Raw genomic sequence first — 123200 nt, 5'->3', positions numbered from 1 at the left:
ATATATATATATATATATATATATATATATATATATATATATATATATATATATATAAATATTTTAATAATAATATTTGAAATAATACATCATAATTATTTTAAACCTTTTCATAAATTTTATATTAAACAAAAACCAACCTTATTTATTTTTATGTTTGTTTTACTAATTTTCTAATGAAAAACCTAACCCAACCCTTAACTATGACCAATTTATAATATTAACCATTATGTTATAAAGTGTTATGCAATGCAACCTATAACTAATTTTCACTTACTCTTCTAAATAGTTTAATTAGACTAATAAATCTTAAATCTCTCCTTATTGGTAATACTATTCAATATTTTCAGTCTATTACTTGATAACATGTAGCGTCAAATTACTTGACTTGTACTTTTTTAAATATTTCAAAATTGAACGAAAAAACACTTTCACCCTTAATTTAAAAAATTAAATTCGTTTATAATATCTGTGAAGTTAAAATCATTGAAAGGAATATAATTTTTTAACTAGAATTTTGCAAACGAAATTAAAGAATAAATGGTTATATGTCAAAGCCTCGATTTTAACTCAAAAAGTAATCGTAATACATTATATAATTAAGTTTGTAAAATTTTCTGGGTCTAAAGTATTCAACTTTATTCAAAACCTCTAAAATATGAATATACTAAAGTTTAGTTTTTCCTTGTTTTCAAGGTGAATCTCCATTAAGAATTGAGACAGGAAATGTATTTTGGTTTGAGTCAGGTAAATGCATCACTTTAAAACTTTGATTCTATTTTTCGAAGTAGCAAACCATGTCTTCAACCAAATCTATTAAATAAAAAAGTTAGAAATTGTAGCATTTCAAGTGTACCTTAATTACACATTGACCTATATTATTTAAAACAACCCATCTAATCCAAATCTTAAAAAGGATCGTCAGAAATCAAATTGTCTTTTAATATATGTTAAATTTGAAAGGTTAAAATTTTCTAATGATGTCTTTTTTGTTTTAAAATGTCTTAATTAAGTCTTAAATTTTAAATTTTGAAAATCTGATATAATTTAGTTTTTTCGCTTCTATAGACACACTTAAATCAATGTCACATATCGGTATATAATTTTCTTACTTTTTTTAATTTTTAATTTTTAAATTTTTTAACTTTTTTTTAAAATACATTTTTTCACATGTCAAATAAAGGTTTTGTCACGTGAAATAGTGTTTTTGAATTGGTTGAATTCTTTATTAAAAAATAATTTTATTACTATTATTATTATTTATTATTTAATAAATTGAATGAGTTACAAAGAAAATGAGTTACTTCATTTTACTAATAATTTAAGATCTATTATCATTTTTTGTTTGTCTTTAAAAGTTTAGAATCGGTAAAAATTCTTAAAAACATGGTCTACCATATAAATAGATAAATGTTCTCTTTCATTATGAATAACAATTATATGATCAATTATTATAAATAATAGTAGATGTTCTCGACGTTAATATTATATTTTTTTTTTCGTTTTTAGGTTAATCTTATATCACTTGAAAAATCTCAATTTAATCCATTTATTTATATTTTTGTCTCAATTCTGTCATATTATTTTATATATTAATAATTTCATCATTTTCAAATTAAGATCAAATTTAACTTTTATATAAATGTATTATATTAAAGTTAATATTTTTATTAAATATTTTTAACAATATTAAACTTTATCTAAATTTTGTTTCAAATATTTATATATTAATAATATCTATGAAAAATATTAGAATCGGTTTAAAAGTAACAATATTATACATTCAAATATAAAATTTTAACAATATTAAATTTATATTTTAAATTGAAATTTATTTAAACGGATTGGATCTCGTTTTTTACATTTAATAAATGTTATAATTTTTATAATAACATTTTTATTAATTAATATTTTTAATAAAAATAAATTTATTTAGACTAATATTTTACATTATATTTATTTAAATTTTAAATATATTTATTTTAAATTATTATAAAACTATTTTAAAATTTCCTTTTAAATTTATAATATTGTTATTTTTAAACCAACTTTATGATATCAAATGTATAGAAATTACTAATATATCAAAATTTAAAACAAAAATTTAAATATAAATTTAATATAGTTAAAGATATTTATTTAATAAAAATATCAATTTTAATAAATATATATATATATATATATATATATATATATATATATATATATATATATATATATATATATATATATATATATATATATATATATAATTTAATTTAGAAGAAAATAAAATTGTTTTAATTTAAAAAAAAAAATAGAATTGAAATAAGATAAAATACAAATAAAAAATTAAATTAATATTTTTCATTTGGATGAAGTTTTTCTTTTTAAATAAAAAAAAGAAAATTAAAAACATTGAGTTAACATAGTGTAAAAAAAGTCAAATTACGTCACATTTTGAAAAATAAATATTTAATCGAATCAACTTAAAACAAAAGAACTGAATTAAAATTTCATCTGATAGTTTAACTAATTTGAAATGATTATTTCCTAAGGAAGTATCAGAAAAAAATTAACTTGGAATTATTTTTCATCTATTTCGATTTTGGAACCCTGAGTGTCAAGTATGGGTCATCTATCTACAGGAGTACAGCACATGGATAACCATAAATTGAAACGAGTATTTGTTTTCTTCATTTTTTTTAAACCGAGTACAATTTTTCAAAATAGAAACCAAGTATATATATGAAATCAAACCAGAAATATACTTTTAATCTGATTTATCACGTTCCAATTTACTAGTACAGTGAACATTATGAAGTTGACTGCAAAATTTGAAAGAATCACAACCAGATAAAGTACATAATTTTCCGTGTTACGGATGCATGAAAACCGGAGTATGACTCCGCCGGGGAACCACAAGATAAGGTAACACGATCCTTTGGTTGCTTCACATTCCAATATCTATGCACGTTCGGAGGTTGCACCTTTACCTTTCTCCAATTGCTCCAGGTTCTTATCAACTTCCTGTGCTCTCTGAAATGGTACATAAATGCAGTGATACATGCATTCGAAAAACATCTAGATTGAAGCATCAGCTTCTAGCAAGTCAAAGAAACTGGTTAAGACAAGGATGTTGGGGCATTTCTTGATGAACTTTTACATTCTTTTCTTGCTTTCTTGATTTTCTTAAAGAAGTATAAGATATAAATTTATGTTGTTTTCAGCATTTCCTTAAAAAATTCAGTATAAACATAAACAAGTTAATTTACCCGTCCTTAATACCCAAAAAATGTAAATAAAGAGAAAAACATTAGATCAACTTACCAACAACATCAAAACTCACAAGTGAATTTATGTCTTATTTATAAGCCTTACCAACACTTCTGATCATATATGATCCCCACATTGTTCATACAAACAAGTTCACTCGTAAAACTCACCCATTAACTTACCCTTTTATGTGGAAGAAAAATGTGAAATAATACTAATGTTGAATGTTCTCAACATATTCAGACAAGGGGAGACACTTAATTTTCAATGTTATGCCGGCTACCCTAAATCACAAATTACAATTGCAGACAGCTGTCTGTTTTCTGTAAACGCTTACATCCTTGAGAGTCACCACCAGTTACGATACTTAAACAATCTACCTAAATTAACTAATAATTATATAAAAAAGAGGCTACTGAATACGGTGCTAAAGGCTCTCACCACTACGAGTATATCGCAGGCAGAATTACATGGCAGCAACTCTAATGGTCGCACCAAGGATCTCTTTCAACCAGTAATAATGGAAATTCAATAACAACTAGACTAAATAAGAAATTCAATCTCAACAATTATCAAGATACTTTTCCTTTTCATTTTATTTTCTTTTCCAAGCAGTCCTTCCTCCTGACCACACTTCCACATTATCTTAATTGTATCACACAATTCAACAATCCATATACTGTCCAATTTTGTCTCTTACACTAATGCGCAGAATGGGATTCAATTCTTGCACGAGTAAGCAAGGCACGGGGCACCAGGACAGGGCAGAAAGGGGAGGCCTACGCATCTGTCTCCTTTAATTATTGTGGACGCCCAGTTCCTATTTCAACAATGCTATGCACCGGCTTTTCAAGTTGATGGGAATTAAATCCCCCATTAACAGATAATTTTTCAGTAGCAGTAAATGTTCCCTACGTAGCAATATCTCAGTGATTGGAAAGTCCCCTTAATTGTGGTCACCCCTGCCTTGCGGCTACTTTGAGCTGCCTAAATAGCTATGTTGGAAAGTTTATCTAGTTTCACATCGACTAAGATATGGTGTAAATAGGTATACAAAACATGGACAGTCCTCACCTTATATGTTAGTTTCCTAGGGGTGGAATTAAGCCCTAAGCTAAAATTCTCAGACTTGGTTAAAAAACAGCAGTGCCACAAGAGGGAATTCAATTTGCACATTTTAACACAACCAAGAGAGTCAAAATGGAATCAAAGCAGAGATCAAAGAACTGTAGCAAGACAAGCAACAAAACATGTAATCAAGCCAACAAAGATGAACAAAATAAAACTTTCTTCCACTGATAATTGAAAAAAATAAATCAAGCCACGTTGTAAACCATCTAATAGAAGAAAAGTTCCTCCTCAAGAGGATTCATTTCAAAAAAATTTCATGAACGCAAGTTAACTACCCTAACGGAAAACCTTAAAAGATACGTGGACAATAAGCATAAGTTAGTATAATAAAAGCTTTTACTGCTAATAAGAAATCATGTTATTAAAATAGTTAAAATAACAGTCAACAAAATTAAGGAACGTGAATGATAATGTAAAACATGTTTACACGGTTCAAAGAGGAAACAATAAATGCACCATTAGTGTATAGGGTTTTAACCACAACTGCGTGAAAAGTTATATCTGACACGACTTTTGATCGGAATTCAAACCAATCTTTACTTCATAAGATCACTCGTTATATAATACTTAATAATAATAAAAAAAAAAGCAGTGGCACAGATAAATCGAGTTCAATAAATTTAATAAGAAGGAGGAGAAGTAAAAACCGTAGAATGTGTGACAGGAGGCAATTGAATATCAAAGGAGCTTAGAGACATGTTAGCGATCTCGGCGATGGCAGCGTCTCTAACCTCCGCCACGTCACTGCTCAAATCCTCGTACGCAGCCTCGAAGGCCTCTTGCCAGAACCGAGGCAACCTGATCCTACGGTTATTCGTGTACACGTCCCACATGTGCCTCACCACCTTCTCTCTTTCCTCCATTTCCTGCACTCACATTTACCCATTATTAGGTCAAACATGCCGTTAAACCCAGATGCGGAAAGAGCAAAAGGGAAACCTACGAGGACGTCGAGGTGGTCATGGAGCGGCACGTGGAGGTCATGGGAGAAGGTGTTGAGCGTCCCCGACCAGCGGAGCGAGACGGTGCCGGTGAACATTGACCACAGTGCGAGGAGCAAAATGGCCGCCAGTGCCCAGAATTTGTAACTTCCTCTTCCGAATAAACCTGAATCTGAAGTTAGGGTTTCCTTTTTCGCAATTGGGAGTGTCTCTTCATCCTTCATTTCTTGGATTTCAATTGAACAAAACTGGTCGGGTTTTGTTTGGGTATGAAATTTGGCTCTACGTTTTTCTTCTTTCTTCTAACATTGTGGTGGATGCTTCACCATTCGCTTCATCGTTCAGACTCAGATTTGTCCAAAGGGGAAATCAAACCGATCTAAACTGAAGAACAACACTGAACCACAGAATTTCAGTGATTAATACTATTTTAGTTAGTGAAAATAATTCTGAAATCGTGGTCTGTTTGGATAGTGGGATACCGCAATAATATCTGTTTCGTTAAGATAAATTGACCTTTGTTTTAGATGGAGCAATGCTGACCGTTGATTAGACTTAAGCCACCGACATCGACACCGCGTGCAACCGACAAATAGACGACACCGTTTTCGTCACACTTATTAATTAACCCTTTCCACTTTGCCAAGTGCTCTTAAACTTCAAATTAGTTTACATTTAAATTAGGACTTAAAACGATTAGTTAAATGCTAAAACTACAAATTTAGTCGAGTCCTCTGTCGTCTATTATAGTCTACACAAACTTTTCCTCACTAAATGCACCAATTCAATATTTAATATCAGTATAATAATTAAAAATAAAACTTTGAGAAATTAGAACTGTATCAAATACGTAAGCTTTAAGTTGTTTTGTTTTTTAATTAAAATGGGATATTAAACCAGTTCTTAATTAGGCAACTTGATTCAATGCTTTTAATTTGAGATTACTTTTGGTTTTACGAATTTTATTCTAATTTATAGTAGGTAATTTATATTATAAATATTCTATTTTTGTTTTGAAATTTATTTTATTATTTCGACTTGTTTAGTTTCATCATGTTTGACCTTTATTATACTGAATGAAATTAAATTTTCTTATTTAGAAAATACCTAAAATATGATATAAAAAATCGTTTCATTCTATCATCACCTTTCAAGTTTCATCTTCATCAATATGTATACTCTTTATCTAATGCAAAACAATAAAAAGTCTCATTAATCTTATTAAGTTTTTGTAACTAGGTTTTTAGCGCAGGATTTTTTGCTAAAAACCAATTGCATGTCTTCCAAAGGAACGCCTTTGGTTTCAGGAAGAAAAAAGTAAAAGAACAACCAAGCGAGTACAGATACACCAGCAAACATGAAGAAGCTGCCACCAATGGTGAATGCTTTGGAGATTGAAATAAAGCTCATGGAAACCACAGCATTCATGGTTCTATTCACTGCAACTCCTATACTAGCCCCTTGCGCCCTCAACTTCAAAGGGAATATCTCCGTGCTGTACACCCAAGTCACAGGCCCAAGCCCAATGTTAAAGAAAGCAACATAAGCATATGTGGCCACAATGCTAAGACTCAAAGCCCACAATACCTTTTCACTGGATTGATCAACCATGGTCAAACTAAAACCCAAAAGTGTGAGCCCACAAATCATCCCCCCAGTGCTTATTTGCAAGAGGCGCCTTCTACCAACTTTGTCAAGCAAAAACAAAGCCATCAACAAGAAAATTATCTTAGTCAGACCAATTCCAACAGTCGCAAGCAACAGCTTATCCTTACTTCTCACACCAGCTTTCTTGAAGATTCTGGGACTATACAACATCACAGCTTCAATGCCAGTTGCATGCTCGAAAAAATGAATCCCTACTGCTGCAATCACCATCCATCGAACTTCCGGTGTGGGCCTCACAAGCAACTCTTTCCAAACCCCTTCACCCTGTGACTTCTCAGGGACCTTGCCACACGTCTCATCAAACCCTACAGCCACTTTTATTTCGCTCAAACGAAGTTCGGCCTCTTTTGTGCTGTTTGAAACTTTCAACAGCACCTTCCTCGCACCTTCCAAACGACCCTGCATCACTAACCACCTTGGCGATTCTGGCATTGCCATAATAACCAAAGCCAAAGCAAGTGAAGGAAGCGCAGCAACACCAAGCATCAACCTCCATCCAAGCTTCAAGGTCAATTTTCCCAAGAAGAAGTTCGATACGTAGCCAAGTAAGATGCCAATGCCGATACAAAGCTCCGGCAAAGACGTTAGAAAACCCCTGGATGATGCAGAGGAAATCTCTGCCGAGTAAACCGGTGCTATCATAAGAGCAAAACCCACACCCACACCTCCAACGCACCTTCCAACCATTAATATTGCATAGTTGGGGCCGTATCCCATCAGAATTGCACCCAGCATGAACAGAACGGAGGCTAACAAAATTGTGTATCGACGACCGATGTAATCAGAGGTTCTTCCTGCAGCTAATGATCCTACCAACGCGCATAGGTTCAAGATTCCTGCAAGAACCTCTTGCTGGGTATCGCTGATTCCAATATCGTCCTTGATGAATATTATTGCTCCACTCATCACACCAGTATCTGAAACAATGAAACAGAGTTTAATAAACTATACATATATTTTACACCTAACTTCTCTTGAAAGGAAAATAAAAAAAGGGGGAAATATAGCAGAGAAAAAGAATGAAAAAATTGAGAGAGAATGCAAAATTACCGTAACCAGAGATGATGGAAACCATTGAAGCAACTATAGCACAAGCAAAGGCATATTTGTTGAAGGTGGTGGTCTGGTCTTCTCTGCCACCCTGCTCCATTATGATGATAACAGTAATTAATATTAATTTAGTTATAATACTTTAAATTTCAGGTGACTTTGGCTTCCTCGGTAGTGACAGATTTTCTGAAGAGTGAATTGAGTCGAAACTTGTTTATATAGGGACTGATATGTTCCCACTAACTGTGAACTTGTCAAGAGATACTTGGTGGTTGCTGTTATACTAAATATAATATAAAGAAAATTATGACCTAAAAGTCCAATCAAAATAGGGAAATTGGAAATATAAACAAGAGAAAAAGTTGTGTTTGAATTAGTTAAACCATGTGGCACGGGGTTGGCTAGGTTATTTTGGGTTATAATTCCTCCCTATTCTCTATTTGTTTTCTAAACGTTTCTTCATTTTTTAAGCTGTTATTTATGATTCTTTAAGATGGAATAAGTATTTTTGTAATTTTTCTCAAATTTTAAAAATTCAGCAGTTGAAAAGAAATACAGATTGAAGAGTAATTATGATTAAAATGGATAAGGATTGGCACATATCACAATACAAAACCAGATTACTGATACAATCTGTTGGATATGTGCTGAGTAGACTTTTTGGATAACAACCATTGCATTGAAGTAAATTGTAGGGTTATTCAACTATCTTATGCAGTAAAATCTGTGTCTGGCATTAATCAAGTCTGACAGTGAAGTGAGCTGTAAAGTTGATTTTAAATGGATGCAACTCTACTACAGCCAAATCCTTGATTCCAAATATAAATTAGATGATAAATTTGAATTAGCATGTTAGGTAGAAAATAAATAAATAATTGATTATATTCCTATTTTATACTTTATTTATTCATTAATTTCTTTTATCTCTATCCAATAAACAGTTTTCCTTTTTTAATTCTTTTATCCGTTGAACGTTGAGATCAAAATAAAGAAAATATTTTTTTAATAATTTTTTATGATATTTTTTTAATATATATATAATAGTATATAATTAGTTCATTTTAAATATTGTTTTAAAAATAAATTCAAATCAAGTAATAATAAGATAGTCACGCGTAATTTATTATTAAAAAATTATTAATAAAAATTTGTTAAGTATCAAAATCCTTAAAATAAACGTGCATGATAGATTTTTTTAGACAAAAATAATAAACGTGTTGTTTTCTATGATCTAAAGCATGATACACAAAAGCGGAAGGATAAAAAGATTGTTCAAAGTCTTATCTTACCGCGTTGAAGTGTACCTTCCCTTGCAGTACTAAAAATATACTCATGACAGAGATAGATAGTGTTGGAACACACTCACACCATTAAAATATTTTATTTTATTTTAAGAATGTTTTACAAATTTTAAATAATTTGAATTAAATATATTTTTAGTTTTAATTTTTAATGTAGAATTAAAATTTATTTATATATAATTTTTTTATATACTTTTATTTTTAAACTTATAAATAAATAAATATAATCATTTTAATTTTTTAATTCAATTATATTAAATTTTTTACCTATTGAATATTTTTTAAATGATATTAAAATAAAAACATATTAAATAGTGTAAATAATTTAAATATAATATGTAAAAAATGTTAATTAATCGAGTTAAAAAAATTTCATTTATTTATTTTTAAAGTTTATGATGAAAATATATCAAAGTTTTATGTATGTATTAATAGAAAATTTTTAATTATATGTTAAAGAATTAATTATTCAACTTAATAAAAAATGAAGGTAAGCATAGTTTTATTATTATTATTTAATTATTTTATTATATAATAGTGTTATACCAATTAAATAAGACTTCATATTAACATTTAATTTGAATAAGAATCTGCGCACCTGTTCTTCATTTTTACTAAATTTTTACTAATGTCATATCTCCTGAATTTACGTTCAAAATATTAAATTGCAAGAAATTTTCTAAAAGAAAATAATTAATTATTATATTAATTATATTAAATATCATTTTCAAAATAAAAGCAATTAGTATTTATAATATCTTTATTATAAATAAAAAATATAATTAATTTCTGAATTACAATCTAAATTAATCTTTAATATTAATTATAAAAGTCTTAATAAATTATTATTATTAATTTTAAAATAGTATCTAATTTTAAATTAGAAACTAATTTAAACATTAATTCATGGATATTTATTATTACCGATTAGTAACTACAACTTTGGTATCTAAAGTTTTAAATCAATTTAAAATTTAATTTACAAAATAATTATAATTTTCTATGTCAATAATTTTTAATTTATAAAATATTACCTAACCTGGTCAATATAATAATTAATTATTTTTTGTATTCAAAATTGGTTGCTATTTAATAATTTTTTTGCAGTGTTAAAATAAATACCTACTTTTCTTCTTTTTCTTTTTAATAAAAGGACATACCATGGTTTAATAAATATTTAGTATCACCATATTTTTACTAAATGGTAATTACTTAATTTATGTTTTCAATAAAATGATATCCATATTCATATATATTTTCAATTACAAAAACAAATGGGTTAAATTAATTTTTATACGAAAAATATTTTTATTTAAAAACTTTAATTTCAAATATTTACTACTTTTTATTCAAGTTTCAGTCAATATGGCCTTTTAAAATAAAATATAACAGAGAAACATATTTTGGACTTAATACAAACAACCAGTGGTAAAAAGTAAACCAGATTAAAATTGAGAAGAAAATAGAAGTAGTACAATTAGAACAATAATATAAATAAAAAATAAAATCAAATATTTAATGCATGAGAAATTATCTAACTTACTTAACAGAAGTATATTTTAAAAATGTTCTCATGTTTTTTGTGAGGTTTTTGATAGTGAATTAGATCTATATAAAAAAAAAAAGTGAATTATTAAATATTACAGCACTTTACTCTTATGTTTGAGGAGAACGTTTCCTAATGATTATTTTATTCAAAATTAACATCTCTGTCTAAACAAATGCTATAGAGCTAAATAATTGACATATAATACATTAAGGTTATGTTTAGTTAAAGTTTAAAATAATAGTTGTAAAATAAAGTATACATTCATTTTAACTGATTTTTTTTAATTTAAGTCGTTATGTCATTTAATTTCTGATAAAGGTTATTTTCAAACACTATATATATATAAAAAAGAAGTTAAGTTGGCTATTTTTTAAAAACATCTATCTATTCAGAATATTAGACCGAACCTCTCCTTAGCCTTTTCAGTTCCTTAGTGGCAATGTTCCATTTTTTTTCCCTCTTTGTTCTAAAGTAATTCCCCTTAAAATGAACAAAATCTCTTTTTATGAAATTACAAGTTGGCCTTTTCTTGAAAATTGAAAATTTTCTTGTTTTGGGATATTGGGTTTGGTGGGTATAGTACTGATGAAGATATATAAGGTTGAAGTGATAGAAAGAAGAAAAAGAATATGCTTGATGGTGAATGAAGACTAAATGGATTAGTGGAGGGTGGAAAGCGATGACACATGCCACCTAAAAGCAAAAGGTATCACATTATATACATCGCCACTAACTGTGGCTCCAAACAAATCAACGTACCAATCTATGGAAGCAGTTAATCCTTCGTTTTTCTATATACCGTACCAAAGTTAAAAATATACACCATGAACTCATAAATGTTAAGTACAAACAAAATTCTATCTCGAATAAAAGAAGAGTTGATATATGTTTATATACACATAAATATTTTTATTGATAAATTTTTTTTGAAATGATATCAAAAACAATTTTTTGAGTACTTGACTCAAAATATACAATATCTAATCAGTATAAAGATGTAGATATATGTATATATTGAACCTTCTTACCAATAAATAATACGTTTTTAAAAAACTACAGCAAGATAGATAATTCAGAGATAAATGATAAATAATAAAAGAAATATAAGTTTTTTTTATTTTATTATCCTTTTAGGATAAGATAGCATGCATGTTTCTGTGATGACATGTTCATGCATGCACATTTCAGGGTAAAATATTCGTGCATATAATTCTCACTATAGTTGTAAAAGAAACGTACTGAATATGATATGTCATCCTTACAAAATGGAGAATAAGATGATTTAGCATGTTATGTTATCTTGCTAAAAGGTGGACACGGTAAAGGTTTTTGTGTATGGTTGTGGTAAAGGTTTTATTAGAAAATGATTTTTAAGTCTAACTCAATCCTACAAAATTTTGGTTTTATCTCTAGTTGATGTAGGACTTCCAATACACTCTCTTGACATCGAGGTATAGACATCTCGTGCGTAGAAATTAGATGGTCCAATAGCGGTCTAGGTGGAATAGAAATGTTCAAGAAGTGGTTTTTAAGCCTAATTCAACCCCACAAAACCGGCTTATAAAGTGATATTTACAGCTCACTTATATATTATAATTTTGGTTTTATCTCTAGTCGGTCGATGTGGAACTTCCAACAGGTTTTATTTATGGTTGTGGTAAAGGTTTTATGTATGACTAGAAAGAAAGGTGATTTTACTTTTTACAATAAAAATGACAAATTATTAAAGTAAAATCAATTCATCTATCAATATTTCGTCAAACTTAAGTTTTCAAAATTAATCACTCTTTGAATCCTTTAAAATCCTAATCATAGGAGTTATCAAGGTTTCCAAAAAAGAGTGTTTTATTTTAATTGATCAAAGAGGGTGGCTAATGTAGCAAAAATAACATTCTTTACTTTTAATTAAATTTGAATTTTGTTTTAACTAAAATCTCATTTATCAGCTTTAATTGAATTTTATTATGATTGAAATTAATTCAAGAAGGTGAATGTTCTTCATATACAAATAACAATAATTTTTTTATTACATTAAATTTAATTTAGATTTAGATTTTGTTTGAATGGTACATTCTTTCAAAAGGGAGTGCAGAAAAAAAATGACAATTTAAACAATTTGTACTATACATGTTAATAATTTATTAATTTGAATACATGACATTAATATTTTAATATATTTTTCCATGAATAGCTTGATATTATTTTTATAAATCATTTTAGAAGTTCATTACTTACTCAATTTGTTACTACAAGTGTTTTATTATTCAAATTCTTGTGCTCGAAATTGTTGATTGAATTGCGTACTTTTATATTGTAATTTATTACAATATTAGAATTTTTATGACTGTCAAAGCCATTAACATAACTCCTTCTTTTTTTAACTTACACGAGAGTCATTTTTCATTATTTATTGTTTTTCTTCACTCTATTTTTTTTATATGGCATGGCATCTATTATTGTTAATTTTGTACTATAATCTTAAAATATAATTAAAGATAAAATAGGAAAATTTGTAATCGAAATCCCATGAAAAATATTGATATAGATTATGAAAATTAAAAATAAAAATACAACAAAATCAATGTTAATGATAAAATATTAATTAAACTTTGTCCTCTAATTTGTTTGAAATATTCATTTAGATTCATAATTGTAATTCTTATCACATAAAGATGGAAGAAAATTTATCACATTTGACCAATGACTAATAAATACTATGAAGTCAATTTCAATGTGAATCTAATTCTTAAATAATTGAACGATAATTAGGACACTTTTAAAATATGTGTATCCTTCGACTCTTTTTTTTTTTTAATACAATTGAATGAATTCAATTTAATTTCATGTTGTATGATGTTTTAACGACTTTTATTTTGACTTTGTGTTATATGTTTTCAACTCTCATGGATTAAAAAATAAGGGACTTACAAAATCAAATGATCTTGAAAGACAAATGTTTGTCAATGTTGATTGTCTTGCAACTATTGAATGTCGAATCGTCATCTTTAATGAAAGATACAATCTAATTCCTGAAACCCTTTCATATCAATTTACTAGAGTGTACATTTTTAAGTTATTAATAAGCATGAACATTTCAAATAACAACTTATTCAAACAATGTTATGACTTTCTTTACACACAGATATCGTACAAGACGTATCATGAAGATGCCGATACAATATCATTGAAATAAATTGTAAACTTATATAAATAAAGATATTTCACTTATATTGATCATAAATCATATTATTTCTTCTTATGTATGTATATCCTATATTATGTTATATTTTAAGTTGACTTTATTAGTTGTGTGACAAAAAATCTTTAATTTTTTAAATTTTATTAAAATAAAAAATATTTAATTTTTTATACCAAATATATTGTATTATTTATTTATTTCAATTAATATATATATTTTCTTAATTTTATTTATTTAAAATATTTAAAATAATTTTAAATTATCTAAATATCATTTTATATTATTTTTAACATTAAAAACAATTTAATAATCTTACTTTAATCTATTATAACTTTTTTTAACTATCACATTAATTAAATATTTCAATAACTTCACTCCAAAATCTACTTTACTTTCATATCTAAATTCTTTAAAAAACAACTTAAACTTCGTATTTAAATCCACCAAAATCCATCTTGTTTATCTCCATCAAATCAATCCTTACACCCGTAGAATTAAAAGTTGCTCTAGAGTTTGTGTCACGTCTTGGTGAAATGATATGGTCGCTCTGTCCTAGAGGCATACCTTATAACAGTAATCATCTGACTTTGAGAAATGATGCTTTTAAGATTGGAAGCACATTCATGAACTCATTCTAGAACAACATTGTATATAATATAAAAGCTTGAGTTTATGATGGTGTTTGAGAGAACTGTAAAGACCTACCTCAGATGAAGCTTACTGCAATATTTTAAAGGCCATACGGAATCAGGCTACACCTTTGTTTGTGCGCAGTTAGTACTACACTCAGGAATGGTCACCGAAAGAGACCATGCATATTTGTTCTACATCAATAATTATACTTTCAAATCTAACACTTACATTATCATCATCTTACTGCAACATAAAAACTAGAAATTGCTAAGTTCTGTGTTAATTGCGTGTAATTTCATTGTCATCGGATTGCTTTGCTTATGTAAATATTTTTTTTTCCTGAATATAATATTTTTAAATTTTATTTGTATAATCAGTAATAGGATTACGTGGACCATGTTTTACATGAACTATAAAAGATAGATCTAATAAGAAAAAGGGCGAAGAGGACGTATCTGTTTAGTCAACTGAATTTGATTTACGACTTTTGTGCCGGTGTCTGACAACAATTTTGATTTTGCTTTCTTCCTCTATAGTCCACATATCAATCCCCAATTTGGCAGGAAAAACAAAACCAAACTTCGACAGGTTTAGTGGAGCTCCAGCTCGATAAACAACTGTTTCTTTAATCTATATATGATGAAATTTGGCACCTTTCTTTTGACCATGTTTATTTTTCTTTCAAGAAAGGTTGATTAAAATAGTGTGAATGAGGGAATGTGGTGGTTGATGTAAAATTGGTTGAAACTATGTAGTTATCAAAGGTCCGATATGGTGTTTATTTGGTCGTGTTCGTCCTAGATGGTGCTGTTTTTTGCACAGTTGATGATGGGTTGTTTTAGATATACTTTGGCATAACACTTTGGATTGCAAAGCAAAATGTGAAAAAAGATTGAAGATTACATACCTAATTGCGTTCCTTGACATTGTGAATTTGGAGTGGCCATGACATGGATTCGTCCATTTATAACATTGTTGTCGATAGCAAGTAATAATGTTTGAAGATAGTTTTTTTTTTTTTTTTCTAATGGTAATAAATAAAGCAATTTACAGTTAAAAATAGATATATCTATTATTTTATAAGTGAATTTTATAATGTTAAGTTAAATTTAAAATTTATTTTTTAACAATGGATATAATAGAATTAGTTTATTTTAGAAAATTTATTATTTAGTGAATTTATTGTTTTATTTTATATCAAACTGTTATCATATCATTTATTAATATTTAATTTTATACACTATAAATATATGTACTAAGGATTATTATCGTATCATTTATTAATGTTTGATTTTATGTACAAGCTGTATTTGTCTTCATAAACTACTATTAAATTTATTATCAAATTTATTATCAAGTAAATGTAAAATTTATTTTACAAATCAATTTTATAAGATTGAGTTAAACTTAAAATTTACTTTTTAATATAATATTAAAATCATGAATTAATATCCTAAAAAATTTGTCGTATATTAGATGAAGAGGATGTGTGTTGAAGTTTCATATTAACAAAAGAATAAAATTAATTCATAATAATATATAAACAGATGGAAACTTAATTTTACAAATGAATTTTGTTAGACTAAACTAAGTTTAAAGATTAGTTCATTACCTGCTTGTTAATATAATAAGGAAAATATATGAAAACGGATTAAAGAAATCTTAAATCAACCTTTTGTTTTTTCAAAAATTTTGTTACAGAAATAGACATAATGTCATAAGTAAATTTTTAAGTAAAAGCAAAAATACCTTTTTTCTTTCCAGACACACGCTCACACAAGTTCATTTATTATCTGTGAAGATATAAATTCAACTATAATAGGAAGATAAAATTGTAAAGATTTAAAGTTCTATGGGAATAAATTGCATAAAACTTAAAACAAACATAATTTTTTTTTGCGTAAAAATGCAAAATAGTAAAGAATATTGTAATAACTAATTCATCCAGTGATAGAATACAAATGTAATATTTATAAAGCACATTTCTATGTATCCATAATTTTCTTAATAAGTTTCATTTAATCTTAATTGTGGATAGTCTTTTCTTTTTATAACATTCTAATAATTTTTTGTAAAAAAAATAGTTAATGTTAAAGGACATTGTAAGGACCCCATAATTTATAAGGCTATTGGGCCTTAGTAAGAGGCAGCAGGCCCATCAAAATTAGAGCATTTGGCTTTAGGAGAGGTTTCTTTTTCAAATCAGATTTTCATTTTACTCATTTTCCCTTCTCTCTCTAAAAAGGCTCTTATGCCCTAACCAAATTTCCTCTGCCTTCTCTCTACAACTCCAGCATTTTGAACCGTTCAAACTGTGATTTGGTGCTTCCAAATTGTTCCTAGCGTAGAGGGCTTTAATTTGCACCGAACGTTCTTCAATTCCGACTGGTGAGTACACTTTTCCCTTTTCTTCAACCATTCTTGAACCTAGGGCTTGTTGTCCTATAGATTTCATGTGCTCTACGTCTGTTCCTTTCCATTCGTTACTTGGTAATAGCCCTAAGAAATTGTCTCCATCATCAATTTGGTGATTTATAGGTTCTGTCCAGTTTCGCTCGGTGTAGGGGGTACTGTTAGAGCATCTGTGAACTGTGTTGAGCAACCCACCAGGTAAGGGGAGCTAACTATATAGATAAATATATTATTTCTTGGTTTGTGTATTCATTGATGGAAATATATGTTGAACTTGTTGTGAATTGGTTGATATGAAAGTATGCTGCTCTTGTGAATGTAAGATGATATGCTCTGGAATATTATGCATGAATCTGTGGATTTGGTATTGCATGGATTGACTTGTTTTAAATGGATGGGATGTTGGAAATTGACATGCTGTAAATGTTGTGTTTACTAGAAATTTGATTTTTACTGGTGATATGATGAAGGGGCATGGGCTGTGTAGAATTTAGGGTCTGTGAGTGGAAGTGACGTATTGGTTAAGGGTAATTGAGGTTTAAGAACGCCGTAGAGCAACTAGGATACTTTAATAAGTCGGTTGAACCCGATTAGGAACCTCCTTCTTTGTTGGTAGGATAGAGGGAACCTAAAAACCAGAGCCGGCACATCACTGATCATAGAGCAGCCCTGGCCTGGTCCAGTCANTTGTGACTAGTCATATGTNNTNGTGCCGAAGGTGANTCNGATGCGTTGGANATTTGTTCCCACTCCGGTGACCNATTGGGGTACAAGAAGNTTGGGAGAGAGTAGAACCCTTAGGACAGTTAGAGGATCAGNAGAGGAATTGGGTTGATTTTGGGTTGGTTAAAGGGAAGCGAGATAGAAAATTTAGGTATNTGTGGTGTGGGNTGTGTACGGTCTGTNTAGGCAGTTTAGGTAACTTAATTTAGACTTGTTTGGACTATAAAACTGAACCAAAACCTATCAACAGTGTCATAATTGAATCAGGNCCCCTAAGTCTTAGGNATGAATGTTTTAGAGTTAAATTCACACCTAGGTCAGCTTATAATTACTATAGGAATAGTTTAAATTGGTTAAACATGTTTCATATCAATATTAGTGTTACAGAATTTAAATTGAACAATTGGATATGTCTAAGATGTACCAAAACCAGAAAAATCAGGTTGCTGTCAAAAACTGATGAGAATAATCGATTATCTCACTTGATAATCGATTATTCTAGTCAGAACTTCATATTTTCTTCAAAGTTTTCTCAAATAATCGATTATCACATGTAATAATCGATTATCATATGTAATAATCGATTATTGTCGTTGAAAAATCATCCAGAACAGTTTTGAGTGGTTTTCGAGGTTCCGGGTATCATTTTTGGACGTTCCTTAGGTCGTTCTGGGGGTTTTTGATCCTTCCGGAACTGTTGGTGATGGTTTTCAAGTCATTTTGATTGTCTAAGTATGAGTTTGTGGGGTTTGTGTTGTTTATTAGTTCTTTTGGGTCTGTTATTGTTTGGAAATGAATATGGAATGATTTCAATGTAAATTATGACTGAGGTGATGTTGTTAACTTGAAAGTATGTGATCATAAAGGTTATGAGTTGATGTTAAGTGTAACGAGCATGGTTCTTGGACGTAATTCCATGATCCTCAAGGCGAGGATTCAAGGTGGTGCCCTTAGTGTTTTAAAATGAAAGTAGGGGCTCAACCTTGGGAGTCATTCTGACGCTCCAATGGTCAATCATACTCACTTAGAGAGGTTGAACCATGTGGTGAGGAGTAGCAGTAGGTCCTTAGTCTTGGGGGCTCCTAGTATGCCTCAAGGCCTGGAACGGACTAACCTCATGAGTGTGGCAGGGTGGGGAACCCAAGTTTCATAAGTCACCATGGGTGCAAGACTCGCCATAGCCCGACTATCATTTTAAAGTCCGGACGAGTCAAGTCTAGAAATTAACATGCTTAGGTTGTATTTCTGAAACTATTTGGTGTGAGTTATTTCTTGTATGTTACATGCCTAAATTGAGTTGCATGATTTTATATAATTAGCTCACCCTTGCTTGCTTGTGTTTGTGCCATGTTGTATACGTTTTCTTTTGCAATGATCATCCACTTGGATGTGAGTAAAGGAGAATGAGGTCTCTCTGGAGAATGTCCTAGAGGAGAGCGAGAATACTGCTGCCTAGACCCTCTAGAAATTTTTGGACTGTTATGCCTCTTTGAACACTTATGTATTTTGAGAGACTTAGAATTTCCACGTTTTAATTTCCCTGTATCTGAATTACTGTAATCCTAATTTAAATACCTTGACCACTCTTGCTACTTTTTATTATCATCTATGATGACGTCTTAATTTATATCCATGTATGCTATATAATAGGGATGTCACATACATTACTTCAATTATTAAAATAAAATCACAGTTAACAAAATTTCCCAATGTAATGAAAAAGATATTAAAATATATTTGTTGCTCATAAATTAAAATTTAATATTGGAATTTTTTTCAGCTAACTCCACAGCACAAATATTGAATATTGATATTATTTTAAAATTTATTTCAATTTCAAACAATTACTTCTTTCAAAAAAGGGAATTTTTTTTTTCTTTTTGTAATCGTTTAATCGAAATTATATTCAATTTTAAATGGTAAAATTAAATTTTGTTATATATAGATTAATTTGCAAGTTTAATACCTGGATTTCGATGATGAAGAAATTTTTCAATGATTCTTTCATCTCATATTTTTCAATGACTTAAAAAATATTTGGATTTTCAAATTTTAAGAGGGAAATTAATTTTGATAATATTTTTTTCACAATGGAAGGAACTATAAATTTTTAACTCCGACTAATTGATTGCAATCTCAAATTTGTGTTTTGTTGTAATAGAATCATTTAAAGATGATGACGAGAGAATTTTTTAATTGACAATCAAAACCAATTCTAATAGTTTATTGAAAATCGATGATAAAAATCATTCAGTTTAATTAATATTTTGTTCTATGTACATTTTGAAAAAAATATTCAAATGTTTTTATTTATTTTTTAATTAATTGAGTTTTAGTTTTTTTAAATGATAATATTTCAATTAAATTGACATAAACGCAGTTTGGTGATGTGATGTATTAATATCTTAAATTATTTTATTGTTTTTTTTTTGAGTTTTTTATTTTTACTTTTGAATAGTTTTTTTTCCAATTTATTTTTTTATTTCCAAATCTATTTCTTCTCTCCTCTAATTTCACTTTTCTTTCACCTAGTTTCACAATTGAAACATCTAATTTATAGTATTTGTTTATTCTCAGACATCCTAATTTTATAATTATAAAAATTTATTATTAAGGTTACCATTATAAAGAAAAAAAACACACATAGAGAGAGCCAAAGAAAATACATAAAAGATAAATTAATATTAAAAGAAACAAACACATAATATTATAATTCATCATTCATCATATTTCATACAAACAAACGTCTTAAAAGCATACTATGAATCTAAACCCGACTATCTAAATATAATATAAATTTCAAATTATGATGAGTCATATACTTGTGGCTGTCTTTATTCACCATTATTTTTTGTCAATTTAATTGAAATATCATTATTATTTAAAACTCTTACAAATTATACAAGACTCTCCTTTTTACACTATTATCTTTTGGTTATGTAAGGATTGTTATAAGTTCTAAATGATAAAAAAAAAAATATTAGGAATATCAGTTATCATGGCAACGTGACTACTTTAGCATCACTAGTGCAAAAATGCTATTTAACGTCGGTTAATTTGGGTTTTTAACGTCACCTTCCCAACCGACGTCTATACGGATGACGTCTATGTGACGTCGGAATTCATCCAACCGACGTCTATATACACGTCAGTTAACGATATCCACCGACGTCTGCTTATACTCAAACCGACGTCTATTTACTATATATAGACGTCCACCTATTCCTAAACCGACGTCAACATGAATATATAGAGGTTGTAAATGACACTAACCGACGTCTATGTTCTTATAGACGTCGGACCATGCACTAACCGACGTCTAACAAGGGCGTTGTGTTTTAGTGCAGTTTTGATCCAGACTTTCGGTAGCATTGTGTAACACTCTCCTCTCGCTAGTTTCCCCACAAAAAAAGCTTGCGTCTTTTGAATCTTCTATGACATTCAACCCAAAACCGAACCTGGGTCCATGACTACTTCCCATTATTCAACCGCAAAGGAAAAAAATTACGGTGATACGAGAACTAGACAAGGACCCAAGTTCCATTTTGGGTTGGAAACCATAGAAAACTCAAAAGATCGCCACTCTTCTTGTGAGGAAGCAAGCAAAGGGAGAATGTTACACTATGTTACCCAAAGAAAGGATCAAAACTGCATTAAAACACAACACAAAGAAAGCAAATTTTAATCAGTTGAACGACAAGATAATCGATAAAAAACTAAAGAAAGTTTAAACGGTAAAGTATAAAAAAAAACCACGCACCTGGGATGCAAGAGAGTAAAAGGAGAGGACGAAGACAATAACATATTGAGAAACGACAATGCAATGCCGCAGGAGATAAAAAGTAGAGGTGCGCAAGCGAGTAAAAGAAGAGGAGAAGCAGAGAAAAAGGAGAAGAGATGAAGACGAGATCAGAAACTNAATGGTGTGAAGAGTNTGNNGTCTATTTAAAATGAAATGGGGCGTCGGTGTTTCAGGGGATCCGACGTCTATGAAGCTGAAAAGATTGACGTTTTGGTTTCCTGTCAGGGTAGTTCGCGTCGGTGCCCCTCACAGCCGACGTCTAAAACCCTCGAATTTGGTGAAAATACAGGAACTTAGACGTTGGTGCCCCACAGAACCGACGTCTACATTGAAGAATTTTTATCTTCCCGCCTTCCAAACAGGCCTTAGACGTTGGCGTTTGACTATGTGACGTCTAATTGCCTGCGGAATTAGGTGAACAACATTAATTGTAGCCCAGTCGATGTCGCTTTTTCACGGGATCCGACGTCTATTCGGCGTCTAAAGCTGAACCGGTTGACGTTTGATTTTCTGTCAGTGACGTAAACGTCAATGCCCTTTCTAGCCGACGTCTAAGCTCATGGGAATTTGATGGGCAACATTAATTGCAGCCTAGTAGACGTCGGTCCCCGTGAACACCGACGTCAATGGACTGCCTTATCACATACCTCAGGCAATTGGACGTCAGTTTGCGGCAGGTGCGGCGTCTATGATGTCATAGACGTCGCTGGACATCGAAACTGACGTTTAGTTTTCTAATTTATTTACGATAATGCTACCGTGCAGTAATAGACGTCGGATTTTCACGGAATCGACGTCTAATGGGTGACGTTAAACAACGTTTTTGCACTAGTGAATCTTACTTACTAGAATTCCCAAATTTCAACCAAAGCAACCCCTCAACACTTATCTTTCACTACATCCAGTCCTACAACAACTTTTATACACAATGAGACCATAATACAACAGCTAGAACACTCACATCAATACATATAATCAATCAAAACCACAATCATTCATTAGTATATCAACATCACACACAAGTTATCTTCTATCACCACATGTACATCCAAATATAATTCATCACAATCTAACGAACATAACTCATACGCTATACTATGAAATTAAAGACAAACAAATTAGCTTCTTTTACCTATTTGAAGACCAACAACTCTATAGAACCCTCAAACAGTTCCCGCAGATCAAAAAATACTAACTATACCTACAACAATGGAATCATAATCAGGATATACCATTAGAACCACTAATCAGTAAATAGTTGAATAGGCAACTCGGATAACACATGCATCCATAAATAGCACACATGCAAAGAAATAGAAACATACCAAGGAAAAAAAGCAGAAATTAACTTACTCTTTTAGATAAATTAATCGATAGAGAATGAAAAACTTACTACTATGATATCCTAGGTACTTCCTGATAGTCGAATATATATCTTAGGAGTCAGAAATCTTAAAAAGAAAAGAGAATAAACTCAAAAAATGAGTTTTAAAGAAATGACGAATATTTTAAATAATGAAACGTATTTATAAAATTTGATTTATTTTATTTAATTTTATTAAATATTAAACTACTCAATTTTCTTTATTAAACACCTATCAATTTTAATATTTTATTTTCTAAATTCTTACAAATTTTAATTCAAAAAAATTTCGGAAAGTAATATAATTTGGATATCTAACTTTTTTTATGTGTATCACCCACTTTTCTTTTATTGAAATTGTAATTTTCTAAAAAAGGAAAACATTTTTAACTCATATAAAACATCATTATTGTAATTTTCAGAAATTGCAATTTAAAATGAAAGGAAATTTTATTTTTTTAAGAAATCGAAACTGCATTTTTTTTTAATTGAATTCTTCTTCCAGTTACGTTCCATTTATTGTTTTGCAGTAAAAATCTTCACATTTTTTTTTTTCTGAAATCAACTTTTTTTTTTCTGAATTTCTTTTAATTATCAAATTTTTGTATCGATTAATATTTTTCAATCGGAACCTTTTTTTTTTCCAACAATTATAATCTTTGCTTTTGATTTCGGTCATTTTCTATAGGAGTTTATTTTGATTTGATTTTTTTAATTAAATGTGGTTTATTTTTTAAATTGAAATTTGATAGACTAATAATTAAGACATTGTGTGTAAGGATGAGGTGTGTAGGGTCGAAATCAATGTCTAATATTTAAGAGTTATTCATATTGTACACAAATTATTTTTTGCTCTGAATCTTTTGTAGTAATTTAAGTTATTTTGAAAGTAAATATTTCACAGTTTAGATATTAATGACGTAATAAATACAATTATCTACATACTTTAAATTTATATTTATAAATTTTAAAATGTGTTTTTATTAACAACATACTAATTATAGTTTACTGGTTAATGATAATGTTTATCTTAAGTTTTTCAATACTTGAATTAATTGTTCTAACAATTAACCAATCCTAACCATCCAATCTTAATGATGATTTGTTTGAGTGTCTTACTAATAATTAATCATTCCATTTATATTGATCAAACCATCATATAAAATAAAAAGACAATTTTATTTTATTTTAAGAAATTGAAACTTCATTTTTGAAGGATTTTACCATTCATCTATCCGATGACCGATCTGTCTATACTAATTGAGATAGACAAAAGAAAATATTTTTCCTTCCGTCATTCCAAAATAAATATTAATCTTATAACCATGGTTACACTTATCTCCCAAAATATCTGTATTTAGGCCAATTCGTAAAAGATGAATAGTAATACTTCATTCAAATGGATTTAAATAGTCAATTATTTTCTGCACCCTATCATTTACTTCCTACACTCTATTACTTCTTCTATCACTTCCAAACATTTTCCAGAAATTTTTAAAGGATTGGAAGGTGAAATTTGATGGGTGCAGGAAGTTTTAGTCGTTAGCGTATTATTTTTATAGACTTATTATTGGACCGATGCAGAAATGGACTTTGGGTGTTGCTTCCTGCACCTCTACAAGTAGGACCTGTACCTTCTTATTGTTTTAATTTATTTCAAAAATATTTGACTTGAGGAGGTGGAAGGAGCAACACCCATGGACTTTTTATCAAAATTTTAGTGTTTTAATTGAATTTTCACCAATTTTTGGTTTATTTGAAGTATGAAACATTTTTTTAAATTAAACTTTTTCGACTAATTTTTAATCAAGATTATATTTGATTTTTAAACAAATTTTTATTTATTTTTTAAATCGAAACTTTTTAATCAGTTTACTTTTCTAACTGAAAAGTTCAAATTAGTTTTCATATAAAAAGTTACTCAAAATCATACTTAAATTTTTAAATGATTTCCAAAGTACAGGAAATTAATAGGGATTTTTTTTTCTTTAAAAAAAGAATCGATTTTTTTTTAATGTTCTTATTGAAGTTTTCTTTGACGTCTTGTTACTTTATTTTATACAATTGTATATTTAATTTTGATAAAGATAAAAATTTCTGTTTCAAGCAATGCCTCCAAATTTCAAACTTGTATACTTTTGTGAAATTAATTGAAATCAATTTTTTATGCAAAGTTTTTTCTTTTTATATTACCAATTTTGATCATTGAAATCTCATCACACCATTTTTTTTTTATTAATAATTGATTTTTATATAGGAATCTCACTTTCAAATGTTATGTGGCTATAACATCTCATTACAATTTACAACCTTTAGATTTTCCTGGGATGCTCCACTGTGTTTAATATAATTATTAACCATATTAGATAAATCAACAAGTGAAAAAGATTCATAATTATAATATTTTAAAGTTTTTGAGATCGAATATGACGTGTTCTATTTTTGTAATTTAGTTGTTGTATATGAATGAAAAGATTGTATTTTAGGTTGATTAATGATTCATGTAAAGATGAAAATAAGATTCTTAATTTCTGTATAGTGTCTTATCCATCAGAAAATCCAAACTCTAAAATAAATCACATGAATAAAATAATCTGATGTCTTAATACATATTCTAATTTAGGATGCTTAATATAATTATTAACCATATTAATATAATTATATTTGATAATTTTAAAAAAGAAAACCTATATATTAATCCTAATATATAGAGTTCTGAGAATATTTAATCTTGTGAACATTACCACGTCATAAGGTCAAACTCTATAATGCTAACTTATTTGACAGGTCTAGTTTAGACAAAAAAAATCCACTGGCCAATATAAACTTTACTTATAATAATTTGAAGACATTTAAATAAAAAATTAAAATAAAATAAATGAACGAAAATATTCTTTCCGTTAATCTCCTTTTCAATTTCTTCCACTCTAATTATTTTCCAACAATATGAATACGTTAAATAAAATTTTAGAACTTGATTCCAATTATTAAACGATGATTAAATTGCATGATAGGATCCAAATTATAGATGAATTCTTATTTTTTAATCTAAATCATTAATGTTTTTTAATGGATATATATTTAGGAAAAAAAAAATTAACAATTTTTTTATAACTTTTTGACATATATAATAGTTTATGATTAATTTGTTTAAAATATTTTTTTAAAATAAAATCAAACAGATAAATAAAACAATAATATATATTGTCGACAAAAAAATATTAGAAAATGTTGATAAAACATCATCATTTTATCTAAAGGTGAAAAGAGATAACTGAACGTGGACCACATATTCTTCTTCACCTTACTCACACGGAATATAATAAAAGAAATCTAGTAATAAAAAGCAACGGAAACGTGGCAAATCCAGAGCGGCGCAAACACAGGAAAGCCACCGTGGGTTCTTTGACTTTGTACTCCTTTGAGAAATTGTTTTGGTTACCAATAATATTCATTGTTTCGCCAATGCTCTGTCTCACTGTCATGTCTGTTGATACAGAATACGGATTCAAACTAAGCAAAGACTCAGAGCACCAAACCAAAAACACTTGTCTTCCACTCTCTCAACACTCTGCGTGCACTCTTCCTTAACCCTTTCCATTACTGCTAACTAATCAATTTACATTGCTCCCTAATACTGACGAGTTAACTTGAGGAGAAGTAAATAAAAAAAAGGAAGGTGTGAAAAATGGGAAGTCTTTCCAGAAAGTAATAGCGTGAGAAGTCGTGAAGAAGACTTGGTTTAAGGATTCTCGTTGTTTGTTCCGTTTTAAGGTTAATTTTTGTGACATTATTGGAGGTGGTAGGTAGGTGAAGAGGGTAAATGAGAGAAACGAGGTTAAATAAATATTATAAAAAACTGTGGAGGTTGACCGGTGGATATTAGAGTAGTAAGTAAGCAGTAGAATAGAAACCCTAAAGAGAAAACATCTCAGAAGTTTGTGAATAGAGAGAGTGAGGTTCCATGACGGTTGATTTGGACAACGTTTCCACAGTGTCAGGGGAAGCAAGCATGTCTTCCTCTGGCAATCAAAAAAAACCTGCTCCCAAGAGAAAACGAAACCTCCCTGGCATGCCAGGTACTGACCTCACCTCAGTCAAATCAAACTTCTAAACAACCAGATCAAACAAAACAAACCAACACTATTTAATTTAATCATTATTTTGTTTGTTTTGTCAGATCCTGAGGCAGAGGTGATTGCTCTGTCGCCGAAGACGCTGTTGGCGACCAACAGGTTCGTCTGCGAGATATGCAACAAAGGGTTTCAGAGGGACCAGAATCTGCAGCTTCATCGGAGAGGTCACAACTTGCCCTGGAAGCTGAGGCAGAGGTCCACCAAGGAGGTAAGGAAGAGAGTGTACGTGTGTCCCGAACCTGCGTGCGTGCACCACGACCCTTCTAGAGCCTTGGGGGACTTGACGGGGATTAAGAAGCACTTCTGCAGGAAGCACGGTGAGAAGAAGTGGAAATGCGACAAATGCTCCAAGAAATACGCCGTTCAGTCGGATTGGAAAGCGCACTCCAAAGTATGCGGCAATAGAGAGTATAAGTGCGATTGTGGAACCGTTTTCTCCAGGTTCTTTTTTTACTCTCTGTCTCTCTCTCTCTTTCTCTCTCTCTCTCTCTCTCTCGATTTTGGATTCTTTCTTAAGCCTCTGCTTGGTTGTTGCGATTTGAAGGAGGGATAGCTTCATTACGCATAGAGCGTTTTGCGATGCGTTGGCCAAGGAGGGTGCGAGATCTCACACTGTTGTTACCAAGGCTAATGAGGAGAATGATTCAATGGTTTTAACCGACTCACCGCCGCCGGAGGTTGCGGCGGCTGCAGCCACCACCCCTGCGCAATCTAACAGTGTCATATCTTCTGGTGTGCAGAAACAGAACCCAGGTAGATTGGACGATTAATACCTTACTAGGGAAAAACATGCGTTATTTTTGGTTTTGTCGCGTGTGATGTGGTTAAATTAAAACTAGTCAACAAAATCAAAGTTATGTTTTTGTTTTTGTTAGCGAATATGAGCTCGGAGGTTAGTAGTTTTTTGTCTGGTATTGTGTTTTGGTGTGACTTGTTTGCGATGAAAAAGAAGGAAGAGGGAAGTAGTCGGAGACTGAATGGGCGAATTAAGTAATGGAAATAAACTTAAAAAGGTGTTCTTTGGGACTGGGATCTGAATTGTGCAATTGACATCAAGGGATGTTCAAAGATACAAAGCTAAAAAGAGGAAAAGATTTTTTTGTTTTTTGGGTGGAGTGCGTTTTAGTAGAGGAAAAACTATTGTTTTGTTCTTTTCTTCTGAGCTTTTAATCTAACTTAAAAAGAAAGGCACCAGCTTTCCGACTTTGCGTTTTCTGTTATTTAATTAATAATATTTCATTATAATAATGCTGTTGTTGTTCTCTTTTTCTTCACTTTTTTTCTTCTGGCATTTCAGAGTTACCGGAAAGCAATCCCCCACAAGTCATTGAGGAGCCTCAAGCTACTACTGCTATAAGTGGGAGCTCTGGCAGCAACAATAACAGTAGTACCAATTGCTCATCAAGCAATGTTGGTGCTACTAATAATAGTAATAGTAGTAGTGTGTTTGCAAGTTTGTTTGCTTCTTCAACGTCATCTGGGACTCTTCAATCTCAAACACCAGCATTCTGTAACTTAGTTAGAGCCATGGGGCCTCCAGATCACCGTGCAGATATCACATCTCCCTCTTCATCTGAGGCCATATCTCTTTGCCTCTCCACCAGTAATGCCTCATCAATATTCGCAACAGGAGCCTCGCTTCCGCAACCGGCCATGTCAGCCACTGCATTGCTGCAGAAAGCTGCTCAAATGGGTGCTGCAGCCACAAATGCCTCTCTGCTTCGCGGGTTTGGCATTGTGTCATCATCTTCAGCTTCAACCCCATCAGGGCAGCAAAATGGCCTGCAATGGGGTCAGCCTCAGTTAGAATCTGAGAGTGTTTCGGTTCCTGCAGGGCTTGGACTTAGTCTTCCATGTGATGGTGATTCTGGACTGAAGGAATTGATGACGGGGACACCCTCCATGTTTGGTCCTAAACACACAACTCTTGATTTTCTAGGATTGGGGATGGCTGCTGGTGGAGGCTTATCTGCACTCATCACATCTATTGGTGGTGGTTTGGATGTTGCTGCTGCAGCTGCAGCAGGAACCTTTGGTAATGGGGAGTTTTCTGGCAAAGATATTGGAAGGAGGAGCTCTTGACATTTTGGTTGCAATAACTGCTTTTATCAGGGCAAAAAGTTATCTATGACTGTAGAATTAAATGTCGTCTTTGTGTAGAATGCTTCGTTGCAGCAGCAATGATTAGGAGTATTGGTAGCAGTATGATAAAGCATGCAGATATGGAGCTATGCAAGAAATTATGCGCAAATGGGGAAATTTTTGGACTGTGTTGCCCCCTTTTGATGTGAGGGAAATGACTGTATTTACTGTCTTTGAAAACGGAAAGGTGGCAAATTCCATTTAGTGGCACAAGTTACAATATTCTTGCTCTGTTCTGGAGGACGGTTAGTTGTGAATTAAGGTTGTTTGCAAAGTGTTCCAAATTTGATATGGATGTCGTAGGTTTCGGCGACAGTGACACGATTGAAGTTATCATCTTGGTCACGACTTCTTGAGCCTCCACAGTTTTGATCCAATTTGAATTTTGCCGTTGAATGCTTTGATCCGTAGCTGTTGGCATAAATCAGGAAACTTTCATTAGTATAGTTTTCTTCTACTTTCGATTTATTGTAACGAGGTTTATTTTTATCCATGCCCCATTGTTTTGTAGTTAATGGTTGATAGAATACTATAGTAAGTAATTAATGTTTTGATGTAAATGTCATAAATTGTTGTAGCATACTTTGTATAGTTAAAGATTATTATAAGCACCGTTCTTTTAAATTTGGGATTTGATTTTGGTTATTAGTTTTTTATTGAATGTATTATATATTATTAGAGTGCAACTTTAGATATAATAGGATGAAATATTAATTAATTGCCAAGTACAATTAAGTATACTTTTAGAAAGGATTTACTGTAATTAGGATATTCTTAAAGAATTAATAAATACTTTCTCAAGTTAAATATAATCACTTTAATAATATTTAATAATATAGAAGTAATATTAAACTTTTCATCCTTGAAAACAGAATATTAGATATCATAGAGTATTTTAAGTAACGATGCTCCATTATTTTATTTTAAAAATATTTTCTAAAAGTTTTATCTTTTTAAAATTCTTATCTTTAAAAATTTCTTGCATTCTTTCTAAAGATTTTCACTCTCTACTCATCTTTATGAAGATTAAAGACGGTTTCAGGAATTCTTGAGACGAGATCTTTCTTCTTATCCGATTAATTTTAACTAAAAAGTAAATTGATTTCTGTTCATTTTCCTTGAAATTATATGTTTGTGCATGTACAGAGTTTTCTTTATTCTTAGAAGTTTGAGTCTTCTATAAGTATCTTTGTTGATCAGTGATACCAAGAGTATACTCTGATCAAGTTGTTGTGAATTGTAGGAGCAAATAGAAATCTTGGAGTTGTAAGAGAAATTCTAGAGTTGTTAGAACCATTAGAGCATCGTCCAGGTAAAGGAAGCTAGTTTACTTGATTTGGATTGGTAGAATGGTTATAATTGATGTTTGTATGATGATGTGTTGTTTGACTTGTGAAATTTGATTGAATTGAGATTATTGTATGTTGAGTTGCTTGTAAAAGTGGTGTGGTGAATTGAAAATCTTCCCATATTAGACTTTAATTATATGTGTAAGGAAATTAACCATTTACCTATATTACTTTTTTAATAGGAAAATAAAAAGAAAGCACAAGCTATACAATAAAAAAAATGAAACACCACACACTTTCTCGTGGAGGATATGACTTGCTGGAACAAAGAATAATGGAAGTTAAGATAAAACAACAATGGAGTTATCAAGTTCGAATGAAGCAATTCTCAATCCACCATCCCTTCCAGCAGACATTAGATATAAAAGTTTGCTTGTACTAAACCAGGAAGACGAATGACATCTAAGAAATCACAACTTATTGCTGAAATAATTGTAAGTTAGTAAATATATTTAACTTAAGAATTTGTTCTGTTTTGTATTATGAGTAACACATTGTTTAATATGATTCTCTTGTAGAGTAAAGTACACAAGGAAGTTTTGTTCCTTAGGGTCGTTAAGGCATATTGACCACTATTATTGGTACTGAAGAGCGCTTTAGTTATGTATGTTATGTATGTACTACTGGTTATGGTGTGGGTGTGATACAATATTTTAGAACTTATCATCTACAAAATAAGTTTGGGGCAACTCCTATCACATATGAGATGATAGAGTAATTAACTCAGACCATAAAGGCACAAGTTGGTGATGAATTAAGGTGTAAATTTGAGCAACACTACATAATGCAGTATAAGTAGAGGATGAAGAATTTGAATACACAAAGAATGATATCTCCTACAGGTATAAGTTGTATTTTGGAGAGGTTCCTCTTCATCTAGTGGCCATTGGGAGATTGTGTCCATGGGGATCAACCATGCACACAATGCAAATGCCTAATTATTTGGCTAGATTGGTAATTGAGGAAATTAGAGATGCCATAGCTTTGATTCCAGTGCCCATAGAGGAGGTGCAATTAGTGATTGAGACACTTGAAACATTCGTTTCATGGCCTAAACAATTAGTTAAGGCTATTTCAACAAAGGATCAAGTTTTTTTTTTCTTCAATAGAATTACACTTACTAAATTAATACAAACTTCCTATTTAACTTTGTTATTATCTTCGACAAGACCATAGTAGACAAAAGTCCCCAATTGCATGTGATTTTGGCCCTGAGTCCCAATACCAACCCCAACCCCAATAAAATGTTAGTCTAATTCATGAGTTGGCTAGGGTTTCAACAAATCTATTTAAAGCACCTTGTGCCATTCCTTTGGATGCAATAATTTTCGACATAGACAATGGTAATATGTCATCGTATATCCACATGCACGATGTCTACAAAATCATCCAGGGGAATCATATGATGAACATTAAAAATGAATGTTGTCAGTACACTATGTTATATTGTCAATAAACATTTTATGGAACAATCATTGTCACTAAACTTTATGGTTTTAATGCAGGTATGTAAATGAACGATCCAATAACCAACAAGGGGAATGCTCATGTCCATTGTTTTCTTGAACCTTAAAACATACAAAAGTCTGGAAAATAAAATAAGAGAATGTCAAACTTACATTTAAACATGGATGGAGACCTAAAAAAAGGATTTATATGGCCCCTTATATTAATGCATAAGTTAAAATTTCTCACTTTAGTTATTAAATAATTAATTTTAAATCACTAATTAATATTCATGATTAACAAGTCTCATTGGCAATTGAGGATTATTTGTCCAATGGACAATATTGTCGTTTGGTTATGTTCATTGTACAAGAACATCTCCTCAGACTTGAAAAGTATACTAAGGAGGTATGTACTAATTACAAAAATAATGTTATTTATATAACCAAATATGTTGTAAATGACTAATGACTTCTTTTTTTAGTGTTATGAATATCTACAGTATGTTGGGAGGTAAATTCGCTTGATCTTCAAAATTACAATTGATTTCTCCTAAGGTATTTACATTAAACCTATTTTATAGTAACTTTTTTTTTCATATATTAATTACATAAATTTCATATATTAGTGTAAGAGGCAATAACGAAGCTTTGAGGGTGGATATCATGTTATGTATGGATGTGGACCATAGCTCCTACTACTCTTACTATTCTTGGGATGAGGTAAAACATAAAAGAAGAATTAATCTTTGACTTTGATATATGTTGTTATGAAATAACTAATTTACATTCCTTACGTCAACCTTTTGACAATGTTGAACCATTGAGATTTGAAAAGATTGAAAGGATTGAATAGGTTAAATAATTCTTACCGTATAACAATTAGTTCATATGTATATTTCATTTTATTTTTTATTTAGTATTAGTAATGTCTTTATGATTTAGGACAAATCTTGGTGAAATACATTGTTGAAATTTTGTCTGACTACGACTGTATATTGTTGTTTTGAATGCAACAAATTTGAGTTCTTGCAATTGTAAACTTAACTTAAAAAAAACAAATATTATATCGGTTACGGTTTTGACTAACCTAATATATCACATACTAGATCAGTTAAGGTCATAACTGATCTAATATGTGCCATTTTTCTAAAAGTTCATGCACATATTAGATCGATTATAGCCTTAATCGATATAATCTGCCTTTGATAAATGTTTATTTTTTGTCTTTTCAGGTAAAGGTATTAAATTGGTTGATAAAAACTAATCAAATATATGTATATGTTAGATCGATTTTACAACTATTCTAATATGTCTTAAACATCACACCAATTTATATTAGATTAATGTCAAAATCGATCTAACGTACACTCAAAAAGTGATATAATATATCTAGTTTACACTAGTGAATATAAGATAAACATGTGATAACTAAAAAAAAGTAAACAAAAGAAGTGATAACTTAAAAAAGTAAAAAAAAAATTATAAAAAGAATTCATGGCACAAAATTACAAGAAAAAATATGAAAGAAATATAAGTTGATATTTTAATATAAAAATTTTACATTTATTATTTTTTCAATCTATATAAAAAGTATATATTAATTTCTAAATATAAAAAAGTGCTCTAATATTTACAAAATTATCATGATTATTATTTATAAACTAATATTATATTAGCCACTTAAATTTATTTTTTAATATTAGAACATTGTAAAATAGTATAAAGTTGGACCACTTTACCCATAATGTGGATGTTATTTATTTTCTAGATCATGTTAAACTTATTAAAATTACAATAAATGATAATCTCGAATCACTTATTAGTGTCACACTTGAGCTGAAGAGCCTTAACGGATGATGTCTAATAGAGTCTATTTTTTATTGTAACTTAGTGTGAAAGAATGAAATGTCGGGGCTCGCATTTAATGTGCCAAAACAAAAAATAATTACTTTTGAAAAAAAAAGTGCAAGAAAACCAGTGTGTTTTATTGACTTAAACTTTAATTAATTTTTTTTATTTTCTGATGATGATAATAACATAAGAATGTTGCTTTTTGTTTCGGGTATAGAATTGAAGTCTCTTACTTAAAGCACTCCAAGTTGTCCTAAAGATCAGATGAGCTCCCTAGTGGTTATCCATCTTCCAAGCTACATTGTTCGCTCTCCCTCCTTCTTGTCAAAGTCGTGTGGGTGGATAACTGTCAAAGTCACTCCGACGCTTAAGTTAATAATATAATCAGTTGGTTAACAAAACAAATGGTGGTGATAATGTGCATAATGATCCTAAATTCATACCTGGAACCTTTATAACCTTTCTTTATAATATTATTGATGAGTCTTTACCTTTTGCTATCTTAATGACAGTCCACTCACACCTTAATTTGAATTAGGGGCTTATTGAGTCATTAACACTGGCAATCTGACCATACTGTTAATTCATATTGGGCATGGCCTAGGCCTGGGTGGATGACCTGGGTGGATGGCCTGGATGGACGACCTGGAAGGACAACCTGGAAAGACGACTTGAGTGGTCAGTCTAGAAGGACGGTTTGGGTGGACGACCTGAATAAACAGTCTGGAAGGATGACCTAGATAGACGACCTAGAAAGACAACCTAGATGGACGACCTGAGTGGTGTTTGGTCCCAAAACGGGTCATACGGTACACATGGATGTAGCAAACGATATGATACACTTTTATTAATTTTATGCAATTTTTAAAATTAAAATAGGAATTTAACAATTTTCAAACATCTAAAGTGATTTCGAAATTTTAATTTGATGAAAAAAAAAACTTGTGCTAATAAACATATACCTCCAGCCCTTTATATATGTAGTCATTGGTAGGGATGGCAACGGATCGGGTCGGACATGGATAGTGTCTATCTGCAACCCGATCCGACAAAAAAAAATTCACCTGCTACTCGACCCGCTACTTGCCAGATACTCGCTTAAAAAATATCCACGAATATTTTAAAACCCGCAGATACCAGTAAATATTTTAAAAAATATATTTTTATAAATTATTAAAATAAAATTTAAATAAAATTACAAAAAATATATAAAATATAATAAAAATTAAATTATACATAAATTAAAATTTAATTTTAGTTAAATTTAACCTTATAAAATATAAATTAATGTTAATTTTAATTAAATTAAACTTAAGAAAATATAAACTATATTTTTATTTTTTATGGGTAACAGATATCCGTGAATATAGATAGTATAATTCTCGCATCCGATCCGTTTATAAGCAGGTATTAAAATAACCGCTACCCGCGGATAATAAATATTTGTGAGTACCAACTAATTTTTAAGTAAGCAAATGATGAGAAAGATTAATTATTTTTTAAATATGAATTATTGATGTAAAAAATTTAACTTATTTTTTATCTAAAGCATTAAAGCTTAATATTTATAAATCATATCTTTTTATATATCTCTAATTTTTATATTTTTATTTAATGAGGGGATTTTTAATTTCTAAACTAGATAAACTTACAATAAGTCAACAAGGGAATCATTACTAGTAGACAGTATAGTTGTTCCGTTCCCACCATCTCATATATAATATTGAAATGCTTTATGTTTTGAAGAATAAAAGAAACTTATTTTGTTTTATGTCGCCACAAAATATTGAAGAATAAAAGAAACTAGGTTATATTTTCACTAGGAAAAACGTCAAATGCAATATCATTTTTCTTTTATTTAGTAAAAAAGAATTCAAAATGTAAGTCATTCCAATGATGTTAAAAGGTAAAATTATCTTTTAATTTAATTAAATGTGTCTTATTTTCCCGTGTTTTGAAGAACTTTTTTTCATAGTTTTATTTAGGGTGAAATTAAATAGTTATGTTAGCTAGTTTGAAATAGAAGGAAGTTTAAAGTTGTCTAATCAATTTAACTTTGAGGGAATAATCTTGATTAAAAAACAAGAATTCTAATAGTTCAACTAAAAGAAAATTGAGCTTGACCAAAGTCGATTTTTTGTATATGAATAGACTTAATTAACTAAATATGATAAAATGCATAAAGAAATTAAAACTACACTTTACTCTTGTCATTTCAAAACTTTGAAAAGAGAAAAGAAATTTTGAATAAAAACCAGTTTGAATGAGCTAAGAAGGCATGGATCAAGTTATTGAAATTCAAATATTGAATTAAAAAAGGTTCTGAATAAAAAAATTTGAATTTTGTTAGGTTTTTGCTAAATTTGTAAAAAAAATAAGAAAATTTTCCAAAGTAGAACCTTAATCAAGATAGAAGGAATTGCTTCGGTCAAAATTACTAATGTTGAATCCTGCAATGAAGAAAGAAATCAAAATTTACTTCTTTTTGCATTAGATTTTCAGAACGGTGAAAAATAGATTAACACATCAATAAAATAAATAATATAAAACAGAAATAACCTTGTTTTAAAGTTTAAAAATAGAATAAAATAAAATAAAAATACTCCAAATTTTTAGTATTTTAAAAAATAAGAAAAATTTATAACCTCTATGAGAATAACACATGTCTAACAATAATGGGTATAATATATGTATATCGATTTGTCTAATGTATCACTTCTTATTGGTTTCTCCAACTATCTCATCACTTGTTACTTTCTTACAAAGTATGTCATCTTATTTCATTCCGTATTTTATACTATAAACTATTAGTTAATAGAAAAAATAAATATAGTATTTGAGAAGTTGTCAATACCTTTTTTGTTTCGTACTGTAGATTTTTTTGATTTTAGAAAATAATTTTTTACCTTTATTAATAATGGTTAAAAGTGTAATTTTACTTTTTCTAAAATTTGTAACGAAAACAAGAAAAATATTGAAAGGAAAAATGGCAAAATAAAAATAAAACAATGTTTATATATTTATTTATATAAATAACACGTAATAACAAAGTATTAGACATGATTATATTTTCATTTTTCATTTTAATTTACATTCGAAGAACCATAGTAAAGTCTTTAAAATTTATAGACATTACTCCTATGGACGTACCGTACAAAATAATAGAAGAATATGTTTCGTAAGAGTTGTTTAAAAATATCTGAAGAGATATTCTTTAAACTAACTCAGAGATAATTTATGTTGATATTTTTAAGAGATCTTAAATATATCAATAATAATCTATTCTCATATAAAATTCTTAACATATATTCAAATGTAGAATTCTTATTGTAGAAAGAAAATTAATTTCAATTTTTTTAAATAGTAATTATTTATATAATAGTCGCACATTACACTATCGACTAATGTATATATAACAAAACTAATCCTAACAATTTGAATAAAAACAAGTCTTATCAAAATCAATAAAAAAACTCATAGTAACATCAGTAAAAGGATAGTTATTCTAATAATATTTCTATATTAATTAAATAATGATACCCAAAGAAAAGTTAAAAAAAAAGAAAAGACACATAAATATATAAAAATGTTTTCAAAATTTATAGAATTTGAAATGATAAACCTTAATTCTATCGCACTGTGTTAATTTTTATTTGGTGTGTTATCCAGCTGTGTTCGTTGTTTTAGCGGGACTTAGAATTTTAATGTAACAAATAAATGAAAATAAAATATTCAAATTTGAATTGAAAAATAAAAACCAGAGATAAAGAGGCCAAACTTGGAGAAGAAATCGGAGTTTTGTCTCTTTCAATCTCCCACCTCAAGATTTTGAGGCTCCAGAGGAACCGAGACCTTCTCCTCTATCTTCGTGGCTTCTTCTTCTCCCATCTCAGCTTCACGTTTCTCATTTCTCATTTCTCATTTCTCACTCCTCATTTCTCAGCATTCTATGGCAGCTTCCACTTCCAATGCCGTTCTTCTCGGAGATGTCTACTTTGAAGAAGTCACCGCCAAGCCCTCCGGCGTTCGCTTCCGGGACAGGACGCGCCGCGCCGCTTTGCGAGCTACCGTCAATCTCACAAGATTGCAACCGTTGAACAGTCTTTTGAACTTCGGGTGCTCCACCTCCAATTCAACATGGAGGAGTTCGAATCCGAGCTCGCTCCTTGTTGGAACCAAGCGCTCCTCCTTTCCTTGCTGCTCCGCCGATACAACGCCTCATGTTCAGCACCTTTCCTCCTCCACATTTTCACTCGACCAGTACGTCTTTCTCTGTAAACCCTTGTTTTCTTCTCTGAATTTAAGTCTGTCGTTTGCTTTATAATACTTTTAGGGTGGGACGTGTTGTAGATTCTTCGTCTTTGGTTTTAGTCATTCTTTCAGTACACTTGCATCTTCACTTTAAAATGGAAAAAACAAAACGTGAAAGCTACTATCTCCGTAGCTTCGAACTTGACGTGAGTCTGGTGGCGTCGAATGAAAACCAAACGCACGCTTAAAAAGATTAGAAGTAGTTTGGTTCCTGTATCATTTTGCCCCTCTCTATGGAGTTCAGCGAGGACCGGAATCGTTATTTTTAACGTATGGAGATTAAAAGCAACTTTAGACCGAAACCTGAGAGACTTCAAATATATTTTCCCCTGCTTTTTGTGTGTGTAATGACGGTAAACATGAATAAATGATTAAAATGAACATCTTGTACCAAAGTGGCTGATGGTTACATACCTAGGAACTAGAATGAGAGTTAAGTATGGTGTTTTTATTTTAGAGGAAACTCTTATTTTAGTAATTTATTCAAGTTATTTTAATTTATGACTTTGTTCAGCGATGGTAAAAAATTATTTGCGTTAGTTTATGAGAAGGTATTAGTGTGAGTGACGTTTTCTCTAGACAGAAGTGAAGTAATTTTTTTATCAGAGTTAGGTGCTACAATGGGCTAGCTACACATTTAGTATCAAGATTGAAGATGAGGTTTCCTCTTTTAATTTATGTTTCCCACAACTACAAGGTAGACATGTTAAATAATTTTTTGTCTTTTTCAGAACAAATTTTGGTCCTGAGAAGTTGAAGTTGTTTTCGGGGTCATGTTACCTACCACATCCGGATAAGGAGGACTATGGTGGAGAGGATGCACATTTTATTTGCGTAGATGAACAAACAATCGGTGTTGCAGATGGTGTAGGTGGCTGGGCAGATGTTGGTGTTAATGCTGGACTGTTTGCTCAAGAACTCATGTCCCATTCTGTTAGAGCAGTTGAAGAGGAACCAAAAGGTTCTGTTGATCCCGCAAGTGTTTTAGAGAAGGCTCACTCATTTACAAAGGCCAAGGGTTCATCAACAGCTTGTATCATTGCCCTTACTGATACGGTACATTGTTATTTTTATTTAAATTTTTTACTATCAAAATAGTTTTCTTCTTTTTCTGTTGGAAGCACTAGATGCGTGCAGACTTTTTTAATTGCATTTTTATTGCTATAAATTAAATGTCTGTTTCTTTTTCACTCTGTTGACTTTGTCAACATTACATTAGATCATGCATCTCCCTCCCCAACATCTGCATTTTGTCACACGAATGGTTTTATTCCTTTTCTGTTGTACAGTACTAGAGGTTTCTGGATTTCGTTTGCATTTTTAGTGCTATATATTGAATAGTTGTTCTGTTTACCTTGTTGACATTATCAACATTACATTAACATTAGGTTATGCATCTCCGTAGCATCTGTATTTTTACGACATATGATGTCTAATGTAAAATCTTGTACCATAAAACTAGATTCTTGTCTACGTCCAGGATCAGACTTACTGTTACCTTTTAGTGATGAGTTTAGCATGTATCTACTGTTAGGTTCCTTTGAAATTAATATCTAAATGGCACAGGGGAAACAAAATTAAAGCTTGCTCAATTTTTTCCATCTTGTTTTTCATGAATTTGGTGTCATTGTTCTCCACTATACTCATTTTAATATACAGTTCATGCATGAACACAAACACATAACTTTAACTCTTGTGTAACCTGCTCCTAAGCCCTAAGTTATTGATGTTTTAGTGTGCATCATTATTGACTGATGCCCATTAGTTCACAACCAGTAAATCTGGGTAGCTAGATTTTTTAATATGAAAGGAAGTGAAAGAGTAAATCAAATGATTGATTTGCTTACTATGTTTGGTTTCTTGGTCCAGGGACTGCATGCCATTAATTTAGGTGACAGTGGGTTCATTGTGATTAGAGATGGATGCACCATCTTCAGGTCCCCTGTTCAACAGCATGATTTCAATTTTACGTATCAACTGGAGAGTGGCAATGGATGTGATCTACCCAGCTCTGGTGAGGTATGTTGTCACTAATTTCACACATGATTTACTTCTAAGGACGTTACATTAGCAATATGGAAATTTCCAACATGGGGCTCTTATTTGTTGAGGCTGTACCCTCTTACCCGTTTCTGATAGCATTCATGCCAGGGACTATTTGTTGAGACAGTATAGTCCAACTCTTACTGTTTCTGACAGGATGGTTCTGGTGCCACGAAACTGAGTTTGCAGAACTTTCCTCCAATCTCTTGTGATTAATGTCAACAATCTGAAAGATTGGCATTTTAAATTTCTTTCATATCCTAATTATATTTTCTGGTTGATTTCATAAAACAAGAGGTTTGATTGGTAAAGGTAATAATAAAGAGGGTTTTTATTTACTTTTAAATGAAAAAAATACAGGGAGAGGGGAGTGAAAATGAAAGGTGTATCTCATTTTCAATATTCCCTTTTGTATATTAAGCACATTTAAGATGACTTGGATGTGAGATCAGAAAATGTTACTGAATTGGAGGGGTCGGGAATGTCACCTCCCAAGGAATTTAGAGAAGAATGATTTCCGAATAATGTTTCCTGGTGCATTATACATCCATATATAGGAGAAATAAAACAGAATCATAACAAAATGGTAAAGGAAATAATCCTACAGCAATTTGACAGCTCATTACGAAGAATCTTTGATAGATTGTGAAGTCTTTAGTGCACAAAGTCCTCCCAAGCAGAAGGAGGTTTGGTACTACGCTTGGGCCTTTTATTAACATCCATTGTAGGCCCATTCGTTAATGCTGCAGTTGGGTTTGTGGTTGCTGGACTCCTATCACTCCCCGGCTCTTGGAAAACTACCTTGTCCTCAATACAGTAAGTGACAGTCAAGTCAGCCTAATCCTCCCAAGTGGTGTCTTTAGGAGAGAGTCTTGCCCATTGGACCACGGGGAAGGTCACTAGTATTTCCCATTTGGAATCCAAAATGGAAAGGGGTTGGGTTATTAACTTGGGACTAGAAAAGATAGCAGGAAGGTCCTTAGTAGTGGGAAAGGGTCTATGAGGTAATTTGAGTAAGGAATAGTGGAAAACTGGATGAATCTAGGCAAATTCAAGCAAAGCCAAACACCAATCAAAATGACCAACAACTTTAATTATCTCAAAAGAGTCATAAAAGCATTTGCTCAACTTTTTTGTAAGGGGATCCCAAAATAGAAACTTGACGGTAAGGGTGCAATTTTACTTATATCAACACAGGCCTTCATAGTTTGTTAAGCCTTATGCAATTGGTAAGTAAGAGAGGCAAGTAAATCTTCCTATGAAGAAAGAAGGCAGTCAAAAAATTCAATGTGGAGGAGCTAGGAAAGTAGATGGGAATAACGGGAGGAGATTTCCGAAAAGTGGCTTTGAAAGGTGTGATTCTTGTAGCAAAATGGAGGTGTTATTATATCACCATTCTGCAAGGCTGAGAAATTTGAGCCATTGTGAAGGTTGACTATTGACATAAGCACAAAGATGTAGCTCAAGCACCCTATTAAGGGTCCCGGTCTTGCCATCACTTTGAAGGTGATAGGCTGTACTCATGTGGAGTGGTACAACTCAACCTCAAAAGCTTTTACCTAAAGTTTTGATAAAGAAAGGGTCCTGATCAAAGATAAGACTTCTTGGGAACCCATGAAGTTTGCAAACCATATCAATGAAGCTGAGAACAACTTTGTTGTAGTCATTGAAATGTGTAGGGAGAGGACAAAAATGTGCACTGATGTTCGTTTGGCAAGTGTACCAATCATATTGTAGTAACAAAATATCGTCCTCTGGGATTGAATGAGTTGAGTACCAGTTTACTAACTTACTTAATTTTGAGTAACAAAGTTTGTCAAGTAGAATGATGAGCATAAACAAGTGATGGAAATTCAAATAGTATAAACAATGTTAGAGAATTGATTTCATACCTTTTCATATAATTTCCTCCCCTTTTCAATCGATGTGTAAATTATAATTATCCACTTGAGTTTATTTAGAGCTTGTTTACCCCTAATCCCTTAGTGAGCAAACGTATCCCTTGAATTTGAATCCCCAATCCCTTAGGCCAATTACAAATTCAATAAGATCATGAAGAACAATCATATCTCAATTCAAACTAACTAGTCCTGCCCAATTTCCCAATTGTGACAGCATCTAATCTGTTCTATTTATAAACGCAAGCAATTCCCAATCTCCCAACTGTGAAACTGCTCATAGATTTGACATAAAAACATAAATAGAACACTGGATAATTAAAATAAACTTGACATCAATTGAAAAGGTTCAGAAAATATAATCCAAAGTACTACATCAATCCACTAACAAAAGGAAATTTAGTTCTGCATAATGTAAAGGAAGTTCAAAAAATAAAAGTATGAAAAGCTGCCGAAGAAGAGCCCCTTTTGTTGTGCGTGAATGCCCCATTTTGTCTCCCTCTTCTACGTGTTTTCATTCCTCCCCCATCATTTCCACTAGTTCCTCTTTTTTAGGAGAGTGGTTTTCCTTTTCCCTAACTTCCTCCAATTATCCTTTAATTTAATCTCTTTAAATCAGTCATAAAAGAGATCAATAACTGCTCAATAACTGCTCCTGGAAACTTTCACAGCCCATGGAAAATTCCCCACTCTGCCTGTGTTCTTNTCTGTTCCNCTTGCCAAATCCTGACNTGAANCCACNGGTTGTGGTAGAAACCACAACTCACTTGTGGAGCTCTCTGTTTTGTCACTGCATTTTGAAGCAAACTCCAGCAAATTCCACAGGTTATGGAATTCTCCCCAGCTGCGTTGTTGAACTCTCTGGATTCATCTTTCTATCTTGTCCATCAAATCTTCCAAAAATGTGGTTTAGGCACTTAGAATCACCAATCTACATCAAAAAACACAAAATGCCAATGTATGATCCGAAACAAAGATAATCCATGACTAAATCCTTCAATGAATGCAATTATGCATGGAAATGACCTAAACTAAGACATGAATGCACTTACATTTACTCTCACATCATGCACCTTTTGAAAAATGATCAACAACAACTAATATAATGGTGAAACCAGAAGATGGTAGAAGTCCGATTATGAAATCTAAAAGACAAACATCCCATGGAGCAGTAAGAGGAGGTGTAGGTTGCAATAAATTAGGGGTCTTGGTGTTGTACTTTGCTTGGGGGAAAACTGAAGTTAGTGATGATTTGGATGATATCGTACTTTATTGCATGCCAAGAGATATCGGTAAGTTAGCTAAGAGCCTTTGCAATTCCCATATGGCCGCCCAAGGTAGACGATTGAAATTCAGTTAATAGCAAGGGAATGAAAAAATAATTATCAGGAAGCCAAATACTACCTTATTAAAGTAACAACCCATCAACAATTTTATAATTAGAGTGATAAGAGGGTGAAAGAGAGACCTATTTTTCTTGCGAGGTCAATGATGATAAGCTCAACCTAAAAACAATGCATTTGAAGAGAAATACAAAAATGCCCTTGCAAATAGTGGAAAAATTAAGTTTGTTGCCATCACTGGTCGTGACACTCATCGGTGTGGTAACTTGAGGTGTGAGGTTGAGAGAATGAACCATGTGAGGTTGGATAAAGTTATGAGTGCTATCGCCACTGACAACACAATAAGTTGGTGACCATGAAAAATATCGACAATGCTTTGCACATATAGAAAGTAGCAGAATTCCTTAGATCATGGGATGGGTTGGTATCAAGAAGAGGAGGATGAGAGACAGGGCCATGTGGGATATCTTTGTTAGCCACAAATAGGAGGAATATAGATTTGCATTTGTGGGAAGGTTTCACAATTGTATCAAAGACCAAGATTGCGACAATCTGATAATTCAGTTGGGGTGAGGTGTTTGAGTGGTGTTATGGTAGGGGTAGGAAGGGTAACGACTGAGGTAGAGAGGATAGTGAAACTTTTTGGCTTCAAGTAAATCATCCTTTTAACTTGGATGAGGGTTAAGGGCTGGGAGTGCTTGAACCTCATGGTGGATACTGACAGAGAGGTTGGAGATGAAGCAACTCAAGGAATAAGGCTGGGAGGCCGACAGTGCGATTAGCAAGACTCTCGAATTTGGAGAGGCAGTGGTTAACAAAACCATGTTGGTTGAATTGAGTTTAAATAAAGTACCTTTAGGGTCATCATAGAAAGAAGGCGCAAAATGCAATTCAATGCTTAGAGAAAATCTGCCCAAGACAATATTTTGTTATTATTGCTGTACATCCAATAATACCAACTAAGTGCAGGGTTAAGGTAGAAGGCTGCTATTTGGGAAGCGTTCACCAATAGAGGAAGCATGGTAATCAAAGAATTGGGATATTTTAAATATCCTAGGCATATCGTCGGCTCCATCAAAATGGGAAACACCAAGGGCTGAGGGTGAGAACTAGTGCTATAAGTAAATGGTTTAGAGTAGGTTTCTGTGTTGGAAACTTGACTGATAGTCTCATCAATTTTAGCGTAGAGGGGGCTCTGATCAGTTGGGGGTAATTTGGTTCTGGGTAACTTTTGCAACAGCTCCTCCTATACGAGCCAGTGCCTCAACCCATGTTTGAGCATAGATCTGGTTAGGGTCAGCCATGATGGATGCAATGAAAGGACCAATGTATATGAGAACAGAAAATGTTCCTGAATTGGAGGCTCGGAATGTCACCTCCCAAGGAATTTAAGGAAGAATGATTTCTGAATAATTCTTCTTGTCTATTCATAAAGGTACGAAAAAGCAAAAATAGAATCATAAAGGAAATACCATACTTTAATAGTTATCCTATAGCAGTTTGGCAGTTCATTGGTAAGATCTTTGATAGATTCTGAAATCTTTAGTGCATGAAGTCCTTCCATCCAAAGGGACTATTGGTACTACGCTTGGCCCTTGTCTTAAACATCCATCGTAGGAAAATCATTTGATGATGCAGTTGGGTCCATGGTTGCTAGGCTCCTATCACCTTTGCAGATGAAATTTTTATTTGCTTCAGTTTCCTCTTTGCTTTTAAATATTAATCTGAAATTGTCCTGCCGAGTATTATTTGGGTCTTGGAGCAGTTAACATCCTAGACTTTTTTTCATAGGAAGCCTCGTAGCATATTAAGTTTCTGAATTTCAAAACAAGTTCATATAATATCTCTTGAAAGCAAACATACTAACAAACCCATCACAATCACATCCAGGTATTCAAAATATCTGTTGTGCCAGGAGATGTTGTCGTTGCTGGAACAGATGGATTGTTTGACAATCTGTACAATGATGAGGTTGCTGAAGTTGTTTTGAAGGCAGTCAGAGCTGGACTAGAACCCCAAGTAACTGCGCAGAAGATAGCAGCACTGGCTCGTCAGCGAGCACTGGACAGGAATAGACAGACACCATTTGCTACTGCTGCCCAAGAGGCTGGGTTCCATTATTATGGTGGGAAGCTTGATGACATAACAGTTATAGTGTCATACATAACTGGCTCAACATATGTGAGTTTTTCACCATCTTAGCTTTGTTGTATTATATATATTCCTGTTTATTTACAGGGGCTGGGTTTGTAGCCTTGTCTGTCATTTTTGTCCTGAATGTGCTACTTTTTCAAAATCTTCTGTAAAACTTGAATTGCTTACATGCTATAGTGATTTACCATACATAAATTTCTTCCCAATGACGCCTTCATCTTCTTGCTCTGCATTTTATACGTCACCAATTATTTTGGCCATTTGTATTTTTTTTTTTCACGAATGCGAATAGCTTTAGTATAACGATCAATTATCATCTTTAAAGTCAACTATCCCCTGACAAACAGCAGCTGCAAAACCATATTGAATTCTTTCTTGATAGACCATATTATTGTAGTTACACGCTAACCCTTGGGCCAAGCTTGGACCTTTGAACCAGATAGAGGTTAATGAGTCGTGTCAATATTTATTTTTGGGAAATGACACAAATTACCCTTGGGTATGGTCAATTGAAATTTTATCCCATTCTTACACAAAAATTGTGCTCTATTCTACTGAATGCATGTCATTAGTTTTTTTGTTGGGTGACACTCACAAGCATGAGTGTGGGTAGAGTGTCGCAGTGGATCTGCTAGGGGTTTGACTATGACTGGGGCTGGTTTTTGATTTTGGCAGAATAGTCCTTCATGGTTGTTACAGTTAGGAATGGTGACAATGTCACAACGGAGGTTTATTTCTGAGGGTTGTCTTTTGTAGAGGTTGATGGTGTTCTTTACTGGTTAGTTTGATTGCAAAATGGTTTGTTTCCTGAAAATAATTGCATTTAAGATGGTTGGTGTGGTTGTTTGTGGCTCACAACGGGAGGACTTGATAGTGTGTAAATAGACACAGCAGTGGTCTATATTTTAGTTGAGTTTCTGCTATTTGAGGTTTAGGTTTTATTAGATAATTTTATTTGGTTCTGATATCTGTTTAAGATGGGACAGGATGTTGTATGTTAAACAGGTAGGATGGGGTTTTGCATAGTTCATGTGTTTTCATATGTAGCTTCTTTTATGGAGCTTGCATGTGATGCTGTTTGATCAGGGGTTTAATTACTGGTGCAATACGGGGATGAGGCTCTGGTGAGTATGTTGGCTCTGTTTTAGTATACTCTTGGCTGAGGAGTTGTGTTCATTTTCTTGTTCTGTTTCAGTGAGGGGTCAAAACCAGGGGATTGGAGCGTATGCTGAGAAGCTTTCATGATAATAAACAAGGGAATGTTGGTAGATATATTGCAAGGGAAAATTGTCATCTGCAACCACTACTAAATGCAAGCATAACCCTGAAACTCAAGCAAATACAAAATGAGTACACGGAAAGGAGGAATGACCCCCCTCCCCCAGAAACCGGTAGCAAATGCCCCAATGGTCCTTTGCTTTTATTTATGCTCTAGGACTATCAAGGTTGAAAAGTTTTGTTTGAAAATATATTTCCATAGACATTTATATAAGTAAATAAGAAAAAAAAAACCTTTTTCCATAAACTATAATTAATTTAGGCCAAGTTAAAATTAATTCTTTTAGAGGAGTTAAATGACCAGATTTTCTAAAAAGCTGCTTTTAACTTTAAGAGAGAAATTATTTCATCTTACGTTTTTATATAAATATTTATGAAGAAACTAATTCGTAAAGCACCAAGAATACGTCGTTGGGAATATTTTGGTAATAGTTGGAGTGCAAGTTTTGGGTCAGAATGGAATTGTGGTAATTAGTTAAACTAAGCTGCCGTTGTTGCTTGGTTAATGCAAACCTTTTCTGTTATTGTTATAGCTATTATTCTTATGAATTCAAATGTGAATTTAAGTTTTGCATTGGATAAAATTAAGAAAGTTAAAAATCATATAAGAATTGGGACTCATAAATCTAATGTCTTAAGGTCTGGGTTAGATTTAAATCTCATTTTGTCTCTAGATCCATCAATTACTATTGTTTTTCTGTCTCTACGTAGCAGTGTCTGGAAATTTGTCTGTGAATTTATGCTAGTGATTCCTATAATTTGAGATTTGGTTTTTGCAAACTTAAAAGTCAGTTTATTTTGTAAAAAAAGTAAGCATTAATTTATGATATGCTTTTGATATACGTCTGCCCCCTTCCCCCTGGAACAGTATCATTGTAAAAACATTTACCGAATACTTTTGTGGGCATTTGAGCCTAATGAGTATTGTTTTAATAGAGGATACAGCATCCTTTACTTGAATTGTTATTTTGTTAAATTAAATCAACGATTTATTTACTTGCATTTATTACAAATAGCATATCAGAATTTAATTGAATGAATGAATCATATCTTAGAATATAAAAAACACTTTTAAGGATTTGTTAGAATCTCCTTAACGTAGCAGGGTGCATGGCGTTTTTATGTCATGTCGTTGAGAACATAAGTGCGGGAGCAGAGGCGATCAGGTGAACATACTAACTACAGAGTTCTGTAAAATATTCTTGTTGCATCAAGCACATGTCTGCTTGTTTAGGCATTGCCTTGTATATTTTGTTTTTACAAAATTTATAAAAAAAATTAATATTAGGTTAAATGAAAATGAATTTATTTTTATGGTCCGTAGTTTCTTGAAACTGATACTAAGTATTGGATTGGACATTTAAAAGTGCATCTTTGGTGCTAGGTGAAAAAGACGGCATAAATTAAAGTTTTTGTTTAGTCATTGCCATCTATCAAACGTGTCTTTTTGTTTTTTGTCCTATCCTCAAGCTTATTGTGGGATACAACCATTGGACCCATCACACAACACATTTTAAAGCCACCAGACAAGGTTGGCATCTTATATGAAAGGCCCAAATTACAAACTTTAAGCTCCCACTTTTACTTTTTTTTCTTCCCTCAATTTCTTGTCCCTAAATTGCACTTTTTTTTAGCTATATGACATCATCGAATTGTTTTTTTTTTTTTAATTTTTTTTAAAGGAATGAGATATATATTGAAAAATGCTTCATTTTTGTTATTTGGATATGTATTCGGATAGATGTAGAAAAAGATGTGTCGGTTTCACATATATAAATATATCGAATACTATAATCAATGTTCAATATTTCTAAAAACAAATACTAATCACATTTTTTGTATTAATACACCATTGTATTCTGTCAGCAAATTGTATTATTTCATTATACAGAGCTTCTTTTTTTTTTCAAATTTAGAATTTCCGTATTTTAAACTATGAAAATATATAATGTCATTAATCAGACATTAGACACCTATTTGATTAGATAAAAAAAGAAAAGAAAAAAAAATTATCCAATAAAAGACATCTATTTTTGATATGGAAGACAATTTCCTTTTCGAAGAGAAGCCATTGGAATTGATAACGTCATTGATCCATTGAAGTGGCAGAAAATAGAAAATAGTATAAGTACGACAAATCTTTGTGACTTTTTCCATAGAGCAGAAAGTTGTGTCATAATATCTCACGTCAACTAATGTCAAGCTAAAGAAGAAGAAGAAGATTATGAACATAAATATGGGAAGGAATCACATGCCGGAAATACAAAACCAGGCAATAAAAACTACACACTATATTATTCAACATCTTCAACTTTAATGCAATATGACATTATATAAGCTAACTAACGTTGAAACCTACCAGATTCGCCTCACTCGGAGTTTGAGTAACATGCACGGAATTTTAATACTATCACCATAACCCTCTCTATTATTTTATATACAATTTCAATTAAACAAATATGTTAGGTTTAATCTTAAATTAAGAAAAACTAAAATTCCAATGTAACATGAAAAACTAATGAAAATTAATACAAATTATTAACTCATTTGTATTTATTTATTTGAGTCTAAAAAATTTAGAAAGAAGTTTACTAGGAAGATACAACACCAATGAAATTTGAATCTAATCATATAAAGGATTGATATCATTTTTTATCAAAAACTTTCAGGAAATTGATTAATGAGTTTCATGTTACACTTTCTCATTTCTACCAAATGTAAGACTTAGACTCACATTTGGATTCTCAACATACAAAATCGACAATATGTTCAATAAATAACAATTCTTGTTATAATAGATTCTAACAACAACTATGATATTATGTTAAAAAATAAAATTGAAGTTTAAATCAACCTTACAAAATAATTTTATAAAATAAAGTATTTATATATATATATATATATATATTATAAATTAATTTTATTTTTAGTTAATTGAGACTTTTAACATCTCACTTGAAAGTTTAAGAGAATTTTCATTCTCACATACAATATCAATATTTTGATTTTGAATTTGTTACAATATCATTATTAAAGATTAGTTATGACATTCCAATTATTATTTGTTATGAAACTTAAAATTTCTATCATAATTTTGTTTTTAAAAAGGATATCAGATTGAAAAATAAAAATATATATTTAAATTATTTTTAACCTGAAACAATAATATTTGAAGTGTTTGAAACTTAATTTGAAAGGAAAGTTTTTAATATATATTTGAGAAAATGAGAAGATATATATATTTTGGGTATGAATGTGGAAGAAGAGGATGGAGAAGATAGAAGATAGGGAGCAATGAAAAATGACATCCTCTTTTAGGCTTTTTCTTTAAACGAAAGCAGAATCTCTTACTCTCTCATAACATAACACTCTCATCTAATCTCACAATCTCTCTCACCTTTTGTACTCTTCAAGCTTCCTTTCTCATTTTCCCTAACGCGTCACTCCCGTGTCCTTCTTTCCTTTCTCACTATCTTAATGCTTAAGTATATGCAAATACACACACATTTCTATTATATCTTAATTTTCCGATACACCATATAATCTTATAGTTAACAGAATATGCAAGTAATTACATTCTAGAAGGACTGAGTAAACAAATATGATTATGAAAAGTTGATTATCCAAACAATGAATGGATTAGTTTAAAGAATATACATGAAATTGCAAAGAAAGTTTGCAATAGAGAGCTAGCATTGGATCCTATATGTAATAAGTTGATTCTAATAAGTGATTTACAATAATAAGTGATTATAATAAGTGATTATATATCGAAAAGAGGTTATGGATGTAATGACAAGTGTGGTAGAAGACTATAGAGAATAGAAAATGGGTATAAAGAGACTTTATTTTTTAGGTGGCCAAACTTTCTGTTAAAGTGGTAATTCCATTAACAAAAAAAAAAAAAAGAAAAAAGTGTAACATTATTTACAATAATGGAGGAGTGGTAGATAAAGATATGTGCGGTGTGTCTTGGTTATGTAAATGAAGGGACATATTTCTATCTAACAAAAATCTTTATGCTCTATCTGTCACGTAACATATAATATGTATCCTCATACTTACGAATATATTCCATCCCACAAATTCTTTTTATAACATACTTTTACACAACTTTTCTACAATCATATCAAATATATATTTATATATATAAGCTAGCTCTATAATAATAAATATATGTATAATGAAACAATTATCAATATGTATTTATCTTTTTTTTTTTTGTGACATATATTCCTTTTATGATTTCCTTTTACTCTCGTTTAGTTGTGTTCCCTTTGTTTAGGGTAAAAGCCTGTTATAAAAAAATAAGTTTGATTCATTTTCACGTTAGTTTTACAAACAAAATTTAAATTAATTTGTCTTTTTAAAAAATTATGCTAAAATAATTTAAAATAAGCCATCGAATTTAATTATCACTACTACTATTATTTAAAATATTTTAAAAAATATCCTTTTTCGTTACAGATGCTTTTTAATTTTGCATATAAAGTATTCTAAAATCTTCTTACAAACATTCATGTATAAAACCGTAGTATGGTTTTATATTATTTTTTTAAAAGGGAATTTTTTAATATTTTTATTTAGAATTAATTATAGTATTTGATAGTCTTTATTATTGTATAAATTTATTAAAATCAAATTAATTTTTTGGAGAAAAATAATTATTTTTCTCATTAAAATTAATTAATTGATAATAAATAACAACATATTTATTTAAAATAATATCTACTACGTAACATTTAAATAAATGTGTAACAACGAAAATTAAATGACACTATATAACTATTATAATTCGCTTTTGAATCTTTAGTGAAAATCTTATGTGTGAATGATACATGATGTAAATGGCATATGTATAAATCTTTTTAAAATAGTTAATTATCATTTATTAATATTCAAGAATATTTAACAATATACGTTTATTATTAACAAATGTTATTAGGGAAGTTGAATACAAAATTTTTTTCACTTTTCTTTCCAACTTTGACTACTTAACCACCTTTGACTCACATATTTAACAATATGTAATTTATTAGATAATTATTAAACTCTTTTATCTTTTATTTACAAGAAATCTATTTAGACTTATTTATTTATTTTCTTAACTATTATAATTTTTTTAGAATTTTATATTCTCCTAATAAATAAAATTTTTGTGATCGAAAATAATTTTTTCAGATTATTATTTTGACTTCTAAAAGAATTGCAATAAAATAAAATTTACTTAAAACTCATAACCTTTTCCTAGAATCTAAATTGAACAGTTGTCCTTTATTACTAAAGTTATAAATCTGAACGTAAATCTACAACTCATTCACAAATAATACTCATGTCAACTCTTATATTTAAATACATTTATAGATTATAAACCAATAACTGAGAAAAACTCAACAATTGGAACACAAAGAAAACATTTAAACTCTTACAGACACAACATACACATAACGTATACATAACATACATGATAAGCTGACTCCTCACATATACCTAGGTCACAAAGACATTGCTCTGATGTAACATTACTATTTTTCCCAATACTTTTAAAGTAATTTAGTTATAAACAATCAATAATTTCTACTAAAAACCTTTGAAAATAACTTTTTCTTTTAAGAAAATTGAGTTGTTTAATGCTTAAGTTACAATGACCACTTACAAAATATTATTAAAAAAAAATAGTTACACTAAATAATCTTAAGACCTTTATTGAAAGAGAGAAATCAAAACTAAATTATCTTTTACTTTGAATAAAAGAAAATTATAAGTTGTAAATTGTTAATTCAGACTCATCTTATTCTCTATTTATCTATCTTTATTATGTATCCATTGTTTCATTATTATTCTCATATAATATATACTATCATCACAGTCAAAACACATCATTTAATAGTAGTTAGAAAAACTTGGCCAACTCATAGTAGTGATGGAGACTTGCCCAATTCGAAGCAATCATGGGTACATGCCCAAACTTGTACCAATTATGGGGACATGCCCAAACACGTATTAATCATAGGGACATATAGTAGTCATGGGGACATATGTCCAAACTTCTAGAAGTCATGGTACTTGAATGATAACAGTCATGGGGACCTGTAACAATCATGGGGACTTGTCCAAACGTTTAGGAGCAGTCATAAAAATATACTCAGACTCATCTAATCATTAACACAAAATATGATAATGCATATGGATACTCATCACATAACAACTATCAATAGAAGGATAAATTAATATAACAAAGATTGCAATAAAATAATTATCAATATATCATAACACATAATTTATTAATAATCATTAACACATGCCCAACTCATAACAGTCATGGAGACATGTCCAAACCATAATAATCATGGGGACATGCTCAAACCGTATTAGTCATGGAGACATGTAGCAATTGTGTGGACTTGCACAAACGTCTAGAAGTACTCATGGAGACATACCCACTCTTGTTTAATCATTAACATAAAACATGATAATGCATATCGATATTCATTACACAATCACATGAAATATTAACTTCTCTAACCTCAATTTACTTGAACTGTGAAAACTTCTCCCTATACTCTTACATTTCTTTCAAATCTATTTAGCAACGTTCTTTCTCATCCAAACATAACACTCACCCTAGTTTAGTATATATATTTTTGAGCTCTACTCTCGCTCTTAGAACTCTAAATTTTTTTTAAGAAATTTTACATTATCTTTTTAATAACCATTAAATATTAAATATATCTTTTCCTAATATTTAAGTTTATAAGCAAATCTATTTTAAATCTCTCACATTTAACCAAAATCACACATAATAAATTTTCCCTCTCCTTCATTCTTTTGTAACTTCTTTTTTATATGGGATGTTTTTTTCTTTTTTTTTTATTTTATCTATTTGTTATTTTTTTATTTGATATCTGACCGTAAATTTTGATTTATTGTAGTTTCATGTTGTTGGTGGTTCATGTGTTTTTCTTCATGACAGTGGTTGTCATCTTAAAAAAAAAATAGTAAATTTTAAATTTAAACAATAATTACTTCCATAAGCAACGAGTTATTTTTGAGAAATTTTAATGACATTATTCCATAGTAAAATTACTACCTGAAAAAACTCCAAGCATTTACTATACATGTCCTAAGCATCTTTATAAATTTAAACAATGCCCTAATGCTTGATTTGTTTATACCACTCACTGGGTCCACACTTGTCTCCAAATACATCACCATAACACGTCACTTCCTACTCTCACGTCTCAAAAATATATATATTAGAATTAAGTCTAAATATAAATAAAAAGTAAGAAAAAAACACATTAACATAAATTTAGAGTAATTAAATAAATATTATAAAAATTAGATTAATAAACAATTCAAATATTTTAAAAAGTTTCTCACATTTTTTATGTAAATTAAAAAATTATATAAAAGAATACATTTTACAACATATAAATAGACAAACAAACTCAAAACAATATATCATTTGTCAAAAAGTAACGCTGACTTATTTTCCATTTCAGTAAATAATTATTATAAACAACATAGTTTTAAATAAATAATATAATAGTATAGTTTTATTCGTATAAGTTTTAATATATATACTAGTACGAAATGTTTGTTGTTTAAATATGATAAGATATAAATGTAAATGAAGAACATGTGTAATAGGATAAAAGGTACATAAATTTTAATTCTACTTAGTATTCGTATAAGATAACATTAATACAGTATCATGTCTTGCATTTGGAACGAATTCGATAATCATAAATGGAGGTAGTGATGGTAGACGAAAACATAATTAGTTAAAAACATAGTTTTATTCTATTTAATATTTGACATAAACATGACAACATTGTGGTGTTTTCTTGTTTTATATAACTCAAACCAGATAGCTATCAACAACATAGGTGGCTACAAACTTATTGTTCCTACGTAAATATTTTTGGCTCATTATATAAGGCCCTTGTATAAACTTCATGTATTTTTTTTTTTCCTTCACTCTCTGCATAAGTATAACTTTGTATAATTGACATAGAAAATGTGTCATGTTTTATGAAATGAAGACACTAAGACATGAATCTCACTTTTGAGTATTGATTTCTCACATTTAAAGACTCATTTTTAACCTACACATGAAAATTTTAATTTTATTTAATATTTAACAGAGAACTAAACTAAACTCTAAGATATATCATGAAAAAAATATTAAATAAGTAGAATTGAGTTGTTCCAAACCATGCATAATATGTAAAAAGAAAAATAAAAAGACATGAATCTCATCCAAGACTAACTTTTACACTACAACCCATATCCGATATCAGGTGAATAAAATATCAAGAAGTAAACACCCTCATAATTATATTATAAAAAAAGTTACGAAATCAGTTTCAGAATTCGCTAAAAAGTCCTGATTAATATTGAAGTGATACATATTTTATTTTTTACTTTTTAACTCATAATATTTTATTATCAATAACATTTTTTTATCACCAAAGTATATATATTATAGATATATACATGAGACATTTGGAATGTCTCAACCTTAGTTGATTATATAAATACTATAGTTAGACCAAACATTTTTATCACTTTTCTATAAAAAATATTTTTTGAGTCACTTAAATTTTTTCATTCATTTAATATTATCTTTATTTATTTTTTCTTCCATTTTTTCTTAAAAAATATAAAATTTTACACTTTTATAATTATTTTATTCTTATATTTTGTGTCAAATAAATGTGTCATGATACAATTTCTCCTTTCTTATTTAACTAAAATTATTACACCCAAAGATCTATTAATGTAAATGATACTTATGCGGAAACAACCATGGCATAATGCTCCGATTCTTATATATAAGGTATGAAGTACTATTATGAAAGTAGAAGCAAAAGATGGAAGTGATTATGCTTTATAGACGAAAAAGATGAGTGAATTAGAATGTCAAAGAAGGCCATAAACAAGTAAAGCTTAGTAATAATAATAATAGTAATAATGAGAATTGAATTGGGATATGAAAACCTGGCACATGAGTCATGCATCTATCTCACCAAAAGAATAAAGCTAAAGTACTTTTCTTTCTTTGTACGGACAATTTAGTCGATGTGATTGGATGGACTATCCATGCATGCTGCTTAAACATCATCATTAATTCCCAACATTTTTTACTGCTCAACTTTAATAAAACCCAGTAAGTCAAAAACACTTTATTCCTTTTCATCAACACTCTTTTCTTAACTTTAACCATTTTCACATTTCACATCCATACTTACTTCTCTGCACTAAGATATTCTATTTCATAATAATGATTTCTATTCGGATCTTAATTTTCTCTTGTTAAATTATTTAAGGTAGTGTGGCTTGTACATTTTTAATTTATTAGCAAAAATATAAATTATTTAAAAAAAGTAAATGATAATTATAGTTTCTTAAAGATTCAAATTTCTTAAACTTTTGTAATTAGTATTTCACTTAGAATTTGTAGGTTGAAATGGAAATATTTTTGATGCAGTGAAAGATAAAGCAGCTAAAGCGTCCATGAAAAGTAGCTAATGATGAACCTTTTCCCTTAACTTCTCTTTATATGTATAAAAAAAGAGGGTGGTAGTACTTGTCTTGGAGGGTCCATTATACACAGCTTTTGCGGGACCAATTTCAACGGTTTAACTTGGACCCTTTTAATGCTGAGTTCATTCCCAGCAATTAACAATTTATGAGATTTGGTGAGATGGATTCAGGAATTTGAAATGCAAATTTTTTATTCAGGAGTGAGAATGCAGAGATATAAACGATTATCATATGAGACAATCTCTCTTCATGGAGGCAGGAATGTGAGTGATTAATGCATTTTTATAAAAATCTTTCTTGTTTACATGCATATACACTGTTTTTTCAATATTTTATTAAGATGCTTGTTGCATGCTTCATGTTGGATCAAGATGTGCTTCTAAGTTGGCTGCGTGTTGAAAGAGAAATTGGTTCTTGAGTGTGATGGAATTGATTATGTGAATCTTGTGTGTGAAAATTGGTTTTCCTATAATTCAAACCGATTCCAATAATTTTAGATTTGTTTTGAAGCTTAATAATAAATAATAATAATAGTGGTGATTCATGCATTATTATTATATAGAACCGATTCTAATATATTATTATTGAAAACACTAATATAAAATGAAAAGAGAAGGAGGGAAAAAAAGTAAAATGAAAAGGCAGCTTGACGTAGAAGCTCTTGGATGGTGGTGGTAGAAGATGCATGGTATGCATGCATGGATGTATTGATAGATGGGATTGAAGAGAGAGAGCGATAGAGATATTAAGTGTAACTGAGAAGAGGGTGTTTTAGACACACGCACACACACGTAGAGACCACAGGACACGCAAAGATAAAAAGGCCTCTCTCACTCTCCTAAACTCTTCCACGTTCCACAAGGAAAGTAGCCATCGAACAAACAAGAATAGAACAACTCTGTTGGGAAAGCTACAAAGGCATCATCGTCATCATCATCATCAACAAAAACAACAACACAGCTTTTCCTTTTCCTTCTCTTAGAGATGAGAGTTCCCTCATCCCAACAGCCTAATACCCATTCTCCCAATCCAAACCTCCTCCTCCACACCACCACCACCACCAACACCACCAACCCCACCTTCACCTACGAACCCACCTCCGTCCTCGACCTCTGCCGCAGCCCCAGTCCCGAAAAGAAACCAACTGTCCCAAAGCCAGAACCTCAACATAACCTCACCACCACTACCACCAACACCACAACCAATACCAACAACACCCTAGACCTGGACGATCATGTCTTGCCAAATTCCGATTGGTGGGAGTCCATCATGAAGGACCTAGCCTTACCCGAAGATTCTCCCACAACCATCTCCAAGCCTAACAACATCAATCCATGCATCCCTGATTTTCCACCTTCTCATGACCCACCCTTTGATCACCCTCCTGACTTCACCTCGCTTTCAGAAATTTACAACCAAAACCTCCCTTACAACTACAGCACCACCAACCCTTTGGACCATTCCTTTCACGACCTCAACCACCACCACAACCCCACCATCAACGTTAACAACTGGGACTTCATCGAAGAGCTTATCCGCGCCGCCGATTGCTTCGACAGCAGTCACTTCCAACTCGCTCAAGCCATACTCGAACGCCTCAACACCCGCCTCATTCGCTCACCCATGGCCAAGCCGCTCCACCGAGCCGCGTTTCACTTCAAAGATGCTCTCCATTCCATTCTCTCCGGTTCCAACCGCGCGGCTTCCAACCGCCTCTCCTCCATGGCCGAGATTGTTCAAACCATCAAAACTTTCAAGGCCTTCTCGGGAATCTCTCCCATCCCAATGTTCTCTATCTTCACCACCAACCAGGCCTTGCTAGAAACCCTAAACGGATCCTCCTTCGTTCACGTCATCGATTTCGAAATCGGGCTCGGGATCCAATACGCCTCTCTCATGAAAGAGATCGCGGAGAAGGCCGCGGGCGCTTCGCTGCTCCTCCGCATCACGGCAGTCGTGCCAGAGGAGTACGCCGTGGAGAGCCGCCTCGTCCGCGAGAATCTCAACCAATTTGCGCATGACCTCGGGATCCGCGTTCAGGTGGACTTCGTCCCGCTTCGGACCTTCGAGGCGGTGTCATTCAAGGCGGTAAGGTTCGTCGACGGCGAGAAGATCGCAGTGCTGCTGTCGCCGGCGATCTTTTGCCGCCTCGGATCCATTGGCGCCAGCGTCGGCGCGTTCCTCGCCGACGTGAGGAGGATGGCGCCCGGAGTGGTAGTGTTCGTGGACGGCGAGGGGTGGACGGAGGCTACCGCTGCAGCCTCTTTTCGGCGAGGCGTAGTGAACAGCTTGGAATTTTACTCCATGATGCTGGATTCCCTGGATGCGTCTGTGGCGGCCGGGGGAGGCGGCGAGTGGGTGAGGAGGATCGAGATGCTTCTACTGCGGCCAAAGATCTTCGCAGCGGTGGAAAGCGCAAGGAGGAGGTCACCACCGTGGAGGGAGGCATTTTACGGCGCCGGAATGAGGCCAGTGCAGCTGAGCCAGTTCGCCGATTATCAAGCGGAGTGTTTGCTGGCGAAGGTGCAAATCAGAGGGTTCCACGTGGAAAAACGACATGCCGAATTGGTGCTCTGCTGGCACGAACGAGCCATGGTTGCCACGTCAGCTTGGCGGTGCTAGAATAATAATACAGTATACAAGAGAAGAAGTAAAAATAATCCAACGACACCAAAACCTTATTTTACCTGTTTTAGGATGTGAACTTTATTATCAAGTTCACTTTGACAAAGATTCTAGTTTAACTGTAATTTAGTTTATTATGAAAAGTTTAAAATGTAAAAAAAAAAAAAAACCTGGAAGGTACATAAACTTGTATTTTTTCCAGACTTTTTTGCTTTATGTAATGTAGATAAATTGTGGGGGTGTCTATTCAATTTGTTTGAGAAGAGTTAGCATATGATTCTGGGTGGATACATCTGGCTTTTGATTCAAAGTATTTGGAAATGAATAGTTATATCTTTATTGCTTATGGTGTGGAATACTTTGGTAGAAAAGTGAGAGATAAATTTCAGCACACGTGCATGGTGATAATAGGCATATTCAGTGAAGAATAGGGTTTTTGAGCAGCTGCTGAATTTCTGATTTTGTTATGTGAGAAGTTCTGAAAAGCAAACTGCGACGGTTGTTGGAGGCGACATGATGAGATGAGAAGATTCTATGGCACATCAATGCAAAAGGAAGAAAAACAAGCACCAACGATTTATGATAGACTGGTACTGTGTTTTCTGATAAGGTCAGTTCCATCACTTCCAGATGAAGCTTTTCAAACCTAACCACAAGTATTCCAATACATGATACAACTTCAGAAAGCCTATGCCCAGAATAAAACAAGTGTTTTTTTCTTCTTCTAATTATAGGAACTACAAAATTTGATTCTAAATATCACAGACAAAAACAATCTGAAATCATATTTGGGAGACTTTTTAATCAACATGTATGCAGATATCAGGTACACATATTTTAATTAATTAAGGGAACATGTACCACTCTCAGGATATCCAAGTGTTAGATAACACTCTAACTTAGAAAAAAAATATTTGCAATTTTTTTAAAAACAAATCAAGAAATCAAAATAATATTATTGGCGAGAGGAACCACTAGTGCAAAAATGTTGTTTAACGTCACCCATCAGATGTCGGTTTCGTGAAAAACCGACGTCTATTATTGCACGGTGGCATTATCGTAAATATATTGGTAAACTAGACGTCAGTTTCGATGTTAGGCGACGTCTATGATATCATAGACGTTGCACCTGCCTCAAACCGACGTCAAATTGCCTGAGGTATGTGATAAGACAGACAATTCGACGTCGTCTAAAAAAGGGTACCGACGTTCCAGTCTCTGACAGGAAATCAAACGTTAAATTGTGCAGCTCTAGACATGGAATAGACGTCGGATCCCCTGAACAAGCGACGTCGACTGGGCTACAATTAATGTTGTTCACCAAATTCCAGGCGCTTAGACGTCACGTAGTCAAACGGCGACGTCTAAGGCCTATCTGGAAGGCGAGAAGACAAAAATCCTTCAATTTAGACGTCGGTTCTGAACGTAAGCGACGTCTACGTTCCTGTAATTGATTATTTTCACCATATTCGAGGGTTTTAGACGTCGGCTAGGAGGGGCACCGACGTGAACTACCCTGACATGAAATCAAGCATCAATCTTTTCAGCTTCTTTAAGAAGAATAGATGTCGGATCCCGATCAAACACTGACGTCTATAGACGTTGGTTTCTGGCGCAACCGACGCCCAATTTCATTTTAAATAAACCGCAGACCCTTCTAACCACTCAGTTTCTGATCGCGTCTTCATCTCTTCTCCTTTTTCTCTGCTTCTCCTGTTCTTTTACTCCCTTGCGCACCTCTACTTTTTATTTCTTCCGGCATTGCATTGTATTTTCTCATAACGTCATTGTCTCCGTCCTCTCCTTTTTCTCTCTTCATCTCAGGTGCTTGGTTTTTCTTATGCTTACCGTTTAAACTTTCTTTAGTTTTTTATCGATTATCTTGTCGTTCAATTTATTAAAATTTACCTTTTTTGTGTTGTGTTTTAGTGCAGTTTTGATCCACTCTTTGGGTAACATAGTGCAACATTCTCCCTTTGCTAGTTTTCTCACTAAAAGAGTGGCGATCTTTTGAGTTTTCTAGTTCTTCTGACCCAAAATGGAACTTGGGTCCTTGTCTACTTCTCGACACCGTAATTTTTTTCTGTTGCGGTTGAATAATTGGAAGTAGCCATGGACCCAGGTTCGGTTTTGGGTTGAAAGCACTAGAAGATTCAAAAGACGCAAGCTTTTTTTGTGGGGAAACTAGCGAGAGGAGAGTGTTACACAATGCTACCGAAAGCCTGGATCAAAACTGCACTAAAACACAAAGTCGTTGTTAGACGCTGTTAAAGCCATGTCCGACGTCTATAACAACATAGACGTCGGTTAGTGTCATTTTAAACCTCTTTTATATATTCATGTTGACGTCGGTTTAATCATAGATGGACGTCTATATAGAGTAATTAGACGTCGGTGTGAGTATAAGCAGACGTCTATATAGATGTCAGTGGATATCGTTAACTGACGTTTATAAGGACGTCGGTTCTGACGAATTTCGACGTCCCCTCACCGGTATAGACGTCGGTTGTGAAAGTGACGTTAAAAGCCCAAATTAACCGACGTTAAACAGCGTTTTTGCACTAGTGAACATGAATCATTACAATTTAATTTTGCATGTTTATAATTTTTGTTTAGGCTTATTAAATTGAACTTGTTTTAAAAAACCTATATTGTATTGTGTAAATTATTTAAATTTGTATTTTTAAAAGGACCAAGTTTATTTAAACCAATTTTATTAAAATTATTTTTTATTCAAGTTCATATTTTAAAATTTTATTTTTGAATGATTGTATAAAAGTTAAAATTAAAAGTAAAAAATATTTGTTATTTTCACTACAAAAATAAATTTGTTAACATTTAAAATTTACGCATGAATTTTTGAAATTTTAATTATTGATAGATTTTTTTATCGGTAATACATATTTTATTTATCGACAAAAAACTTTGTTGATAAATTCATCGATAAAACATATTTAATTTACCGACATGTTTTATTGACAAAAAAAATCTATCAGTAATACATAATTTATTTATTAACAGAAAAATTTGTTGAAAAATCTGTCTGTAATACATATTTCAATTATCGATGTATTTTTTGTTGATAAATCTGTTTGTAATACATATTTCATTTATCGACGAAGAAATTTGTCAATAAAAAAATTAGTAAAAACAATGGCAAATTTCCTACCGATTTTTTTTTGTCTTCACAAATCACTATTATTTCACTCTCTTACGCGAGTAGAATGAGGGAAACCGCCTTTTCCTCTTCTATGTCTTCTTCTTGCTCTTCTCGTTCTTTTTCTTTCTCTTCCCTTTCTCCATGTGCTATGAGCTATTACTAGACATCACTATAAGTGTCTAATGGTATAAACCACTCATAGTTACCGACAACTACCTCCAAAAGCACAAGAAGTCACCGTAAGAAACTTATAACAACTACCAACAAATCTTCTTTGCAACATCCTTGCAACATGTTCTCCAAACCACCATCAAGCGCGACCCAAACCACCATCTCACGTCTTCTCCAAGCATCGTGTTATCCTCGCAACACCCTGAATTGTACCACTGAGAGCCCCAATAGAAACCTACAACAAACGAAGAGCCTTCGAAGAGCATCCTTGGTTGCAAATAGAGGAAACCCAACGGTGACATGTGGTAGGACATGATGTTCCCTCATAGGTGCTCACTTTGTTAAAAATGGTTAATGCGCCATAACAAGTAGATGAAAAAACCATAAAAGATGAATATGATAAACCTTGAAAGAAGAAGAGGAAAGAGGAAGGAGGAAGAAGATGAATCAGATAACAATATTTATCGACGGATTTTTTCTTCGATAATTATCGATATATTTTTCTTCAATAATTGCTGAAGAAGTTTCTTTTAATTATCAAGGCTTAATACCTCAAATGGTCCTCTGATTTATCAACTAATTTCATTTTGGTCCTCTAGTTTGCAACTGTCTCAATTTAGTCACAATTTTTGAAAATTTGAACACATTGTATCACATCCGTTAAGTGGTAGCAGACGCCGTTAAGTGTTGATGAGTTGTAATTTTAGTTTTTAGCACGTGTCAATGTGAAATAAAATTGAATGTGTTTGGTGGATGACAAAGAAATTGCAAATAATTGTAGCAACTCCATTTAGTTTGACCTGAAGCGGTGTCTCATCATCTCCTCCTTCGTTCAGAGTATCCATCAATCTTCCCCATTCCGTCCTCACACCAACGGACGTGACCAACATCTTTGCAGACCCATCTTGCACTGTGGTCCCAGCAAGAAGAAAAGGCTTCTGATTATCAACATTTACGGCGTCGCTNTCACNTGATAGACTTGATTCGTCTATTAATAAGCCAAAACCAGATATCAATAACCCATCTGCAGGAACTACGTCTCCTATTGAAAGATGGACCATGTCTCCTACCACTAGATCATGAATGGAAACCTTTTGCCTTCTACCGTCTCTTGTAACTTGAATGCTGACATTTTTCTTTTCTTTATCCAAGTCCTTAAATTGCAAAGACTGTTTATGATTCCCACTTCATCGTACATACCTTTTGGCCAACCTTCTCCTCCTCCTGATTTTGCGATTTAGGGTCTAGGCTATTCGTCAACTGTGGGGATTTCTGTGTGGATGAACTGATTTTCTTCTGCGATTAGTGCCCTAAAATTTGGGGCTTTTTGTTAGCAAGATTGTATGATGATGGAGAAGAAGGAGACGAACTCACCGGTGACGCCATTCGGTCTGGTGATGACGGTGGAGATGCATTCGTCACCGAGAAGCGGGTTGGTGAGCCCTTGCGGATGATTCCCCTTCCGGTGAGGGTTTTCCATGTTTGCCGATAATGGAGGCGATGAGGTTGGCCCAGACATCCTGCAAATAAGCATTAGCGCCACCATCTTGAATGCTGAACGAGAGAGTCCTGGAGCCCTTTAATTGAAGAAGGTCTTTTGATGATTTTGTAACTGGTTAAACAAGACTGCTTGCAGGAGCGGTACTCAGTTGGAATCCGTCATATACACCCTCATAAGAAGCTGTAGAAATAGATGAAATTAATTTAAGAGTTCAAAATTTGGAACGCAATCAGCCCATCGGAATCAACCAATTTGAACTGGGGATGCAGCGCCCTGTTGATCAAATGAGATAGCAGCAGTGTAAGGACGAGAAGGGATGCCCTATGGCTTCGTGGTCCACGTAGATAAACCACAAAAAACATTCAATTTTATTACTATGACACGTGGTAAAAACTAAAATTACAACTCATCAACACTTAACGCCGTTTGCTACCACTTAACGGATGTGATACAATGTGTTCAAATTTTCAAAAATTGTTATTAAATTGAGACAGTTGCAAACTAGAGGACCAAAATGAGATTAGTTGACAAATCAGAGGACCATTTGAGGTATTAAGCCAATTATCAATTAATTTTTTTTTCAATAATTACTGATGAAAATAAAATGTCATCGGTAAATTTACTGACAACACTATTACTAATAGATTTTGACCTGTCGGTAATATGTAAAAAAAATGTCATTATCAATATATTTCTACGCTTCCAACAAATTTTGTTTGTTGATTATATCTATTTTTCTTTTATAGTATTTTTTCATATTCGATAGATAATAAGATTATTTATTTTATAGGGACAGGAAGTGTGTAAGTCCTACTTGTACCCATTTATTTTATTGTTTTCGGATTATGGAATATGAATTAAAATAAAATGTTTTTGAAAAATGTATTTCTCGTTCTTCAAAGTGTGTTCCAGAATGTAAAAAGTTGACTTTTCTTAATTTAAAGTACAGAATTATGAAAAATAATTTGCAGAAATTAAATTCACATCTTTCATGGTTCATTACCCAAATGGCACTACTGGTGATTTGTATACCATATGTGACATTTCAATTATATAGTATGCTAATATATAAATAAAGACGTCATCAATTATGATATTGGAAAGCGGTTAGAGGAGTAAGTAAGCATTAAGCTTATAGTCATCCAAAATGGTTAAAGATTTGAAACTCTAAGTACCACAAAGCAACAAAGTGGTAGAATTATAGTTATCCTTGAAAGAGTACTAGAATTTTAAACTTTAAATATAACAAAGTTCTTCAAAATATCATAGGCTAAGAGAAGTGAAACCTAGTGGACTAGATTGCAGCATCGCTATCTCCCTCCAAAGCTGTCTCCAAAGGGACCTCATTTTTTTCTGCTCACATCCAAGTGGAGGATCATTGCAAAAGAAAACACATACAACAAGCAACACAAACAAGCAAGGGTGAACTAATTATATATAAAAAAAACATATAGTTAACAGGATATACGTACAAGAGTTAAACTTAAATCAAACAAGATAAAACATCCATCCTAACATGTTGAATAGTAGACATGACTCGTTCGGACTTTAGAATGATAGTCGAGCTATGGCAGGTCATGCACTTGTGGTGGCTTGTGATACTTGGGCTCCCCCACCCTGCCACACTCATGAGGTTAGTCTGTTCTGCGCCCTAGAGCATACTGGAAGCCTCCAAGACTAAGACCTCCTACTAGTCCTCACCACATGGTTCAATCCTCTCTACGTGAGAAGAAGGACCATTGGAGCGTTAAGAAGAACCCCAAGAATGAGCTCCTACTTTCATTCTAAACAACTAAGAATCTCACCAAGAGATTCTACAATTTGAAACATACTACAAACAACCTTGAAATCACACCTTTTTACTTTATAAACTCCTATATTTTGGATTATAATCAACATACATGTTAAAGTTCTAAAAATAAGGTCATATACATTAAAGCATGCTCCACAAACCAAATAACTATCATTTAATCAACCACAAAATGAAGAACAAACAAAAAGAAACCAGAACCCCTTCGTTGATTTTCCCCCCTCTTAACTGTTATTGCTAACAAAATAACAAATATTCTAACTATAAATTTAATGCTCAACTTAATATTTTAATATACATATATTATATCACAATATACTATTAAATAAAACTTAAAGTTACATAAAAATTTGTATAAAAGTTACATATTATTATATAATATGTATTATTATATAATATATATTACTATATAATATACAATAATCATAATAAAGAAATAATCATTAGATATAATATAAAATATAATATATTATTTACCAACCTTCAACTGCAGCTTAGTACAACACTTTCTTTTTTAAAAAACTATTAACCCGTCACCTCTGTAACCAAACTCTAAAGTAATATTATAATAAATAATATTAGGCATAAACTAACGTAAGTCCTACGTTACTATATGCATACATATAAAATCTATATTATATTAATATTAAAATACAAAACTTCCTTTCTCTTATATATATATTACAATAATATATTATCTGTACCCAACCCATTGAAGCCTTTCCAATATTAAATTCACTAAAAGCTAACTCCCTCTCACCTCCATTTAAACATTAAGAGTAAAACTCCCACTTCTTCCCACGTTACACGTTCTTCATCTATCCCCTGCTATACCGTTCCCAACATTTTTTATTGTATATGTCGACAAAAGATAGATAGCGGTTTGTATATTAATAATTTGTGATCATAAATGCAATAAAAATTTGTATCTCAGCAAATGTTTGCATTAGTATATCTTGGCAAAATCTAGTCAAAATATGAAAACGAAAACTTTTCCATTGTCTTGTGATATGTTAAACGTCAAAACACATTTGTGCAAAGATATTGGTTTACATAGCGATATTCGGGGTACTAATAGCAATGTCTTAACTTTTATTTTCCTGTGTTGACTTGAATTTTAAGATGGACCTTTGTACAATCAAATGGCTGCATGGACTTAGGAAAGTCACTGTAATTTTTAAATAAAACTCCAGATTCTGGCATAGCTATAAAAAATATGCTCTCATATTAAATATTATGTCATAAAAGAAAGTGTACGCTTTTAATTAAGCTGTATATACGTTTGGTCAATGACGCAGAAGGAGAGCATTAACGTTTGATTAAAGTTTTATCAAAATTTAATTTGTCTCACTCATGTGAGTTGCAATTACATTTTAATCATAATTCTTGAATTACTCCATAATTGGATCACTGCACCAGTTTAGTTAGAGTACTGATATCTTGACAATACTTTTATCTTGTTTTTATAAAAGATTCCATTATATGTATCACTATCTAATTTTGATATCCCACTTATAATAAAAAAAATAAAATGTATAATCTAACTTGGTTCACACTCCCAAATATAAAATATTATTTTTCTGATAATAATGATGTATAGTTGTTTTAAAATGGGTTTACAAATATTAGTTTTATTATGTAAGTATGAATATTGTCCTGCCTTATCTATATTCTTAAATCTTTATAAAAAAATTTCATCGGAATAAGCTTATCATTCTTTTCTTTTCTTTTTGTGTGTTGTTTTGGTATTCACTTGCCATAATTATTTATATGTTTAAACTATATAGGTGAGTAGAGATAATATAGATGTCTTTGTAGAAGATCTTTTAGATGATAGTGAGAAGCATACGAGAGACTTCAAATACGAGTATAAGAGATTAAGATATATGTATATTTAGAGATGGAAAAATATTTGTGTTCATGAATATCTGTAAAAAAAATCTGTAATAAATAGTTAGTGCACACAAATATAATACTATGTATTCGTAGGTATCCATTTTTCGTAAAAATAAAAACAAAAAATTTAATTTATATTTTATTAATTTAAAATTAAATTAATTTAAATTTGTTAGATTAAATTTAATTAAAATTATATTTTAATTTGTATTATATATATATATATTGTAATTTTATTTTAAAAAGTTATGTTTTTTTTAATATCTATAGGTATACATATGTCCACATATTTAAAATACATAAGAATATTTTTTAAACGGATATTCGACGAATAACAAGACAAGTAACAAATAGATATTTTTATTACAAATTGTATAAAAGGTAGACAATATTTGTACTGGATACGACCTCTTATAATTTCTATATAAATCCTCTTATTAATGTAATATTTATATTTTTTCTTCTTAAAAAAATATGCATTTCTTGAATAATTGAACATACATTATACTTATTTTAATCTTACGAGGATCAAATTAAAAATAAGAAGATTAATATTTGTTGAATCGTTACAATCTCTGGTAGGAAATATATGTAAAAAATCATATATTTTAAGATCCTTGTAATAGTTTTCTGCATTGAATTAAGAAGGTATAAAAACTATATAAACTTACAAATTACACTTGAACGAGAATTGAATTTGTGTACACTAATAAAATTGAATATCAATTTATTTTTGGTGATTTTAGAATTGAAGCGAACCTCTCTAATACCCACAACCACTTAAAAGGTTTCATATTCAATGTAAAATCACACATGAAGATTAATTTTCGGAACAAGAGATAATTTTTTGAGAAAGAATTTAAGGTGAGTATATTAGTAAAAAGTCACATGGCAACACATGCAGATATTTCTTTTACAGCTCCAAAAATAACTTTTTAATTCTTTATAATTTAGTCAAGTGTTCATTGAACAAGAGTTTATCGGTTAACACTATTTATATAAACGTGAGTTGAATGTTGTTTTCATTTTGAAGAATTTATTGAAAATAGTTGGCTGATATATTACAAATTATCTTCACGAATTCTCCCAACATCCACATAAATATTTATGTCATTAAATTAATTATAAATATTTATGTCATTAACTTCATCAAATTTATCTCCGGGCAACATCTTTCTGAGCTCAGGATTGTCCATTATACAAGATTTGAGAGTGAAGAAATGGATGGTATTGACTTTGGAGGAGGATAAACACGCCCTAAAAGGATTTTCATAGTACGCATTGTCTCGAACTGAGAACCAATAACGTTATTACAACAAGCAAACCACATAGTATGAGAAGAAGCTGTGGACACAAACAGCCATATTTATTTAATATAATAATATATATAACAGTAATTAGAGGAGGCTGTTGACAGAAACAGCCACATTTATTTACCATAATGTAACTTTGTGTGTATATATGTATCACCAACACTCATAAAACTTGATTTCAACACGAAGGCGGAAATAAACCTCACCTTCAAAAGCATCCGTCATAATGGTGGCGATTCCTCTATGCATGAAGAAATCTCCAGTTCCACCTGTGACTGAGATGTCTCTGGTCTTCTTCAAGGTGGGGTCAGCTCCAGCGAGGGTGATGGTTCCTTCATGATGTGTGGTATTCAGAACAAAGGTGAATCCGAGGCACGCAGAGAAAGTGTTCTTGGAGTCGTAAATGTAGAAGCCCTGTGCCCGACCAACAGGTTCGGACTGAAGGTTGTTGTCCAAGGTGACGGGGTCATCGAAAACTACTAGATTTCCGAAGTGGAAGAGGTTTGCCAGTTTGGTTAGGTTGGCACCTTCTGGGGCTGCTACTATTGCCGAGGTTGCATTCAGAGCGTTCCTTCCGTTGTAGAGGATGTCGTGGAAGAATAGGACCAGGTGTTTGCACGGTGCATAGTTCCTCTCCAATGGGAAGGATGAACATAAAGCAAAGAAGGTGAAGAAAAAGAAGAAGGTAGCTTTGGTACCCATGAGTTTTGAGGGGAAAATGGGGGAGATGAACACAAGAGGACTTTGAGTATTTCACTTGTATTCTATGGTCCTTTTTATAGGGAGTCATGGTTGCAGTTTCTTCCAAACACCTTCTGTATAACTCCACAAATTTTCATAATGAATACATAATATCTTTCTATTCTTTAAATTAAGTGTTTAGTATGTTTTAAGAAGCATTCTTAAAAATATTTAACTTAGTGTGAAGTGTAAGTATAACGATTTGAAGGATCGAGTTCGAATAGTATGTATGTGTTATTCGATTTCTAAAAAAATAATTTAATCTATTATTAATTCTGTTATTTATGAGATACTCGTTTAAATTCAACTTCGGCAAAATAAAATTAAAAAAATATATTTTAATTTAATTATTTTCACCAGCAGTTTGTACTGGTGACGACTTTTGATCATATTAAATTAACAAAACATACACTAATCGTACCTTATGGTCGTTATGCTTTGAGATTTCTCTCTTTTCTATCCAATGAACTTTTGTCAACTATATGGTACTTTTTTTTTTTTTTTTTTTTAACTTTTTGTTGAGTTAAAGGGTGGTACTCTATTTCTTTTATATATCTCTTATATTTACGAGACTAATCTTTAAGTTAAGAAAATTTGAAACTCTTTCTTTTCTAAGCAATGCTTACTTAAAACTACAAATTACTTGAGCTGAGCCAGGCAAAACTAACAACTATTAGTTGCAGTCATCCATTAATGCTGCAAAGTTCATTTCCGTATTTAATAAAGGAAAAATTTCTTTTAATAATATTTTTTTAACAATTTTTGACCAAACATTTGTGATTGGTTCGTTTTAAATAATTTTTAAACATAAATTTAAATAGATCAATAAAGTGATGACACGTATCTCGTTGTAAAAAAAGTTGTCTGTTGTCAAAATATCATCATTCTTTAATACACCAGTGCAAAAAAGGTTTTTTATACCGGTTAAAAAAGGCTTTTTATACCGGTTTTCGTGTTGGTATAGAAGTAGGGGGCATAGAAAGTTTTCGTTTTTTTACACCGGTTCTAGAACCGGTATAAAAAGATTTAACTTTTACACCGGTTCTGTATGCAACTGGTATAAAGGTTTCGTATTTACACCTGGTATTCTGGAATCGGAACAGGTATAAAAGAAGCTCGCTTTTATACCTGATGTTATTTGAACCGGTGTGAAAATACAAAACTTTTTATACCTGATATGACTTGAACCGGTGTAAAAAGTGACGTTTTTTTTTTAAATGTTCGATTTGTTTGTGCTACTATCCATATCTAGACCTGCTTAAAATTCAATTCCATAATACAGTTTAAATAATCAATAACAAACAAAATAATTAATATTGTTTCTATTAACACATCAAAATGTAATATTTACCTAACAAAATTCCTAAATATATTTACATAATATAGTTACTTAACATCGTTGCATATAAAATAGTTCCTAAACTTAAAATGTAATATTAAAACATTTAATCATTTACAAATGATTAAAAAATCATATAAAAATGTAATTCATATAAAATAAAATGAAATGACCGTTTAGGAATGCAATGACTCTATCCTTTAAATTCCGCAGACGACCACTGATATTGATATTGGAGAACACGTTTCGCGAGTGAGACTTGGATGATGCTTCCATTTTTTCAGGTGTTTCAACTACTTCAGAAGCACAACTTGATAACTTTTCCACTTCTTCAGTTTCCGCTGCTCCAAATTCAGCTAGTGAAACACAATTTGAATTAATAAATAAGCACTAAGAATGGATTATTTTATAATGGCCTCTCCTATCAAACTCCTAAGAGTGATATAGGGGCAAAATTTTCACATCATTCCAAAAGTAATGGGACAAATATTAAAAACAAGGACAATGCCTGAGCCCAATTCCTTGGATACTTTTTTATGTTGTTTTCCGAGTAGAATTTAACTATTAGAATTCTACCTTCGTAGTTTATGCTGAATTTTAATGTACACCTTTATTATGTGAATAACTGGAGTAAAACTCCAATTTTGGTTGGAGAAAAGTACTAAAAGCACTGAAGGAACAGTTCAGTTTTAAGTTTTTAAATAAAAAAAAAAAAAGTTTGAGTTTTCAGTTTTTAGAACGATCTATCCTACAGAACAAAGACCCGTTAACTAGGAAATAGGATTACCTTTCAGTTTTGCTAGCAAGAGCCTGAAATCAGGATTTTTCATGACTGCATTCCATACATCTGGATCACAAGCAAGTGAAGCCACAGCAGCCTGGTTGAAACCAAAGACAAGTGAATTCTATCAATTAATTCAATAAATCAACCTAAACCTTCATTTAATAGCCTTTTAGATATCGTACACAAAACAAGATTGCTAAAGAGACTGTAATTTTGACTTCATCATTTTACCTGAACTTTAGGACTTGTGCTAAGCAAATGAAAAGCCCGAATTGCATTATCTGGCGCTGAAGGATTTGAAATTGTGTCATAAAGTGTAGGAGACAGAGCGGAAACTTCACAACCAGGAGATGAATAATAAGAATCGAGATATAATCTGAAAAAACAAAACATAAGATCTCAGGTAGAGATAAGTATCACTAGATCTAATATCCCACAACATATGTGTCTACGTCAACAAGAAAACCATCCTACAACTCGAAAAGCAGCATGATCCAAAAGACAAAACACTGTCACTTTAGCTATGAGACTTACTGCCTCTAGCCAGTGCTGCTGCAAAGCAAGTTTCCGAGCCTTCACATCCTTAGACAGACCCTTTCCAACCTATATCACAAGATTTGATTCTTGTTGTCTTTCACTGGCAACAATTCTTATACACGACAATATGGCCAACAAAATTAGCTTACCATGGTAAAAGCCACAAAACGGCTAGTTTCTGACCAGTCTGGCATTCCAGGGAAATGACCATGCCACTGCAGCCTCTCTGATGTTGGGAAGTCATCTAAGCCCATTGATAAGGAGATGAAAAATAATAGCTGAGCAGATGAAAAATACCTAACAAAATAAAGTCCTATAGAAATAGCATCAACGCCTAAGCATTCAAGACTTCGAAGTTTTGGAAGTCTATGAATTCATAGATAAAATGATAAATAATTAACTAAAACATTAAGATTTGGAAGTGCTATATCAACAAAAAGTTACCTGTTATGACATATTCTGGTGCTGCTGCATAGCCATAGGTTCCCATCACTCGAGTAGGTACACATGGGTTTTATCACCTTCTAAATACAGTGTTCTCAATATATATATATATATATATATATATATATATATATATATATATATATATATATATATATCTCCTAAATACAGTATACTACTTTGTAAGCAAAATTCAAGCTACTAAAAACTCAACTTTTATACACTTTCTAACATATTCTTTTTAGCCTACTATATACTACAAATTAAAATTATTAGGAACTAAAAAATCATACGACAAGTTAGAGAAGTAAGACCTATAAAATGTTACCGTTTCAAACATATTTCAATGAATAACAAAGGTGTATTAAAAAGAGTGGTTTCCTATACACATACTAATGTGTGTGTTATACAGAGGCACACTTTTGACATGCACGTGGATACTGTGTTTCATACACTTTCCTAAACTCAAAATGTAACATTGAAACATCTAATTATTTACAAATAGTTAAAAAAAATGTAGCCCACTGCTCTCGAACATCATTTATGATATGTTGCTCCATTGGAGACGTGTCATCAAATATCTACAAAATGAATAGTTTGAGTCAAGTTATAATATTAATGACTTAAGATCTTAGTTATAAAAGGTTCACGTTACCAAATTCCATGAGTCAACGATATTTGCAGACATAATTTTCTGCATGTGTCTCATGACATAATATCCGCACTCAAAGCTTCCCGGTTGACGTGAGCACTACAAGTTAAATTTATAAAGTATCATAAAATTTATAATTGTATTTATAGTTTGAAAGATTAACTACTTACAGTTGGTGCAATGAACTGCAACTTCTTTCTAGGGATGATATGTGTTCCCTGTAACCTTGAATATGCCTCAACCACTCTATAAAGTTAAATGTACATTGAAATGAATCCTAAGGAACTTAGTAAAATCAGTTATGTGTACACAACAAATAAATTATTAAAAAACTTACGATATTAGTGTACTTTTAATTGCCAAAGTGCGAGGTTTTTTGTGCAATGAACATAAGAGAACTACAAGAAACTCTTGAGGAAGAATTAGTAACAATTGCCAGTGACCCCTGCATATTCAGACAATAATATTGTTAAATAACATTTACATAAATAGAATTTTATTAATAAAAATTATATACTTACTGTTGCAAATAAGGTGCTAAGTACACTTGCTTTTTTCCGTTTACAAAAGCCTCTAAGAGGTACTTTTGGACCTCTTCACCTTTATTCCCAACTCTTTGAATGGCAACAGGGTCAATAAAACCATAAATGTGATCATTCTTCTTTTCAATGCTCAACCGATGTAAATACCTTAGACATTGAAAATGAATGTTAGAATAAAATATTGAATATATTTAAACTTCATAATTCTAGAAATTTACTTACAACAACCAAAGTTGTAGTACTGATATACATAACATATCAGTGCCAGAGAGAATTTCAAAAATATCCCTCTGAAATATGAAGAAAGAGAGCGAAGATGTCCTGTTTGTGACTTCAGGAGGCATTTGTAACTTTATAGGAGAAAGGGAGATCTTCACTGCCAACACACCAAGTTGTTCTAGAATTGTTTGCTGTGGCGGTTGTTGAAGTGATTCTTTTATATCTTCCTGCCCTTGTGCTTCAACCTGGTATACATATTTAAAAACTTACAAAAGATTAGTATTACCAATAGAAAGAACAAAGTGCGTAATTAAAACAATTACCTCCTTTACAATTGCTCTTGATAATTTAACGGGCCAAAGGATAAAATTTCCAGGGGCCTGTCCCACTGTTTGAACCTCCTGAGTGGGCACAGGGACTCGAGCTGTAGCATCTCGTACGTCTACAACCACCACTCTCATCATATCAACTGTAATGATTTCATGGTGTATGGTTGACCCCAATGTATACATTTTACCTAAGTTATCCAAATAATATTTGTAAAATATATCAAAGAATATAATTCAACAAACAAGTACATCTAGACAATATAATAAGATAAATTACCTAAGGCCACCAAGCACTGTAGAGCATCATCACTAAACAACTCGTAGTCTGCATCAATAGTGGGAGAAGCGTTTTTAGGAGATTCATCACAACTCTCCTTTGTGCTTATACAAAGATGAGAAGATTGAGGGGGATTCCTAGGTTGGCTTGAGGGGGAGGCTAATTCTGCTCGCATATCTGCTAAAAATTGTGCCCGCATATCAGAGTACTCCTTTTTCAATTGTGCCTGCATATCACCGTACTCTTTCTTCATTTCCTCCCTCATTTCCTCCCTCATCTCCTGTCTAATTTCTTCTTTGATACCCTTGAGGACCTCCTCACTGACATGGGCTTTACTATGATGACATTTTGGAGGACCGAAGAATTGACGGATGCCAATAAATTTACCAACACCTCGAACACGTCCAGGATGCTCTGGACGACCAATGGCAACTGCCAATATATCCTCACGGCCCTCAGGAGTGAATGTACCCTGTCTGCTTTGCTCCACCAACTCATCCTACAACCAAACATTTAAAGTTAAGTTAATCACATATGGGAGATCGTATGTTGTTAATATAGGGACTTACAATGCGCCTAGCTACGCTTGTTGTTTCCTCAGATGTGTACTCCCCAGATAGTCTTTGGCGAGCTCTCTTCCATGTAACATGGCGTGGAGGACGAGTTATGGTACTCGTATCAGAGGCCCCACTAGGATTAGAGGCAGATGCCTCTTTCATTATCTTCTGTTCCAATTTCTCATAACCCCCACGAGACAATATGTGGGGGTGGACATTTTTCTTTGCAGTCTCTTGTGCAGCTCTCCTCTTAGCCTATGACATCAATGTATAGATAATTAATTATGTTAGCAATATGTTAATATAAATAGTTAAACTATGATATAAAATGAATTTACCTGAAAGGAAGGATCTAATCGCTTCAACTTAAAGGCTTGCCATGTTTCCTCATCAAGAAATTGATACTTTTCACAAGGGCTTTTATCCGTTTTTGAACCATAAATATAATGACTTGTAAGCATAGTCTTGAAACTCTTCCATCTTTCCCCGGCATATGAAATCCATTTCTTCCTCAATAGATTGGTGTGTGGGACATCATATGTGACCTGTGCAATAAGAATGAATAACATATGTTAAATGAGTTATATATGTTAATGACACATTATATCAAAGTTAAGATTTCGTACTAGGATGCTCTGCCATATCTGGTTCTTCACATTCTCTGGAACATGATCCCAATCATCACAAAGAATGGATGCCTTGCTTCTACCAAGCAAGGCCACATAACTGATGAATTTCGTGCTATTTTCTCCCAAAGATTTACAAGTCTGCATATCAAAACGAATGGGAAGCCTATGATCAGCGTTGCGGGTGGTTGTCAACTCTCTCAACCTTGTCCCAGACCTACCTCTTTTTCGAGTAGGCGTATGAATGTCGTCCACACCTTGTGAAGGTGGGAGGTCACCAGATGATGCATCACTAGACATTTTCCTACATAAATCATTAAGTGTTAATAATAATTAATAGATAAAATAACAAAGCAAAATAAATAATACATCTAAAATTTCAATTTATACATTGTCAAGTTGCAATGTTCTCCCACAACCCTTCGTGATGATCATCACGTATGGCATGGACGTCGTCTACTTCATTATCGACATTCAAGGTTGGCATATTTGATGAGAAAGATGGAGTTTCACTAATATCAAGAACAACTTCATCATTGTCATCAGTATAATGCATTGTTCTACCTTGGAGAACCACTGACCATCTATTATCTTCGGGATCAGTGACATAAAACACTTGTTTTGCCTGAGATGCCATGATAAATGGCTCTTCAGTATAACCTTCCTTTTCTAGGTCAACCAATGTAAAACCTAGATCATCGGTCCTCACACCAGTATTACCATCAACCCACTTACATTTAAAAACAGGTACTCTGAAACTTGTGTAATCTATGACCCAAATATCTTCAATTACACCAAAGTAGTACATGGATGCCATCACAGGATTTTTGTCCTTTGAACTCGAGAAATGCATTGACTCGGCCACAACCATTACTCCACTATTTTGAGTGGTGCTTTTTTCATCTTCTTTTTTTGTATGAAATGTGTAGTTATTTATATCATACCCACTCCAACATATGACATCAAAGTTTGGCTCACTTGATAACCAATTTAATGTATCAGAAGTTGTACGGTCAGCTTGAACTTGTTGTTTGAACCACTTTAAAAAGGTTTTGTTGTGCTCATTAATGACCCACTTTTGAGGCATTCGTGGATTATTTCTCTTTACTATATCTTTATGAGCACTTAAGTAAGGGATGACTTCCTTAGTATTATTCAATATATACATATGTGCTCGTAGAATTTGAGCTCTACTCAGGGTGACAACTTTTCCACTTCTAGTACCCTTACCAACACCTTTTCCATGGTAACGAGACCTAGGTACCCCTATAGCTTCAACATCTGATAAGTAGTATGTACAGAACTCAATAGCTTCCTCAGCAATATATCTTTCAACAATTGATGCTTCAGGACGATATTGGTTCTTTACATAACCTTTTAATATCTTCATGTATCGCTCAATAGGGTACATCCATCGTAAGAATACCGGACCACAAATTCTAATTTCTCTTACTAGATGAATAATTAAGTGCACCATAATATCAAAGAATGATGGAGGAAAGTACATCTCCAACTGACACAATATGACCACAACCTCATTTTCTAGTTGATCCAACTTCTCAATATTAATAACTTTACTACATATTGCATTGAAAAAGAAGCATAATCTTGTTAATGTGCATCTAACATTCTTAGGCAATATGCCCCGAATAGCCACTGGTAGTAGTTGTTGCATCAATACATGACAATCATGAGATTTTAACCCAACTAATTTATGATCTTTCATGGATACAACTCGTTTAAAATTAGAAGAGTAACCCAGTGGAACTTTCACACCTTGTAAAAACTCACAAAAACTCCTTTTCTCTTGTTTACACAATGTATGACATGCTGGAGGCAAGTATGTCCGCTTACCATGTGATATTGGAGCTAATTGTTCTCTTATACCCATTTCAACCAGGTCCAAGCGAGCATTGAGTCCATCTTTCGTTTTCCCTTGAATATTGAGGAGTGTTCCGATAATACTATCACAGACATTTTTCTCTACATGCATAACATCTAAACAATGTCTGACATCAAGCACCCTCCAATATGGGAGATCAAAGAAAATTGACTTTTTCTTCCATATGTTGCTTGAAGTGTCTTTTTTTTGTGTCTTTCCAAGAACAACCCCAATGTCCTTCACACGTTCATATACTTGTGATCCACTTAAAGCCATTGGAGCTAATTCATTTTCTTGACACCCATTAAATGCTTTCTTTAATTTACGATATGGATGATTTGTACTAAGAAACCTTCGATGTCCAAGGTATACTGTTTTCCTTCCATGTTGTAATTGACGATGACATGTTCCTTCTTCACATATAGGGCATGCTTTATGACCCTTAGTGCTATAGCCACTTAAATTACCATAAGCGGGAAAGTCGTTGATAGTACAAAATACCATGGCATGCAACTTGAATGAATCACCAATGTACCCATCAAACATATCAACACCTTCCTCCCATAACATCTTTAAATCTTCAACTAATGGGGCTAAATAGACATCAATGTCGTTTCCTGGTTGTCTTGGACCCGAGATCATCAAGGATAACATCACATATTTGCGTTTCATGCACAACCATGGAGGTAAATTGTAAATCACTAACATCACAGGCCACGAGCTATGCTTACTGCTCAAGTTGCCATATGGATTCATTCCATCTGTAGCAAGTCCAAACCTAATGTTCCTTGAATCTTTACAGAAATTAGGGAACATGGAATCAATATTCTTCCACTGTGTTGCATCTGCTGGATGCCTCAAATTCCCATCTTTTATACGTCCATCTGCATGCCATCTCATGAGTTTTGCATCGTTTGGGTTACTGAACAAGCGTTTCAACCGTGGAACAAGAGGAAGATACCATAAGACTTTTGCAGGAGGACCCTTACTATCAGATTCAGACTCATCCTCTTTTTGTTTGTATCGTGATACCCCACATTGTGGACATTGATGTAACTTAGCAAACTCGCTCTTGTACAAAATACAATTATTTGGGCATGCATGAATTTTTTTATACTCCATACCCATGGGACACAATATCTTCTTCGCATCATAATTGCGTGTTGGCAATGTGTTACCTTCAGGAAGCATGTCACTCAACAACTCAAGCAACTCTGTGAAGCTTTTATCAGTCCACCCATTTCTTGCCTTCACATTGAACAATTTTAACACAGCTGACAATCGAGTATACTTAGTGCACTCTGGATATAAAGGTTTTTCTGCATCACTGCATAAGCTATCATACATATGAGCACGTTGGAAGGAATCATGTCCAACATCACATATCATGTCCTCTAATCGATCACCCATCTCTAAATCAACTTCTTCTACTTCTACTTGAGAGTCATGTGCACTTGGCATGTCTATTAATTCACCATGCCATATCCACTTTGTATAGCTCTTTAGGAATCCATCACATAAAACATGCTCTCGAATAACTTCAGTTGGTAGTTTTCGCTCATTCAAACAATTAACACATGGACAGTAGAATCTTNCGTTATTGTCAGGAACATTCATCTTTGCAAATTCAAGAAATTGTTCTACTCCACTCTCATATTCATTTGTTGTGCGTATCAAATTTATCCAACTCCGATCCATTGTTAACTGTAAAAACAATCACCTTTACAACGTCAAATTTACGACAAGAGCAAGAGAAATGGGAGTTTTTGATTGGGAAGAGTTATCCCATATAATAAGGTGTTAATTGTTATCAAGAGAAACGAGAGTCAAATTTACCAATCGCTTTAACTTATACATAAAGCGATGCATAAACTAATTACTTGCATATATATATATATATATATATATATATATATATATATATATATATATATATATATATATATATATGACCTAACAATGACAGAAGAGCAGATAATTGAATGACTTTGAAGACAAAGTCAATGGTAGAGAAGGTGCAGTGTAATGATGAAGAACCTGCCGCCAAATTGTTAGCCAAAATAAAGAAGAATTTAGTTTCTTCATTAAAACCCAATACAGAAATAACCTCCTCCTTTCTCTTTTACTATATATGTTCCGTAAAGCACTCTTATCATTCCTTTTCCCTCGTTTTAATAATTAAATTCATCTATCTAGTATACAAGGAAGAAAAATATTTATTAAAATAAATAAAAACACTATAACAACATTGTCATAAATCTAAATACATAAACTCTACNGACAAGGATAAGGAACCTATATTTAACATGTAATGTTAAATTTATGTGAGTTTCTGCTGAAGTTATTATTCAAATAAAATAATGGAGATGTTGTTAAAGATTTTGGAGGGTATTAAAAGAAACAATTTTTTACTAGTAAAAATAATAAAGAACTTTGAAGAAACCACAGGGCTTTGCACACGTGTGAGACACGTGATATGTTGACACGTGTCGTCTGATTTGGTAGGTCTTTTAGGTGGTTAAGTGGTAATAAGGTGAAAGTGAGAAGGGGTTTTGGTCCTAATAAAAACAATGTACATCTATCCCACCTGTTCACCGGTACGGTTTCAGGACATGTTCCCCTATTCATCTCATGCTTCAAATCGAGGAGATGTAATATTATAGTATTCAATTTTTAATCTTTTCAGTAGTAGCTCACTATCATATTTGTTTCTCTTGTGGTTTACTCTGAACAATAAAAAGTTATTTAAAATAAGAATCTTCATATTATAAAACCTTAAAACTTAGATAATTAATATTTAATATTTTGAAAAAGTTAGCTAAATAATAATTTTGTTATTTGAGAAAGTATTTAAGAAGATAAGAGTTGACATTTAAGTTTAGACGTAGATAAATTGATTTGAAAAGAAAAGATAGAAAAATGTGAAAAAGTGTAAGAGAAAAAAAAGAAAAGGCTGTCCCGTCCCGTCCTTCCCTGTCAACTTGACAAATTAAGATGGGTTACAGTGAATGGGCTCACAATTGCAGACCATACCATTCTCAACTCAACTTATTTCAACACAACAACACCATCATCAAAGACACTCTTCTTTTTCTTCCCTCCTCCAACCCTTCCCCAGTAATCAAAATGAATGGTATGATCATCAAAGCCTATGATCACGAGGACACAATAACTGAGTTGGCTGTTGTTTCTATCTCTCTCGTAAGCACTAAAACCAAATTCTGAGGAAGGAATTTATGTTGCATATGTTTATTTCCTCTCATATATGTATTATTATCATCTGCTTTAATCTTTTGAAACTCTAACTTAAGCTAGAAATGCCTGTTTTTGCAAGTTGCAATTATACAGGTTGCTGAGTTGATGGTGGAAATCTTGGACCCTACGCCATCGTGTTACGAGAGGGTTCTTTAATGGCAGCGTCTCTCATTTCTTGCCCCGGCCCCTTCCTCTCTTTCCATTTTCTTCCTATTTTATTTCTCCCATATACAACACTGCCACCCACTATCGTCACCTCCACCACCTGTGACATCTCATACTTCCCCTTCCCGGCGGCCGCTAACGGCTACGACCTCGATCGCAACTTTTCATCCAACTGGAAGAAAATCCAATAATTTGGAACAGTCACGAAGACCCTAGCTTAGATCTAAAATATGCATTTGCACCCTTCCTCAGCCAAACAACATCTAAAACAACGAAACAGATGTCCGCAACAGCATCAGTATTTTGCACACAATTATTTTGCTCACAATGATACAAGCGAAATAGAAAATTACACGGTCAGAGAAGAATTATCAGTATACAAATGTACTCACCACGACAGATCACTTGCCGACGGCACACCACCGCAAGGGTTTAACCTACCACAGCCGATAACTTCAACCACGATGAACAACTTCAAATGCCGACCAATAGCTTCATCCAACAACTTTGACAACTTCAATAATAGCAACTAACGAGAACAATGGCAGGAGAAAGAAGAAGAAACAATGGTAGGAGAATGAAATAACTTGGAGCTGCAAGAGAGAAACCGGAGGAAGGGGGAAGAAAGGAGGGAAAACAAACAGACAGACAACCAAGAAAAGGAGTACGAAAAAAAAGTTGCATAGAAAAAAAAAGTAGAGCTGCCGAAAAAATAAAGAATATTTAATATAATTTAAACCGGTTTTAAGGATAACAGATGTAAGACAAAGGATTTTTTATAACTGTTTACGATACACCGATGTAAAGTTATTTGTGTTATTTACGATTATGCCACTCTATTACTTTTCATATCTGATTTTATTATAACTGGTGTAGAAAAGTTTCCTTTATTTACGAAATTGCCATTGTATCACTTTTTATAACTGGTATATTTTAACCGGTATAAAAAATCGCTATAAAAAGTATAATTTTCACTGGTGATAAATGAATATAATCTTAGTTTTTATATGTTTTCATAATGTAATTGTCCTTTACAAACTTGTCTTAGTGTCAATCTCACATAATTACAGAAAAAGAGTAAAAAACCTTATCTGTGTATTCAGTGTAAATGATCTTTTATCGTCCCAAGATTTCCTGAGCAAGAGTATTGTTCGTTGTTTCGTTCCACAATTTCATGTGATCTATCAATATTTCCTAACCTACAAACTACCTTTCTACCATAGCCAGATCTTTAGTTGAGTAGAAGAAAAAAAATTCTCTTCTACATCGGCCTTTGTATTCCTAAAAATTATATTATTTTTGTATTTACCTTTATGAATATCTTAAACGCATATACCAATAATTTATAAGTACAACATGTAAGTAGCATAGAAAATCAGTATTTAAATATGAAAATATTAATGTTTTTTTATCAACATAAGAATATTGAATATCCACTGGTAAAAAAAAAACATTTAAGATTCTTAGTTCTTACGAAATCGAAGCATAAAAAAACACAATATTTTTGAAATTTTTGCAAAGATATAGGTATTAGTTCACAAAAAAAAAAAACCAAAATCATAATATACTTTTGGCATTGGTTATTTTCACATCTATTATCATAGAGTCTTGCGAAATTGACAATCGAAGACTTTTCAACTGATAAGCTTTATGTATAAGACTTATGGTCTCGGTTCTCTATAGACATGTTGTCGCAGTGAAACTGACAATTTAAGACTTTTCAACCGACAAGTTTTCTGGATAGGACTTTTGGCCTCAGTTCTCTACAAAATTAGTGCAATAAGGTCATGGCATTCCCATTGCAAATTGACTTTTGAACTGACAAGCTTTCTGGAAATGACCTTTGGCCTTGGTTTTCTGTTGCCATAGGGTGCTGACGTTGTTGTCTTTTCAATTAGCAGCCCTATGGACAACTCTAAGACCTGGGTTGTTTTGAAAACCGGTGGCATAAAATATTTATGCTTCAGTTATACCGCGAACCAAGGCATAAAGTTTGAAACAAATTTCAAAATTTTCACTAAAAATATTATTGTTTATTTTTTTGGAAGGCTTTAGGCATCGATTCTTAGTAGAACTGAGGCCATAGAGTTCTTATTGCTTCGGTTAATAGAATAACCGAGGTAATATGTGTTCCTAGGGTTATATTTCGTGAAATAACAGAGTCTCCTCTTGCACAATTCTTCTTCACTTTCACTTTGCTTCTTCTTCTTCTCTTCAAACCCCTTATACGAAAAAGCTTTCAATGAATGCTCGTTGATTAACTACTTTATGGACGATTTTATTTTGTTTTGACCGATTAGGTTTGTGTACAGGTACTCTTTCATTTTGAACAATTACAATTTTCCCTTATCGACACAACAGACTATTTTGACACTAAACCTTCATAGTTAGTTTTGTTTTCATGAACTTTCGTTTTCGTTTTTTGAGCTCGTTTGTTGTTCATACATCATAGGGTAAAATTGAATATATATTCAAAAGAACTTCAAATGACTTGGAAATTTGTTCAAAGTACCAAAATACCATGAAAAGCTCCTATAAAAAAATTTAAATCAAAATTCAAAGTATAAGTATGTGAAATATTTTTGTAAAGTTTGAAAAAAAAAACAAAATAAATTAACGAATAATAGAAAACAATTTATTTTTAAATCTAGAAGGAATAGCCAGCATATGTTGGAAATTTTTTCTATTCTAAATCGATATATAATATGGTCAAATATTATGATCGTTTAAGGATCTATGACATTTTTATTTATTTTAGACTTTAAGAGTTTATGGATGTCGTTCTTAAAAAAATCATCGTTAAAACTCAATTTTTTTAATATTTTGTTGGGTTTACTAATTCGATTAGATATAAAATTATGATTTTTTTTCTTCAGTTATTAATTAAGGTTAAATTTCTTTTACCTCGTCTAAATATATTTTGATTAAAATTTTTTAATAAGTGTAAAAAAAAGTAGTCGCTATCATATTCCTTTCCTACACTGATGATAAGTAAATTTTCAATCATTGTTGTTTTCGTTATTCAATATAATTTACTTACAATTATAACTATTTGAAGTTTTTGACCCTTAATTACAAATATTCTAGAGACGCGTCATGGTGAGGAGTAAGGATTATTTGAATGCCCGATCCAATAAAAAATGTGGAAATAAAAGAAGATGGAATAATGATTGAAATATGGCTGGAACAACAGCCAAGAAAACATATTTGCACGTGTAAAATTAAAAATTACAATTGAATAATTGCATTGCCACTAATTAAAACCATTCTAATCTGTATTTTCTTAAAACCATTGTAATCCCTTGTCTCCCTCCATTATTAATCCCTGTTGCCATGTTTATTCAGGACAACTCTCAAGTGGACCCAGATAGAGAAAAATAGCAACATGGCGCTAGGATCTTAGCCATATTTGTTTCATGCTCACTTTATATTGTGACATATAGGTATGGATGATAAATGAATGGTTGAATTGATAAATGACATTATCTTAGTCTAATGATGATGGAGCATTACGTAATTAGAATTGAGAAGAAGATGGAGATATTTTAGTTGATAATATTAGTAATATTTTTGTTTTGAATGTTATTATAATTATATTGATAGTAATAATAATATAGTTCGAGCTTCTCTTCATATGTGGTATGCTTGTAAATGGTTAATTTAGCTTATATTTTTTTAGTGGAATTAATTACGTTAAAAAACAATGGCAGGTATCTTCCTAACTAAGATTCAGTGATCGATATATAGGTGTATTTCCATTTGACACAAAATAAATTCTAAGTGGATAGCTACAAAAATGAGAAATCACAAGGACACTCTACACAACCACGATCATTTTCTATTTTTATATAAGTAGTGCAACCATTAATGTTATCGGATTAACTTGACTAAACTAAGATATGCATTATATTTTCTGTGACATTATTAGCCAATCATGTGGTTTTCTTAGTAGATGCACCTGTGATACAAATAAGTTGATTTTTGTCTTTGGTACATTGATTGGGTAAATGATTTTTTTTCTTCATATTGTACTTCAATTGTAAATCACAATGTTCTCACATGGTTGAGATAATCTTTATATAAGATCATGTATTTTTTTTTTTAATTAATCTTGTAATATGAAAGTCTTTAATTCATGATCGTTTACAGGATCTCGAGGTCTCGATCTGAATCTCAAGGTCTTGATCTCATAAGTGGAGGTACCTTGAAAAATAATTTGACTCTCAAAGTTCTTAAAATATCAGTATACTTTAAAAAAAAAATTGCATCCTATTGATAACTTTATGTAATGTTAATTTTATAAATGTGTTTAGTGACAACAAACAATGGATTTTGTGGGTTTTTTTTTTTCAAAATGTCAATATTTTCTTTCACTAAAATCATGGAAAATAATATATAATACAAGAATAAATCAATAAAATTTTCAAAAATTTAGAAATAGAGTGAGTATCTAAAAGTGTAAAGTATAGAAAAATGGATGAAAAATACTAAAAAAAAAGCATACTTTAAACAATGGATTTTTGAAAATTTTATAACCCCAATCTCCTTTGGGTATTGGCCAATGTGTTTGTCATACCATTTGCAATAACTTTCATTTTTGGAACATCTCAATATGAAGTTCATTGCAAAAGTTATGACTGTTTGAATTTTTTTACTACCAAATCTTCACAACCCTAAATTTGTGACCACTATTTTATAGTTGAATACTTTGCAATGGCTAGTGAATTAAAACACCAAGCTTAGTGCGAAATGCAATAAAAAAGAATGAAAGTTTGAGCCAAAATGAGCATCACTATAACAAAATGGAGTGAAATGGTTGAAAAACTTACTCCTACAAGTTTGATATCATTGCATTTTGGTGGAAGGTTTCACGCAAACAAGAGGAAGAAAAACGAAGGTGTTAATGCTGATTCTAAAATTTTAAAAGTTAAGTTAACTTAGACCCCTCACAGTAGACGTCAATCACTAATTTGACGTCAGTCCTAGGACAACAAACGTTAAAAGAAGTCAGACATGGGGTAGTCCAAAGTTATTTAACATCTATTGACCCTAGGGTGGACGTCACATTGTTAATTAATGTTTGTTGTGAGGGATCTGATGCCAAACGAAATTTTTTCAAAAATGTCACCACTTATTCTTAATATCGAATTTTAACTGGTGATATTATGAGTTCTTTTTGTACTAGTGTATATATGAATACAACTTATTCGCATAAAAAAAATACACAATAAACACAATAACTCTCATAAAAGTATTTTCAATCTTATAATTATTATCTTTTAAAACGTTGGTGTTCATAATAAGGTTTAAGGAAGATTGAAGAATATATCAAGGATTATCATTCAAGTATAATTTTCAGGCTAGTCATTTCGGCCCACTTCGCTTAGCGAGCAAGATTACGCCGTCCAATTAGAGAAGTCAAGTCGTCCAACAATTCTGATTCATCCAACCACCTGTGTTTTACGAAAATCATTAAATAGAATGCGTCATAAAATTAAAAATTGTCTTTTGGAGAATAGGGAGCTAACCCTATAGGAGAGACAACAAAGACTCATGCTCGAAACATTTATCATCATCATAAGTTTCATCATCTATCTCTTTTTTAATGCTTAGAATATGTATGAGTAACTAATTCTTTTATTAATTAGGATTGAATGGAATGTATCTCCACTTTCTGTGATTTATGTTATTTAATATACTTTTTTTCCATTGGGTATAGTATTTTATTCTTGTTCTTAATTGCGTAATTGATTTATTTGTTGGTATTTAATTATTGGGAAATAAGTTTAAACCTTTATCAATTAATCAATTTAAACATATGAATTTAATAAAAAACTTTTGTTAACATTACATAAGGGATTAGAGGTTTTATTAGTAAGGTCTAGGTTTGTCTTTAAGGAATTAAGGCATGTTAGATTGTTATATAATTAATATAGTATAAATTTGAAGTATATTTTTAGTAGTATTACATTGAATTGGAACATGAAATTTAACTCTGATGAAATCTTTACCGCATAATTTTATATTTATCTTATTTAAAATCCAGTCCTTTCATTATTTTAAAATGTTTAGCCTTAATAATTAATCATAGTTTTTTAAACAAACAAAAGTCTATTTAAAAAAAATATATATATAAACTTTTCACTTTATTAATTATTAATTATGTGGTTTAGTACATTTATCAATATCTTAAATTACCTAATAATGTTTTTATCCCTCCCTCTCTTCTCTAAACTGAATATATAAACGAAACAAAAATGAAAAAGTACCATGTTCTTTCTTTTAATCCAAAACCAGTGGAAACTATCTATTTTGTGGTTTAGTCTACATATGTTTGTTTCTTCTGTACGAGGAACAAAATCTATCCAAGAGCTGCTTAACAAGATAGAATGTCAAGAGCTTCAGCTTGGAGCTATGTGTGTAATAACAAGATAACGTTATCCATTATAAAGGCGTCTTACTTTTTTTTTTCTTCAATAATTTGATTCTATTAGGTATTGTTAATCTTATTATTCTATTTCTTAATAATTATGTATGATAATTTATTTTACTGAATTAAATTTACTTAATATTTTAATTTTAATAATTTGTGCTGAATTTTAGTAATCATTATTATATATCATCCAATTTTATTTTATTTTAATTATTTCTTTTATTGTACTTCATTTTTTTAATTAATTTAATGCTATAGTTCTCAGTTTTTTTTATATAAAATATATAAAAATAAATTTGTGTAATGTATAACATTTTTATTTAATTTATGAAGTTATATTTGACTTAAATTACTGTATTTAAAATATTAGTATCCATAATATTAATTCAATTTTTTATTATTTTCTTTATAATATAATGCATAAATATATTCTCTCTCTCTCTCTCTCTCTCTCTCTCTCTATATATATATATATATATATATATATTTATTTATTTATTTAAAAATACATATAATTTAATTCATAGATATGATAATTTTTTATTAAATTGTAATTAAATATTTACAATACATTTGAATTTAAATCAACACTGATTCATTTTTTAAATCAAATAAATTATTATACAATAAATATCACATCAATCTTATATCTTTTATGTAATGAAAATTATTTTTATTAATAAAAAATAAATTCCACTTTAACAAAAAGAATTGTGCGTTGCACAGGTAAAAATACTAATATACTCAACTAAGACGCTATAAAGGTTAGGTAAATATATTACGTATGACAATAATAAGTTAGAGATAGAACAATATAAAAAATATTGTATTTTGATTATATTAAACTTTGATCTCAGTTTTAATGTTTTAAAATTATTTAGATCTGGTTTTAATAAACTTTTCTCTCTTTTATTTCATGTTTTATCTAATAATGTTTTACAATATTTGATAAGTTGAATACTTTAGCAGAGAAAAATCTTAAAGAACAAATTAATTTCTCTCGTTATATTTCCATTATATTTGAAGTATTGTTAAGTTTGACATAGATGTTTAATCTCTACGCTTAAGGATTTTGGAGTGTTAGAAATAAAAAATATACAATAACAAATGCTCAAAAGAATGAGTTGATAAAAAATTTCAAGCCGAGAAAGAAGCATTATGGCAGAGATTGATAAACATACCATTTAACTTTTTATGGTCAGCTAGTGTAGACTATTTGTCATGAGTTAAATACAGAAATACACAAATCCATAAAGATTCTAACAGACATGTTATTGAGCTTAATCTTGAGTTATAGCATATGGATGTCAAAACAATATTCCTACCTGAAAATCCCTCAGGAAGTAAAATTTCGGCGAGAAGGGATGTAGTTTTGACAGGGTTATAACATTCTTCAATCAGCTTAACACAAGAACATGAATAGTATCGAACAAAAAGTGACTCTAAAGTGAAGTAATGAAGATTTCAAAAGTTGAAGCAAGACTCTCAACACGAGTTGCAAAACTATGTTCTGAACAGAAGAGCTCAAGTAGCCTACATTTGTCTATTCTACGGTACTGGTTTGTAAATATTACAAACAAATGACATGTAAAATCATAGGGGCAATTACAATTGAGGGTTAATGATATAAATTAGTATAACAAGGAAAAACATTATATCCTATTCTCAATTAAGAGACCGGGCCATTCATAAGAAAATTCCAGCTGCAGATTCGTCTTAATTAAGAAACTATCAAATTTTGTCGTTACCATCAAACACTACACCGATGAACATGTCGATGGTTCATCCAAGGTCAGCAACTGCTTCTGGCCCACACATCCGTTCCAACTCTTCCTGTTTAAAGCAATTATTTTCAAAAGATAAATTTGATGTCGTGAGTTGAGACATGTCAAATCTATAAACTGCAAAAGGTAAAGGACTCGAGAAGGAAGAATGGTAAGAAAAATCTATACCTTGATTGAATTATTTTCAGATGTAAGCTTCTCGCATTCTTCAGAAAGTCTCTGAAGCTCTTCTCTGAGTTTTCGATTCTCACTTCCCAGTGTCTCCACCCTCTTTTGTAAGTCTTCGCACTCAGCCTGGTTAGTACAAAAAACATGCAAAACACGTCGTTATTCTCTGTTAAGTTGTAAAATGGTAGTATGAAAGAATCTGCATAGTCAAATAATATAGCTTCTAGCCTCTAAGTATGAAGCAATTGAAAATACTTCTAATCTTCACCAGTAACAAGGGTGCATGAAATAGATATTAGATGAAAGTTACCTGCTTGCGTAACCTTGACCTCCTAGCTGACTCTCTGTTCGACTGTTTCCTCTTCTGTCTTTTCAGCTCACGTTCATCCTACCAAAATCAAGCATATCCATTAAAAATATTTTACTATTATACTCTTACTTTAGTTTTTCTTTTCTTTTTGAGGATATACTCTTACAGTAGTTAGACTAATAAAAGCAAATTACACCTTTTTAACACTGTAGTGTTGAGGTTCTACTTTGGTCCTCCTAATTTTTTTGCACAGACTTGATCTCTACTATTTTACAATTTTGGGCCATCTACCAACTTGATGTCTAATATTTCATAGACATGTTGACATGACAACGCATGAGTGCCACCACATCAGCATGAAACTGCTAATATGGTAGCCCAGGAGAGTATAACTTCAACACAAACATTGAATATTGAATAATTAGATAAACCAGAATTGCACTATATTAATAGGTGGCCAAATTTGCACATGATAAAAAATGATCAAAAACAAATTTTTGGCAATAGTAGAAGGACCCAAAGTGTTGTTTAGCCTAAAACCAACTAATCAAGTTCAAACAAAAGATAATCTAGGCAACACAATCTATTAACTTTAAGGACTTTTTTCCTTCCTTCAAAATCCTCCTAGTATTGAGTGACCATACCTAGGAACATGATGTACAGTATCAACAAAAAATTGCTTTTCAAATATATTATTATATGTAAAGGAATGTTTATTTGTTCACCACAAAAAGCAAAACATGATTAGCAAAACAACTGTACGACTCATACTTGTATCCATTGTTCACCAAGGGCAACAACTCCTGGGGCACCGGATTGATTATGTCTCATTTTTGCAGCTTCTGCACCACCAGATGAGGGGTTCCATAAGTCCATTCCAATATTAAGATTAGTAGCTGGCATTGAGACAACAGGCTTTCCAGGCACAGAAGATTGAGAAATGGCACCCGCAGAATTGTTCTGGGCATTGGCTCCTGAAAAGTTAATGGAAACGATAACTCATCTCAGCAATTGAGAAGGAAAAAAAGATAATCATGAATGGAGGTGATGAATACCATCCACAAGCATCAGGTCAAAGCTTCCCTTCTTGTTTGTAGCTGATTCCTGTGGAGAAACATCAGAAAAAAAAAAAAAAGAGCCAAAAACAGTTTAGAGAAAAATCAACAAGCTGTTAACTAAACCATTCAGACTTTTGCTGTGAACATCAAAATAACAAAGCCAAGTGATTGCAAAAGAAAAACAGGGCTTGTTTATATTTTAGCACGGTGATTATTTACAAAAACAAGTGAAAGCACATTTACTAATGGTAATCTGTTATTTACCTGTTGGTTAGTATTCTCATCACTGGCATTTGATGAACCCTCCGAACCACTTTCACCACTGTTTCATATTTTTTTAATAGAAATTCATTTTAAAAATGTATATTGAAGAGAAAGAAATAGAAAAGATCTAAATTAATTAGTTCATTCAGTTGTTTGCCAAACCTTTGCGACATGCCATCATTGCCTGAACCTGAGCCTGCCTTTCCACTCTCTCCTGCTTTGGAACCTGTATTTGCAGAAGTTCCTTTCAATTTTTTGGACGAGTCTCGATCCTTTCCATCAGCTCCCTTCCCTTCAATCTCCGTACTTTGCTGGATAGCACTCGGAGTCTAGCAATATGATTAAAACCAACAAAAAAAGATAGATTATGAATTAAAATGCCCATCTATAGTAAAGTAGTGAAAATAGTTGCCTACAAACAGATAAAAATTCATCCTTTTCTGGTCAGGCATAGAGGCATTCCAGGGATTAGAGTGTGAAAAAGTGGTTTACCACTGCCATGCTTGGATGAGGATAGATACTCCCAGGAGGATATAAAGCTGGATATGGGACTGGAGTCCCATATGGCGGCATCAAGGGATGCTGGAAAAATAACAAAATTGTAAACGAAGATTCTCTTCCATAAAGTATAATTGCATATATCCCAAATGATTTACTAGATTTACCTGGCTTCCCCATAAAAAGGGATGGGGAGTTGGGGAAGCAACAGTTGAGGCAAAAAAGGGGGGTGGAGTGGCTCCAGGAGAATAATAGGCCTAGTAAAAAGCAAATGCATTAGATATCAACATAATTTATCTGCAGAAGTGCTTCAGCAGAAGTGAAAGCTGATGAATCTATTTAACATATATTCCTACCTGCATGGAGCTTGACCAATCAGGATATGCAGGCACTGTTGGTGTCTCCTGTTAGTGTAAACAGAGAAGATAAGGAGACACAAGAGGAAGGAGAGGCAAAAAAAAAAAAAAAAAAAAAAAAAAGAGCAGGAAGATAGTTGGGTAAAGACCTGAACTGATGAAGATGACTTTGGAGGTTTAGTTGTGCTCTCTTCCCCAGCCCCCATATAGAATAGTTTGGAATCAGTTCCTCTCAGCCACAAAAACAAAAAAGGACCTATGATCAAATGCTGATATCTGTGGAGTTCAAAAGATCAAGTTGAATAGATTCCTATGTCAGAAAACACACACTGAATACAAAAAATATAAATTATAAGCCAAAACCACTGACACTAAATAGCAGAAGCTATCAAATCTACTGCAAAATTATAATGTAAATGTGTTTAAAATATTATTTCGTGTGCTTCATTCACCAAAGAAATATTTAATTACACATTTCTTTTACAAATGGAATTTACATCATCATTACGGAGTAACCAGACTCCCACTCTTCAATTGATGAAGTTTGGATTTTTTTTTTTTTTATTTCCCTCTACCAATTCACAAATTCTCTCCTGTAGTCAAACCCCAAGCAGCCATTTCTAACTTGGATAAACTAATGCTCTTGTAACCATCAACTATCAGAAAATTAGTACAATGAATAAATACTAAAAAACTAACCTTGAATGGAGCATAAAGCAGTAGAGACACAAGGATAACATAATTATGTCATGCAAAAATTGATGTGTTTGTATATTCATAAGTACAATTTCAGATATGTGAATTTAGAATCCTGGTAATCAATCTCAGACAATGATGCAGCCAACTTTGAAAATTCTATAGAAGGATGTGTGATGACCATTATTTTTAATTTTATAATACAAACTATAAAGGGTATGTGTCACACATATCAAGTCCCACTATAAGTTTACACATACAACCACCATCAATCTACAAGCAATAACAACATACTAATGAAAGATAACACTTGAATTTAGAAAAAGAGCATAACAAATTACATAAAAACTGTTACAATATGAACTGATATATAAAGGAAGAAAAACTAACACAGCACATGAAAAAAAAAAACACTTCTAAAGCGTGTGGAAACACAGGGCAAAAAGAGGTAATTTGTGGAACATTTATCCGGACAACAGGATTCAAGGGGTATTCCAGGGGTCAAAATGGGAATTTGAAGGCTATATATATCATGGAAACCCCTCTATAGCACACAAAAAGCCACTGTTTCGGGCACAAGTGCAGCTGCAATCGCCGATATTTGAATCTCAGATCAGTCCAAGGCCTCTCCACTTCTATGCTATTGCGTGCTATTCAGTATTATGTCAGGTTTACCAAAGTGACGATTGTGTTTTAGGTCATTTAATGTATCAATTGCGTTTTAGGTCCTTTAAAGAGGTTTATTCAAATCAAATATATGCAATTGCAATTCTTGAGTACTTTGTTAGATGCCACAGATTAAAAAGGGAATTTTATTACACTATATTTTCCATATATCTACTTTGACAATGCCCTTAGTTTATTGGACCAATCTATTACTTTCAAATGATGAAATGGAAGCAATACAGCTCAACACAAAAAATTATGAAATATCCTTCTCAGCTATACAATTTATTTATTTTGTAAGTCCTATTCTTTATCTTCACTAAACCTAATCAAACAAAGGTAAAATTTCCCTTCTGCCCTCCCTCTAATTCATGAGATGGTGCTATATTTTTACACTACATGATAATTCCCTCTGTTTTCTAGATCCGCAAACGAAACCAAAACTTAACCCCATGTATCAAATTAAATCTTTCTGAAATCAGAGATTTGGTTGAAAATCTAAGCAAGCATAAGCATTAGCACCAAGCAACTCCTTTGAACAATCGTGTTGCTGTTTAAGATAATGCCACAGACACAGACACACACCAAAAATTACTTTCCTTAGCTAGCAATAACATCAAACAAAAACAATTCAGGTTCCTCGGGATATTTAAAGAACTAAGGAAAAAACAAACTAAATAGTAGAAACAAAACCAAACAAAGTATGAGAATCAAGAAACAAGCAGGAAAAGACGTAACAGAAAATTGGAATTCTCTGAAAGGTGAGACGAGAAAGCAACCCGAAATAACAATAAGAAAAAAGAAAATAAAGTGAGAGAGCATTGTGTAATGGTAAAAAGCCAAAGACAGTGGGACACATAAATAGAAGAATACTAGTAAAGCAAAGAAGAAAGTTTGAGCACGGATCTTGGAGCAATTGGAATTGATAATAAAATTGAGAAGGGGCTAGAGAGAAGAGAAAGAACCTGACCTATTTTCATGGCGTTGAGAGAAGCGATGAGGTGGAAGTCCAGGTGGATTTGAAATTTGAAGTGAATAATTTAACAGTAGGCTTTTGGTTTGATGTAGTTACAGTTGTATTATGGGAAAACAGAAAATGAGGTGTTGCAAAGGTTTTTTAGTGTTGTGTCTGAGAAGAGAAGGTGTTTGTTGTGGCGTGCGTCTGAGAAGGTAGAAGGGTAAACAACAGTAAATGTTTGTTATTTTCAACAACTCCTGTGGCTGTTGTTGCGTTGGAAACTCGAAAGAGAAAAGGAGGAAGGTGTGGAGTGGGCACGTGGGTTCTACCAGCGGAATGTGAAAATTGAAACTGAAACCAACCAGTGAGTTGGATTGGGTTTAGGGCTTCTGGCGTGACACGTGCGGAGAATAGGGTTACAGCTGTGGGGTGTCCGCGTCTCACTGGATTAGGTTTGAGACATTGCAACTTTCGCGATGACTCATCTGACAACTAAGTGCTTTTCTGGATAACTTTTTTTAATATTTTTTATTTATTTATTATTACTATATCAATTTCTTTTTCCACTCAAATTTTAAATTCAATTAAAAAAAACAACCTTCTTCCCTGTGCTCGAGATGGGGATTGAATGGTAATTTACCCTTTTCTTATCTGTTGGGATTATAGTTGATTTAAATGGTTCTCCGAGTACCGATATTTGATAATGTATTTTTTATATTGTATCACATTTACTGGTAAATATAAATAATAAATACTAGATGTTCTCATTTTTTATATTACAACTTACTCCTTCCAATTCAATGAAACATTTTTGCTAACCGTAGTTTTTCATTTATGAAGAGAGAGAAGAAAAACAGATGTTATCATACGCAAAAACCAAATGTCTCGGGGATATCAATGGTTATAATTTCATTCATTTTATTTCTTTTATTGTTTCAAATCATTTATATTTTAATAAAAAATTAACTTTTATCTTAGGAAAAATTGTATTTTTATTTTTTATTTAAAACGGCACTATATATTATATTATCATTTATATTTGTATTGTTCGGTTTTAGTTTCTTTAAACTTGTCTTTATTACAAGGTAAAATTGAAAATCATAAAATAAAAAGAACTTTAAGTATTTTTATTACGATTAAGAAAATCTATAAAATTTATTTATTTATATAAAAAATATTTACTCTAGTAAACTTATAAATAAACATTGTATAATTACTTATGTATCTACTTACTTCAATAGAGAATTAAAGAATACAATTCAATAATGTTTAACAAATTTCATTGTATTGCAATAATTAGGGATGACAACTGGTTGGGTCGGACATGGATAATGTTTACCTGCAACCCGATCCGTCGAATAAAATTCTATCCATTATCTGACTCGCTACCTGTCAGGTATCCATTTAAAAAATATCCATGAGTATTTTAAAACTTGCAGGTATCTATGGATACCCGCAAAAAAATAAAAAATAAAATATTTTACACATTTCAAAATAAAATCACAAAATATATATATATATATATATATATATATATATATATATATATATATATATATATATTTTTTTCGTCCCCCAACTATTAGCCGTTTTTGTGTTTAGTCCCTCTTTCAAACTATAGTACAATTTAGTCCTTTATGGTTTTAGTCTTTTTTATCAAATTTTTTAAACTTTATTTGCTGTTTCAAGCACGTTACATTATAGCATTTGGATTGTTTACACTGTTTGACACATTTTTGCTTCAATGTTAACTGAGAAAAGCACGTTACATTATAGCATTTGGATTGTTTACACTGTTTGACACATTTTTGCTTCAATATTAACTGAGAAACGCGTTTGAAACAGCAAATAAAGTTAAAAAAATTTGGTAAAAAGGACTAAAATCAGAGTTTTCTAAAGTTGAAGGACTAAATTGTACTATAGTTTGAAAGAGGGACTAAACACAAAAACGACGAATAGTTGGGGGACGAAAAACATATTTAACCCTATATATATATATATATATATATATATATATATATATAATATAATATAATATTTTTTAAATTAAATATACGCTTAAACCCTCTCTTGATCCTAATATTTATATGAAAATTTCAGTTTGATTCTCATGTTTTCAACTGTCTCGGTTAAATCATATTTTTTTTGTAAAAATGAACACATTTTACTTCAATCATTAAATTATTCCAGATGGCGTTAGTTAGTGCTGATATAGCGCCCACATAATATGCTAATGTATAAATATCATATTACATGGAATTTATTATTTAAATAAAAAATATTTAACATGGCAGCAAATATAATTGTTTATTCAGATATTTGTTTTAGATTAGACATTTTTACTTAAAAAGGATTACAGAAACAGAATAAAGGATTTTACCAGAGGAATTGGAATCTTAAAGAAGACGAAGAAAATCATCTGCATTCTACTAGTCCGGAACCCATTAGGGTTTTTCACCTCCCCCACTAGACCAATTGGTCTTTGTAGCCTCCACCCAACTGGCTGTCGCGAGTCACGGTCCAAGGCATCGCTACACCATTGTTCACCGTTAGAAGCATCGTCGGCCATGGCGTCTGACTTTCTGAGGATGTCGTATTGAGCCTTTGTAATTATTCTGGTTTTTAATGCAAAATCTGGGTATGCTTCGTATTGAATTGCAGGATTGGTAAACTCGTTTCCGATAGCAAGGCCCTGTTGTCATGTCGAATGAATCAATGCAAGCAAAACCAACAAGATAATTAACCATCATTTCATTAGTTAACATTTCCCATTCATATATATAATTGTGTAAGACCTTGAGGTTTATATGAAGTCCTCGTTTTTGTTTATTTTCACTGTTAATCTGAGATGCAAGTGCAGGAACATAGTGTCCAGCATACGGTTCACCAAAGATGTAGAAGTCATTCTTAACGAAATTAGGATGAGCCTTGTAAAACTCCTGCAATTATAGTAAAATGAATTAGAAGATCTTCACGCTTCTACACCTCTTTTCTCAAAGTAATCCAAGATATTTCTTGTTGATGAATGGTTTATGTGTATCCCACTAAGGAACTACCTTCTTTTTTCTACCAACTATGATTATTTTTTACTGTGGAGAAATAGTCTTGCATTTCTGAAGTCTGATTTCTTTCTTCTTTTGTTTGTATAGAAAAAAAAAGTTTAGATTTAAGGTTTGATTCTTTTCACGGTTTTATAGTTTTGTTCCCCTTTTTCATGGTACATAACATGTATGCGATGCTTCTGCATGTTGAGTAAGAGATAAGTTGCGTGACATTAAAACTTCACAAGGGGAAAGATGATGCATTAAAAAAAGGGAACAAGTACAAAATTATATAAGATGCCTCGTTTGCCTCCAGAAATTGTTGGGAATTTAAAAAAATAATAATGGTTTGAATAAGATTTATCGACAACAAAACTCTCCTTTGTTTTCAAAACTTAGTATCATCGAATGTAATCACTTTTCAAGTGTAATTTTAAAACTAATTCAGTTTCTGCATTTACTGGTCCAAACACTTCAACACGAAATGACAACAATAAAAGGTTTGAAAAGCTTTTGTTATATACAATGTACAACCAGCAACATCATGGATCATATGAAATTTACAAAAACAAAATCTGTATGCCTCCTAATCAATCAGGTTTTAATCTCAGCTGTTATTTTTTCTTTTGTACAAGATATCCCTGAAACTCACCATCCAAAATTCAGTTCCCATCCCATCTAGATATGTTCACCTACAATGGCAGACCACTATACAGAGGGTGAAACAATCACTTTGTAGGAAATTGAAACATTTAAATTCTTTGGTTGCTAAGAATGAAATTTTGATATCAAGCGAACTAACAAAAAGTTAGGTGCGCCAAATCCAACTTGCAGCTTCACCTCGCTCAAAAAGAGTTGTCACTGATTTGTATAACTCAACATTCTCTGTAAACTGTATAGGTCAATTATATTGGAACTTGAGAAACATTTGTTGTGCTCTGTTTCTGTTCCCGAAATTCCTCCCTCTTGAGAAGAAGAGCATAAAGAAGCTTATTCCATGAATTGGGAACACCAGGTAGGCACCGATGGCTACAATCTTGCCGCTGCATTGGGGTCGTACCATTTGGTCCGAGATAGTAAATGGATGCATGGTCGTCTCTCCGGCGAATTGACATTTGTCTCACATTAAGCAAATCCGTATTCAAGAAATTTGATTTATTTTTGAGGTCTGACAAGACATTGAGGACAGTTCTTGGGAGCTTAACCCATCGCCCACTTCCACTTGAATCGCAAACCTTAGAAACACAATTCTCAAACGCCAAATCACACTCACACTCACTACAACCCTCTACTTGCAAGTATGCTAAGAATTTTCAATCATTTCCCTTGAATGCAGAAACCCTATGATTTTAGGGATCTCACCACTGCACAAAATCTCATCAACTAGGGGCTTCGAATGAATTTAATCAGTGAACGACGGCTCCTGCAACGTTGACAAGAGAATGCGAGAGAGGTTGTGGTGTTTGTGGAGTTTATCGATTAGGGATGGGAGGAAGGAGAGGACGCGAGAGAGGTTACGGAAGTTAGGGTCGGAGGAGAGGACAGCGTGCGACTTGGTGAAGGAACGTGTTAATTGCGGTGCTGGAATCTGTTGAGAAGAGGAAGGAGAAAGGATTCGTCTTCGTCTGAAGGGCTTTGGAAGAAGTTTGAGAGCTTCAATTTTGCCATTTCATAATTTTTAATTTACATAAAATTTGGACGTAATTAAACAATGCACATGAGCATTAACACATCAACATTCTGAGAGCATTTGAAGGACAGGATAAAATGTGAGTATTTTTAAAAAAAATATGACTCAATTGAGACAATTGAAAACATGAGGACTGAACTGAAATTTTCATACAAATATTAGGATTAAGGAAGAGTTTAAGCCTTAAATATAAATTAAATTTTAATTTTAATTAAATTTAACCTGATAAAATATAATTTAATTTAATTTTTAATTAAATTTAATTAAAAAATATATAAATTATTAATTTTTTTATTATTTTTTCGGGTAACAAGTACCCGCAGGTCGAATAGTATACTACCACTACCCGACCCGTTTAAAAACGAGTACTAAAATACCCACTACGCGTTACCCGCTACCCGTTACCTGTAGATAGTAATATCTGCGGGTAGTAACTACCCGTCGCGGATTTTACCAGCGGATTTTTTTGCCATCCTTAACAACCATCCAAAATATATCATTGTAAAAAATATTCACATATTAACTGTAATTGTAACTAATGTAACTAATATTGTCAGTTTGATATTATTATTGTTATTTACACTAAGATGTCATCTTATTATTTTTATTATTACTTATTTGAGGTAAGTTCTTATTATAGTGATATTATTTAATACCACATTTACCAATTTTATAGCATGGACCTAAGGTTTAAACAGGCCTATAAATATATCTAGTATTCCAAAGGGAATACACACTCACATCCATACTTATTTTCTCTTAGTCATAAAGATTCAAACTATCTTACTGATTTAAGTGTTAGAGTTTTTTGTAAGTGGATCTTTCCTGTGTTCAAATTCTTAAGGAATACACATTAGATTGTTCAGTCCAAACATATCCTACTAGTTATTGTAAGGACTTAGGAGGGTAAATGGAACTGAATTATACTGAATTAAAAACTAATTTGTCTAAACTGAACTGAACTGGTTTTTATTTTATCAAACTGGACTGAACTGAATTATACTAAATTGTACTAAACTACTATATAAATTGAACTGAACTACTAACTATACTAATTTTAACACTGCACTAATTCTAAATTAAATTTCAGTCCTTACATGTAGTATGTCTAAGGCTGCGCAAAAATAACTGATTTGTACTATAATTAATTATACTATATTATACTAAAAAAAACTGATTCATTTTTACTAAAAGTTAAATATGTTTCCTAGAACCTTAATTTTGGTTATTTCCATCATTTCACTTTTCTTACCTTATCTTATTTTCTAACTCATAATATAACCTTTCACGTTTAACGCACTAGTGCAAAAACGCTGATTAACGTCACCTCTTAGACGTCAATTAGGGGTAAGCTCGACGTATATTGATGACCGGTGGCATTTTCGTAAATAATTTGGTCATATAGACGTCAATTTGGAAGGGCCCCGACGTCTATAGTCTTTTATACGTTGGGCCTGTCCTGACTGACGTCTATATGTCTGACAGGTGGGTGAAAAGTAATTTCTTTCAGACATATAAACATCAGTTGGACAGGGCCTCGACGTCTATTTGGCAGAAATTAATGTTGTTCACCTATCTGTCAGACATATAGACGTCAGTTAGGACAACCCCGACGTCTATATGTCTAGGGGCAAGTGAAAAGTCATTCCTTTCCGTAATATAGACGTCAGATCCCGCCAAACTAATGTTTATATGGTGGACATTAATGGTTATTCACCTACCTGTCATACTTATAGATGTCAAGTAAGCGATAGCCGACGTCTATATGTCTACCTGATAGGTGAAAAGTCATTCCTTTCCGTCATGTAGATGTCGGATGCCTCCTCACTAACGTCTATAATCGTATATAGACGTTAGTGGCCTTAGTAGTTGACGTCTATAAGCCCCACGAATATTAATTTTTAAATCAGAAAGACATCGAATTAGTGAGATGACAGACGCCTTTTCCATTATAGACGTCGGGCTCGTGTGCAACCGACGTCGGATTTCTTTTTAAAACAGAGATTACGAACTAGTAGTTTCGCGTACTTCATCGTCTTCCTTTGCTTTTCTCTCCGCTCCTTTGAATTTACAGGTACATTTAATCTCTTTTGATATGGTTAAACTTGCTTTTAATCCAATTAAAGTAATATTTGATGTATTATCTTTTATTTGAACCGATTAAAATGTGTTTTTGTTGTGTTTTGGTGCGGTTTTTTCTTGTGTCTTTGGGTAATGTAGTGCACCTTCTCCCTTTGATAGTTTCCTTCTAAGAAAAACTTACATCTTTTGGATATCTCATGGCATTCCAACCCAAAGACGAACCTGGGTCCTTACATAGAGCCATTCCCACCGCCATTGAAAAAGAATACGGTGAGAATACGGTGTCACCATATTCTCACCATATTCTTTTTCATTGGCAGTCGGAGTGGACCTAGCAACGACCCAGGTTCGTCTTTGGGTTGAAATACCATAAGAAATCCAAAAGACACAATTTTTTCTTACGAGGAAATTAGCAAAGGAAGGAGATGCTACTACGCTACCCAAAGACACAAGAAAAACTGCATAAAAACACAACACATCATATACGTCGGTTAATGTAATCACAAACGTCTATAGTGCCCATAGACGTCGGCTAATGTAATAACTGACATCTAGAATGCCCATAGACATCGGTTAATGCAATGTTTGAAGGCTTTATAGACGTCAGACGTGTCACTAAACCGACGTCTAGGGTGCCCTTAGACGTTGGTTAGTGTAATGTTTGATGTCTGTATAGACGTCGAGCTTTGGCTTTAACTGACATCTATAACGACGTCGCACATGTAGAAAACTGACGTCCCATTAACGTCACCCGTAAAGACATCGGTTCCTGATATGACCTTAAATGTCCAAAATAGTCGACGTCTAAAACCTTTTCTACACTAGTGACACCAGTGGATTTTTTGTATTTGTAATGCCTCTTTCTTAGTATGTTATTTAAGGTTTACTATTTGGTTACACCAACTAATACAAATATTAAAATTTTTTTATTTTTAATAAATTTCTTAATCTCTTTTCTTCAATAAACATTTTTTTTATGTAAAGAATCTATTGCATTTCTTTTCGTAGAGAATCTGTCAATTTTTTTCTTTTTAATAAATTTTTCTTTATATAATAAAGTATTAATTTTTCTCAGTTCAATAAAAATAAATATTACTTTATAATTCTCAACGATTAAAACTTGTTGAGATAGTTTCTCTTACATTTCCCTTAGTTTAGTAAGTCGTATAATTCTACATAGTTAATAGTTACTTTATTATTAGATAATGTTAAAATCAAATTTTAGAACTAGTGTAGTGTTAAAATTAGTACAATTCAATTTAAAATTAGTAGTTCAGTTAAAATTAGTGTAATTTACAATTCAGTTAGTAGTTCAGTTAAATTTATATTATAATTTAGTACAATTTAATATAATTCAACTCATAATTCAATACATTTTTTAGTAGTACATTTTTTAGTAGTACAATTTAATTCCATTTGCCTACCTCTAAATATGTCCATAGTTTCTCCAATATAATTTTCTATAACTTGACAAATTACACTGACCTTTCAAGTTTAAATAACAAAGAGTTTTAGAATATACCAAATTTTTAAGTTTAAATTAATTTCATAACATAATTTGAAATAAAATTTATTTTTATTATAGTGGTTTAAAATATGAATAAAAATAAAAAATAAGTTTAAAATTTCACGATATTATTATTATTTTATTTGTTTATATTTTTTATTTGATTATTTATTATTTTACTTTTTTTTATAACTGGTAATAAATATGATAAAATAATCTAAAATATTCTTAAAAAATAATAAGATTTATAATGAGTAAATATTTGATAATATTATAATAGGAGGTATGATCTTAAAGATTTAAATAAGTAAATATTTATATATTACTTCTTAACAACAATTTTTATTGTGATTAAATTTTTAATTTCTTATAATCAATTTAGAGTTTCTAAATTTTGTCACAACTCTATCAATTTTTTATGGAAATAATCATTATTTAAGCACATTGTTTAAAGATTATTTGGGGCAACATATAATCTATTTATATACCTTTGATAAAACCGTATCAATTTCAAAGTTTTTCCATCAAGTTGTTTAAATATTAAAAAATTAGTTACAATTAAAGAGTTGTGCCAATTCTTTTTTATTTCACACAGTTAACTTCTATATATTATTTTTAATAAGAGTTAAATATGTTTTTAGTCTCTATACTTTGGGACGATTTTGGTTTTAGTCCCTGTTTTAAACTAAGGTACAATTTAGTCCTTCAACTTTAGAAAACTCTGGTTTTAGTCATTTTTACCAAATTTTTTTTAACTTTATTTGTTGTTTCAAACGCCCCAAAGAGGAACTAAAACCAAAATCGTCTAGGGACTAAAAACACATTTAACTCTTTTTAATAATTATACGTAATAGTAAATAATTGTTAATTTAACGTCACTTCAAATTTCATTGTTTTATGTATTTTAATGTAATTCTCAGTTTTCATATTTTAATTTGTTTCAAATAATTTAACTTACTTCAAATAATTCTTTTTTATTAAACACAATACACTTTTCTTAAAAACACAGTACAGTTTTATTAGTTATCTAAACATAAGTTCAGTTTTTTAAAATTGAATCATAAAATAGTATATTTAACTTTTAGTAAAAATAGATAAGTTTTTTTAATATAATATATAGTATAATTAACTATAGTACAGTATAAATAAGTTATTTTTGTTCAGTCCTAAGGACTACACTCAAATTCCAATCTTAGAACAACTTATTTATAAACATGATAAAGATAAATATGCAAAAAAAATATATATATGCAACCTAATTTTCATTTGAAGGATGTATATGTAATTATTATTTTTAATCAATTCTAAATATTTAAATGACTTGATTAATAATATGATTATGTTTATATAATAACATCATACTCATGATTAATGAATCAGTTTAAAAAAAAAGCCACCCTTATTTTCCATTAATTATTTTTAAAGATTTTTGTTATTTTTATGTAGGCACAATGTTATTGGAAGAGCACCAAATCTAATAAAACACATTGTTACACATGACTTTGTCCTTTTTTTTATAGCCAAAATATTATGTATCATGGTAACCTCTCGACCTGAGTGATGATTATGTGGTGTTGAACTTATCAATAGCATATTTATGGTCAATTATTAAACATCACAAGTTAACACCCGAACTTTAAAAATACATTAGCATAGATTAACCGACTAATAATGTACCATAAAGCATGATTATCAGTTGACAGCCTACTATGTTTATAGTCTTTGCTGAGACTTATTAAACTTATTAAAACGATTTCTTACACACTAGAATTGATATGAAAATATGTTTATAACTAGGTGCATTAAGTCTATATGATAACTAGGTGCATTTCTACTTGATTATTAGACCTGAAAACTAGATGCATTAAGTCCATATAATAACTCCAAAAGTACCCAAACTCAAAACTACTTCTTCTAACTTAAAACTCTGCAAACTAAAGGTCTGAACAAGTCATAATAGACCAAAAAACATATTCCAAAACCTCATTTTCATCACAACCTCTATACTTTGGATTCTCATTAGTTAAAACCTCCATATATAATGAACTAAAACATGATAGAAAAACTCAAAATATTAACGAATTACCACTTCCACATAAGATTTTACTTAATTCAACATCTAAATTAGTCCTAAATGATTTAAAAACTAACCTCAAGCTTCTGGTTTTGCAACCCAACAATTTTATCAAAATTTCCATTGTCAAAACCCCTATAATTGAACTTAAAACCTTCTAAAGCACACTCTATTAACTAATACCACTTTCTATTTCAGATTTCTATTAACTCTAAATTTCAACAAGTTTCAAATCACATATAAACATACTCAAAAGTTGAATTTTACTATTTTTAACCCTTAATTAAAAACTCACATACCAAAACCTCTTTATTTTAACTACAAACACCTACTACTCTACCTATTTCCATTTTAATTCACTTTCAATCACAATCAACACGACTAAAACATCTCAACCACAACATTTATCATATAATTGTCAAGTTCAAATAAAATGAGCAAGGTACACCAACATCATTCAACCAATAACCATAATTACAAAACACTAATACTTAATCAATCATTTTTAACACAATCAACAACATGCATTAATTCCATATACCACAAATTATCATTTTATACTTAATAATTCAATTACAAAATAACATTATCTTCCCTTACATTACACTAAAGCTACTAAGCTCTATAAACACCATAACCCTTACTTTAGACTCAAGGAATTTTAGAAATGTCTACACACCGCGAAATTGAAATCAAAGTTAGTCCTTAGGACCACTAATCAACAAGAAACAAGAAAAGAGAGGTGGACGACACATGTGTCACCTCTAAACAAGAGATTTTAGGAACAAAACAACAAAAGGAAAAAAGAGCATAAACTTTACTTGCTTTATAGAAGAAATTGATCGGATAGAAACGTAAACCTCATTGTTGTGGTCATTTAGATACTTCATGATCATAAAAGGTAAAGAGAATGTAGAGAACTTAAAAGAAGAATTTTTAGAGAGATAGTTTTTGTTTTAAATAATAAAACAAGGGTAAGAAATTTTATTTATATTATTGAATTACATTAAAACTAAAATATTTTTGTCTCATTATTTTAAAACATTTATCCATCTAAGTTGAATTTCTAGGTTCTTACATTTCTTATATCTTATATACTCTTAACTGAAAGAGGAAAAAAAAAACTAGCCAACATTCATTAGGATTGTTTTTTTTTTTTTACAAATTTCTATTTGAGAATTTGTTAATCGATATTGATAACAAAATGTCGACAAAAAATTTCTAAACACTATAAAAGTAAACTTAATCGATATCAGCATAAATAAACGAGGTTGAAGTGAAATGAGAAAAGGTTTTACAAATATCAAATGAAAAACTATCAATGACCTTTGACGGAAAAACAACATCAATCAATAATAATGATAGTTTCTGAATTTTTAATAACTATTTTATATTTAAATATTTTTTTTGAACTTAGTGGTAATTTAAACACTTTATTTAAATAAAAAAAATTAATAAATTTGAATTGTTATATTTAAAAAATAAAATAATCTAAAATTAATCAATTCAAATTTAATATATATAATTTTGAAAATCCTTTTTTTAAACCCGATCGACACAATTCTGACAAAACTAACCATCACACAAGGAATACTTGGTTTAATTAGACATACCAGCAAGTAGAGTATTCAAAGTTGGGAGTATTAATTTGGACCATACAACCAAATCACTACTAAAGCCTTTCCCCAAATGTATGCAGCTATGATCTTGCTTAATGTAGGTTTTTTTAACAATTATGAAAGCATTTTCGAAAGCATAACCATAAACCCTTGCACTTCTTAAGAGTCCTTTTATGCTTGGTTTGGGCTAAGACTGGACTAGACTTTTGTGTTATGACCTCAGATTGTCCCTCTAAGCATACACTGGTATTCAGATTCTGAGCCTCATTTTGACGTTCTGCGTTGTCTTGATCAACATAATTGGGGAAAATTTCCTCATCAGCTGATATACCTGTTGAGTGATAGTCATGGAGAAGTTTTTCAAGGATTTGGGTGATCTCTGAGAATTCAGGTCGTAGCTTTGGGTCTTCTTCCCAACAAGACTGCAGTAATGGAAGTAGAACTTCTGGAAAACCCTCCAAACTAGGCCTCATCTTCTGCAACCACAACCAATCCTTAGAAGGATAATAGTTTTGATCTTAATTAAGAGCACATAAATGACATTAATTGTTGAAGGACTACGAGATCAGTATGTCTATCATGAAAATAAACATTATTCTAAAGCAAAATATATTAAAATTGGAAAGAAAGGACTAATTAAGGAAGAAAAATAACACTCTTATCACTAAGAGTAACTGGTATGACTTACTTTTGCAGTAGCATATGCTGCTAGCAAGTCACTCCTTCCTTTAAATGGAATCTGGTTTTTAACTATTGCCCATAGGACCATAGCAAAGCTATGGACGTCTACTTTATGGTCATAGCATTTCTTGGCTCCTTTAGAAAGTGGATCCTTGCTAAATAACTGATGCAGATAATGTAAGGATTATATACATCAAAACACATGAAGAAAATTCTAGTAAACGGACACATATCCATATATAGATATAGTGATGGTATAGATACTTATATGTAGATACAAATCTACCATGCATAGCATGTACCTCAGGAGCCATGTATCGATATGTACCAGCCTCAGAAGTCATCTCACCAGATATCTCCTCTCTAGCTGTCTCAAAGTTTGTAAGTAATATTTGCATTTTGTCTTTGGCAAGAAGCAAATTACCTAAATAAGTCATGGATAAGTTGTAACTGAAATGACTGCACCTCTTGTACTCAGAAAAAATATATATATGAAAATCAATCAGTTATTATAAAGGTAAAGAAATAAAAATACTTATATTTATTGGTTCCCCTTAATTGGTCTGTATCTACATTAGACATTCCATAAGTTAATTTAAAAACATACTAAATTTCAGAGAAGACAAAATATACAACAAGACGTAAAAAGTCATTCAAATAGCACATTGTATAGATACTTATCATTATAAGCAAACATAATTACCAGGTTTTAGATCGCGGTGAATAATGCCATTTGCATGCAGATACTCCATGGCTTGAGAAATATCCAAAGCAAAACTTATGGATTGCTCTAAACTAAGAGCATTTGGATAAATGCTCTCTAGGAATTTATGTAGCGAACAACCTTCCACAAGTTCTGTAATTATCATCATTGTTGGCTCCACAGAGGCGCCAATAAACTGCAAAATGAGCTTAAATTACGTAATACTTGTAGCTAAATTACTTCTCACTAGTCAATAATCCTGTTAACCAAAAAAGTCTTTAGAATTCGATCATTCTATCCTTTATGACTAACCACAGTAAATCTTAAGAAGCAAGTTGTTATGAAGGTCTGCAGTACAGTGGAACAATATATATGTGTGAGGAACTTAAATGTATAGTTAGAACTCTCATATTGAATAAAACTAGTGAAGTGAGCAATATATAAAAGAAAAACTATAAATCTATTACAGATTTTGAGTAAAATATGATGTCTCTTTTATATATGAAGTGACTCATGACTTAAGATTTTATTGGATCCACACAATATATGATGAGAGTAAAATGTAAATATAGGTAAAATTCTCCCACGTGTTTACGTGAAAACTTAAATTGACAGAAAAATGTTGAAAAATATTTAAATATATAAAATTAAGTGGAAAGTTTAAAGGTACATGTTTCTTAAAATAGAGAGAAGCAACCACATCACGTGTTCTATCTATTATAACCATTAAAAGAATAATTAGGACAAAGAGTGCAGAGAAGAAGACAAATTAAGAAGCACTTAAGTAAGAAAAGAAATTGAGAAGTACCTTTATTATATTTTTATGTTTAATTTTGGATATCAAGTTAACCTCCCGCTGAAATTTTGCTTTGCAAGAAGAAGGAACATTTGATGTTTGCATTGGAAGCATAACCTTTATAGATACAGGATTCAGTTCATACCTAAACCACAAGCAAACAACAAAAACTAATTAAAACTCATCAATTTGGTTAACAAGATATTGCCTTAATATTTTGCTGGCCTAAATAATTTTAGGTATATGAATTCTCACAATGATTTAGCTACAACATAATATTGGAAAAGAATATAGAAGGCCACAATACTTAAAATTCTGCAACAAAATAGAAAGAATACAAGGGTTACTTGTTTCTGCAGTATTAAACAAACACAAAAATAAATGCATAAAGACTATGTGCAACTTGTTTTTAATACAACTTAACTCAACAACTCTATATCTTTTCCTATAACTCTTCCAAAGTTCATTCTATTCTAAATGTCATACATTAAAAAAAAAATACTATGCTAGGAATATTGTCTTTTGAATATTTTATATATATATATATATATATATATATATATATATATATATATATATATATATATAAAGAAAGAAAGATTATCCATAAAAGGGATTTTCTCGTCACTCATTGAATATACATAAGGAATTTTGAACATTGCATAGTTTTCTTGATTTTGAGAAATAGATTAATTTAGGTTTAAATGAAGTCAATCAATCTATCATAAACAATCAAGTAAACTTTATAACTGCTAATGAGTGTGCTATCATATCATATGTGCTTAAAGCATTTAAGTTAAGTAATAACAATCAATTATCATAGAAAATATCCATCTCATCTCATCTCACTACACATTAGATGTAAATTTAGTGCTACCTTGCTGAATTCTAATCTGCATTAGTATTTACCACCTAATAAAAATATTGATGATGAAAAAGTAAAACAAATTATATATTTATAATTGAATTTGTGCTGATAGAGTGCGTTATTAATAGAGAGAATAAAAAACATAGTACATTGCAGTTTATAAATGATATTATATTGTATGCACAACGGAAATACAGAACATAGTAATTATAAAAAATGTGTTTAGATGAAGCTGCATCTGGTTTTAAGCTTAATTCCCATAAAAGTAACCTAAGAAGCACTGGTGTTTAGTATAGGTAGGTTGAAAGATACTCAGTCATTTTGAATTGTGGTATCACAGAAAAGTAGTACCTTGCAAATATTTGGGGATACTGGTGGGAACAAATCATAAAATGAAAGAATTTTGAAAAGATATGATCTTGAAAATATATATATATATATATATATATATATATATATATTTTGCTAGTAGGATTTCCCTTATAAAATATGTAATCTCCATCATCCCTCTATACTATTTATTTATCATAGTTTAGAATGCCTATAAGCATGTATGGGGAAAATAGTTACGAAAATTCAGAAGGACTTCCTGTGGCGATAGGGTTACGAAGGAAGGAAAATCTCAGTAGAAGGAAAATAGTTACGTAACTCTTTAATTAATAATAAAAAATGTTTTAAATAATATCACAAAATACTATCATGTGGGGGTATAGCATTTGGAATGTTTAACTATTTGGAATATGTTAATAAAATATATTACTAGAATTTGGAAATAAAGAACCTGCTTAGAAAAGGATTTTACAAAAATGTAAAAGAAAGTATACCTCACCCAGGATTCTATTGACTTAAACTAAATAATTGAATAATTTTAATGAATAATCAAAAGGAACAATTTCCAAAGCAGTTATATTATTTTAGCATTAAATATATTTTACTTAAAAACATTAATTATTTGTGTCTTGTATAATGAGCATTTAATTTCTTTATATAACAGTAAATGTGTCATTAATTACAATCTTGCAACCTATTTTTACATAGATATACATTATTCTTTTAATTCTAAATTTCTTTCAACATCTTTTTATTAACTATAAACTTCAAAGGGAACAATTCAATTCATCCAAGTTACCTTACTATTATTTTTTTTTTATTAAAAAAAAACTTAACACAAACGATTTACTTCTTCGTAAACTAAAAAAAATAATTTTGTTTGACTCATTACGAGATAGTGATTTAAATAGTTTATTCATCTAAAATACAAGTTAAATCTATTTTTTTTAACAAATATTAAAATAATTAAAAATTTAAATATAAAGTTTTAAATTAATGTTTTGGCATATGCAATTGTGTAAGATAATTATAAGAAGTTATCAAGGATGAGATTCATAAGACTTGTAGTTTATATATATTTTGAAATAATAAAGTGATTTTTTTTAAGTGAACTCTCTAACTTTGCAAGCTTACTTCGTAATAGACAAAATTGACTTGCTAGATATTATCCACTTCCCTGCTCTATTATTGTTTTCTACTTCCTTACATGGTAAGTTTTTAATATGATTTATATTTGTAAAATATTAAATTCATTTATTTTTCAATAATATTTTATTATAAAAATAGAAAAAAAAAGGAAAAATAATGCTGTGCAGCAAGATCTATTGAGGCAACTGTTTAATTGCTAATAAAATTTCATCATAAAGTATTTTAAAGATATGTATTATGTGTCATGCATACTCATTATTAGTTAAAGCCAATTCATTCATTTCAAAATTGATGCATTTTAAATTAAGATTTATATTAAATTAATAACTAGTTTGATTTATGACAAAATATACTTATCATCATTGAAAAGGTATATAAAAAGATTTCTAAAAATATTAGGGAAAAATTAAAACAATAATATATTGACATGTTTACGTACAAATATCATTTATGCCTTGAAATAATGAAATATATATTTCTAATTTTCCATTATTTACAGCATAAATAAAAACACTGAGTTAGCCCCAGAGAGATCACTGAAGCTAAAAAAACAAGTGTCTCAGATCAATAAATGAAAAGCATTTTTCAAGGAAAAAATTTATGAAACGCGTAACGCTTGAATCACATGGTAGAGAAAATATGCAGATCAAGAAAGTCAACCAAACAATGAGCAAAATCAAAACAAAAAAACAGAGACAGAAGCACAAACTGATATATATCTTAGATTTTGCAATAGGAATACCCACCATCCTTTGTAGACAATTGAATGCAACCCTTCTGCGATCTGTTCATCAATTATAAGTTTACGAGTATCCACTAAAACGGTAGGATCTATGTCGAAGACAAAATCATGATCATCTTCTTCGATAGCATCATCGCCACTTTCAGTGTAAGCGGAACCAAGCATTGATAGTGAGAAATGGAGGATGAGAGCAGGGTCGCAGAGAGAGACGAATCGACGTTCTTGCGCCATTATTGAAGCCTATGTTATGTTGAGTTACAGAATTGAAGAAGTAACAGCAGCAACACAAACTTCTGATTTATAGATGACGCTGAGACTATAAAACAAAACGTGAGTGTAGCATATAATGCTTTTGGAAGCATCTGCAGACTCAGCGTAATCATTTATTTTCATTAAGTGAACAGGCGGTAAAACATCTCGAGGTAACATATAACTGCCCTCCCTTTTAATGATTATGCTTCAACTTGCCCGTAAAATATAAGCAACTTTTTCTGAACTCAAAACTTTGAATGTTTTCTCTTAAACAATCGAAATTAAACGTAAGGATAGTGTTTGTCTTTAATTTGAATAATGAAATATATGATTGATATTTGATATTGTGATATAATTTGTAAATTGTAAACTAAGATGATTGTTTGGTTGAGAATTCTATTTAAAGGAGAATAATTAATTTATGTTGCTTGATGCTTTGTATAAATTATGTTGTGAATATTATTCGTATGATTGTATCGGTGTTAAAAAGGAAGAAATTAGTAGAATTATAGGTCACTTTTGTGACACCCGGGCACTGACGAGGGCGGGGAGTGATCGCCGGTGCAAGAAGCATGGTGCAGGGGACACGAACAAGGAGCGGCTCCTGGCAGGCTTCGAGTGGAAGGGACACATGGACGAATCGAACATACACCGGAATGAGAGGGATCTGGAGACTGTATAGGTATGGGACTATACAGTTGAAGGATAGCTTAAAAGGAATTGATTTGGCTACCCATATCACCAAAATGCATTTACTTTTCGGTAGCCTAACCCTTAAGAACTCCATGGTCTTGGAGTAATTCTGAGATGGGTGACCTTCCGGGAAGTTTTCCCGGAACACACTGGAAAGCCTCGTGGTGATTTGTGGGGCAGTTAACAGTCCCTGTAAGTTGCCGGACGTTACAACTTTGGTTAAAATTGGAGGTTTGATAATTAATGTAAATTATAATATGCTTTGAAGTAGAAGAGAAAATGGTTCGAATAAAAAGTACCTCAACCAACCATAATGATGGAACAACTTACACAGGTAAATCTATAAATAGGACGAGAGATGATGTATGGGAGTGGAAAGATAAAGAATCAAATTACACCATACTGTTATGTATGTCTATAAAAGACTATTTATAGTCATTTGTTTTTCACATGCAACATCTTTATTTTTTTTATAAAGCTTTAATAATAAAACAAAAAATTAAATATAATAAAGAATAAAATTATTCAGAGATTATTTTTATTATTTTTTTCCTTGTCTTTTGACTTGCTTATTGTTTGTGGTGGTCTCCCATTCTCTCATATGCTTTCTTTTGTTTTTGAAGAAAAAAAATTTAAATACAAACTTATTATTTAGTTTTCATTTCTCATATGTTTATTTCATTCTTAAAAAAAATATAACTCTTTCTTGTCTTAGTTGAGAATGAAATATTACTTGATAAAATATTTTTTGTATAATAATTTTTTTATGAACACAAGAAAATTTTTTAACTACTATGTCTTTTTCCATAACCAATTTGTAATTTTAATGATTTATTTTTTAAATTTTAAACTTTGTTTAAATAGGTAATTGACGAAGAATAAAAGAAAAAGACATATTTTTTTTAAAATTAATAAAATGGAATATATATATATATATATATATATATATATATATATATGAAGAGGAAAACAATAAAAATTTAACTTTTTCATATAATTTGAAACATTACTAATGATTTTATTTATTGTTCAATTGGAGAAGCCCTTTCTTAAAATTCAAAGAATAATAAGTGAGTTGTTTCATATTAATTCTTTGAAACATGATTCAGAAAAACGTCTTCCAATATGAGAATATTCAATAAGTCAACAAAAATAAATTAGAATAGTTTATTTAAAATTGAGAAAATTCAATAGGTCAACAAATTTAACATATTTATTATAGTTGAAAATAATTTTGAATTTTTTTTTCTATTAACGTTATTTTCTATTAACAACTTTAAAACAATTTTAAGTAAAATTTATTGTAAAATATAAATATAAACAAAATTAATATTGCTAAAAGTATTTTAAAAATATAATATTTAATAAAAACATTTGTATAAGATTTATATTAAAATTGAATTTCGTTAAAATTTGGAGAATGATAAAATTGTTTAATTTTAGAAAAAAGTAGATTGAATTAAACTTACATAAAAAGTTCTTATTGGATCATTTTTTTCAAAATTGAGACCAAGACGCATGAAAAAAGATTGATTCAAGATTTATCTACAAAATTGGAGACAAATAATATTATTTAACTCTTTTTTATTAGTTATGATGATTGTACCGTATGACCTTTTAGTCAACGCTTAAAACATACTTTAACTTTGCTATTTCAACAATCGGTCGATCAAGAGATTGATTAATCGATCATCTGAATGCTTAAACATCTCTAATAATCAAGTTTACAAGTAAAGGTTGTACTTACCAATTATTGAGCTATGATTAAGCTTATGCTAATTATAAATTTATCTCAAAACCTCTAAATATGAGTCTCAGGGTAAGAAGGTAGGTCACTTATTACGAATTTAAGATTTCATTATACTAAGAAATAATCATATTACTGACTTGAGCGTGATAGTACTTTTGACATATACTTCCATACGACTTGAAAAAAGAGAATTACGAACTTAGAGGAACCTTTTACCTAGAAGTGTGAAAACAACATTACGAGATTTGGAGAAAAGTGTGATGCGGAGTGTTTAGATTGTAATTTCAAATCTCATATTTGAAATAATATATTAAATATATAAATGTTGAGTATATTATTTTTATCCTCCAATGTTAATGAAGATCTTAATTCTAAAAAAATATAATAAAAAAGTTTGGTGTACTATACCCTGGTGACCGAACGACTAAGGAGAATCCAGAGCCAAAACAGGCAATTGACCGGTTGTCAGTCAAACACTAATCAAGAAAGGTAAATATCATTAATGACCAATTAATATGTTTAATGGTCATATTAAATGCGAATATACGCTATTTATGAGTGATTGACAGGTCATATTACACCAGAATATGGTATTAATGGACAGTTAACAGGTATATTAGCAAATATTATTTTATTTGATTGCCTAAAAGATATACTGCACTAATGGTTAATCAATGGACTTGGCTGCCACAGCCCTATAAATGTAGAATTGGTACCCAGTTACAGATATCTTGAACTATCCTAAATAAAATAGAGACCTATTTATACAACATATCTGACTTGAGCGTGGAAGTGTCTTTTGCAGATCCACCACCCATTGGAGGATTGCCTTCTCAGAAAAGATCAAAACGATCGAAATAAAGCAGAGAAGAAAGGACGATCGACCCCAGACAAATGTTACCGAAACATTTGGATTACTTGAGAAGAGAAAAAAAAAATAGAGAATAAAATTATAAGAAGAACTAACAAAATTCTAGTGAATGCTTACTAACTTACCCACTTTCATCCTTTTTCTTCTAACTTTCACGTGTAATCTCATTCAAAACATAAAAGTAAAGCCACTGAACTTGTTAAATAATTTACCACATTTATTTATGGTACCTATATAAAAACAGAATTCCTTAAATAAGTATAATATAGAAAAAAATTAAATTCAGTTTAAATACTGAAAATATTGTAAATAAAATATTCTTAAGTATCAATTTTAATCATGTAAATTTTAAGTATGGGTTTCATTTGTGTAAATATTAAGTGGTGGATTAATACATTCGTAAATTATCAATATTGTAACGCTTCCATAAATTTAAGAAATTTAGAAGATATTGATGGTATTAATTACTAAATCATTTAATGAAGATATAAATTTTATTTAATACTTTGGGTAGTTAAAGTGAAATTGTATTAGCCATTTGTGAGGTATTATTAAATAATATTATGATTTCTTATTTATTAAAGGAATGAGAATTGCACAAATATGCAGAAGTTACAATAATACCTAAATTATAATTAACATAATATTTGATTGTCTAATATTTGTTAATAAAATATTTGACATATCTTAACACTTCATTCAAGTTGGTGCATGAATATCACACATTCCCAATATGAATAGAAACTCATTAAGCACTCTTTTTGGCACTCTTTTGGTGAGAACATCAGTCAACTGTAATTCTAATATTACAAAAGGAACAAAAATTATTCCAGCTTCAAGTTTCTCTTTGATGAAATGTCTATCAATTTCCACATGTTTTGTTCTATCATGTTGCATAAGATCGTGAGCAATTTCTATAGACGATGTATTGTCATAGTACAAACTCAGTTTCATTTGGTTTAAAGCCCAAATTTAATAGCACATTTTAATCCACAAAAGTTCACATACACATAGTGTCATGCCTCTTAATTCTGCTTCAGCACTAGATCTTGCTACTACAGACTGTTTTTTACTCTTCCAAGTTACAAGATTTCCTCTTACAAAAGTAAAGTATCTAAGTAGATCATGTGTCATTTTTTTTAACCTGCCCATTTTGCATCAGTATACCCTTGTACCTTTAAGTTCTCATGATTTGAGAACAAAATTCCTTTTCCATAAGTGGACATCAAATATCACATACATCCATATGAAGCTTTCGTGGGTCATACATAAATTGACTAACAACATTCACTACATAGGTAATATCTGGATGTGTGTGGGACAAATAAATTAATTTTCCAACCAGCCTTTGGTATCTCCCTCTGTCTATGCTTGTTGGATTTGAGCATTGAAAGTTTAGGATTTTGTTCAATTGATGTATCAATTGATTTACTCCCAAGCAACCAAGTTTCTGACAATAAATCAATAGTATATTTTCTTCGGAATAGAAAAATACCATGTTTTGATCTAGCTACTACAATACCCAAAAAATATTTGAAGTTTCCAAGTTGTTTCATCTCAAATTCAGATGCAAGGTATTATTTTAAACTATAAATCTCATCTTGGTCATTTCCTGTAACAATCATGTCATCTACATATATAATCAAAGTTGTAAATTTTGTTTTTCCTCTCTTAAAAAATAATGTGTGACCAGAGTTACTTGCTCTATAGCCAAAAGCCTTCATAGACTTGGTAAACCTTCCAAACCATTCTCTTGGAGGTTGTTTTAATCCATATAGAGCATTTTTTAATTTTTAAACCTTCATTCCAATTGAATCTGTCATGCCTAGTGGAGAATCGATATAAATTTCTTCTAAATTTTCTCCATGTAGGAAAAAATGCTTCACATCAAATTTTAAAAGAAACAAATATTGGTTTGCTGCTAGCGACATAAGTATTCTCACAATGTTCAACTTGGCTACCAGTGCGAACGTCTCTTGGTAATCTACACCATAAGACTGAGTGTAACCTTTAGCCACAAATCATTCTTTATACCTTTCAATAGTTCCATCAATGTTATGCTTAATTGTAAATACACATTTGCAGCCCATTAATTTTTCCCCTCTAGGTAAGGGCACAAGATCCCAGCTTTTGTTTATTTCTAAAGTTGTCATCTCATCAACCATTTCTTTGGTCCATCTAGGATCTACCAAAGCTTCCTGTATATTATTAGGAATAAAAATTGAAGATACTTGAGATACAAATGATGCATATGACTAGGATAATTTATGAGATGACACACATTTACTAATGGAATATTTAACTTTGGCTTAAAGGTTTGGTTCATATTTAGCTGAAGGTTGACCACGGTTAGAACGGGGTGGAAGATTGTATTGAACAGTAGTAGACTCAGTGTTTGATGTGTTGGTGATCTCACGTAGACAAGAATAAATTTCATGATCGATTTCATCTAAATTATTATTATCAAGGGTCGGATAAAGAGAAACAATTTCACGATTAGTTTCATCTACATTAGTATTATAAAAAATAGGATAAGAAGGTACTTCTGAAGGGTCAAGCCAAACCTGTGGAAAGATTGAGCTAATTGGTTATGATCAAAAGACTTTGTATTATCCAAAAAAGAAGTGTCCACATTTAGGATTGACTAACTTCCTATAGAATGATCCTCGCAAGATAATTTATCTTCACAATATAATTTTATATTTAAGATATCAAACATACTAACATCATGATTATGCGCTTCACTTTCATTGCCTCCCTGACGTGTAAAATCAACATAAAAAAATTTATACTCGTTAAATGTCACATCCATAGAGTTACAAAATTTCTTTGATGGTCAATGGTAAGCACGATAACCTTTTTGAGTTGATCCATACTCAACAAAAACACATTTCATAGTTCGTTCTTCACGTTTTGTATGTTGATGTGGGTGTAAGTGAACATATACACATCCAAAAACATGAGAGGGTAAATAAATTATGGAAGGAATGATACAATGATCAAACAACACATCTAAAGGCTTTCGAAAGTTAAGCATGGTATAAGGGGTTTGATTAATTAAATAAACTACAGAGCTCACAGTCTCATCCCATAAATGAGATGGGACATTACTATCTATCAAAAGTGATATTCTCACCTCTGATATATGTCTATTTTTCCCCTCAGCCAGTCTATTATGTTGTGGTGAATAAGGACATGTAGTTTGATGCAAGAGAGTTCACGAACTCTATTAATTCGGTATTAAAATATTCTCCTATATTGTTTAATCGAATGACCTTAAGAGATGTGCTAAATTGTGTAAAGATCATATGATGGATGGAATGAACCACATTACACACATCAATTTTATGTTTAATCAAAAACACCCAAGTTACCCTAGTACAATCATCAACAAAACTAATAAACCATTTTTTCCCATTATGTGTAGATTGTGGGGCAGAGCCCCAAACATTTTTGTGAATTAATGAAAAGGGAAAATCCATTTTTTTTATTGTTTAAAGGAAACACAATACGATGACTTTTTTTTCCATAACACAAATTTCACAAAGAAAATCAAAAAAACTGCATTTATGAAATAATGATGGAAATATTTTTTTTTTAAATAACCAAAAGTGGATGTCCCAACCGTCTATGTCATAGCCAAATTTCCTTTTTGTTTTTATCTTATATGTGATCATTCGCAAGACAAGTCAATGCTCCTTTATGGGTTTATTGTGAGATATCTTCAAGATAACAAAATTTTTCAATCTCTCTATCATTAGCAATCTTCTCCTTGGAATGAATGTTATGAAAAAGGCAATAAGCTGAGTAAAACAAGATAATACAAGAATGTGATTTAGTTAACTTGCTGATGGATATAAGATTATAGTTCAATGTAGGAACAAATAAAACATTGGGAATCGATAAAAAAGGTGAGAGTGATATAATAGTTACACCTCCAATAGGAAATGAGACCCTAATGACATTAATAGTAACAGTTTTAGAACAATTAGGGAAAAAAATTAGTAAATTTATGAGGATCACAAGTCATAGGATTAGTAGCACCTAAATCAATTATCCAATCACTACCCCTAGTAACAACAGAAAAATTAAGGTCAGAGTTAAATATACTTAACTTGGTCAAAAATTTGGTAAATGTAGAAATATAGTAGCTGCGGAAGTCCCAAAATCATGTTTTTCCGATTGATTTTTACCGGAAAGAGTCGTCAGAAATATTCAATGAAAAAAGAAGCATTGATTCCTATATTATAGAGGATATCAGTGTTGGAATCTGATATCGTATAAAAAGGTTTAAAGAATAATTCTGATGTATTATTTTTTATATTAGTGTACCATATATATACATACAAGGGTCCTATGATTCCTCATCTATTAAAGGAATAACAACTGCACAAGTTTGTACAAATTATAATAATATCTAAATTGTAGCTAACATAATATTTGATTGCCTATTATTTGCTAATAGAATATTTGACATATCTTAAGAATATGGTTTAGTTCGACTATAATATTTGTATTAGGTTATGAAATCATTACATGGATGACATATACAAATTTCATTAGTAACGGAGATCAAGTAAATGAAAACATTAGGTGATGAGAAATTAATAGGATTTCTTACATGAAATTTTATAAAGTATATGTAATTGTGTTTCACTGTAATAGTTTGTGATAGGTTCTACTAGCATATATATTTTCCTTAATGTATTAGTATTTTGAAAATTGAGTTAGATCATGTTAAATTTTTAATACATGATTATGTCACTAATGTTAAAAATACCTGTTTAGCGACTTTTTATATAGATTGTTGTAATTCACCCAGTATAAGAAGTAGCGTAATAACATAATTATAAATATTGTAAAACTTTTTATACTGGTTGTAATTATAAAAAATATAAAAAGTGGATACGGTGACATATTTGTTATAAAGAAAAAAAACTTGCTATATCAACTCTAATTATATCCAGTATAAAAAATAAACGCAGTGAAATTTTTATAATAAATAAAAAAACTTTTTATACCAGTTGTAATTATAAGTAAACACTGTGTTTATAACAAATAAAAAAACTTTTTATACCAGTTGTAATTATAATCCGTATAAAAAGTGCATTTTATAATAAAAAGGAAATCATAGGGTAGAACTTCACTCCATCCACAAACACCGTAATATAGCTCCACAAACAAAACTAAAATGCTTACCACTACACTCCTTCATGGCCACTTCACTCTCCTGCATTTCTCCCACAACCATAACCACATCCAGATTTAGACTCTCTGACATGGTCGTCGCTGTCACCACCATCACCGCCCCTCCTACTAAAGTGACTTCTGTCGTCACTGTTGACATCGGAAGAGTGGGAAGGGCTTTGCAAGACATGGATATCGTCGAAGACCTCTTTGTTTGCCAAGGAGAGTCTATTCCGCTTGATTTTGAATGCCCCATTTTTGTGTGTATCGGGAATAATGATCTTAAGTTCGTGCTTTAATCTACACCACATTCTAGATGGAAATGTGAGTCCTTTTGTTATGATTTTGTCATTGGGTTAGAGAATGTTATTGACGAGTTATTTATGGTGGTGCAAGGTGTTTTTCCATAATGGAATGGTGGAGGTGTGGCTTGAGAGGAAAGGGTTGAAGGATGCACACCAAGTGTTTGCTTATTTTGATGTGTCAAAAATTGGAGAAGGCTATGTTGATAGAAGAAATTATACCAATTTTTGAACTGTTATGCATACAAGATGAACCAATTAATCAAGTGAAATGTCAATGCATAAAAGTTGTTTGAAAGATTGGAAAAGAAGGATTTCATTGTTTCAATTACTTTTTTATACCGGTTGTGTGCTTAACTAATATAAAAATATGTGATTTTTTTATATCAGTTATGGAATGAGTATAAAATTTGAAATATTTTCTATATCTATGCTTCTGTACCGGTTTTAGAGTCTAAAAAGAAAATATCCTTTTTTTAACATATATAAAAAGATTTTTCTAATATATACATGTGGTGTATTAATTGATGAAACTCATATGTCTTAAATAAACACTACAAAATTTATATTAATTTTTATAAAATCATGATTTAACTTTTACACATAAATAAATAATTTAATCCTGTTAAAATAGAAAACCTGTTAAAATAAGAAACTTAATTTAATCCAAAACTAAAAATTTATTTCATTTGGCAATAAGGATCATCATTTTCAATAAAAGAAAACTCTGAAAAAGAACACATTCCACATAAGGAATTGCTTTATCATTTCATTCTGGGAAGAAAAATTAAAGAGATAAGGTGTCAAGTTGAAGTTCGAATTCAATGAACTGAAGAGCTACTTGAGTAGGTCAATAGCATATCTATGAAACGATTTCTTTTTTCTTTGACTTTATGCTTCTTTTTTCCCCTAAAGGGAGGGGTCCCGTCATACTAGGATGACTAGGTGTGACAAAACACAAAACATTATTGAAAAACAAATCCCTATAGTATTTGTATAAATAATCTCTAATTTTCACTAAATGTTTAATTTTCACAAAGCATTATTGAAAAACAAAACACAAAACATATATAGTTTTTTCGGTAGTTAAATGTATTACTTTTACTAATTATTTCATATAATAAAGAAATGTTATGTTTTATGTTCTTGCCGATAAATATTCGGTCCTTTTAATTAAGCATATTTTTTTTTTGTCTTTTCTTAATTTTGAAGGTTCTATTCACCATGGATAATTTTTTTGAATTTATAATTATATCTTACGAGTTTATGGCTGCTTATTTTAAGTATATGTTTTTAAATTTTATGACCTATTAATTTTATTTGGTGGTTCTTAACGCTAACTACTTGAAAAAAGATTTTATAATCTATCCATATATTTTTAAATTATTATATGAATGTATTTAATTTTGTTTCGTGATGCGGGAGTTTTGTATGGCTTTGCAAAAGGATATTTAAGTTTGGATTTGATTCAGTATTAAATATTAAATTTTTTATTAGTATGGTAAGAATTTAACTTTTTATATTAATCATTCTTTCACTTTTTCTAATAAATACTTCAATAACCTTTCTCTTTTTGCATTATATTATGCATAAAATATTTCTCATCATTGATACACAATCCTTCAATCTTTAAGTAATGAAAATGTTAGTAGAGGTTGGGTCATGTCCTATTAAGAGACTATGATGAAGGTCATATTCCTTTCTCTCCAAGTATGCTACCTTTCATCTCCATTTTCTTTTCCATTCATGATTTATGTTTCATATCTTCAGTTTCGTCCTCTTTCTGTCTAGTTCTTACTCTGAATTAGGTCAAACTCGATTTCCTTAGATAAATCATCATTTATGATTCCACAAAGAAGACTTTGTTTCTCTGACATATAAAAGCGTTAAGTCATTCCAATGAAGAGAAAGATGTAGTGGTTGAAAGGCCAAGGACTAACTATGAAATACAACTAATCAGCCAATGCTGACTCAAGGTCTTCCTGCCTGTAGCACCTTATTATAGATGTGACTTATGCATATCCTCAAGAAAGGTGTTGAAAACCCTAAATAAATGGATATTAGAATGATATTTCGTGAGACTACAACTATATTTATAATTGATGATTCTCATTGTGTTCATAATTACCAAGAGTAATTACTCCTGTTTTTTTATGTATTATTTTGTGAATGTTATGAACTATTATCTTATTTTGGTTGTTCTTAATCGTAATTACTTATATTATGGTCTTAATCTCTCTGGGTTTGTTCCTAAATTATCATATGAGTATATTTTTTTCATTCTTTATTATGAGGGAAGTTTTTCATTGGTCTAG

At 31.3% G+C, this 123200-nt stretch overlaps 8 protein-coding genes across 11 annotated transcripts; 3 read left to right on the top strand and 5 right to left on the bottom strand.

Annotated features, from left to right (window-relative positions):
* Positions 1-2653: 2653 nt before the first annotated feature.
* Positions 2654-5818, bottom strand: LOC106769340. The gene is made up of 3 exons (XM_014654930.2): positions 5330-5818; positions 5034-5252; positions 2654-3018 (listed from the first exon to the last, which is right to left on the bottom strand). The coding sequence occupies exons 1-3, from the start codon at positions 5549-5551 to the stop codon at positions 2947-2949; spliced, it is 513 nt and encodes a 170-aa protein (XP_014510416.1). The 5' UTR covers positions 5552-5818; the 3' UTR covers positions 2654-2946.
* Positions 5819-6513: 695 nt separating this feature from the next.
* On the bottom strand, positions 6514-8253 carry LOC106767389 (probable polyol transporter 3). The gene is made up of 2 exons (XM_022782656.1): positions 8046-8253; positions 6514-7912 (listed from the first exon to the last, which is right to left on the bottom strand). The coding sequence occupies exons 1-2, from the start codon at positions 8143-8145 to the stop codon at positions 6549-6551; spliced, it is 1464 nt and encodes a 487-aa protein (XP_022638377.1). The 5' UTR covers positions 8146-8253; the 3' UTR covers positions 6514-6548.
* An 18049-nt stretch (positions 8254-26302) lies between these two features.
* Positions 26303-29928, top strand: LOC106765553 (protein indeterminate-domain 2). Its single transcript, XM_014650220.2, has 4 exons — positions 26303-27106; positions 27208-27604; positions 27708-27916; positions 28461-29928. Exons 1-4 carry the CDS (start codon positions 26992-26994, stop codon positions 29243-29245), a joined length of 1506 nt encoding a protein of 501 aa, XP_014505706.1. The 5' UTR covers positions 26303-26991; the 3' UTR covers positions 29246-29928.
* A 7791-nt stretch (positions 29929-37719) lies between these two features.
* LOC106768837 (probable protein phosphatase 2C 55) lies at positions 37720-47883 on the top strand. Of its 3 annotated transcripts, XM_022782654.1 has the most exons (6): positions 37720-38213; positions 38996-39320; positions 40134-40283; positions 45439-45729; positions 46708-46826; positions 46898-47883. In XM_022782654.1, the coding sequence occupies exons 1-5, from the start codon at positions 37903-37905 to the stop codon at positions 46726-46728; spliced, it is 1098 nt and encodes a 365-aa protein (XP_022638375.1). In that variant the 5' UTR covers positions 37720-37902; the 3' UTR covers positions 46729-46826; positions 46898-47883. The 3 variants fall into 3 exon arrangements, with proteins under 3 accessions (XP_022638375.1, XP_014509679.1, XP_014509680.1); XM_014654194.2 differs by lacking the exon at positions 46708-46826 and having other exon boundaries at positions 37721-38213; positions 46898-47877; XM_014654193.2 differs by lacking the exons at positions 46708-46826; positions 46898-47883 and having other exon boundaries at positions 45439-45909.
* Positions 47884-57216: 9333 nt separating this feature from the next.
* Positions 57217-59501, top strand: LOC106765725 (scarecrow-like protein 15). Its single transcript, XM_014650431.2, has one exon. The coding sequence runs from the start codon at positions 57517-57519 to the stop codon at positions 59152-59154; it is 1638 nt and encodes a 545-aa protein (XP_014505917.1). The 5' UTR covers positions 57217-57516; the 3' UTR covers positions 59155-59501.
* A 9408-nt stretch (positions 59502-68909) lies between these two features.
* Positions 68910-69732, bottom strand: LOC106768055 (disease resistance response protein 206-like). Its single transcript, XM_014653026.2, has one exon. The coding sequence runs from the start codon at positions 69708-69710 to the stop codon at positions 69162-69164; it is 549 nt and encodes a 182-aa protein (XP_014508512.1). The 5' UTR covers positions 69711-69732; the 3' UTR covers positions 68910-69161.
* Positions 69733-70997: 1265 nt separating this feature from the next.
* Positions 70998-72287, bottom strand: LOC111242118. The gene is made up of 4 exons (XM_022784435.1): positions 72104-72287; positions 71876-71966; positions 71281-71429; positions 70998-71003 (listed from the first exon to the last, which is right to left on the bottom strand). The coding sequence occupies exons 1-4, from the start codon at positions 72263-72265 to the stop codon at positions 70998-71000; spliced, it is 408 nt and encodes a 135-aa protein (XP_022640156.1). The 5' UTR covers positions 72266-72287.
* A 16940-nt stretch (positions 72288-89227) lies between these two features.
* Positions 89228-94886, bottom strand: LOC106769030 (G-box-binding factor 1). Of its 2 annotated transcripts, none has more exons than XM_014654475.2 (12): positions 94561-94886; positions 92378-92504; positions 92229-92276; positions 92040-92129; positions 91867-91956; positions 91537-91703; positions 91375-91432; positions 91108-91156; positions 90824-91026; positions 90053-90130; positions 89743-89868; positions 89228-89623 (listed from the first exon to the last, which is right to left on the bottom strand). In XM_014654475.2, exons 2-12 carry the CDS (start codon positions 92432-92434, stop codon positions 89573-89575), a joined length of 1017 nt encoding a protein of 338 aa, XP_014509961.1. In that variant the 5' UTR covers positions 92435-92504; positions 94561-94886; the 3' UTR covers positions 89228-89572. The 2 variants fall into 2 exon arrangements, with proteins under 2 accessions (XP_014509961.1, XP_014509963.1); XM_014654477.1 differs by lacking the exon at positions 94561-94886 and adding an exon at positions 94329-94495.
* Positions 94887-123200: the final 28314 nt, after the last annotated feature.

The sequence above is a fragment of the Vigna radiata genome, chromosome 7 (assembly GCF_000741045.1).
Source record: "Vigna radiata var. radiata cultivar VC1973A chromosome 7, Vradiata_ver6, whole genome shotgun sequence".
Taxonomy (NCBI): Eukaryota; Viridiplantae; Streptophyta; class Magnoliopsida; order Fabales; family Fabaceae; genus Vigna; species Vigna radiata.
Note: the sequence above shows the minus strand (reverse complement) of the source record. Positions and strands in the feature narration are given on the sequence as shown.

Coding starts and splice junctions, on each gene's coding strand:
- LOC106765553 (XM_014650220.2), top strand. CDS start 26,992: ATGACGGTTGATTTGGACAACGTTTCCACAGTGTCAGGGGAAGCAAGC. Junction 27,605..27,707: donor TGTGGAACCGTTTTCTCCAG/GTTCTTTTTTTA, acceptor TGCGATTTGAAG/GAGGGATAGCTTCATTACGC. Junction 27,917..28,460: donor TGTGCAGAAACAGAACCCAG/GTAGATTGGACG, acceptor CTGGCATTTCAG/AGTTACCGGAAAGCAATCCC.
- LOC111242118 (XM_022784435.1), bottom strand. CDS start 72,265: ATGTTTTGTTTTTTCAGATTATATCTCGATTCTTATTATTCATCTCCT. Junction 71,967..72,103: donor GCACAAGTCCTAAAGTTCAG/GTAAAATGATGA, acceptor GGTTTCAACCAG/GCTGCTGTGGCTTCACTTGC. Junction 71,430..71,875: donor CTTGCTAGCAAAACTGAAAG/GTAATCCTATTT, acceptor AATTTGGAGCAG/CGGAAACTGAAGAAGTGGAA.
- LOC106769340 (XM_014654930.2), bottom strand. CDS start 5,551: ATGAAGGATGAAGAGACACTCCCAATTGCGAAAAAGGAAACCCTAACT. Junction 5,253..5,329: donor ATGACCACCTCGACGTCCTC/GTAGGTTTCCCT, acceptor ATGTGAGTGCAG/GAAATGGAGGAAAGAGAGAA. Junction 3,019..5,033: donor CTCCTGTCACACATTCTACG/GTTTTTACTTCT, acceptor GTACCATTTCAG/AGAGCACAGGAAGTTGATAA.
- LOC106769030 (XM_014654475.2), bottom strand. CDS start 92,434: ATGGGGGCTGGGGAAGAGAGCACAACTAAACCTCCAAAGTCATCTTCA. Junction 92,130..92,228: donor ATTGGTCAAGCTCCATGCAG/GTAGGAATATAT, acceptor GCTTTTTACTAG/GCCTATTATTCTCCTGGAGC. Junction 91,433..91,536: donor AATGATGGCATGTCGCAAAG/GTTTGGCAAACA, acceptor AATATGAAACAG/TGGTGAAAGTGGTTCGGAGG.
- LOC106768055 (XM_014653026.2), bottom strand. CDS start 69,710: ATGGGTACCAAAGCTACCTTCTTCTTTTTCTTCACCTTCTTTGCTTTA.
- LOC106768837 (XM_022782654.1), top strand. CDS start 37,903: ATGGCAGCTTCCACTTCCAATGCCGTTCTTCTCGGAGATGTCTACTTT. Junction 39,321..40,133: donor TCATTGCCCTTACTGATACG/GTACATTGTTAT, acceptor TTCTTGGTCCAG/GGACTGCATGCCATTAATTT. Junction 45,730..46,707: donor ACATAACTGGCTCAACATAT/GTGAGTTTTTCA, acceptor TATGTTAAACAG/GTAGGATGGGGTTTTGCATA.
- LOC106767389 (XM_022782656.1), bottom strand. CDS start 8,145: ATGGAGCAGGGTGGCAGAGAAGACCAGACCACCACCTTCAACAAATAT. Junction 7,913..8,045: donor TTCCATCATCTCTGGTTACG/GTAATTTTGCAT, acceptor TCATTGTTTCAG/ATACTGGTGTGATGAGTGGA.
- LOC106765725 (XM_014650431.2), top strand. CDS start 57,517: ATGAGAGTTCCCTCATCCCAACAGCCTAATACCCATTCTCCCAATCCA.